This window comes from Plecotus auritus (assembly GCF_963455305.1).
Source record: "Plecotus auritus genome assembly, chromosome: 6".
In the NCBI taxonomy this organism is placed as follows: domain Eukaryota; kingdom Metazoa; phylum Chordata; class Mammalia; order Chiroptera; family Vespertilionidae; genus Plecotus; species Plecotus auritus.
In genome coordinates this window covers 121,128,424-121,250,319 of record NC_137773.1, presented here as the reverse complement: position 1 = coordinate 121,250,319, position 121,896 = coordinate 121,128,424, and the positions used below count along the sequence as shown (strand labels likewise).

Sequence of the window (121,896 nt, the reverse complement as noted above, 5' to 3'; positions counted from 1 at the left end):
ATTATTGCACCTGTATAAAATAAGTGCTAAATGTTAGTTCCTTCACTTTCAAAAATTTATACTAACCCTGTAACTTTTTAACTAGAGAAGTCTATCCCGTATGATTTTATAATGAAACAAATTATTTGTCATTGTGGAGCTAAAAAAAAAAAAAAAAGTGAGTATGTAGCCCAGTGATAATTAGTCACAAAGCTTATGAAGAGAAGATTGCCATCTAAGTCAAAGACACAGTGAGAACATATACATGTTTCCACACTGAGACACTAAAACTCATTTGCTTGACTTTGTTTTAAGCCTAAGTGTTGTTTTTTTTTGGGGGGGGAAGGGCATTTTAAGAAACCTTAATATAAAAAATATAGTTATTCTACTTCATTACAATATTTATGTGAGAGCAAATTAAATTAAAACAGTAGATATTTACTGTGGCAAAAATATTAATGCAGGTGCCACAAAAAATCTGTATTAGTAATTCTGCTATACATTTAAAAATTATTCCTACATTACTACAGAACTACTTATTACTCTTAATATATTTTTAAAAGATTCAGTGAGAAAAGTAGACAACATATGATTTTATTAATAAATAGTGTGAAAGCATCAATGATAACTTTTCTTTTAAACAACCATGTCTTGACTTTAATGTTGCATATACTGGCCTCTATGGCACTGCAAGTAAATACATGAAAATATTTCTCATTTCCATGCACAGGTATTCAGCTCTAACACCATTTACAAATTATCATGGGCAAGGTAACCTTTGCAAAAGTTAATATTCATTTGAACAGCCACGATTAAATGAATATTAAAACAAGCAAGATACAGTCTATGTTCAATATGCACCAGATGTCAAGTTGTAACATTTAATGTTATTTAGAACTTAATTTTCTTATTCTCTTTAAAGGGACTTTTGTATATGTGGGTGCTCAAATGGAAACTGAGGAATGCACTCTTTGACCGTAATAACAAAATTCATACACAAGAGGGTGTTTGTCTCCTCTAAAAGAAGCAATACATTTTTTGCTCATAATCTCTAAGCATCATTTCCCATATTATTAATGAAAATGCTTACAAGCACCAACCCCAAATTCTGTCTTCAAGGGAAAGTTATTAAAAAAGAGTGGCTCATTATATTTAAAAAGAAAAAAAGGTCAAATTTCAGCAATACTAATGCTAAAAATAAATTTCTTAGCATCCACAAAGTATAGTATTTCCATACATTTTATATTATGTGCAGATTTATTTTCCTTAAGAAGTAAAATGAAGTTTGAATAGTACTGTCTGTGGTGTGGTGACATCAGCAACTGCCAGTTCTTGTCCATCAACAAGTCCCAATTCTAAAACGGAAAAAGCATAATTAACCCAAGGGGGGAAAAAAACTCAACAAAAACGATAACAACACACAGATACACAAACTATAGAATATTATGGTTGAGATAAACATCAGTAAAATATATTGATTAAAGGAAGTAACATATTTTATTTCTTTAGAAATTTTCATGTATTCTACTAAAAGAGCAATTAAATCTATTATTTCTAAAGATACAAGTATTTAAGATGATATCATTATATGAAGGTATTAACAGTAAATCTAAAAGGAATTGTTACTTTTACCAAAAAAAGAAGTTGATTATTAAATATACTCATTTAAAATACCTTTCAATGTCTTGGAGAGATTTGGCCTTGTTCGTTCTTCAATAGAGGTTACTGACTAGAAAACAAAATTATTTTAATGTAAAACACATTAAATGAAATTAGACTTTTAATGTAATTCTGAAAGAAATAAAAACTGAACACTTCTCACCTGTAAGTAAAGGGTTCTATTTTTTCCCTCTAATGTTGCTGTGATGGCTGGAGATTTCATCTGTCTAAATATAAGTATGAGGGGAAAAATCAAAGATCACTTTTTAAAAAACAATTCTAGTTTTAAAGTTTTAAAATCTCAAAAATTATTTCTACAACGTAACAGAAGTCCAGAACACTTACAGAGAAGCACTATTGGTTAGATAATCCAAAACCTCCTGTAGTTTTGCTGATGGAGAAAACTGAATATTTTGCGGAAGCTGGCTACAAGCTGGACAGTTTTCCTACATGTATGAAACACAATAAATCACAGCGGCACATGCACCAATAATAGTATCTTTATAATAATGAAATAAAAATGAAGCTGTTTTATAATCATGCATATTTCCTATGAGCGAATGTTTATGCTTGAAAAATCTATGCTTTTCATAATAGGCCATTTTTCCTAAATTACTTTGCTACATAGTATTTCTTTCAGGCTACACTACAAAAGATATATAGTAACTAAGGTTCTGAAAGCTAGATAATACTTAGGGTATGGGCAAATTCATTTATTAATATTTAAAAATCAAAGCATGCATGATCAAAAAAAGTTCCCATTAGTACAATACTACCAACCTTTCTCTCTGCTTCAAATGTGTATGTGTACAGTCCATCTACATCATTGAATACCAAGTAATTATTAAGGGGAATATATGCGCTGTAATGAAAAGATGTCCACATTTATATAACTGAACCAGATCAAAACAGAAATTTACATCAATATTAAAAATAAAACTCATTACCTTGTGGCTATTTTAAAAACTTCAGTGGCACACACAGCTGAAAAGGGGAGAAAATAAAGGTGCTTTAACTCAATGAAAATTAAACATTTAAAATTAGACGTTTTTTAGAAAGTTGTAAATCAGAGCAGATAAATTTACAAGGCTATTGATTAAAAGTAGATTAAAATTTATATGCTCTTATTTTTAAAACACTGAAAAAGTAACATTTTATATTTGTTTTGGACAATCCAAGTAATAGAGTAATGTTTTCCTTCCTCTTCAGATTAATGAGCAGCCTGTTATAATGATTAAACAGAAATGGTATGAAAATGTCTGCTTACTACAGACCACTATGTGATATAATGTAAAACAAATTATATACAAGGCCTAATAGCTAATTCTTTTTTGGACAGCTTAATTATACCATCCATCCTAAAAGATATCACATTCCTATCACACCAGTTTTCTGAGATCAAGAAGCTGCAGAAATGTCAATTTAGATATCGAATCAAAAACTAAAGGCAAGAAAACAGTAAGTGATGTCCTTTTTTCCTCACCTGCAATGACTGCATTTGTGGAAGCTACTGCAGGAATGATTCGTTTTACTACCCCTGAAAAAACATACGGATTAAAACACGATCATTTCTTTCAAAAAGTAGGTATCTTAAGTTAGGCAATACAATTTATTAAATAACATTTTCCACAACTTGATGTGTCAGGCTTTCAAGTGACAAAATAGACTTAAGTTGAACCATGAAGCAATCTTCTTCTACATTCCCATCATTTTGTAGCATGTTCAGATTCTTAAGGAAGTTACAGTAGCAAAGAAAAGTTAACTCTTCACTAAGCTTCACAGATGAGACCATGATATATAACAGCTAACAATGAGGGTGTTGTGTTCCAAGAACATTGTGAAAATTAAATAGATATTACTCATTTTTCCTAACATCCTTATGTTGATCTTCTTACTCTGATTTTAAGGACAAGGAAAATGAGGTTGAGAGAAATTATATCACATTTACAGCTATATACCTAGTAAGTGATGGGGTGGTATATGAAACCCAGATCACCCCAAAGTGCATAATCTTAACTGATATATGATATAACACTATACTCAGGAAGGTTTGGGTAATCTTCATTTCACTCTACAGCTTGCACTCCTCTATTGCATAGTTCTCTATTTCTACCCTACTTTTTATATCAGCACTCAGATTAGCAATGAACAAAGCTCTACCTTAAACAATTTTTTAAGTAGAAAATATTGTATTTTATGACTACATTTGAATTGTTCACTTTAGAAAAAACTACTACAAAGGCAAGTACCTATATTAGAGTATGAGGGAGCACTGAAAGATGGGACTTCTGGTGTAGACAGGATTCAAAAACTTCAAAAAAAGGCAATTTCTTAGAAGACATGAAGTCAGTTAAGTCTGGAAAGCTGTTTTTAAAAAGTTAATTCTGACCACATGATTATGTGTAATTCCAGAGCAGAAGTAGGGAGAAGCTAACCTGATGACAGTTAAACTGGATATTCTCCAGTGAGCCACATATAGCAGGACGTAGTGAAAGGAGGAGCGGGTAGTCACAAACAGTAAGGAGTAGAAGAGACATTGCCCAGCAAGAACCAGAATGGCAGCATAGGTAAACACCAGTACTCACCACCTCCCATAACTACATCAAAATTACAATTAAAATGCAGAACAATCATCATTCAGAACCACCTGAAATCTGACTATATAGAAGTCCTGCAACTAGAAAAATAAAGAAAGTATATCAAGACTGGTAGGAAGGGCAGAGGCACAGAACGAGTTGGTCTGACACCAATGTGTGGTGTGGTTTTTTGTTGTTTTAAAATATTTTTATTGATTTCAGAAAGGAAGGGAGAGGGAGAAAGATGGAAACATCAATGATGAGCGAGAAACATTGATTGGCTGCCTCCTGCACGTCCCACACTGGGGATCAAGCCCACAACCTGGGCATGTGCCCTGACCGGGAATCAAACCCATGACCTCCTGGTTCATAGGTCGATGCTCAACCACTGAGCCACACCAGTCGGGCAGTGTGGTGTGTTTTTAACTGGGATATCTCCCCTGCAGAGGCATTACATGAGAAGCCATGGTTCCCAGGTCTACACCAGACCCCCCAGCCCAGGGTTCCAGAGATGGGAAGAGAAATCCCCAAAACTTTGGACTGTAAAAATCAGCCGGGATTGTTGCTGAGTGACAGGGAGGATGCTGGAGACCCAGGCAATTCCTCTTAAAGGGCCACCACACAAACTGACACAGTCCTGCTTCCACTGAGCTCCAGCCCTGAGGCAATGACTCAGGAGGGATTCAGGGACATACAGGGAGAAACTGGATTGTCTGGCATTGGAGCAAGAACTCAGGGGTGGCTTTCTCCCAAGCAAGGGTACTCAAAGGGGTCATTGTTCCTATGCTGAGACCTCCCTCCCCTGGCCGTGTCACAGAGCTCACTGGCAGCTGTATCTGAGTTCCCATCAGCATGGCTCACACTGTTGGCTCCACGCTGGTGATTTCCTGAGACCCCACCCCAACCAACTTGCAGGCCCACCCAGGCTGTTTGCAGTGGCTTTTCCATATGAATGGCCTGTCCTGACTTAGTCTTCAGACTTTCCTAAAATCTCTCAAACAAGCAGCAACTGCCATCAGCGTGCCCCAAACCCATTAATAAGAGGCACAAGACTCAGCACTAGCAACAGCCTGCCTTGCTTCACAGGTTGGCCTCACCTGGGCACCTCCAAGCCCAATACAAATAGGAGAAATCTGGATCTCTCTGTAACTCTTACCGGGCAGCCCCAGGCAGTGGCTGACTTTGCACCTCCTGGGAGGCTCCAGAGTCACTGCACCCAGTGGACAGTTTCAGACCATACCAGATTACAACTCTATACATTCACAAGCGACACACTCAAGGAGCAGACCCAGTGAGCACAAACACCCCACTTAAGCAAGACCTGTTCCATAGGGGTGTTTCCTACACAGCAGCTCTCACACTGTACTCATAGCTGGTCCTCACAGCCAATTGGCAGGGAGGTCAATTCCTCCCAGTGATGCCAACAGCAATCAAGGTTCAACTACATGAAGAGTGTGCACACAGCCCACACAGGGGCACACCTAAATTGTCCAGCTCAGGTGACTGGGGAGGCTGAGTCACTGGCCCTACAGGACACCTACTATACAAGGCCACTCTACCAATTCCAGGAGACATACCAGCTTTACCAATACATAGAAACAAACACAGGGAAGCAGCCAAAATGCAGAGACAAAAGAAACATGTCACAAATGAAAGAACAGAAGAAATCTCCAGAAAAAGACCTAAATGAAATGGAAGCAAGCAAACTATTAGATACAAAGTTCAAAACAATGGTTATAACATTGCTTAATGACTTAATGAGAGCGTCAATGGACTTAGTGAGACTTTCAAGGATGTTATTGAGAGTTTCAAAGACATGAAAAAGGTCCAGTCAGAAATAAAGGATACACTAACTGAAATGAAGAATAATTTACTGGAACTCAACAGTAGAGTTGAGGATGCTAAGAATCAAATCAATAATTTGGAATATGAGGAAGCAAAAAACCCAATCAGAAGAGCAAAAAAAAAAAGAATCCCAAAATATGAAGACAGTGTAAGGAGCCTCTCAGACAACTTCAAGGGTACCAACATTTGCATTGTGGGGATGCCAGAAGAAGAGAGCAAGATATTGAAAACCTATTTGAAGAAATAATGACAGAAAACTTCCCCTACCTGGTGAAAGAAATAGACTTACAAGTCCAGAAAGTGCAGAGTCCCAAACAAGCGGAACCCAAAGAGGCCCACACCAAGACACATCATAATTAAAATACCAAAGGTTAGAGACAAAGAGAGAATCTTAAAAGCAGCAAGAGAAAAGCAGTTAGTTACCTACAGGGGGGCACCCATATGACTGTCAGCTGATTTCTCAACAGAAACTTTGCAGGCCAGAAAGGAGTGGCAAGAAATATTCAAAGTGATGAATAGCAAGGACCTACAACTAAGATTACTCTACCCAGCAAAGCTATCATTTAGAATTGAAGGTCAGATAAAGAGCTTCACAGACAATAAAAAGCTAAAGGAGTTCATCACCACCAAACTAGTATTACATGAAATGTTGAAGGATTTTCTGTAAGAGGAAGAAGAAAAGTAAAAAAAGGCCAAAAATATGAATGAAAAGGCAATAAATACATATCTATCAACAACTGCATCTAAAAATCAAAATAAAAGAACAAGGATCCTAATGAATAAAATAAACTGATGAATAAAATAGAACCTGAGGCATGGAAACATGGAACAGACAAATTTCAGAGAGTAGGAGGGAAGGGGGCCGAGAAGAGATTACCCAAAAATCTTATATGCATACTAGAGACCGGGTGCACGAAATTCCCCTCAGCCCAGCCTGCACCCTCTCCAATCCAGGATCCCTCTCACAATCCTGAACTGCTAGCTCCTAATCGCTCACCTGCCTGCCTGCCTGGTCACCCCTAACTGCCCCACCCTGCTGGCCTGATCGCCCCTCACTGCCTGTGTGCCAGCCTGGTCACCCCTAATTGCCCCTCGCTACTGGCCAGGTTGCCCCCAACTGCCCCCCACTGCGAGCCTGGTCACTCCTAACTGCCCTCCCCTGCCGGCCTGGTCACCCCTTACGCCCCCCCTGCCGGCCTGGTTGCCCCCAAATGCCACCCCTCTGCCAGCCTGGTCGCCCCTGCCAAAATGATAAGGACTCCCCGTACCCTCCACCCCTCAAAAAAGCTGGACTTCACTTCTCATCTTACTTTGTACTCCTTGTGAAGAACCTTAATCACCAGGCTGCAAAGCATTCACCCTGCTCAAAGGTACAGAGGGATGAATGAGAATACATATGAAAAAGAGTTTCCAGTTCCTGATCAGGACAAACTGAATTCATTTATTAATTCAGACCATTACCAAATGTGTTCCATATGCCAGACACACTGCTCTAGGTGTTACGAAAAAAAAAAAAAAAATCACCTGCTCTCATAGAGCTTTCATGCTGATGTGGGGGATTAACACTCAAGTAAGTATATTAGGAAAGTTCAAATACTGAAGAGTTCTATGAAGAAAAATAAAGTGAGGTATATGTTACAGTTGGGATGATCAGGGAAGACCTTTTTCAGGAGGTGATAGTTTGAGCTGAAACCTAAACCCTGAGAAAGACCCGGCCATACAATGACCTAGGGAAAGAGCATTTCTGTAGATTAAACAGCAAGGGCAAAGGCCCCAGAGCAGGGATGTATATGAGTGTGCGAGTGTGCAATATTAATATTCCTTGCAGAGAAAAATGAGACTAGCATTAGTTCTGAGCAATTATAGAAAGGTAAAATACCGAATGGTTAAGAAGTCATTTTCAGTTGAATGATCAGGAGAACTGGTTAGTACCTGAGGGATAAGCAGCCAGGCTCGAGGGGGTCCAAGAAAGAGCAGTGCAGGCATAAGGATCAGGAGCATATTAGAGCTCTAACATAGGAATAAGCTTGCTGTGGTCAAGGAACACAAAGCAGGTCAGAATAGGGGGAGTTCAGGAAGCAAAAAGCAGTAAGAATGGAATTTTCAAATGACATTACTACGACATCAGTATATATAAGAAAATAATCACAGAAGAGAAATGGATGATTTTCAAAAAACTTGACAATGACCTTGGAAAAATTCTATAAAGGATGAACTGTGAGTTCCTAGATCAGGAAGCATTGATCCTTAAGACTGAGCACTATGATTGTACACTGAGACAAGTCCTCTTGGGACTAGTCTCATTTAGTCACTCTGACTAGCTTAGAACATCTGGAAAGGTCTTTCATGACATCCTTGTGAACAAGACAAAGAAATATGAAGTACTCAAGAAGGCCTGATCAATAGAATGAGATAAAACCTAAAATCTAGGGCCAGATCAGAAGCATGATTCAGATGTCAATTCTCTGCCAATTTAGTCTTACAGGTGAAGCTTAGCAATTGCATATATGAAAGAACTTCTAGATTCTAGTGGGCAATAACCTCAAAAAGTTGAAAATATAGGACCAATGTAAACAACAAAAAACCCTACTCTCCTCTAAGGCTACATCAATTATCAGAAGGCTGTTATCTTAAATAAGTATATTTTATATATTCTATGTAGATTCTAACCTAATTAAGAGGATTATGGATAACTGAAATATGGTTATAGAAAAACAACATGATGGGGACTTAAAAGTCAGGTGCATGTCAAAGGGTTAAAGGAACTAGGGAGGTTCATGGCAGTGATAAAAGATTTGGAGGGAATGTGACCATGGTTCTCAATGTGTTAAGTGCTATTACTTAAGGGAGTTAGGTTTATACATATATGGTATACCCTGGGACAATACTCAGACCAAACTAAAGATGGAGATTTCTGCTCAATATATAGAGTAATTTTCTAACAGTCTTGTCCAAGTGTGAAACAGACTGCCCCAGGAGGTGATAAATTGCTCTTCATTGAATGATAAAGTGAATGAGTCGATTTCCAATACTAAGTAGATAAGATTCAATGATTTTATCAAAGTCCTTCTAGCTAAGTAGTAGTATGGATTCTGCTGAACTCATTTCCAACTGTGGGGCATCTGAAAACTTTATTCCCATGGTACCTTTACTGAACTTCAAATGGGTGGTAGAGTCTAAAATAACTTATCATTTATTTCCTCCAAATATCCCCAGCCAGTAAAAAAAGGATCGTCCCAAATCATAATTCATGACAATTTGCTAACTTACCTTGAGTGAGTCTATATGTAACACCCCTAATGTTATAGTGTGATGCTCTCTCTAGGGATTTTTGGAAAATCCACTGAATATGATCAGGATCATCTCCATCTAATGGAACCCCTTCTGTTAGGGGAAAACAGGAGAGAAAAACAGAAACAGAAACATGAATCAACTTGGTTTTTATGTAATTATCCAAATGAATAATATAGACGAATAAATACTTCATGTAACTCTGGATTATGAAATTAGGTTCCTTACCTCCAAAAGGATGCTCCTTAGACCACTGCAATAGCCTTACATACTCAATACAGTGTTCTGGTAGCCTGGGCATAGATGCAATGGTGCACATGGGAAAATTAACCTAAAAACCAAACCCTTTTTAGTGGATTTAAGACAATGACTTATTTTAAAATTTAACTTCTACTTATGATTTATTTGTAACAGTTTGTTATAATTCACCTTAGCCCTCCACTTATAGAAACAAAACTTTTATACCATTAAGATTTCTAAAAGTATCTGAGTCACTTCACTCAGGTTTTCCCTATGTAAATTTAACTTTGTTAGACTGTGTGAAAAATATGTTGAATAAATTCTCAAATTTGTTATGTTTACCGATCTAAATCTGAAGGTATAAAACAGAAGCAAATTCACAGAATTAAATTAATTCCAAGTGAATACTCATAAATAGATCAAAATTCTAACTGTCCTCTAAAGTGGATACATAGATGAAAGAACCTCATCTTTGGAAAGATCATTCTCATCCCTGGTATGTTAATTTCCCAGAAACAATCACAGGCAAGGAAAATAGATGGTAGCTCTATCTAACATACAATTTTAAAACTGGTCCCTTAATCCCTACTCCCCAAATAAAAAATTAATACATATAAATTATGAAAACAATAGTATTAAAGCTATATTTTTCCCTCAAATAGAGCAAATTTCATATTTTATTTTTCTTCTCAGCATTTTAAAAATATGGTTACCCCTAATTAAAAATCCGAAATATTGAATAGACTTAATATTTCAACCGTAAGTCCATCCCAAGATACTGTAAAACAAATGCAAGTGCTTTTTAGGGTTACCTGTGGGGGATACAGCTCCAGTGTGCATTCAATACAAGCAGTCATTCCAGGCAGAATTACCCGGGCATTTCCTTTAAAACCTTCTGTCCCCCCATCTATTAAAGGGACAATGGAGCTTGGGTCTAATACACCATCTTCATAATTGAGAAGAGATATCTAGGAAAATTATTTGAAGGGTTTAAAAGGAGAGGGGATAAGAAATCAAAAGATAAAGCATGCTGTCAAGTAATTCCACAAATCAATAGCATGACTGAATATTAATATATCAAATCAAGGGATATTAGCAATATTGGGCCTCACCTAAAAATTAATGATAGCAATAAACAAGTACATGAACTTAACTAAAATTAAACTCTGATTTTTAAAAAATATGATATGCAATTCTAATTTTCAGTGTGTTAAGAGCAACAGCAAGAACTTCAGAGAACTGCAACACTAAAGTCTTTACCAGCATGCCATTTATCCATCTTCTGGCTATGATAGAGTCCAGTCCACATACAATTATATGAAATTCTATAAGAAAAAAAATGCAAGTTTAGTTTTTAAAAGTGCCATGGTACAACATAATTTACACCTTCTAAGAAAACACATACATACAAATCACGTTTAGCCCTAGAACATTTGTTAGAGCACAGGCCTGAGGGCAGGTTCCATTCCAGTCAAGGGCATGTACCTCGGTTATAGGCTCAATCTCCAGCCCTGGTTGGGGCACATGCAGGAGGCAACCAATCAATGTGTCTCTCTCACATCAATGTTTCTCTGTCTCTCCCCCTTCCTTCCACTTTATCTAAAAAAAAAATCAATGGAAAAAACATCCTCAGGTGAGGATTAACAGCAACAACAACAAAAACAAAACCCACTTTTTATTATCACACACACATATACAAACATCTCCTAATCCTTGAATAATCCTTACTCAAGTCAGTGCAGAAAAATGCAGTTAATGGTGTCAAGTAAGAATTGAAACAATGGCACTGTGCTCTTTTCAACTCGTCAAGAACCTTACTGAAAAGCAACACCAAGAGATGAAAACAACTAAATAGCCTTCAAATAGCTACCAACCAAGTAATAGAATTTAGTGAGAGATGAATATCAAAGAGAACAACTTACGTCGATAGAAAGTATCATTAAAATCCTGGATCTTGTTGAAATGTCTGAATATAAGTAAAGGAACTTGAACTGCTAAATTTGTAATTTGTAAAGTGAATTTGAAAATACCATAAGGAAAAACTTATAAATGTATATTTAAAACAAGAAATAGATTATAAATGTTCAAAGTAGTGGAATTCAAGGAATATGACAAAATGAACACAAGCACTTCCTGACAAAATCACTTTTATAACATTCCTCTCCCTACTTAGTCTCCCTCTCATCCCTGAACCCTATATCATTTAATTATATTTATGACTCTGTAATATTTTCTACTTGTTTTTATATCAAATCCTGAGCCCTGGGAAATCAGAATGTGTGTATCCTCAACCATCAGCATCAAGCCAAGAGACAATAAACATTTAGCAATGGGATCAAGCACATCATAGTTCCTATTTAGCTGGGTGATTTTAAGAGTTACTACAAAACTAATTAAAAACAAACAAACACCCCGGCTGGTGTGGCTCTGTGGTTGAGTGTCAACCTATGAACCAGGAAGTCATGGTTTGTTTTCTAGTCAGGGCACGTGCCTGGCTCAGTCTCCAAGGGGGGGGGGGGGGGGGGGGGTGTGCAGGAGGCAGCTAATCAATGATTCTCTTATTACTGATGTTTCTATCTCTCTCCCCCTTCCTCTCTGAATAAAAAGATATTTTTAAAAAACACACAGAAGATCCCAAAAAACAACTTTTTCAATTGTCAATGATTTGTTATTATTGTTTTATTGGGGAGTGGAGAGAGAGAATTCTTTCTTCCTCTCTCAGTTTACTAGTTTTTTAAGTCTCTTTCTTTTATCCAACAAAACTCTACCAGCAGTCTCCTCCTGCCTGGGGGTGCAAAAGGAACCCCCTTCAAAACTGGCTGGGCATCAACCAATCATAGCACTTACCACTGTAACAACCCATATGCATGCAAAGCATTTAACTGTCCTAATGGAGCAATTTTGTTTAATAATATATGTTATACTTCTCTAAAATTATAATAAATAATCCATTATTCATGTTCTTAAAGCAAAATAGAAAAAGAGGAATAAAACTTTGGCCTACAAACAAAGCTATAAAAAATAAATTCAATACAAGCCCTCACCCAATCAGATCTGTTTCTTGAAGCTAGGCAAACAAGGGACATCAGTGACAACTAGAACAGAAAGATCAAGAGAACCCAAGCAAACACTGGAGGGGCAGCAATGAGGGAGGGACCTAAGTAGCCAGCCCAAAAAAGCCCATCTCCTGGATTTCTAGAAAATGCCCCGTTTCCCAGATCTAAATAATGGGGATAACAAAGTGTACATGTTTCTTTCTCCTTAACTGGGGCCTGTATTTGCATCTTTATACCTTTTATTTAGAAATAACAGATTCACAGGGAGTTGTAAAGAGAGTACAACCTGCATCTTTCACCAGATTTCCCCCACTGGTTATATCTTACATTAGTAAAATCTCAAAACCGTGAATGGGACATTGGTACAAGTGTGTATCATTCTGTCATGTGTAGACTTATGTAACCACCAGTCTAGACACACAATCAATCAGCACAAAGATCTCCCTCCTGCTACCTGTTTGGAGTCACACCTTCCCTGCCCCCACCATGCCTAACCTCTGACAATCACCGATTTATTACCATCTCTATAATTTTGTCATTTGAAGTGTTATATAAATAGAATCATACAATAGATGACCTTTTGAGATTGGCATTTTTCATACTGCATAATGGCCTTGATATCCATCCAAACTATAATGTTTCATAGTTGGTATAATTTTTATATTGAGTATTATTGCATAGTATGGCTGTATCACATTAAACAATTCATTTGACGGATGTTTTGGTGTTTACAGTTTTGGGCTACTACAAATAAAGCTGTTCTGAACAATCGAGAACAAGTTTTTATGCAGACTTAAGTACTCATTTCTCTGGGATAAATGCTCAGGAATGAAATGCTGGGTGATACAGAAAGTGTATGTTTAGATTTTTCAGAAACAAACTACTTTCCAGATGGCTATAGTATTTTACATTTCCCACCAGCAATGAGCAATCCAGTTCTTCTGTACTTTTGCCAGCACTTTTTAAATTATTAAATGTTTAAATAATTAAAATTATTATAATTTTTAATTTTAGATAGTCTTATAGTTGAGTGGTAATATTTCAATGTGGCCATAATTTGGATTTCTCATAGCAAGTGATGTTGAACATCTTTTCATGTGCTTTTTACCACCTTCAGTGAAACATCTTTCTTCGTTGTCCATTTTCTAATTGCATTATTTTTACTGTTGAGTTCTGAAACTTCTTTACATATTCTGAGTCCTTTGTCAGATACCTGCTTCCTAAGTATCCTCCAATATGCAGCTTGTCTTTTCATCCTCCTTCACAAAGTTTTTAATTTTGATGAAGTTCAATTTATCAAATTTTTTATGTATCATGCCTTTAATTTGGTCAAAGAACACGTCACCAAACCCTAGATCCCAAAGATTTTCTCCTGTTATCTTCCAAAGTTTTGCAGTTACTTTTTGAGTTAATCCATTTTGAGTTACTTTTTGAGGTTAGGTCAAGATTCATTTTTTTATCTATGGCTATCCACTGGCCCACAACAATTTCTTAAAGAGATTATCCTTCCTCTGTTAAACTGTTTTTGACCCTTTGTCAAGTATCAATTGGCCATACTTGCATGGGGCTATTTCTGTCTTGTCTACTCTGTCTTACTGATCTGTGTCTCTCTCTCTGGCAATCCTACACAGTCTTGATTATTGTAACTACATATTAAGTCTTGAAATTAGATAGTAACCCCTCCAATTTTTTTTTTCAGCATTTTAGGTATTCCTTTGTCTTTCTATATCAACTTTAAAATAATCTGGTTTGTACGGACAAAAATTTTCCTGGGGTTTTGGCAGATTGTGTTAAACTTAGATACAAATTTGGGGATAAGTGACATCTTTACTTTGTTGAACTGTCCAATTCCTAAACATGAAATCTCTATTTAGATCTTCTTTGATTTCTTTCATCAGCATTTCACTGTTTTCAGCACATAAATCATTTACTTATTTTATTCACACCTAAGGTGTTTTTCTTTATGTGGTTATAAATGGCATTGTATTTTAAATTTCAGTTTTCACGTGTTCACCGTTAGTACACAGAAATATAATTGAATTTTGTATGCTGACTTTGTATCCTGTATGATTTTCTACATAGCAAATCCCATCTCCTGAATTTCTATAAAATACTAAAAATTCCCCTGATCTAAAGGTATGAAAACCAAGAGAGTGAATACTCTTTTTAAAAACATACTTCTTATAAAAATAAATTGACTTTGACAGACTTCCATTTGGTTAATAATATACTGACTCTCTCTTTTGTCTGCTACTTTAAGGAGACACAAAGATTAATTGGATCCAGCCTAGGGGCTTAGAGTCTAGTAGAGGAGATATGCAGCTGATATTGAACATAAGGGCAATAATGCAGAATAAACAACAGAACTGGTTAAAATAAGCTTAATTTAAAAATTAGTATAAAAAATGTATACAACTTTACAAAAAACACTGGAAGATAGAGCAAAATATTATCAGCAGATAGCTCGGTAATAACTTACTGCTACTGATCTTTTTCTTTTTGCTTATCTGTATTCTGTGTTAAACGTGTCTTTCATAGCACAGAAAAACTCACAAAAGCTTCACAAAATCAAGTAATTTTTGTGTGTGTGAAAAGGATACGGAATTACAGTGCAATTAGGAATTCTGTCATTTAGAAATTCTGCAGCAACTTCAGCTTTAGGTCTTCCAACATCTTTAGGCCTATAGGAAAAATTATATTTCAATTATTATTCATGATATAAATCTAGATGAGCTACATAATTTCAAACTAAAAATATCCATGTTGAGTTTAATTAGAGGACATTTAGAAGAAATATTTGTATCTAAGTATTTGGGATGAACAATCAAAATGTCAACCCTTGTTTATGTTCCAAATTAAGTACTGACAAGTCTATTTAGATGAAAAAGAGAAGTTTTATTCCCTTAGGTCAGTGGTCGGCAAACTCATTAGTCAACAGAGCCAAATATCAACAGTACAACGATTGAAATTTCTTTTGAGAGCCAAATTTTTTAAACTTAAACTTCTTCTAACGCCACTTCTTCAAAATAGACTCGCCCAGGCCATGGTATTTTGTGGAAGAGCCACACTCAAGGGGCCAAAGAGCATGTGGCTCGTGAGCTGCAGTTTGCCGACCACCGCCTTAGGTAAAGCATAATAATGGCATGTTTCCTGGCCATTTCTCATTGTAGCATTTCTCAATGTAAAAAAATAATTATCCCAGGCCTAGGGCCTTCCAAGTATCTACCCTGAATCCCAGAACTTCAAGATGTTACTATAAAGGTCTTGGCTGAAATATACATAATGAGATTCATTCTAGGGATGCAGGAACCTTCCCTTATCACAAGTAATAAATTTTGTGTCCTGTAATAAGCTGGCAACCCATTTTTGAAAAAGGAATAATTCCAAAGGCATTATCTAAAATTCAAATGTCACTAATATTTTCATGAAGCTAAAAATACAAGGCCTCAAAAGATCACTCCTAGATAATAACCATATTCTCCCTTCTAATCTCAGTGCATATGGCATATTCTTTCCTAGTACTTCCTCATTCTCCTCACAGAAATCATTCCCAAATATATACATAGTAAGTGCTTCATTACTACTTTACAACATATTTTTGTCATATACATAGGTCTATCGTACCCACTGGACTGAACACCTGGGGAAAAATGACCATATTCTTATCTCCTTCATATGTAAGTACAGAATAAACACTTTAAAAATAATAAAAAATTTTTAAAAAATCAATGTGATTAGAAATATTTTATTTAAAATTGGAATATTAAAGAACCCGGCCAGCGGGTTCAGTGGTTGAGCGTCGACCTATAACCAGGAGGTCACGGTTTAATTCCCGGTCAGGGCACATGCCCAGGTTACAGCTCGATCCCCAGTGTATGGCATGCAAGAGGCAGCTGATCAATGATTCTCTCTCATCATTGATGTTTCTCTCATATATACATTTTTAAAATCTTCATTCATTATTTTAGCCACAAATTGAAGGGCATGACCATTATTATGATAACCAATTAATTTAATAGTGTTTGTGGTTTTTTTTTAGAACATTTATACAGCAAAGTTAGACTGGCAAGGACACCAAAACTTTTCTATAGAGAAGGGAAATTTCAAGGGTTAAAATATAAAGAAATAAATAAAAGTTAAATGAAGAGTTCACATTGTAACAACATTTCAATAACTTGACTTAGTTTAACCCATTCTTCAATCTCTTTAAGAACTTCCACAAAGGTTAGGTTTTATACCTATCTTAAATCTCTTATCTTTTCTGCTAACCTAACCTCACCCTGCATACCCAGGACTAACTGATTGCTTTCTGCCAGTAACCTAATCACTAGAAAAAGAAAAGTAGTTCATTATCTCTCCACATCTATAATTCTTTAATTAACAGACACTTTTATCTAGCCACTCAAACCCCTAAATGTTACATACTAAAATTTATTAATGAACTTTTCCTCAGAACTACATATGTATGCCACTTCCAGTTCTCAAAAGTATCTCTAACAAACCATTCCTAGAGGACTCTGTATTTCATGTATGTCTAAGGTAATTATCCCTTTCTTCCATTTCAATTGCTCCTGGCTTTTTCTACTTCATTCTTCATCTCCTTTCCCCTTCTGTAAAAAGCTCATATTCCATCACAACTTCATTGTCCCTGAGTCACCATGCAGATTTTGGCTCCCATGTCCCCACCAATGTATCTCACTAGGGCCTAATATTCCAGCTGCTGTTCTCTTATGAAATCACCAGTAGGAGGAGGCTGAACTTTGTGTCTTCGGAGCACAATCACCCCCAAATCACATAAACCTGTTGAAAATTTCTGTTAGGATATTAAAACTTACCTAAATAAAAACTGCCTATTTAAATTGGAAACATCTATAGTGTCCATGTCTATAACATGAATCTGTCTAAAACCAGACAAAGCCTGTGGGAATAAAAAAATCCAATTAAGCAGAAATTCCCTCACATTTGAAAAATTTGACATTTATTTTCAATGTAGTCCTAAATCTACAAATTCTCAATAATAAATTCTGCATAATCATATTCAATTGTTAAAGAGACTTGCGAAGCATATATAACATTTATGTTCCTGGAAAGGTCAAAATGTGTAACTGCTCAGTTTTAGTCTATAACCAAAAGAGAACAATTCAAAATTTCAACAGTTGTTTTATAATCTCATAAACACATCTGTAAAGTTTATTGCTTTGCTACTGCTGGATACTTTAATTTTACTAATCTTACTAATTAATTACACTTACTAGTCTTTTTTCAGAATATTGTTATAAGCAATTCATACAAGCTTTATCTTAGTTTATATAACATTAAGCATGCACCATTCAGAAATAACTATTATAAGGTACATATGTCACACAAACACACACACTCACACACAGATACACTGCACATGTAAAAGAAATATCTTAAAAGTATTGAGTCAAGCCCTGGCCGTTGTGGCTCCAGGGTTAGAGCGTCAGCCCGCACACCAAAGGGTCTCGGGCTCTATTCCTGATCAAGGGCATGTACCTGAATTGCAGGTTTGATCTCCTGCCCTGCTCGGGTGTGGGAGACAACCAATCAATGTTTCTTCTCTCCCTACCCCTCACTCTCTCCCTTCCTCTCTCTCTAAAATTCAATGGAAAAAAAAAAAAAATCCTTGGGTGAGGATTGACAACAACTAAAGTATTGAGTCAAGAATAAGCAATCAGCCCTAGCCGGTTTGGCTCAGTGGATAAGAGCGTTGGCCTGCGGACTGAAGGGTCCCAGGTTCAATTCCAGCCAAGGGCACATGCCTGGGTTGCAGGTTCGATCCCCAGAAGGGGGCGTGCAGGAGGCAGCCAATCAACGATTCTCTCTCATCATTGATGTTTCTATTTCTCTATCCCTCTCCCTTCCTCTCTGAAATCAGTATTTATTTTTTTTAAAAAGAATAAGCAATCAAAACAGCTAGAAAAAAACTTTTGTGTGTCAGTGATAATGTCCTGCATTCTAACAGTACAACCACTGCTCAAATTTACCAGAAGCAAAAGATGGAAAAAAAATAAGTTTCGCCAAAACCGGTTTGGCTCAGTGGATAGAGCGTTGGCCTGCGGACTCAAGGGTCCCAGGTTCGATTCCGGTCAAGGGCATGTACCTTGGTTGCGGGCGCACCCCCAGTGGGGGGCGTGCAGGAGGCAGCTGATCGATGTTTCTCTCTCATCGATGTTTCTAGCTCTCTGTCCCTCTCCCTTCCTCTCTGTATAAAATCAATAAAAATATATTTTAAAAAAAATTTAAATAAAAAATAAGTTTCATTAATTAATTATGCTTTTCTGGTCTTGGTCAGTGTAAGTGATCTAATTAAATCACTTGTTAATAATTTTCCCATTTTTTCTGCCCCTATGGTAACAAGAAATCCTCAAAAGAGTTGTTTTAGTCTATAACCAAGCAAGTCTATACTTGCTTTCTCAAACTCTCTCTGGTGCTTATACTCTAACCAGGTGTGGAAAACCGTTTTCCTGCCAAGGGACATTTGGATATTTACAACATCATTTGCGGGCCATACAAAATTATCAACTTAAAAATTAGCCTGCTAGCCCAGTCAGCATAGCTCAGTAGTCGAGTATCGACCTGTGAACCAGGAGGTCACAGTTCAATTCCCGGTCCGGATACATGCCCAGGTTTCGGGCTCAATCCCCAGTGTGGGGCATGCAGGAGGCAGCCAGTCAATGATTCTCTCTCATCATTGATGTTTCTCTCTCTCTCTCCCTTTCCCTTCCTCTCTGAAATCAATAAAAATATATTTATTTTAAAAATTAGCCTGCTATATTTGGTCAAACATTTAATTAACTCATCCCTAATGCCTTGGCAGGACCAGACCAAATGATTTCGTGGGCCTTATACAGCCCACGCCTGCTCTAAACAAATGCTCCCTCTCACCACTCCACTGAAAACAGCACTTGTCTAGGTCACCAGTGAACTCCATGCTGCCACCTCCAGTGACCTGAACCGTCGGAAGTACTAGTATTTGGCACTGTGTGGATCAATTCCTAAGAACACATTCTTCACTTGGTCACTACACGCATGAGAATTTGTACACTTTACCACATTCAGTTTTCCTCATGCTTTACTGGCTAGATTCTTGAGAGCCCTTGTGCTTAGTTCTGGTGATCTCAAACAATCTTTTTTTTTTTTTTTTCAGACAATCTTATAAGCATATCAACAGATATCTCAACTTAACAGTTTCCAAAACCAAACTCAACCATCTTTTTCACCAACCCCACCAAATCTGTCCTTCTCCCAGCCTCATGTCAGTGAATGCTACATCCATCTTTCCAGTTGCTCAGGCCAAAAACCTTGTGTCATCCTTGACTCCTCTCTTTCTCTCCTGTCCCGCAACCAAACCATTAGCAAATCCTGTTGACTACATCTTCTGACTGCCTCTCACTACCTCCAACACTACCACCCTGTCCTAAGTCAGTCATCTCTGGCCTAGATGACTGCAACAACCTTCTACCTAGCCTCTCAGCTTCCTCCTCTATGCTTCCTTCAGTCTTTTCTAAATACATCAGCCACAGTGATCCAGGTTAAAAGTCAGATCAAGTCAACTCATCTGCCTAAACCTCTCCCCAATGACATTCTGACTCAGAGAAAAAGGCTAAGTTCTTAGAGTAACCTCCAATGCCTTTTGTGGTATTAATTTGAAACATCTCCATCTCCCATTATCTCTGATATCCTCTCCTAAAATACTTCCCTTACCTACTTCTGCTTTAGCTATAAGGACTTCCTTGCTGTCCTTGAACAGGACAATCATGCTCCCACTTCACAGCTATTGCACCTGCTGTTCCCTTTGTCTAGAATGTTCTTGCTCACCTCTTTGCTCAAATTGCACCTAAGCCCATTCCCTTTCGATGAGGCTACCTATATTTCATCTTTCCTTGCTCCAAAACATTTATCATCATCTGACATACTATGTGTTTTACTTATCTTTTTCCTTCCACTAAAATGTAAGCCCCACAAATACCTGCCTATATTGTTCAATACTATACATGCCTGGTTTGTTGGCTTGATCCCGGTAGGCAGCATGCAAGAGGCAGCAGACTGATGCTTCACTCTCACATAGATGTTTCTCTCTCTCCCTTCCTCTCTAAATATCAATTAAATAATAATAATATTGTCATACTCTTTTTTTAACAATGAGCCTTGGGGGGCTTACAATCAATTTATAAAAAGATGTGTATCTCTTATGTACTGAAATAAGCAAAGTAACAAGTGGTAAAATTAAAAACCCTATTTTCTTCTTTTGTGTAAGAGTGTATTACAATGCAATAAATAACATGGCCACCTAAAGCTGCTTGAGGACTACTCTTCAGATCTAATCTCCAATTACTTTACATTTAAAATGAGTATGTATCTCCTTTGCAAATAACAGCTTCAAAATGGAAAAGGTTAAGCATTAGGGAATATGTGCATGCAATGCCTATCAAAACCACTATCTACCCTTCCCTTCTGGAACTCTGGTTCTCACACTGCTCGAGAATTTATATCTGATAAGGTACTGACATTTGGGTACCCCACAGAGTACATCATACATATTGCTATTTATTTAGTGTGAGTTGTCTCCCCAGTGAAACTTCATATTCATTAAGGACAGAGACCATGATGATCTACAATCCCCACAGAACCAGCACAGCATTAAGTACCATGAAGTCTATTAAGTTTTTGCAGTTTCACTAGGAGTGATGTTAGTGCTTCCTAGCAAAATTAACATGGCTGTTTATATTTAAACTTTAGCAACATGGCTGACTTTTTAGGTATTTTATGTGGTTCTTTTACTCACTTCATTTTCTAAGGAGTCTACTCTAGCATTTCCACTTTTCTACACATCAGTAGAAGCCTGGCATATATCAGCTCTCAATCAATTCTCCTACTATCCATCTTTGTTAAATAAACTGATACTTGTCAAGAAGAAAAAAAAAAGCTACTTTGTGGTTATCAGAAGTCAATGAAACTAATTAATTAAATCACAAATTATGGATTTCAAACCAGTATAAAAATAGTTTTACTAAATAGTACCCTCTTAAAATGATAGTCATTAAGAACAAATTAACCATGGTTCAGTCAACACTTGACTAAGAACTGATGATCTGGATTAGATTCCCGGCCCATCACTATCATCTAAAACAGTGAGGTAAGCCATGTAACCTCTCAGAACCACATCTCCATCTACTAGTATATAACATGAGCCAATGCCCTCTCTATCTAAGTGGGTCATCTTAAGGAGCAAAAGAAATAATCAATACTTGCGAATTGCATGTTAAAATATGAATTTCCAGTTTTGTTATTTGAAATTAATGAGTGCTTTGCAAGAGGATGCACAAAGATTTCTTTGATAAAGAGCAGAGAAGAAAACAGAAGAATGTCTATCAATGACTTTATGTTGAACACTTTATAATTTAAGACTGTCTGGAAGCTGACTTGGTAAACTTATCTAACAAAGGCTCAAGACAGAGGTTAATAATCATAATAAAGAAATTTCCTCAGTATGACAGAAAAGGAAAATTACCACGAAGGAGAAAAAACACATAATGTATACACATGCATGTATATATATATATACACATATTTACATATATATATATTACCAGATTTTTCAGGAGCTCACATCCTAAGCCGCCAGCTCCAATGACTAGAACTTTACATGTATCTAACAAAAACTGAAGAGACTGTAAAGAATGAAAAGGCATATTAAAACCTAGTTATAAAAAACATAAGCTAATACAACAAGCCATAATTTCTGATGTTCCCATGAAAAATGCAAATGAGGATCAAGAGCAGACTTTCTATTTAATAAACTCTTTTAAATTTATGAACAAGGTAGAATCAGAAATTCTATAACCCTAATGATTTCAGAGCATTTCAATTTCAATGTGTTTACATTGACTCTTATTGTATGAAATTAAAGGTTATTTCTAAAAAGAAAAACTATGGCCCTAGCCGGGTTGGCTCAGTGGATAGAGCGTCAGCCTGGGGACTGATGGGTCCCAGGTTCGATTCCAGTCAAGGGCACCTGCCCAGGTTGCAGGCTTGATCCCCAGTAGGTGGCGTACAGGAGGCAGCCAATCAATGATTCTCTCTCATCATTGATGTTTCTATCTCTCTCTTCCTTCTTCTCTGAAATCAATAAAAATATATTAAATAATAATAAAAATAAAATAAAAAATAGAAAAACTATGGCTAGTTAAAGGTTATCTTTTTTTTCATCTTGAAAGGGGATGAAAAGCATAAAATTCGTTATTTAACTGGCTTCCTAAAAAGAGAAAAGTATAAAAATCTTAAGAACTGAGGATCAAACACTGCACAAGGTGTTTAAAGGTCTTCAGGAAGAAAAAAAACAGATAAAATTCTTAGAAAGTTGTATATCAACAGAAATACAATTCAAAACAATCACTTAACGAAAGTATCTTAAATAATCAGGCAAAAAAAAAAAAAATTCAAAAGCACAGGAAAGATAGAGCCAATGAAAGGCAGAACACTGTCAATTCTGCCCAAAGACTAAAGGAGAGAAAAATAATTCAGATGAGATACTGGTCAAATCCAAGAGTTTGTATCTTAATTCTAGGAGTAGAAAAATATTTTTATTTCAAAACAGTATCACCTTTACACACACGAAATAACATAAAATTTTATTAAAAAGGATACTTTTTCTACCTTGTAATAAAAAAAGTCGTATCTAATTGAACATTTGCTTTAAGTCAGACACTATCTGTCCAAAATTCCATTCCTGTTTTACAGAACTCATATAATTTTTAATATTAGTTATATTCAATTAGTTATACTCAATCTTAAGATGCTCAGTTGAATTAAATTCCAAAATTTAAATAAGCATACCTGAGGATCAAACACTGCACAAGGTGTTTAAAGGTCAAAAGTAACTTCTAAGAGCAAAACTAAAAAGGGGAGTGTGTCTCAGAAATCATTTTAAACTAAAATTTAAAGTAAAATATAAGTTAGAATTTTAAATGAGATTATAAAGTCATTTTACTAAAAATATGTCAACATATTACATGAAAAATATAAAAATGACTTAAATATTAGCCATTCAAATAAAATCAGTTGCAAGTATTCAACTTAGTATTTCAAGATAACTTACACAATTTTATTAGTATTTTTACTATAAGAGCAAGTGAAAAAGAAAGCATCTTATTCTTGAAACAAAACTATTAGAGGAGTTATTTAAAAATAAAAATAAATGTTTCTCACTTCAGTGCTCGGTTCGAAATCAGGGTGTGTGAAGGGTCCAGATCGCTCGAGGAACTTCTTTACATGGTTCCAGCGACCTTCCCAGTCTCCAGTGTCCCCACACCCACCATCAACAGCCATTCTGCACAGAACACAGTAAATTCAGCTGCATAGGTCAGTATGAAAAAAACCCACACCTACAACTATTATGGCTTCCCCAAAAGAAAAGGTAACACCAGACCTGCTCAAATAAAAAAGGAATTATTTAATGTGATTATGCTTATGCTTTTAATTTTTTTCTTGGCTATTATAATTTATTTAAAGGTAAGAACTGCATGTGTTTGATTAAATAAATCAGTCTACTTGTTTCTGGGTTCCTAAAGCAAGCCAAAATCAAACTTAGGATATTGTTTAATCAGTGAGAAATGGGCTTTTATACATTTGGAATTTATAAAAGATCATTGCAAACTTCCCCAATCTGTTCCTTCAACACACTTGGGTCAGGAAATATGTTATAAGAAAATAAATATGTAACTCCACTTTCAGAATTGTGATGGTTCATATCTAATATAACTCCTGTGTCCTTTCCAAGTTTGAAAGATGTGATTTAAAGATCTTTGATGAAAGGAATTTTTCATACATTTTTATCTGAAACAGAGGTCCCAATTTTCAAAAAAGAATCTCTTTTAAAACTACGAGATGGTTTTTGTTGCCACTGAACACAAAAAGTTTTAGGTTACAATTATGCCACATATAAGCATTTGAAATCTTTTGTATCACACAACTGAGTGTGTTCTAAGACTGGACTTCTCTATCTACTTTGTAATGATTTTTAGTTTTCTAATTTCCTATAACTCCACAACTTCTACATTCAAATATATTATTAACCTCTATCTACTTTGTAATGATTTTTAGTTTTCTAATTTCCTATAACTCCACAACTTCTACATTCAAATATATTATTAATACCCGTTTTACAAAAGGGACCAATAAGTATGGCCTGGCAATAAAGACCTTGGGTTTTGATATTACAGCTCATTTGGTTCCATAATTAATAGGATTGTGACCTTGAGTAGATTACTTAACAGCCATAAAACTCATCTATAGATTTTTATAGCTACTTAGGGTAAGAATGAGGTAATCCACATAAAAGGCCTTAGTACGATACTTCGCATATAACAGTGTAAGGATTCAAACTTTATCATTTTAAGCAAAAGTGGGAAGGAAAGGCGGGAAGAAGTGTGAAAAGAAGCTTGTCAGGCGTGTCCCCTTGCAATTGCAATTCTACCTCGAGGGCGACACCTCAAGCCTAAAGCACTGCTGTGGGAACTGGCCCAGAAACGACTAACTCGCCACACCCACCACCCGCCCGCGCAGCAGGAGCAGCGATTGTGCAGCGTGCGCCAGTTGGGAACTGTTTACACCTGTCTCACCGCACAAAATTAAGCACCTGACAAGAAGCAGGGCGTGTGGTAAACGGGCAAAATAAGTTCTTTGGAGTCAACACTCCTTTAGGAGCCAATTATTCTGCAAAAATGACACAAGTGCTTAGTCCGATACCATAGAAAGTTCTCAGTCTGCAATTAAGACTGTCTCCACGTTTACGAACGACCAGTATTCGTTTCGTGTGCAAGTAAGATCCCCTTTCCCAAGGTCACGTCTCTGACCACGGGGACGCTGGAAGAGGGGCGCCAGGTGGTCCCCAGACCTGTGGTCAAGCACCGGCCGGGCCCGGGCGGGGACCGAGACCGCGCGGCCTGTGCTCCGGGTGCCCCCATCCCAGCCCCCCGGGCCCGCTGCGGCTGGTCCCCTAGGCCTGGGGAGAGGGGAGGCGGGGGTCCCCGGAGAGGGCCCCGGCCTCCCGGCAGCACTAACTTCTCAGCCAGCAGCTCCTCTATTCTCCTTCTTTTCTTCTCCCTAAAAGAAAGAGAGAATAAAAGAAGGGTCAGCATCACGCTACATACTGGGCGCCGCGAGAGGACAGGGGGCGGGGAGACGGAGCGGGAGGTGGGGGGACCCCGGGTGGCGGCGGCGACCGCCCACCGCCGCGCTCGGTCACAACCCAGCCCGGCCGGTGCCCGAATTGCCCGGGTACTTACGGCTCCTCGCCATCCGCCATATTGTTCTCCGCCTCTTCCCAGGTGCCCCCACGGCGGGCGGGGCCTGTCTGATAGAGGCGGGCAATGCGTGGGGGCGGGGCGGACAACGGGGTTTGAAGGGGGCCGGAGGGCGGGGCATGTGGGGCAGAGGCGGGCCATGCGTGGGGGCCGGAGAGCGGGGTTGGCTGGGCCCGAGGGCGGGGTTGGCGGGGTTGGCGGGGCGGTCGGGTGGACTTCGCTGATACTCCAGTGGGCTTTGTAATTCTAGGGGCTTAATCACAAGGAACAACAACAGCCTGTAATTACTGGAATCGAGAGTCTAGGTCAGTGGTCGGCAAACTCATTAGTCAACAGAGCGGCAAACCGCGGCGGCTCGCGAGCCGCAGTTTGCCGACCACTGTTAATCCAACTAGAAAGAGAAGCATATTTAACATTTTGGGAGAGGGAGAAGCAGTTCATGCTCTGTACCACTATACCTGGCTTTTTTCCCCATTTCTTTTGTTATTTTTATATTATTTTAAAAATATGTCTTTATTGATTTTTTTAGAGAGAGAGGAAGGGTGAGGGAGAAGAGAGAGAAAGAGAAACATCCATCAGTTGCCTCCTACACTCACTCTAAATGGGGATCGAACCTGAAACCCGGGTATGTGCCCTGACCTGGAATTGAACCAGGGACCTTTCCATGGTTGAGCCACACTGGCCAGAGCTCTTTTGTTATTTTTAAACCTCTTTGGGGGTTTGAACAAATAAATAAAATTACACTGAACAGATGTTTACTGAATATTAATTACTTATGATCAATGAATAATCACATTATTACTAACACGTACTGATGGCTTATGGTCATGCGATACTGAGCAATTGAAAGGTAACAGTTCTTGATCACAGTTCCTCAAGTTCACTGATCTCTCCAACAAATGTGGGCCCTACTGGGGCCCCCATGTTGGTCTTGACCAAGATCATTTATTCATCTTACCCACAGTGCAGCTTCTTGAAATTTGTAAACCCCAGGGAACTCTTCCACACTCTCTGACTTCCTGTAACTCAGCACCAAGGCCTGGCACATCTCTAGATAGTACTCCTCTCACTCTTTGGTATTTAAGTTAGTGTTTTCACTACATTGCAAGGTTCTTGAAGGCAGGGCAAGGCTGCATTCTTCTCAACTTGTCTCTCAGAACGTTTTCATAGAGCCTTGAAGGGATACAAAATATCTTTGACATCACACTAAAAATTTTCGACCTCTTTTACCCTACCAAGTCTACCCAGCTACAACTACAACAATAAAGTTGCAACAAAATAGAGCAAAGTTAGTGGGTGTTCATTATGAAATCATAGAAAACAAATCAGGTTAAAGCACTATTAATACCATGATACCAAATGAATCATGAGCTGTGTTGTTATTAATAGCAATAACAGTAATATCTAACTGTGAGCAATTACTATACACTATACACTAAGCATTTCCCATTCACTCTTACTCAAGTACATGGCAGATGTTCTTAGTATAGCCACTTTACACATGAAAAAACTGAGGCTGAATGAAACTAAGTAATTTCTCAAAGTCACCAGCAAGAAATGGAGCAGCTGGGACTAATTTTGCTCTGATTTTAAATCTTCCCATTTTTCTAGAATCAATAAAATGTGAGAGCTCAGGAATACTAGTATTTTCACATTTTAAACTTTATTCAACACCAATGACAGCAGTATTTTCTTTTTTTAATAATATTTTTATTGATTTTAGAGGGGGAGGGAGAGGGAGAGAGAGATAGAAACATCAATGATAAGAGAGAATTATTGATCAGCTGCCTTCTGCACGTCCCTCACTGGGGATCGAGCCTGAAACCTGGGCATGTGCCCTGACCAAGAATCAAACCTGTGACCTCGTGGTTCATAGGTCGATGCTCAACCACTGAGCCACACCGGTCGGGCTGGAGTATTCCTTAAGAGTCATTGTAGGTTCCTTAACTGCCTTCTAAATCATCAAGGAAAATCAAATTATGTCTTTTAGACTTTGCTTTAGGTATATTTTATTGTTTTCTGGCTTTTTTGAAAAGTGATGGCATGTGGATAGTGAATTGTTTTTAATAACAGCACCATTTGCATGTTTAGAGACTGTTATCCTTACACACTAGCATCTTAGAATTTTCCCTACCACACCATGAAGTTAACTAAAATACTTTCCCTCATGCATTTGAGATAAAAGGAGGTTTACTATATCAACCAGCCCCTTAACTGGGGGGTCGAGGGGGTGGAGGGTGAAGGGGAAAACCCTTTGGAAGAAGCTGTAGCAGGGAATGTACAACTAAATTGTTTGGGCTGGGATACAAAACTATCATCTATTAAAGTGATGGGGGAAGGGCATGTAATAAGAATAGGACCACAGGTGTTTATGATTATTCACCTTACTACTTATAGATAAGAGGTTTTCTTACAGACCCTGGGAATCTGGAGGACATTCTGCAAGGGGGAAATCAGGGCTTTAAAAAGATAAGCGACACCTCTAAGCCCGGTGAGTCCATGACTCACAAAAGAAAATAAATTTTGAGAACAAAGGAAAAACAGCAAAAGCTTTGCCTCAGGAATGCTGACCATTCTCTGGTCCTGGAACGGGCTGAGCTGGGTTTTAACATCATAGAGAATTAGTAGGAGAGGTTAGAGCAGAATTTCCAGGATGACCTGCTGCTCTCCCATACTGCCAGCATTATCGAAATAAACACTCATACATGATTCAACCCTGTCTCTGCTTAATTTGGCTCAAGTAGTGACAGGTGGCCTTGGATCGGTTATGTCCGGCATCAGAAGCACTGTGCTTCCTTAGTAAAAGTTGTCCCCAAATATTAGGATAAAACTAAGAAAGGTCTTTTTGAGAGGAATCCCTCAAAAAAATTAGTCCCTCAGTTTCTTCATGTAAATACTGAGTGCAGAACAATAGTTCACTGCAACCATTGTTTGCTGTCAAAGACAAACAGCGTGCCCAGATCAGGCTGGAGTTACCAGAGTGCTCACTTGATCAGAATTGCACAGTCGTGAAATAGTTTTGCCCGGAGAGAATAGACATGGAGAACAAAGAAGAGAAGTGAACAAATCAACCTTTCTGTTCTACACAGTCTTCCCGATTTTGCCAATCTGATTTCACTCATAGTGACTCGTTAGAAAACACGATCATCACATTCAGATGTGCAGAAATTAGTAAGGACTTAGTTTCCAAAGCCAGCTCATCCTCCAGTAACACTACAGTTGCTTCCATTCCGTTTCACTTAGGCTGGCGTCTGAACAGCTGCAAAAACTTCCCCCAAAGGCCTGAACGCATTCCTCAACACGCCAAAGGGGTGTTTAAAGGAGGCTGTGTTTGGACTTCCAGGGAAGTTGCTGTCACCTCGCCGCAGCCGGGATTTCCGCTGGTTCCTTTCGGTCATTTCATCTCTATCTGAACTCTGCCCCTTGCTCTGCCGCAGGATCCCAGTTTTCCTGTGACCGACCACGCAGAGCCACCAGGAAGTGAAGAGAGGAAAAAACGCCCTCCCGCCTCCGATTCTCCCGGTTCTGCTGCCGCCAACCGCCGAGTCACCGCTTAGCACTCAGCTGGCGTTTGCCGTCGCCGCCGCCTCCGGATTCCAGAGGCGGAGAGCCCCGGCCCAGAGCAGACATGGACGTGAACCTCGCCCCGCTCCGAGCCTGGGACGACTTCTTCCCGGGCTCCGACCGCTTCGCCCGGCCGGACTTCAGGGACATTTCCAAATGGAACAACCGCGTGGTGAGCAACCTGCTCTACTACCAGACCAACTACCTGGTGGTGGCTGCCATGATGATTTCAGTGGTGGGGTAAGTGGGGTCCGCTCGGGACACTGACGGGGCAGCTCGCGGGGGCCGGGCGGGGCCAGGCAGGGGCTGGGGCGAGCGGAAACGCTGCCAGCCTCGGGCAAGAGCAAGGACTTCTCTGCCGGGCTCCGATTAGGATCTTGCTGGGGTGATAGTGTAGTGCCCCCGTCTTTTAAGAACAAAAGGGAGGAAAGTGGTGTAAGCCTGATCTGGGCTGGACCCGGCCCGGCCCGTGGGTGGCAGGTGTAGGAAGGGCATTGAGGGGGCGACGCGCCGTCAACGTGTCTGCCACGCCTGCGCCTGCGCTCTGCTCCAAAAGCTGAACTTGGGGCGCGGGGTGCGGGTGGGGCTTGGGGGTTGCTCCCTGGGGTCGCATCGCCCAGCGCGGGGTGACGGCCGACCTCCCTGCCTCCAGGAATGGGGTTCTTTCGTTGGGGTCCGGGCGTGGTCCCCTTCTCGGTCTCCACTGCCAGCCTGTGGTCTGTATGGAGGCCTTTCCAACACCCGAGCCTAGAAGTGCCCCGTGTCACATACAGTTTCATACGTGCACACGCCGGCGCAGCTAGAACCCTCCTTTTCGCCGGGTCGCCCTGGAAGGGGCGTTTCTCCCCTCCGCAGGCTGCGTGGTGGCGTGCGGGCTCCGCAGACCCTGTGCTCTTCCGCGGACTAGAAGGAGCCACCCGCCGCGAAGCAGAGCCTGGCTTTCAGTGGACACAGAGGGAAGAGCAAGCCGGCCTGGGGAAGGGGAAGTCCAGACTCGGGTGTGGGAAGGGCGCCGGGGCGGTTTCTTCAGCCGGTTTGCTGTTCTTTGACTTACTCATTGGGACACTCCTCTGTGCCACGCTCAGAGCAAGCGAGATCGGTAGAGGGAATGCTGGCCCCAGGGCAGGGCGTCGTGTCGAAGCTGTGGAACCAAACAGCACAGAGGAGAACCCACAATCTCTGGGTGTGGTTCAGAACAGTCACCCCGACGCAGAAGCGAACGCTCGTTTGTGGGTTCGGTAGACAATGACCTGGGGTCCTCACGTGTTGCCTAAGGAACTGCACTCTCTGAGAATGGCTTGGTGTGTGGAGGGCAGGCTCCCAGCCAAGGCTGAGTCAGAGTGGCAGCCACGTTAAAATTAGTTGGGGTAGAGCAGGCCTGAGGCAGCTGCCCCGGTCTTGATGCTTGAGGCCTAGAACACTAAAAATGCTTTAAAAAACAAAATAGTAAGTAGGATTGTATCTGTTGTTTTGATTTCTTTTTTGTTTCTTTTTGTAAAAGAAGCTAGCGAGGCATTTTATCTGGTGATCTAGTTATGGGTTTTTGTTGTTTGTTTGCTTTGAGATAACCTCACAAACTTAGATATAGGGCAAGGCTTGACATAGACCAAGCAAATGTAACTACCCCCCTCCCAAAACAAAAACAAAAATAAAAAAACAAACCATTGCTTTTCAAAGAGATGCACTGCCCAGGCCAGACACGCCAGGCAGCCCGGCTGGAATTCCTTTTTACTGGGAGGCAGATCTTTCCTTGACTAAAGGTAGCTCCCTCCTTGTGGTGTCTGAGCTCACTAACTCTGACAGTTTGAGGGTTTGCCTTTCTCATTCGCTTTTCAAATGGGAGATGTTGGTTGGCAGTGAAATTTTTGAAGATAAAAAATAGCCATGTTTATTTTTTATTATTCTTATTTTTTAAAACCTAGAAAATATATAACTGTAAGCTGTTTTGAAAACTAAAAAATGTGAGATTTCCTTTGTAGCCCAGTAAAAACTTACTGTATGATCTTCAGCTGTTTTCTGTATGTCTATAAACATACACAGCCTATAGTTTTTTCCCCACAAATTGCCCTTTTCTTTCTTTATAATCTATAATAATAAAAGCGTAATATGCTAATTAGACCAGATGTCCTTCCTGACGAAGCTGGGGCTGCAAGGGAAACCCAGGTCCCAGGTACCTGCTGGCAGCCAGAGGGAAGCCAGTGCTGGCAGTGGGGGGGGGGGGGGGGGGGGGGGGCGGCGCGGGAGGAAGGCCTACTCTTGCACGAATTTCGTGCATCGGGCCTCTAGTCTATAATAAAGTAATTTACCTGCATTCCCTCATACAACCGAATGAGATGTGATATTACTGTTACTGTACTATTAAACTTGAGGCTCCAAGAGCTTAAATGACTTGCTCAATGTCTAGGCCCAAAGTTGTACTCTTAGCTACTGTGCCATCTTCCTGTTAGTCATGAGGTTTAGAATTATAGTGTCTTAAAGCTAGAAGAAACCAAATTATCTTCAGGGTCAGGGAGCTAGGTTGATTCTGGAACATTTCTCCTACAGAGAACTCTCTTGATGAAGTCCGTAGTTGGGCGGGGCCAGAGCAGTGCTGGAGGCTGTGATCTGGATCCTCTGCTGGCACCTGATAGTTCTTGATATCCGGGGAGAGTTGTGTGAAATGTGGCCTGTCTGCTCCCTGGGGAACGGACTCTTCCCAGGGTGTCCTGCCAGGTTCCATCCCCTGCTGGGAGGAAGGGCTTCCAGGGCATGGGGGAGGGTTCTAGTCTCAGCTCTGAATGCTCTTGTGCTGAAACCCACTTGAATGAGGATAGAGAGGGCCTGCTCTTCAATTTTGCAGGGAGCGGGTGGGTAGACTAAGAGGATATCATCTAGCTCCAAAAACACTGGAAAGGATTGCCTATACCAAGGTAAAGTGAAGAGGGATTAGGGACTGATCAGACAGGGCCTGGTAACCATGTTTACAAATTTGGTCTTCCTAAAAGCATGGTTTACCAGCCACATGACTTCGACTCACCAGGTCTCCTATGCCTCTCACGTTAACTCTAAGTCTCTTAACTTATAGCCCTTGTTGAAGACAGTTGTCAGACCTTCTGAGTCTTCACGTAGTAGAAGGTAGTGGGTGAGAGTTTAGGCACCAGAGCCAGATTAAGTACATTTTGAATCCCAACTGCCAGTCGGTAGCCATGTGACCCTGGGCAGGTCACTTGAACCACCCTGTGCCTCAGCATCCTCCTTTGTGAAGTGAGGCTAATTGTAGACCTGCCTCACAGGCCGCCTATGAGGATTACCTGAGTTAATATAGGCAAGTCTAGAACAGTGGCTCTGAGTTTTTGGTCCACAAATGTTACTTCTTTTGTTTTGTTTTATTTTATTTTGTTTTGTTTTGTTTTTCCTAATCCTCACTTGAGGATATTTTTCCACTGATTTTTAGAGAGAGTGGAAGGGAGGGGGAGAGACAGAGAGAGAGAAACATCGGTGTGAGAGAGACACATCGATTGGTTGCCTCACATATGCACCAAGCCAGGTCTTGGAATCAGGCCTGCAACCAAGGTATATGATCTTGACTGGAATGGAACCTGGGACCCTTCAGTCCACAGGCTGACTCTCTATTCACTGAGCCAAACTGGCTAGGGCTACAAATATTACTTCTTAATTTTTATCATTGTTGGTGTTATCATAGAGATTACTGAGAAATATAGACAGCATCTTTATCCCAGCAGCTCTCTCCTTCCAAACTCTAGTCCCCATCTTACTCACCTCCTCCTGCTTCTCCTACAAGACTCAACTTTGGTACCATTCTGTGAAGAAATATTATGTTTTGTCCCTCACTCCCTGTGTGAGTTGGGTCCCTCACCTTTGCCTGTATCTTTCCTGGCTTTTATTTTTTTAAAAAAATATATTTTATTGATTTTTTACAGAAAGGAAGGGAGAGGGATAGAGAGTTAGAAACATCGATGAGAGAGGAACATCGATCAGCTGCCTCCTGCACACCTCCTACTGGGGATGTGCCAGCAACCAAGGTACATGCCCTTGACCGGAATCGAACCCGGGACCCTTGAGTCCACAGGCTGATGCTCTATCCACTGAGCCAAACTGGCTAGGGCTCTTTCCTGGCTTTTAAGTTGCCTCCACTCTTGGACTGTGGACTTCTCGAGGCCAGAGACTATGGGTTTTATTTGTGACTATTATTTTTTTCTTGTTATTGTAGTTGTCTTTACTTTTATTCTCTGTATCTCTGAGACCTACTATATAGCGGATGCTTAGTTGGTGAGTGCACGGAGAAAATAATGAACATAAGGCCTCAACATGATCACCGGGTCACTTTTAACCTCCTTAATGGAACAAATTATCATGAAACACATGGCAGCATGCCAGTTCATAACAACAACATGCCCTAAAGTGATCCTAACTGGCTCATTGTTGACAACACTTGCTACATATTGGTTAGGACTACTATCATGTAAAAACTCAATTTTAAAAAACGTTATAATTCAGACTAATTCATGCTGCCCTTGTCGTCTGTTGATGAACTACTCTCCTGCATGGTTTCTGAGTCTCGGCACTGTTGGATTTGGCTCGCGTGGCTCTCTGTTGTGGGGCTGTCCTATGTGTCGTAGGGTGCTGAGCAGCATCCTGCTCTTGACTCACTGGCTGTCAGTAGCACCCTCCGCTTAGGCTGTGACATTCAGGTCTGTCTCCAGACATTGCCCATGTCCCCTGGGGACCAACACCGCCCCCCCCCCCCCCCCCCCCCCCGCCGACTGAGAACCTCAACTGCACTGCCAAGAAAATGGTGATGATTCTTCAACATCATCACTAAAGGCAAGTGGCTTTATAACAAGTTACAAAATGAGTTCTTGGCAATTACAGAGGGAAGCATTGTGACTCAGCTCCTGACTTTTCAAATATAAGAGTGGAGTGTATTTGAAGCTTTACATAGCTTTGATCATTTTCCTTAATTTATTAAATTGTTATGCTATAGTTCTCCATCTGCCTAGAAGACTCTACTAGTTCCGCAATCTTGTTCTTTTTATTTATTTTTTAACAGAATGCTGGCATCTGCTTTTATTAGCTTTCTGATTAAAAGTTTACTTTCTCTTGCGGTCTACTGTTATAAAATAGGAACTAAATGACTTAAAACAAAGCTCATCAAGGCCTCGCAAATGCCAACACTGAAATGTTAGGTGTTTATCCTAGTAAATCCTAGGTCAGTGGTCGGCAAACTGTGGCTTGCGAGCCACATGCGGCTCGCGAGCCGCGGTTTGCCACTCTGTTGACTAATGAGTTTGCCGACCACTGGGATAGGGGCTTAATCACAAGGAACAACAACAGCCTGTAATTATTGGAATCAAGAGTCTAGGTCAGTGGTCGACAGACTCATTAGTCAACAGAGCGGCAAACCATGGCTCACGAGCCGCATGTGGCTCACCAGCCGCAGTTTGCCGACCACTGTCCTAGGTTACAGGCATATTTAAAATTCTCACAACTTGTTTGTTCTTTAGGCAGAAGTATTAGATGAAAACTTTAGTGGTTTTGTCAAAATTGCAGCTTGTGTTTCTTATAGAACTTTGCTTCCCTTGAAGACTTGAGTTTCCTTTTGAGATTCAGGCGTCACTTCAGAAGAGACTGAATGACTTAAAGGAAAAACCTGAACCACGAGCTGGGCAAAGTGTGTGTTGCTGAAAATGGTTGTGTTCCTTTAAATCCAGAAAGGAAAGATGTCTAAGATGAAGAGGACATGGTTTATCTTCTCCATCCTTGTCAGGAGACAGCTCGGCACTAGATATCCTTTGAGCACACACACAGCGATAGAAGCCTATGCCTCTATTTTTAAAATGAAAAGCGAAGGCAACATCTAATAGCACTTGCAGTGTAAGTACTAAGCATGTGAGCCATTCTGGTTGTGAACAGGAATGTCTATGTGCTTAATAGAATGTCAAAAGTTTGGAGCCGGAGAACTCTACCATGGAACCACATCTTTCACTCTGGGACCTTGTGAGAAACGCAGAATCTCAGGCCCCAGACCTAATGGGGCGGAATCTGCATTCTAACAAGACTCTCAGATGACTCACAGACACATGAAAATTTAAGAAGGATAAGTCTGGTCTGGTTCAAAAGAAACATTGAGAAAATTTAAATAACTATACCTATATGCCCAGGTGTCACCTTCAGAGATTCTCAATATATACTTCTTGACTGGATCCAAGCAACCATAGTCTTATCTGAACTCCCCAAGTTATTCTGGTATACACCACCAAGTTGAAGTTGAGAGCTACTGACCCCCTCCCACGCCCCAGCATTCACAAATATAAACACTTGAGGTCACGTGGCTAATCAGAACCAAAGCTGCCAATAGCATCTGCTTTTATTAATATAAAGTGAAATGCTTTTCCCATTTAATCATATTGCAGATATCCTAAAGCTCCTGATTAACCAATTCCTCCTGAATAGTTACTTGATTTTCACAACATCTGTATTTTTGCAAGTCTTTTTTTTTTTTAAAGGTTTTTATTGATTTTTAAAGACAGGGAAGAAGAGGGAGAGAACAACATTGATCAGCTGCCTCCTGCATGCCCTCTACTGGGGATCGAGCCCGCAACCTGGCATGTGCCCTGACTGGGAATCAAACCTGCAACCTCTTGGGGCATGGGACCATGCTCAACCACTGAGCTATGCAGGCCAAGACTATTTGCAAGTCTTATTCTCACAAATTCCACCCTGCTAGCAGAACCATATTGTGTGGTGTATCAGAGGATCAACCACACACAGAGTTTCAAACACATAAGTGCCTCCACTGCACCTCCAATTAGAAAGGCACATTTATGCTCAATTGTGTACATTCATGCATTCCCGTTATGAAAGCACAATGCAGCTGATAAATGAAAAAGCCCATTATTTTCATAGAAAGCATGTCATCACCCTGTGGCCTGTTACCAGGGTGAAAACTAGAGTTACCCCTTCATGCCTTCAGTTGCTTGAAATGTAAAGGACTTTTTGGAGGGTTGGTAATTCAATTTAAAATGCTATAATCTTTTTAGAATGAGTGTGGTCCCATAAAATGATCTAGGACTATGGCTACCAGCATCTGGTATTAAGAAATGGTTTGGTTATTTGTACCTTTCAATGCCACAGGAATGGAAAATCAAGTTTCCAGTTAGTGGAGGAAGAAAGCAATAAGAGAGCCTTGGGATGCTTAGGATAGGAAGTATTAAAACTTCGTATATGAAATTTGCATATGAAATTTATTGCAGCCTGTTCATGCTAACCCATAGTGGAAACGTTTTTGAAGAATCAGCTTCAACACCAATTGTATGATATTACTCTTATTTATGTGGCTTCATTTGTTTACTCCACAAAGTGTATGAAGCCTTACCAAATGCTCAGATACTCTGCCAGGAGATACCCTGGAGAATGAAACAGTTGTGCTTCCTGCCTTTGCTGTATTTAGAATCTAGAGAGGCAACTGGACAATACTGAACACGTACGAATTCATCACCATACAAGTACAGGCAAAGCAAGCATTCAGAAACACATACCTATGTAAACATACATCGCTTTCAGTCTGCCTTATTTTATTTCCTCTGTACATTATGATTCTAAATTCCCAAATTCTCAGAATTTGAAAATGGGAGAGGCATTTAGTATGTGGACAGGCGAAAGGGTTATTAAATTTTATTCATCCTTCCCCTTCTGTTCAGTTCAAGAAATATTTTACTCTCTGGCCTGTGTGGTTCAGTGGTTGAGCCTTGACCTATGAACCAGGAGGTTACTGTTCAATTCCTGGTTAGGGCACCTGCCTCGGTTGTGGGCTTGATCCCCAGTAGGAGGCGTGCAGGAGGCAGCCGATCAATTATTCTCTCTCATCATTGATGTTTCTATCTCTCTCTCCCTCTTTGAAATCAATAAAAAAAAATATTTATAAACAAAAAAGAGATCTTTTACTAAGCACTTATTTTGTTCCAGACACCATGTGAGCCCTGACGATATTGCAGAATGCAAGTCCACACAGCCCTCCTGAGTCCTCCCAGAATTCCTCTTCCTGTCCTCGCTCACAGAGCCCTCATGCTGGTAAGGCAGAGCCCGGCATGCTGGCCTGTCTTCCCCAGTGCATTATGTGTTTCTTCTGATCACAGGACTTTAAGAAGTCTATACACACTCAATACAATTTTGACCTCAAATAATTTGCAAAATGTGTCATAAGGATTGTCTTTTTCTAAATCATCTTCTGACACTATGTAACCTTGTTCTTCTTGACATCTCTCCACACACTTTTTTTTTTTTTTTTTTTATGTCCCCTGCCACTGTCAGCAGGGTTGGTAGTTTCTATCCATTTACTTCCGTAAGGATTAACAGTGGTTCTGGGTAAGTGTGCAAAATAAGTGAGCATGTGTTGGATTTTTTAGAGGGCAAAAGCTCTCAACTTATTAGAGGATGAGATCTTTGTACAGGAAATCCAATTCTAAAAGATAAACTTGACCTATCCATTTAACACCAAATGGAGTAGCACTGTTGGAAATTTCTTATTATGCTGCTTTTGAACAGATGAATTCTGCTCTTGATCACTCAGCTTCAGAATATTTACCCATAACATCCTCCCCTGTCTCCTGCAGTGAGGGTGGCTTTTTGTTTCAGGGAGCACTTTCATGCACATGATCTTAAACAAAACCTGCAGGTGCTTCTCCATTCTGTAGGCATTGACCACAGGTTTCCCGGCCCTCCTCTGTCCCCGGAGTATAGGTGGCGGGCCGGGCCAGAAGTCAGAAAGCCCATCTGAGGTGGAAAACGGGGGCTCTGGTTCTCCTACTCCTACTTCATGTCCTCACGCAGCTGCCCCTCGTCTCGGAGGAGCAGAAGGGAAAGCAGCCGTGGGCGTTCGTGGACGACCAATAGGCAGGAAACGCTCACCCGAAGGGAATTTATGTGTCACTGGGCTCTTTAGCATTTGGCCAACCCTGTTCTCGCTCCCACTCTGTAAGAACTTGCCGTGTGACAATTTAATTTATTCTACTAAAAGCATTCAGAAAAAAGTTTATAAACGAATATCTTCCCACTTCAGTTCTAAAGCGTTATTTGTTGTGAGAGTGAACATTGGTTCCTTATTGTTGAAGGCACATACGTGAGGCTTCCTTATACTATTCTCTCTACCTCTGTGTTTGTTAGAAATTTGCCGTAATAAAAAGTTCCTAAAGGGTTTGTTGCAGTCTAATCCGAGCCTTGTAACTGACAGTTATTGGAAGCTCCCTGCGGAGGGGAGTAGAAGATAGTGACTTCTAACACTGATCCAACCTGCTATATGTTAGAAATAAAACAAGCAATTCGCTGGATAAGTGCAAACACAAACAGACAAACAAACAAAAAAACATGGCGGTTCATCAGGTGTCTCACTGTGAATACGCTTAGCCTGCCAGTGGCTGCCAGGTACCAGGGGTGCAACACATTTCAATACACAGCGAGTGTGCAGTGAGCACCACGGGTCTTCCCAAGTCACTGGTGGGAACATCTCACGGGCAGGTTACTGTGACCAAAGAGACAGGCTCCCGTCTTGTCTTAACTGCTCTGGCCATTGGGCCCAGGAAAGACTGCTCCCATTACTCAAACCGGCTTGTGTATTTACATTTATACTTTACAGTGGAAATAGTTCTTGCCAGGACGGAAGCCCGTGTTAAACCAACATTGCCCTGGCCAGTGTGGCTCAGCTGGTTGGAGCATCGTCCGGTAAACCGAAAGGTTTCAGGTTCAGTGCCCTGTCGGGGCTCGTACCGGAGGAGGCAGGGGATCGATGTTTCTCTGTCACATCGAGTTTCTTTCTCTCTCTCTCCCAAAAAAATCAATAAGCATATCCTCAGGTGAAGATTGAAAAAGAAAACACTTCTGCCTGGCCCCACTTCTTAAAGAAAAGAAAGAAAGAAACGCACGTCACCACAGAAGGCTATGGGGGTTATGGGCGCTATCAGAGCCAGAGGGGCCTATCTAGACAGGTCGGGGGCTAGACCTCCTCTGGCCCCACCTGCACGAGTGACAGCGCTTCCAAACCTCGCTGATCAGACCCTCATTATTGCTTACATTTGCATGGGAGTTTGGGTGATTTTTCTTACTTTTGCTTTTTTATTTGTTTTTTCATCACAGCTCAGTGAAGGCACAAAGACAGGGACTGTTTCTCCAGTAACAGAGTCCAATGCGAACAACAGTGATTTCTCCAAGATAAAACGTCAATTCATCTGTGGCCATAGAAAGTGGCTGGGCTTGTTTCAATATCATGAAAGTATGCTAGATTCTTACTTAGCTTTTTTCTTTCTTTCCGCAAATATTTATTGAATACTTGCTCTGTGTTAGGTGCTGGGGAGAAAATGTCACGGTGCCTGTCCTTATGGAGCCCGATCTGCAGTGGGAGACAAAGTACTCATCCAATACTCACGCAGATTAAGCACCTGCCAGGTGCCAGTGCTGGGAAGAAGAGCAGATGGTGCTCTGACCTGGTCAGAGGGACTGAGAAAAAGTGGATTGAGCTGAGATGTGAGGGTGGGAGGGAGTCAGGTGGAGAACAGCTGTGCAAGGCGCAAGGCCAGCGCACGGTGAGCTCGTGAGCTCCGGAAATAGTTAGCAGCCCCAGCAGGTAGGGTGCAGAAGCAGGAGGAGGTGGTCTGTGAAAGCGGGTGCCAGAGCGACTGTGGCCTTGGGCTCCCTCCTGCTGTATGAAGAGCACTCTAACCTGCGGCTGGCAGATGCAGCCTCAGCCGAACGTAGGCTCGGCCAGTACAGTGTGGCTGGATTTCAGGCTCCTCTTCCTCCTCCAGCCGAGGTCTCCTGTTGGGGATACAACTACATAACGGTGTCGGTGTCAGCGGCCGGAGGCAGGCAGGCCGGACTCTGCAGCCCTGGTAGATGTGGGAAGAGTTCTGTTCTTATTTTGAAAGCAATGAGAAGCAAGAAAATGGAGGGGTGGCTTCATATTTGCCATGATCCCTCTGGCTGTTGAGGGACTGTGAAAACACATTAGCAATTTAGAGAAGTTCTCTGTGAGTATTGTTCCCCCTTTCTTGGTGAGTCAGGCTTCCTCAGGAACCAAACCGAAAAGATAGCTTTTTGGGTTAGAACCGTGGTCGGCAAACTGTGGCTCACGAGTTTGCAGCTCTGTTGACTAATGAGTTTGCCAACCACTGACCTAGACTCTCGATTCCAATAATTACAGGCTGTTGTTGTTCCTTGTGATTAAACCCCTAGCCCAGTGGTCGGCAAACTCATTAGTCAACAGAGCGGCAAACCACGGCTCGTGAGCCACATGTGGCTCGCGAGCCGCAGTTTGCCAACCACTGGGTTAGAACATGGTGATTCATTATAAAAGCTGCTTTTACTGCTTAGGAAATATTTAGCTGCCTCTTTGGTTCTTGGCGTTGCAGCCTGAACGAAGTGACTAAATATGCCCATAAATTGATCTGAGGGTCTCCGTTTCAGTAACTTGTGTTGCCGACTCTGCAACGGGTGGTCTTGAGACAAATTGATTAATTTGTCTCTTCCTTAGCTTGCTTTTATTTTATGTAGAATGAGGTGAGTTTTCAAGGTCCCCCAGCTCTCAAATTCTGCGATTGGCCAAGATTTTCCCCTTCAGCAGCTGTGCTGGCACTATGGCTACAGTTAGCAGAATCACATTGCGTGTTTAAGGCATGTGTCCACACCTAGTAATAGCTGCCTTCCTTCAGAGGGAATGAGAATGCTAGGGACTTCCCAGAATGATCCTGAGTTGCTTATCCCAACTAGAAGAATGGGGTTTCTTAGGATGTTGGGCTGGGGGAGAGATTTCTGAGGCTGGTTAGCAACACAGAATGGCTTACTTATATTGTGAGTTGCTGTTACAGTTACATCAACTGACACCTTTTTTCTCCCCTGTAACCCTTTGAATATATTTCTTCACTTCTCTGGGCCTCAGCTTATTCATCTGTGTAATGGGACTGAAATGATTCCTCTTTGAAGATTTTGTTCTGCTTTTGATTTGTGAAACTATGTACTATTTCCGCCAAGGACAGAAAATCCATGTTCTCTCCCTTCCTCTCTGCTGCTCTCCCTCTCTCCTTCCCTTGCTCTCCCTCTGGCTGTTGTGTGCACTTACTTGCTCTACTGGAAGTGGTGTGCATTTCACCATTTCTTATAAGGGAATTGCCTGTAATCTAAATAAAGCAGGAAGTCATTTCTGCTCTGAGTAATTTTGTTCATTTTTTCCAGCTTAGAAACTTGGTTACTTTCTAATTATAGATTGTGGCTGGGCATGTTGTAAACTCAAATCAGTTTTGTCTGTTTGCTCTGTTCCTTCCCATTGAACATGAGCAATGGGAACAGGTGAAGAGCAAATCTGGAATTGCTGGAGTCAGGCCTGGATTGTTCATTGTTCTTTTGTCCTTGGCTTTATTTATTTATTTATTTATTTATTATTTTTATTTTTTTATTGTTTAAAGTATTACATATATTAGTACATATATCTCCTTTTTTTTCCCCCTTGACCTTCCCCCAGCCTCCCCTACCCCCTGTCGCATGCCCTCATCCCACCCCCCGCCAGTGTCTTGTGTCCATTGGTGTGCTTATATGCATGCATACATATGTCCTTGGCTTTATTTAGACATTCAACCGCGATATCTACTTCACTTGTCCAGAGGTAAATAAAAAAAAGCTCGGCATGCATTTTACGTGCTTGCTTCATGAATTATTCTAATAGGTATTCTAGAAAGAACTGAGTAGGAGACCTTTGACACTTCGCTGCCAACCAGTCATCAATTTACATTTCATGCAAAGGACTTCCTGAAACTTGAACCTTCCACTCTAGTTCTTTGCGTTAATGTTGGTCTTTTCTTTTTTTTTTCTTTTTATTATTTTTTTTATTTTTTTAATTAAGGTATTATATGTGTACATATCTTACCATTGCCCCCCCACCCCACTCCCATACATGCCCTCACCCCCCAATGTTTTGCATCCGTTGGTTACTCTTATATGCATGCATATAAGTCCTTCAGTTGATCTCTTATTTCCCCCACCTCTCCCTAATCTTACCGCTGTAATTTGACAGTCTGTTTGGTCTTTTCTTTACAGCTCAGAAACATTTGGGTGAGTTCTAGGTCCACATCAAGGCCACGTAAAAGGGTTTGTTTCTTTCAGATACCTTTTCTCACTTTCATTTGTTCATTTTTAAATATCAATTTTTTAAAAAAATATTTAAGTAATACTTGGCTATTGAGAAAAACATGAGAATAGATATAAGCAAGTGGAAATAAACTACCCATGATCCTACTACCCAGTGTAACTACTATAGTCTTTAGTGTAATTTCTCTCAGATTCCTTTTGGTGTTAGGATGAGATCTATTGACCCGTGAGCGTCTCTGGTCCTCTCCACGGAGTCTCCCCGCCACCTGCTAAAGATGATTTTGCTTTTGCTCTGTCCAATTCTTTTCTTCCTGAGGCCTATAAGGAAATGTGTGTCTTTCTTAGACCAGTTACCAGGTTAAGTTAGGAGGTAGGGTAAAACCACATAAAATTTTAAAAAGAAAAGAAATGAAAAGTACAGAGAGACTGGTTAGATCCAGGTAAAACTAGAGAAGAGGACAGACAGACTAGCATGTGGGCTAGATGCGGGGGAAGCTTGGGGGCAGGAGCCAAGGTTGGAGTGAGAGAAGGGACGCCTCACTGTGCATAGGAGTGGAAATTCATGCTGCACTGGCTGTGCCACGCCTGGGTGTGGAGCTGGGAACAGCTGCTTTTATATTTTTGTATTTTCTTTTTTTATATGTTTATATTATTTCTGATCACAAAATAATATACTAATTGTAATAATTTCTGCTTCTGAGCTGTATAACAAATACGATAAATCTACCTAACAGAGAGACTGTGTTCCGGTTGATTTTACCCATGCAATATATTATTAATATCTTCCATATTATTAATTATACTTCAACTTTTAAAAAACTCTTGTATATACTACCATCTAGTACATTTTGGTCCCTATAGGTTATTTCTAAAAGTTTTTAATCATAAATACCACTCACATTACAACTCAATCCTTGCATTTTTATTTCCTTAGACTCTATTCTAGGGAGGGATTTAAGTATTTGCAAGAGTTTTGAATGAAATGAACAATTTATTATTGTAGGGTTTAATTTTAAGCTAGGTACCATTGTTTAATTCCATGCCTTTTAATAGAATACCTTTTTAAAGCATTTTGACATTGATTATATCCTTGATTTCACCCATTAAGGTATGCAATTTGTTCACTCCTATTTGAAACTATTTAAAATAGCTTTTGTGTTTTAAGAGGTAGAATCAGAGCTAAAGTTGAAAGGGATTTTTAAAAAAGTTTCTTAGTTATCCTACATATGAATCCCAGCATGAATATGAAGCCTCCTCTGTTTCAGAGGGAGGAAGCTGTTGGCCTCCACCTGTCATTATCCTGTCTTCCCCGGTCCTCCACAGTCCCTCATGGTGTCATCCAGAGCATGATGAAAACACACTGACCCTCTGTGTCCTTCCCAAGTAAAATGCTCATTAGCCTCTTGGGAGGGTAAAAATGCTAGTAACTTGTGTACTTGCTGACCACACTGTCTTGTTAAGGGTTTTGTATGCACGGTGGGTTGGGGTGGAGGTGGGGTGCAGCGCCCCGTCATTTTTACTTGGTCTAAATTTCCTCTGCACAGTGCGTTCTCCATTATCAACAATAGTGTAACCTCTGACTCAGGGGCCAGTGAATCTGCGAGCTCTGTATTTGGAAATTCCAGTTGGTAACCCATCTCCCAATGAGGCTCTGGTCCCTTTTAAAGAACTCAGTGGACTCTCTATGCCAGGAATCATAAACTCAAATGCCTCCATGGCTGGGCTGGTCATGTAAGAGGACAATGCAGGCCAATTATTAGGTAAACTATGAGTAATGCCAGCTCACTGGGGCCTCTGTGTCAGAGATGCCGGAGGTAGTGATGGAGACTGGGGCACGAGAGAGATATTTGTTCTATCTGAGCAGGAAGGCAACTCCAGCCCTTGTTGACATGTGGGAAAGTGGACCTGGTCTTGTTAGATTTTCATGTTTCCACGAGAAGCAAGAAATCACAAGTTTTATGGACTTTTTAAACTCTTTGGGACTTGAGTAAAAGTTTTTTTTAATGCACTGTACATTTCAAACACAAATTTGACAGCAGACTAGATTTGGCCCATGAAGGCTATTGTGTGACCTCTCTGCCAGCAGTCGCCAACCTTTCGGACCTCACGGATCACAGTGGTCTGCGGACCACCAGTTGGCAACCACTGCTCTATGCTACATTCGCCTATCATGACCATTTCTATAAGGATTTAAGTAAGCCCTCAGAAAATATGATTTCATGTACTAGCGTTCAAAGAATGAACGCTAAACACAGCCCCTCCAAACAAGGGGGTCTCCTAAATTTGACAAGTCTTAACACCGTGGGCCTCTAATGAGATGAACTGATGAGTCTGGTGGGAGTCAAACTGCCTAGGTGTGACTCTTACCTCCACCATTTTCTTACCTCTGCACCTAAGTTTCTTCTTTCGAGAAATGACTGAGTGGTATCTACTCTTTCCGGTTCTAAGGATTAAATGAAGCAATTTAGATAAAATGCTTAGTAAATGTTACCCACTTGTTTGGACCCCTCCTGTCCTCATCTTCCTCTTCTTGCTGCTGCCACTACTGACCCAGCCTCCCTTTTTTCTCATATTCCAGGTTCCTGAGCCCCTTCAACATGATCCTTGGGGGAATTGTAGTGGTGCTAGTGTTCACAGGATTTGTGTGGGCCGCCCACAACAAAGACGTCCTCCGCCGCATGAAGAAGCAATACCCCACGACCTTTGTCATGGTGGTCATGGTGGCGAGCTACTTCCTCATATCCATGTTCGGGGGTGTCATGGTCTTTGTGTTCGGCATCACTTTCCCTTTGTTGTGTAAGTAAGCCAGAATTAACTTTTCTTACATCATAAAAAATGTGGGAGTGATTGTTCAGTGGGAATTACATAACCTGTTTCTTTTTTAAATTTAAATTGTTTATTGTTGAAAGTATTACATCATAACCTCTTTCTTATATATGTTGGCATGTCTGCAAAATTATCAGAATGTTCTGAAATAGCAGATCCAGGCCTGTAGTACATTAATTCTACAAATATGTACTGGGTACCTGCTCAGTGCCAGCCCTCTTCTGGGGACACAACGTAAACAAAAGAAATACACCTCCCCAGCCATGGCCAGCCAGGGGCCCAGCCGCACTGGGCTGCAGATCCGTCTGAGAGTGGGTCTGCGGTCAGTCTTCACGTACCACTCATAGTCCTCACTCCGGAGCGAATGCATGTCATTGGGAAGCAACTACTTACTCTGTGCTGCTCAGGAGATCACGAGGCAGCACTTGGAGCTGCCCGCGGGAAATTTCTCTTTGAGTGTACTTTCTCAATTAAAATTTTCTCTGGTGAGAGGGGAAAAAAGAAGATCATGATTGGTGTCAAAAGTTTTATAAGCCTATAGAAATAATTGGCCCAGAGATCGATACCAAGTCCTCCGGTTCTAGTGAGGAGTAGATAGTTTGTAAGTTTTACATGCTTTTTTTTTTTTTTTTTTTTTTTTGAACTGAGATTCCAGGCACAAGAAGCCTAAAATAGAGAATATATCAAATTCAGTCTCACTGGCAGAAATCTGATTAAAATTCTAGTGTATTAAGTGACAGGAACATCCCTTTAACTTTTAATAGCATTTCACATGTGCGTTATTCCATTAAGTAAAATCAATTGGTGTTGTGTTAGAGTAAGAATATTTATAGATGAATCCCACACAATATTTGACAAAATACTTAAACCAGCAAATTCGGACTTTTTGAAATATTCTTCAAACTGTCCTTATGTGCTAGAGCAGTGGTCGGCAAATTGCGGCTCTGTTGACTAATGAGTTTGCCGACCACTGACCTAGACTCTCGATTCCAATAATTACAGGTTGTTGTTGTTCCTTGTGATTAAGCCCCTATCCCAGTGGTCGGCAAACTCATTAGTCAACAGAGCAGCAAAGCGCGGCTCGCGAGCCGCAGTTTGCCGACCACTGTAGAGGCTTGGTCAGTATTTCAATGATTCTGCTTAGGCACACAGCTTGTTAAGTTGAGCACCTTTTCACCTCAGGGCCTGAGACAGGCAGTGTAATGAGGGGTATCATAGGTAGGGAGTCAAAGGTTTTGATTTCTATTCCTAGACCTGCTGGAAACCAGCCATGTGATTTGGACCAGGTATACTATATGGGCCGTAGTTCACACATTCTATAAACTATGGAAAATTACACAAGATAAGTGATTCCCAAACTTTGATGATTGTGAGGATCACCCAGGATTCTTATATAAATAAAAATATAAAATTTCTAACCATATTTTTTTAAAAATATTTTTATTGATTTCAGAGAGGAAGGAAGAGGGAGAGAGAGAGAGAGAAACATCAATGATGAGAGAGAATCACTGATCAGCTGCCTCCTGCATGCTCCACACTGGGAATTGAGCCTACAACCCAGGCATGTGCCCTGACCTCCTGGTTCATAGGTTGACGCTCAACCACTAAGCCATGCTGGTCGGGCAAATCTGTTTCTTAATAAACAAACTTTGGTAATTCTCAACGATGAAGCAAATTTGGGGAACATGAGTCACATTAAATCTGTAAAGCTGTCAGCTCAGGTGGTTGGGCATCATGCACTAAAAGGTTCTGTGCTTTATCCCGTTGCGGCGTGCAGGAGGCAGCCCGTCAATGTTACGCTCTCACATGGATGTTTCTCTCTTCTTCCTTCCTCTCTAAAAATCAATAAGCTATTTTTAAAAATCAACAGAATTGTTAGTTTTTGTCTATAAATCTATATCCAACACTTCAGAAAGCTGCCTGTTGGCTGGGCTTCACCGCACGTCCCTGGTTTTCTCAGAGCTGAGCTCGAGTTCCTCTGTGGACACCCTGTGCGAGGCAGACTCAGCTGTGGCCGGAGCATGTTGGTGGCTTTGAATGTTGGCATTGCAGTAGCAGCTGGAAGGTGGCGGCATCCGTGCAGGTGGGAAGAGTGTGGCTACTGGGCCTCATCCTTCCTGCTGAAGGCAATCCCTTTCTTCTCATGAAAATAAAGCGTCCTATAAGGCCTCTGTGCAGTCCGAGTGGCATGTGAGGGTTTGGATCAGTTAGAGAACTGGGTGGACTCCAGCTAAGGAAGGCGGGGACTGAGGGGAGGAGAGGGTGTGCTGTGGATGGGAGGGAGGCAGCTCACCGTGTCTCCGTGTCTCCCCTCTCCACAGTGATGTTCATCCATGCCTCGCTCAGACTTCGGAACCTCAAGAACAAGCTGGAGAATAAGATGGAGGGAATCGGCCTGAAGAGGACGCCCATGGGCATCGTGCTGGACGCCCTGGAGCAGCAGGAGGAAAGCCTGGGCAAGCTCACTGACTATCTCAGCAAAGTGAAGGAGTGAACCTGCGGCCTGGCCAGGGCTGCTGCAGAGCGCCAGGTGCAGTTGCTCGTCCAGACCCACTTTCTGTTTGTATCTTTGAGATGAGGGGGACATACCACCCAACAATCGATGGCCGCATGCATCTGTAGGCCAAACTGTTAACACCTCTGATGTTACAGAGAGAAGGCCCAGGAACCGAAAGAAACCCCCTCCCAGTCTGTCTGAACTTTCAACTATGTTTATGAAAACTGATAGAAAAGGGAGCACACTTATGTCTTAGGGAAATAAAAGAAAATATAGGAATTGATTGTACAGCCACAGGAAAAAAAGTAACCGTAGAGTTCAAGGCAATGAGTAATGGAAAGACTGTTCATGTAGATAATGTCATGCATAAGCCTGTTCAGTCCCCCAGCATCCTCCAAATGTATTCCCCAGGATTATATGTGGGCTATAAATTAGTTTAGTGTTTATTGTTTTAAAATAAAAAATGATCTCTATCACTTTGCCTCCTGTTTGACATGCAGAGGAAACTGGACAAACCAGTTGTTTATATTTTGTTTACAAATATAAAGATAGCTGTTTAGGAGAATATTTTGTCGAATTTTTCTAATTTTTGAAATGCTAGTCATGTGTTTTTACTAGCAGGTATTTGCTGCAAATTGAATGTCATCTTCCTTAAGGCACTCACAGCTGTGTACCCTGTCTTCTTCTTTAAAAAGTAATAAACAAGTCATGTTTATATCCCACATTTTTTGTTGTTATAATAACAGAAAGGTGTCTAAGATAACGTTTCCTATATTTTTTCATTTTCAGCTTTAAAAGGAATGTGTGTTTTAATTTCTTAGGGGCACAGCAATTAATAGTTGGTTGTCTGAAATCGGAAAAGCATCTTTAGATGATCAAGGAAAAGACTTTAAAATGGGAATGAAAGTGGGAGTGATCGCCAGCATTGGCAGTTCATAGAAACTTTAAGCAGCAATTGTTACAACCATGTGTTTTTATAAACAGACACTGAATTAAGATAGCATGTGTTCATATATTCTGTTACTTTCTTCTTCTCCTTTCCCATGTGTTGTGTTTAGAAATAGATTATACAAAGTGATTTCATAGGTGAATAGGACACATTTAGTTTTCCCTCCTGCTGAATCGGGAAGACAGTGGAGCAGCACTCCGTGAGGGGGCGCTGTGTGTCCCAGAATAAGAGGCCAAAGCACGCTGCTCCTGACTTCCCTTGCATTTTAACTTCTCAGCCAGCCTGCAGCCTTCATCTCTAGCACAGTGACAGCATCACAACTTCACAGACATGGTTTAGGAATTGTACCCTGACCTGAATATGAAGAATAAAATGTTTCAAAGGTTTGTTTGTGAGACTTTATTTAATGCACATCTCTGTTAAATGTCTAAGAAACTTGGTGACAACTTCGTTTTATAAATGATATACTACACAGTAAACACTCATATTGCATTTCAAATATTGTTTAATAAAACCTTAGTACTTTATGATAAATTTCCAGTCTGAATAAAATTGAATTCCAATGGGATCCTTTTAAAATTTTTAAATAATATTTTCATTTTTCAATTAAAGTTTACATTATATTATTTCAGGTGTACACCCCAGTGATTAGACATTACATAACTTATTAAGTGATCATCCTGATATATCTCATACCCATCTTATACCATACATAGTTATTATAATATTATTGCTGTATTCCCTATGCTGTACTTCACATCCCTATGGCATTCTGTAACTACCAATTTATACTTTTTCATCCCTTCACCTTTTTTACCCATCCCCAAACCCTCTCATCTAGCAACCGTCAAAATGTTCTCTGTATCTATGAGTCTGTTTCTGTTCTGCTTGTTCATTTATCTTGTTTTTCAGATTCAATTGTTGGTAGATATGTATTTATTGTCATTTTATTGTTCATATTTTTAAAGATTCTTTGTAACTCTTCGCATTTTAATTATGATGTGTCTAGGTGTGGCCTCTTTGATTGGAACTCTCCGTGCTTCCTGGATTTGTATATCTATTTCCTTCACCAGTTTAGGAAAGTTTCCTGTCATTATGTTTTTAAATAGTTTTTCAGTTTCTTGCTCACTCTCTTCTCCTCTGGCACCCCCATGATATGAAAGTTGGTTCGCTTGAAGTTGTCCCAGAGTCTCCTTATAGTATCCTCATTTTGGGGGAGATTCTTTTTCCTATTTGCTGTTCTGATTGGATATTTTTTGCTTCCTCATATTCCAAATCACTGATTTGATTCTTGGTTTCATCAACTCCCTATAAATTACTCTTCATTTCAGTTAGTGTATCCTTTATTTCTGACTCGTTCTTTTTTATGGTTCCATATCCTTTTCTATGCTGTTGAAGTTCTCACTCAGTTCACTGAGCATCTTTATAAGCAGTGTTTTGAACTCTGCATCTAGTGGATTGCTTGTCTCCATCTTGTTTAGTTCTTTTTTGGAGTTTTGTTCTGTCCTTTCATTTGGTGGTTCTTTGTCTCCTCATTTGGCAGCCTCCCTAGTTTGCTTCTATGTATTAGGCAGAGCTGCTCCGTTTCCCTGGCTTGGTAGACTGGCCTAATGTAGTAGGTGTCCTGTAGGGCCCAGTGGCAGGGCCTCCCTGTTCATCTGAGCTGGGCACTCCAGGTGTGTGCCCCAACCCCTGTGTGGGCTGTGTATACCCTCCTGTTGTAGTTAAGCCTTGATTGCTGTTGGCATGTCAATAGCAGGGATTTAGCCGCAGGCCAATCAGTTGCAAGGACTGTCTTCGAGCACTGGCTGTGAGCACTGTGGAGGATCAGCAATGCAGGGGCCCACCCCAAGGAGCAGGACCTACTTCATCTGGGCTCTGGTGATTGCTGAGTCTGGGTGGTGCTTTGATGTGGTCTGAAGCTGTTAACCAGGTGCCATGGCTTTGGGGCCTCCTGGGAGGTGCAGGCCAAGTTCAGTCATTGCCTGTGTTCTGCCTGGGGCCTCCTAGCATGAACTACAAAGCGATCTGCAGATGGCTGCTACTTGTGCTGGCCTTGGAGGTGCCCAGGAGAGGCCAAGCTGTGAACCAAGGCTGGCTGCTGCTAATGCTTGGCCTGGAGCCACTTAGTGAGAGGTACTCTGAGGCCAGATGTTTCTTGTTTGAGAGATTTTAGGAAAGTCTGAGGCATGAGCCAAGACAGTCTATTTGTATGGAAAAGCCACTGGAAACAGCTTGGGTGGGCCCACAAGTTGGCTGGGGCTGGGTACTGGGGAATCAACAGGGTGAGGCAAACAGTGTGAGCCAGGTTGATGGAGTCTCAGATATGGCAGCTGCCCACCAGCTCTGTGGAGAAAGGGCTCATCAAAGGAACAATGGCCTCTGCTTGCACTTTTGTGAGAAAGCCACCCTTCCAGCCCTGGCCCTGAAGCCAGAGAATTCAGTTCCTCCCTGTCTGTACCTGGGTACCCATCAAGCTGCTGCCCCAGTGCTGGAGCTCAGAATGAGTGAGTCTGAGTAATTCTGTGTGTGGGCCCTTTAAGAGGAACATCTGGGACTCCAGCAACCCTCTGTCTCCCTCAGCCACAATCCCTGCTGGTTTTTACAGCCAGTAGTTATGGGGACTTTTCTTCCTGCCATTGGAACCCTGGGCCGGGGAGTCTGGTATGGGACTTTTGCAGCTGAGATACCCCTCCCGATTTTTATCTGCCACATGTGGACATGGGCCCAGTCTAGTCCATGTCTCCATCTCTCCTACCAGTCTCGATGTGGCTTCTTCTATATATCCTTACTTGTAGGACTTCCATTCAGCTCGATTTCAGGTGGTTCTGAATGATGGTTGTTCTATAGTTTAGTTGTAATTTTGATGTCCCAATGAGGTCCTTTTTAAAACCTGACATGGGTTTATACATATTTTAGTCACTTCCATTTTCTACATGATGTTTTCTACTAAACACAATAAACTTGGAGAAAGTGACCAGTTGAAAATTGAAAATGTACTCATTTTAATTAGTAACAGTGTCAATTCTAGAAAAGTAGCATGTGAATGCTCTAAACTATTACATTTTTTTCTATTTTTATAACATTTTCTATAAGTACACAAAGTTGCTAGATAGCATACAATTTCTAAAAATGCCCTGGGTTTTTGTTACATTCCATTTTTAGAGGATGCACTCAGATCCATGGTAAAATGCAGGCATCATGTGATTATTATCTTTGGAAAAGCTATTCTCAGTATTTTGTCTCTTCCCAGTAGTAGCTTGGCTACCCACTTTATGCAGGGTTTGCTATCACTAACGTGATAAAAACGTTAGTAATAAAACGTTAAGGCTGGATCCACGGGTGGCGAGTATTTCCAAATGGCAGTAGTAGCCCCGGGGCCTCTATGCCCACTTCACATTACGTATCTAAACAGGCAGGGTGATACCTCATGATTCCCCTCTCAATTGGGCAAGAAGCAAACATTTTGGGAGAAATTATTACATTTTAAAAACATTAAAATCTTCAATTTAGAGATTTTTAGTGAGGGAATGGGTCAATAGAAAAAAGCATAATGTGAACAATTTCACCTGTCTCTGGACAAAACCTGTGCACTGAGACAATAACTGTCCCTGTGTGTTTGGAAATAGGGAAGGTTTTGTGTATATAAAGGGTTTACTTTCCCCATTAGTGTTTCTGGAAACACTTTGTTTTCTCCATGTCCTGTGGCTTAAACATTCTGCTCCTCACAGATACTTCTGTCAGAAGTGTATCCCAGAGCCCCAGGAGAATGGCCAAGGGAGAAAGCCAGGCAGGGCTGGAAACTGGAAACCTCAGTGGATTTCGAGAGAGGAGCTAATTAACGATTCTTCCATTTCAAAGCAGCAGAAGGGCCTGGAGCTCAAGTCACCCATCACATTTCCGGAGATGAAACATGAGTTGTTCCTTTAAGATACTGTGTGGTGAATTACAGCACAGGAGATGGAAGGTGAAAAAAATTGAACTATACTAGTAACACTTCTATAGTATTTATTGTTACTTAGCAGAAGAAAGCAGTAGTAAAGCAAATATTTACAAAAAATGTGTGGGTTTTTTTTTTTTAACTTTTGTGCTGGGAGCATGACTAAATTTCACCATAGTTACTCAAACCGATGGGAAGTAGAAAATGTTGCCCCCGAATATTACTATTTAATCTCCTTCCTCTTCCTTGTCAGCCACATAGTGCCATGTGCCAAGCATTTTGCCTTTTATAAAATTCTTCCATCAGACATGAGCGTTGTTCCCAGTTCTACCTGGATCCAGAACCATGCTGCTGATACAGCCTCAAGCTCTAGTCCAAGTCCTTATTCCAATTCCTGTTCTTCTAGGTTAGTCTGTGGCCTCTTATTCCAGTTCTTTTGGCAGTTGCACCTGTGATTTAAGCATTTGAAGGAAATGGGAAGAATTAATCCTGGAAATTCAAGAGCTTTACAGCAAAAATGACATTTACATGCCTCAAAGGATGTATAATGGAGTAGAAATTCTGACCAGAGAGCCCCTGAAATCATGATAACACAACAACCCATTGGGCATTTGCTGATGCTGGGAGCTGATCCAGGGGCTTTGAGCACACAGTGAAGATATCATAGAAATGAGGCCACGTGCTGGCGTCGCCTGGGTCAACCCCCGGGACTAGCGCTTAGTAGCTGTGTGACGCTGGGCATCAGCTTTCTCAGGTGTAAGATGACGACAGCAGCATCTAACTCACAAGGCTATCTTAAGGATCGAATAATATACTACAAATTAGTAATTAATGCTCACAGTTATTTTCCCCCTTTCTTTTTAATTGCAGTTTACATTCAATATTACTCTGCTTTAGTTTCAGATGTACAGCATAGTGGTCAGACAATCATGGACTTTACAGAGTGGTTCCCCCTGGATATTTCAAGTACCCACCTGAACACACCTATTAAGATATTATTGACCATATTCCCTCTGCTGTACTTTTCACCCCTGTGACTATTCTGTAACTACAAAATTGTACTTCTTAATTCCTTCACTTTTTTCACGCAGTCCCTCAACCCTCCCCTCTCTTCTCTGTATCTACGAGTTTGTTTCCATTTTGTTTGTTTGTTCATTTTGTAACACTTATTTTTAAAACATGTTCTCATTTCTTGTAAAAGGTACAGGCTCAGACAGGTAAGTACTACAATTTGCTTAAGGTCACACAGCGGGAAGTGGCAGAGCAGGGTTTGAACCCAAGTTAGTCTGATTTCAGTATTTATGTCTCAACCACCAAAAAATACCACCACAGCAATAAACATTATGTTAACAACCCATCTTTTCTGTGTGAAGCATGTTCCTACTTTGGTGGTCACTAAAATTTAAAAACAAAATGTTATTCACAAAAGAGAAGCTTAAGTCTGGCTGCAAATGAACTTGTAGCTTTACTTCATAGGAATGACTTAAGGCCAGTTCTTCAGGGGTTCCATGTGGAGTTATATCTTCAGAGGGTGACTCACCCACCACATATATGCCACCTTCCAGAGGATGCTGGAGAGGTCCAGGGGACGCACAGAGTTTGAATAATAATGACCGAGGCTGTTTCTCCTGTGTTGCCCATGCCCACCTGTCCATGTGATGACCCATCTTGGCCATCTGCTAGGGCCCATCTTGTAGCTGGTTCTCCACCCATGACCTTTGACTAGAAAAGTTTTCCCACATCCTGCCCGCAGAGAGGACTCTGCTGTGCTGTTGTCTCACAACCTTGAGACCACGGCCCCTTCCGTGGCTTGGCCTCTCCTTCCCAGCGCCAGGCTTGTGGAGGGAGCCGTGACTGCACTTGGCAGGGCTTATGGGGAGAACACCAACAGTGAAGAACCAAGGAGCAAAAATAGCCGCAAAGCTGCAATAAATGAGTAAGACAGTGTGTTCTCTGTATTGTTGAGTGGAAATAAGAACACATTTTATACAGCAGTATTCTCAATATCTGTTCATATGCACAACAGGGCTCCAAATTAATAAAAAATATTTTAAAAAGTATATGTGGCACCGACCCAGTAGTAAGCCAGAGCCATTGACTTTAAAATAGGACCAGGCTGGCGGTCCAGGTCCTGACAACAGTGGGAGTGAGCCACAACACGACTGGTGGCTGGCTGCTTGGGAAAGAAATAGCAAAGCAGACTTCTTACTTCCTACTTCAACACTTCCCCTTTGATTTGCCTGTGATATGGGATATTAAACAAAACTATAAAAGCAGCAAGAAAATATAGGCAAATCTATCTATCTATCTATCTATATATATATGGCTAATATGCAAAGTGTCCCCTTGGGAGTTCAACTGGGGGACTGGGAGTTGGATCGCTCGCTATGACATGTGCTGACCACTTGGGGGTGGCGTGGAATGAAGGAAGGCCCTGGCCAGCAGCTGACAGCCAGGGAAGGGAGGCCCCAGCCAGCAGCCGGAAGGCCCAATCAGCCCTGACCGCCAGCTAGGCCTAGGGACCCTACCCGTGCACAAATTTCATGCACCAGGCCTCTAGTATTTTAATAATCTTCCATAGAAGACATTCTAAGCAGAACACAGAAGACAGAAACTATAAAGGAAGAGACAGCTAGATGTGCTTTATAAAGATATACAACTTATAAACAGCTGAGAAGCAACCTTCAGTATTGTTAGGCTCTGTTCTCCCTTCACTTGTTTAAAATCCATCTAAGAACAGTGTGTTGCATGCACACATGTGCGCAGTGCCTCACCAGTGCACACAGCCTAGCTGGGCAGGGTGGGAGGCTCTTAAATTCCTCACACCTGGGCGAGTTCCTGCTCCTGCCGGCACCTTGCGGGGTGTCCAGGATGGAGGAGGGGAAGACCTGCTGGAGGAACTGGAATCCACCAGGAGACCTACAGTGTCCATAGGGCTCTCGCCCTGAAGTGGAAGGTGGGGGAGGGAGAGAGAAAGGGAGGGAGGGAGGGAGAGAGAGAGAGAGAGAGAAATGAAGAGAGAGAGAGAGGGGATGGAGAGAGAGAGAGAGAAAGGGAGGGAGGGAGAGAGAAGGAGAAAGGGAGAGAGAAAAAAAAGGGAGGGAGAGAGAGAGAGAAAGGAAGAGAGAGAGAGAGGGGATGGAGAGAGAGAGAGAGAAAGGGAGGGAGGGAGAGAGAAGGAGAAAGGGAGAGAGAGAAAGGGAGGGAGAGAGAGAGAGAGAAAGGAAGAGAGGGGGGATGGAGAGAGAGAGAGAAAGGGAGGGAGGAAGTGAGTGAGAGAGAGAACGGGAGAGAGAGGGGGAGGGAAGGAGGGATGGGGAGAGAGAGAAAGAGAGAGGAAGTGAGGGAGGGAGAGAGAGAGAGAAGGAGAAAGAGTGAGAGAGAGAGAAGAATGAGGGAGGGAGGGAGTGAAGGAGAGAGAGAGAAGGAGAACAAGGGAGACAGAGAAAGGGAGAGAGAGAGGAAGTGAGGGAGTGAGGGAGAGAAAGAGAGAGGGAGAAAGGGAGAGAGAGAGAGAAAGGGAGCGAGAGGGGGGGAGGGAAGGAGGGATTGGGAGAGAGAGAGAAAGGAAAAGAGAAAGAGAGGAAAGAGAGGGGAGAGAGAGAGAGAGAAGGAGAAAGAGGGAGACAGAAAGAGGGAGAGAGAGAGAGAGAGGGAGCGAGGGAGAGAAAGGGAGAGGAAAAAGGGAGAGAGGGGGGAAAGATGCAGATAGCGGGCAGTGGACCAAGAAGGGAGAACACTCACTCCTGATATCCCATGCGCTTTCTTTTGTTTACAAAGTCACATTAGAACCAGACCTGTTGGGTCAAATTGAACAGAGGATGGTGTGGAGATAGGAAAGGTGCCTGTCAGGGAAATTCTGAGGAATATGGGTTCCATTGGATGTCATAGAACCATGGTGGTCAAAGTATAGACACCAAATAAGCAGCAGCACCTGGAAACCTGTCAGACGTGCATTCTCAGGCCCCATCTGAGACCTACTGGCTCAGAAGCTCTGGGGTGGGCTCAGGCCTCTGCCTGTGGGCTTCTGGGTGGTTTTGAGGCAAGCTAAAATGCTAGAATCCATCTCCCATGGACATTAGAAAAGCTAAGTACAGGGAGGGGCAAAAGGAGGTTTACATAGGAAGATAATACAATAATCTATAATAATAAAAGCATAATATGCTAATCAGTCCAGAAAGCCATATGACCTTCTGAAGTCATTCCGGACGTCCTTCTAGATGAAGCTGCTGTGGCGGGGGCCGAGGCAGAGGCAGTTAGGGGTGATCAGGCAGCCAGGTGAGCAGTTAGGGGTGATCAGGCAGGCAGGCAGGTGAGCAGTTAGGAGCCAGAAGTCCCAGATTGTGAGAGGGATGTCTGACTGTGGGATCGGGCCTAAACCGGCAGTCAGACATCCCCCAAGGCGTCCTGAATTGCGAGAGGGTGCAGGCCAGGCTGAGGACCCCCTCCATGCACGAATTTTGTGCACCAGGCCTCTAGTCTATATATATAAAAAGCCAGCAACTGGAACACCAGAACAACTAGAATGACAGGTTGCTATAACGCCCAGGCCAGCGAACCTGGGAGGTGGGCCAGCAGGCCAACCTCCCGCAGCCCCTCCCCCCAACCAGCCCTGTCCCTGATTGGCCTCTCCCACCCTGATCAAGGGCAGGGCGGCCGGCCAACCCCCCAGCAGCCCTTCCCCATGGGCGGCATCACCCCCAATTGGCCCTCAGCCCCTTCCCCCAGTTGGACCCTCCCCTGATTGCCCCCCTCACCCCAATAGGGGGTGGGTTAGGCTGGCCAACCTCCTGCAGCCCCTCCCCCTGCCTGGCTCCACCTCAGATGTGCTCCCTCCCCCTGATCAGGCACAGGGCCGGCCAGCCAATTGCCCAAGGCCCCTCTCCCTAGGCAGCTCTGCCCCTGATGGGCCTCAAGCATCCCAATCAGCCCACAGCCCCTCCCCCAGCCAGCTCTTCCCAGGATTGTACCCCCCCACACACCAATCAGGGGTGGGGCTGGCAGGTTGGCCAACCTCCCGCCATCTCCTCCTCCCCACAGGCCAAGCCCCTGATCCGCCCCAATTGGGGCCGGGCCAGCCGGACCCCACCTGAGCATGAATTCGTGCACTGGGCCTCTAGTTAATACATAATAATACAAGAATAAACTCTGTTTCTCATACTCACAACTCTAGACCTTCTGTAGCCCCACCCTGTATAAAAAACTCTTTTTCCCTCTAGCTATTAGGGAAAGTCAATTTATGGTCTACTTAATTTCTGGTGACTATCTGCTCTTGTGAGATGAGTTTGAAACATTACCTTGTTTTCTCCCATGGAGATTCCCTGTATAAGAGCCTAACACAGGGGTGGGCAAACCTTTTGACTCGAGGGCCACAATGGGTTCTTAAACTGGACCGGAGGGCCAGAACAAAAGCATGGATGGAGAGTTTGTGTGAACTAATATAAATTCAAAGTAAAGGAGCGGAGGGGAGAGCAAGAGAACCAGATAGAACAGCCAGATCCAGCCCGCAGGCCATAGTTTGCCCACGGCTGGCTAACATTTCCAAAGCAATGACCCAGGGTAGGTGTTGGGGCTTATAGATTCTCCTGGTTTCTTTCTTTTTTTTTTTTTTTTTTAAATATATTTTATTGATATTTTACAGAGAGGAAGGGAGAGGGATAGAGAGTTAGAAACATCGATGAGAGAGAAACATCGATCAGCTGCCTCCTGCACACCCCCTACTGGGGATGTGCCCGCAACCAAGGTACATGCCCTTGACTGGAATCGAACCCGGGACCCTTCAGTCCGCAGGCCGACGCTCTATCCACTGAGCCAAACCGGTTTCGGCCTGGTTTCTTTTTTGAAGGCAAGAAAAAGGAACCGAAAAAAATGAGTTAAAGACAAAACTGGGGTTGCCCAGCCAGTGTGGCTCAGTGGTTGAGCATTGACTTCTGAACCAGGAGGTCACGGTTCGATTCCCAGTCAGGACACATGCCTGGGTTGCAGGCTCCATCCCTAGTGTGGGGTGTGCAGGAGGCAGCCAATCAATGATTCCCCCTCATCATTGATGTTTCTATTTCTCTCTTCCTCTCCTGTCCTCTCTGTAATCAATAAAAATATATTAAAATTTAAAAAAGAGAACTCTGTGCCTTAGACCTGAAGGTGTGCAGGAATGGAGACGGTGGGGAAACGGGAGCGGGAACAATGACAGGCCTACCAAGAAACCAAGAAAGGGTTTGACCTGGGGGACAGACCGAATGAAGGACCAAGAAAACGCTGGATGATCTAAGCAAAAGGGGACTCGGGGGTTGTCCTGGATTATGTGGTCATTGAAATGAGGGGAGAAGGTAAGATTTGAAAGAGGAGACAAATCACAGAAGGAGAGGATCTGGAGAGCCTTGTTATAGAGAGAGAAGGTCTTATAAATGAGACATGGGAGAAATGGCCAGAGATGGCGATGAGGCTTGAGAGTCTGGAATCTTATATTCTGTGATCATAAGGACTGTTTTGACTATGGCAGCTGCTCACATGGTTACACCAAAGTCTTTCCCAAGGAGACACTGAGCAGTGTCTGCAGGCGCCAGCTGGAAACAGTGCAGGGACGCACAGAGGCAAGCCCGAAGGGGATGAGAGAATGTTGAAGGTGCCTTGTTTGGCACAGCAGCTTGCATGTAACTTACGTGCAGGTGGCCTCCTAGAAGAGTGTAAATACTCATCTCAGATGGTGAGCAGTAAATGGACGACAGAATTTTCTTATGAAACGAAATCATGCATTTGCTTTGAGGGATAAGTCTGTACAAGCCTAATGTCTTTGTTTTGGACTACTATCTATATATATAAAAGCCTAAGTGACCGTTACAACCGGCTGACCACTTGACTGGTCGCATGCACACTGACCACCAGGGGGCAGACACTCAACACAGGAGCTGCCCCCTGGTGTTCAGTGCACTCCCACAGTGGGAGCGCTGCTCAGCCAGAAGCCAGGCTCACGACTGGCTAGTGCAGTGGTGGTGGCGGGAGCCTCTCCCACCTCCGCAGCAGCACCACCAAGCGGTGGCGGTGGCAAGCACAGCAGGGCCGGGATGAGCGGGAGCGGTGGCGCCCAGCCCTGGCTCCTTCCCAGCTGCCTGCCACTTGGCGCACTGCTATATCCCTCGGAAGATCAGGCCGAAACCAGCAGTCCAACATCCCCTGAGGGGTCACAGATTGTGAGAAGGCGCAGGCCAGGCCAAGGGACCCCACCAGTGCACAATCGGGGCCAGGGAAAAACAAGGGAGGTTGGCCAGCCGGGGAGGGACCGTGGGAGGTCTCCAGGGTGTGTCCGGCCCGTCTCACTCAGTCCCAGTGGGCCAGACCCCAGCAGCAAGCTAACCTACCAGTCAGAGCATCTGCCCCCTGGTGGTAGGTGCACATAATAGCAAGCGGTTGAGCAGCCTTAGCATATCAGTAGCATATTACTCTTTGATTGGTTGAACCACTGACTGGTCGACCGGACACTTAGCATATTAGGCTTTTATTATATAGGATACGCAAGCCAAATAAAACAGGCTTTCAGAGCTGGCCTGCAGTCCGGCAGTTTTCAATACCTGGCCTACAGACTAGCTCTCCTTTAAGCTGGTTAAAAGGGCAGTTCCTCAGAGGAGGTGACCTTTAGCCCAGCAAGTTGAACAGATTTTCCTTTATACTCTGCTGCCAACTTTGTTTCAGGGTCTTGGGCCAGAAGCATGGGATAGAGAGTAAACATTAAAATGAAAAAATACAATCTTAAGATATAAATGGACTACTTAAGATATATTCTAGAAAATACAAAAATCATATTTCTAAGTCCTTGAGAGGAAAATATTTTTTTTTAAGTTTTCTAGGAGTAAGTAATTTCTAAGTACATTTTTGGTATTCAGTAATCTAGTTAGGAACATCAGTAAAAAGAAAAATCACAAAACTTCAAAATAGTATTTCAATTTTAACCACATCCTTGAAAATACAGGGGTTAGGAGGGCATCTCTGTCCTCCAGCGCAAGAGGAGGGACCCCAAAGCCTTTAGTTTCACCTCTCCAAGTGAGCACAGGCGCGTCTCCTCTGACTGCCAGAGGCATCCCTTTGTGCTGGGGCCTGTGATAGCCTCGCTGATGGCATCTACAGCTTTTCATAGAGTCCAAGATGCACATTTTGTGATGGTTGAAGTGCCCTAAATAGAGTTGTGGGGTTCACCATGGTCGGCTGCGTGTGCCCACACACACGCCAGAGCCTCTCTTACTGTTCGCGCTTCCATGGAGCCACAGGCCCTGTTGACTCTGCACATGCGCAGGTGTATTGCCACTTAAAATACCTTTTAAAGAACGATAAGGCAAATGTGGCAAAATGTGATGCATATGTAGGAATTCTTTGTACTATTTTTGAGCTTCTGTAAGTCTACAATGATTTCAGAATAAATAGATTTAAAAAGTCTTTTACAGATTACACCATGATTCGGCATTAAAGCAGACATTTATTGTGTGTGTAGCGGGCACAAAACAGGGCAGCGGGAGCAGACAGACAGCAGCCACGGGTATTTTCATCAGGGGCGATGCATGTCCCCCCGCGCCTCCCAGCGGCATCTTATAGGATCCCGCAGACAAAGCTGCAGGACATGTTGTCCCTGAGGCACATGCAGAGGCGCCTACCGCAGGCCAAACCAGGCCCTGACAGCAGCGAGAATTGCATGCCCTTGCACATATGAAAGACATTTCCAAGCAGAGGCCCATGAGTGTACTTTGAAGCAGGCTTTTCTTTCCTGGTTGACAAGAAAAAACACAACTTAAAAGTGACAACCTTGTAGAATTGAGTGGGAATGTAAAATGTAGTACTTAGTGGATGGTACATGGAGGGTGCCTGTGCTTTAGGATCTAGACTTAACACAAGTGCTCTCAGTTGAGTAAAAGGCAGTGTTTTGACTATGAAGACGGCAACACCTGCACTGTATGCTTCATGCCGTTGAGACTGGACCTGTCTTACCCCTTGTGGCATCCCTGACCCCTCAGAGGGGGCCTGAGGGGTGGGGGGCACCATGTAAATATTTGTTGCATTAACGAGTGAGTGGTCAATTGGAGTGGAACAGACTTGGGGAGGCAGGTTTGCTCAGTAGAACATTCCCGCAAAAGGCAGGGAGCTGAGTCAGATGATCATTGGAACTTCATTCTCTCTTCTATTTTAAAAAGAGTTCTCTTCATTCTTTTCAGACTAATGTTATTTTCAGACCGTATAACCACCAAGGCAGCTTGGCTATGCTTTACTGGTGACTGGTTACAGAAGTGATAGTTTCTCTCAAAACAACCCCTCACCCACCCCCTCAGAGGGGGGGAGAAGAGCAGGTGCAGGAAATCTTGATGTTGTGCCCAAGCGCAGGCAAAGAACTCTCACCTGACCTCATGTGACCCCCAGCAAGAGTCAGAGTCCCCCTAAGTCAGGTCAGGGTGGGGAGTGGCCGGCCTACAGGCAGTATGAGGCCTGTGAAATCATTTGGGCGGGCCCTGCCCAGGCATTGGGGTGAGTTAACTAAACGTTTGACCAAATAGAGCAGGCTAATTTTCAAGCTGATAATTTTCTATGGCCCGCGAATGATGTTATGAATGTCCAACTGGCCCTGGGCAGAGAAAAGGTTCCGCACCCCTGCCTAAGGGACAGTCAGTTTTGATCTAGAACAATGGAATGTTGTCAGCTCTGCATTGCCAGGGGATGAGAATAGAGACCTAGGTGTGTGTGTATGTGTGTGTGTGTGTGTGTGTGTGTGTGTGTGTGTGTAAGTAACAGCTATCTTCATTTACAATGTATAGCTTTTTGAAGCAGAAAAAGAACAACCTTACATGAAAATTTGTTTAAAGCACCTTGAAAAAATGGTGATTCTTCAGCTCTAGCCAGTTTGGCTCAGTAGATAGAGCGTCTGCTTATGGACTGAAGGGTCCCAGGTTCAATTCCAGTCAAGGGTATGACCTCGGTTGCAGGCTCAATCCCTAGCTCTGGTCAGGGCGCATGAGGGAGGCAACCAATAGATGTGTCTCTCTCAGATCGATGTTTCTCTCTCTGTCTCTCCCTCTCCCCTCCACTCTCTCTAAAAAAAATCAATGGAAAAATATCCTCTGGTGAGGATCAACAACAAAATGGTGACTCTCTATGATGAAATAATATATTAACTATTTTGTCAATGTCATCTCTTGACTAAAATTACACACTAGATTTTAAATAATAGTGAATTATCGCCCACTCGGGACCCTTGGACATAACACCTTTCTGCCTCCATAAAAGCTATCTTAGTAATGACAGAAGAAATTTACTCCTGTAACTGAACTGCAAAGAATAGAACATTTTCATATATCAGCAGCAGTAATAGTGAATCATAGTAAATATTCAAACGGAAATAGTAGTAAAATACTTAAAACTACTAATTTGTGGTGACACTAACCTGAAGTTTACTGTTTGCTACACAGTGAGGAGTACAAACGCAAAAATCGTCTACGTACAATGAACCCAGTTTTCCGCGGGTTGGAAACACCAGGCATCCACAAATGACTGGCCTCGCGAGGCGCCGTTCTTATCCCCACAGCAGGCTCCTCCATGTCAGCCCAGTGTCGCTGGCATGAATTAAAGCCTGACCCTGGACTCAGAGCTGAATTTCAATGTCAAGTGTAGCGCTTCCTACCTGTACCTCCCAGGTGAGTGACTTAACTTCTCTAAGCCTCAGCTTCCTTTCAGTGAAATGGGGAGAATCCTGATACCTACCTCAGAGGGTTGTTAAGGTGATCGTGTGAGTTAGTTCATATAATGAATCTCACCTATAATAAGTGCTAGTGACTGTTAGATGTTAATATTATTGTTACAGAAGCTACACAGGTATATGTCCTTGGGGGTAACCAGCAATTCTGACCTCCCAGTTAGTGAGACCATCCTGATGCTAAATAGAGCAGGACTAGCTGAGACGCGGAGTGGTGCTTGTTCACCGTTTCTCCCTCCTTCTACTTACAGGTTTAAGGTAGGCGACATTGCTGTGACGAATGTCGTTCAAAAGCTGATCTCTGGGAGTGATTTCCACCAACGGGGGTGGCCTATTTTTGGGCACTGGTTTCAGTGTTTTGATCACATCTTTGAGGTTGGTTTTCTCGGGGCTTTCTCTGGCTTCTGGCATCCGAGATTTGCGCTGGGTCCTCTTGAGCTTCACACCCCGGAAGGAGTCAGGGTCCGTCCTGTATGGAGGGGACTGCGATGGCTTTTTCATCACTTCATTTCGCCGACCGAAGGGGCCTGCTGGGGGGTTGGGAGGATGAGAAGGAGGCTGGAGGAGCTCCTGCAAACTGGAATCTGGCATTGGTCCTCCCAGCATCTCCCACATCCCTGGTGGCAGTCCCAACCCGTTCTCCAACATGGCTATCAACCTTCTCTGCTCTTTGAGTTGCTGCTGCTTTTGTTCTTCTTGCCTTTTCTGCCTTTGTTTATCTTGATTTCTGGTGAGCAGATTGGTCACCACCATTCTGGGACCCGGGAGCTCAAAATGGTAGCCCATCTTCAGGAGAGTGTTGTTTGCCTTCAAAAGCCTGGATATTTCCATTTCGGCCTGGTGGCCCAGCATGTGTCTTTGATTGTGAAACCGCAATTCGGTGAGCGTCTCATTAAACTGGAGACACCTCATGATGGCCACGACCCCTTTGCCGGTGATGAAATTGGACTCGATGTTGAGCGTGGTGATGCTCCTGTTTTCACGCAGCATGTTAGCCAAGGCGAAGGCCACATTCTCATCCGCACCCACGTTTGCTAAGCTGAAGGTCTTGATGTGCTTGTTTTTCTTCATCGCATTGACAAAGTCCAGTAACATTTCTTTGGGGATGTTTTCAATGTTGTTCAGGTTGAGTTCCTTCATGTCAGGATCGTTTTGTCTGACTCGCCTCAAGCTAATATCTAGGTCGGTTTGGTTTCCTGAAGGCCTTGCACTTACCTTCAAGAAACTGGTATCTAGAGCTAACTTTTTAGGGTCTAATTTTGATATTTTTTTCTCACTTTTTTCTTGGGCCTCTGGTCTGTCTTTCTGTTCTTCAAAGGCTTTGTTAGTTTTCTGCTGGCAGTTGCTCTCGCCATTTCTGATTGGTTCCTTTATTTTGCCTTTCTCTTCTCTTTTTGTTTCTTCATCACTCCCTTCACTCTCATCTTCTCCTTCATCATCCTCATCATCCTCATCTTCGTCTTCCTCCTCCTCTTCTTCATCAACCTCCTCATCCTCATCCTCCTCATCATTGTTATCCTCACTATCTGTTTCTTGGACATTGTTGCTGCCCTTTGAGTCTCTTTTACTTGCAGCGATTTCGTTATTGAGATTTTCCCTTAAATACTGGGCCACTTTTTTATTACCTTTGTCCATTTCTTCATGCTGCTCTTGAGTGTTTTCCTGAAAGAGAGGTTTATGAGGGTTAGAATACATAGCAGTGGAGAAATATGAAGTAGAGCAATATCTATTGGAGATAATAAAAAGATTTATTATTGCGAAAAAGTAAGCTAACAAACTATGTATAGTATTCCATTTGTGGGACACACATACAGCATAGAAAAGTTTATAAATGTATAGGAAAAAAGTCTGTTGTATTGTTCATCAAATTAGTAATTATCTTTAAGGAATAGAGGTAACCATTAAGGTAAGTGAGGAGGAGAAGCATTTAGAGCTTATTCACTTGTTACAGTGTGCAATTCAGGAGCGTTTAAACTTTGTTTAAAACACAAATACAACCAAAATAAAGATAATTTTTTATAGACACATAAACACACAGTTTTTGGGGCTGTGTTTTACTTCATTCCATATATTAAAATGAAACCTACTAGATTTAGTGTTCAGACTCTGTATTGTTTTTAAAATGCTGAACAATTTCAGAAGCAGCTAACAATTATTTGTTTTGAAACCTTATGAAGTTATCTACCAACACACTGTTTTGTATATAGCTGAATAGATATCTTTGTATTCAATAACCCAGAGTTACACAATAATTTCCTTATTATTGTAGCCAATATTTACATTCCTCATATGCGCTTGCTAATCTACTACACTGTATACATCAAGTTTCCCTAAAAATAACATATTGTGGGGAAATGGGAGCAGTTTGATATTTTGGAATATACCAAAAGCCTTGGCTTTGTCCCCTCAGCTCTGTGAAAACTGCCCTGGCCACTCCAAAACAGGTTCTCTAGTCTCATTCCTTTCGAAGGAGGTCTCTAGGAGAAAGCAAATATTTCCAGCTGCAAAGGGGGACAGGATTATGCAGAGCTTTAGGGAAAAAAAAATGCTTAGTCTGGGAAGGAAAGTGGCCATCTTTATCAATACTGTCTATTAGATTGTTTCCCAGTATGTCACATAGGTATCATTTTGAAAGCCGGTTTTAGCAGTTTGAGTCACAGGTTCATCCGAACAAGACTTGATCTTTTTGCACATAACAAATGGTAGGCTGGGAGTGACAGTTGACAGTCCCTTAGCAATTGTCATCTTCCCCAGAAGGGGGAGCAGCCATCAAGCTGTTTAAATTCTATCAAGAGAAGAAAGGATGTGAAAAGTATCCAGTTTTCTTCTGGAATAATTCATATACAATTGGCTTTTACTCCAATTATAAAATGTCTGAAAACTGAATCTTAAACTTCTAACCTTATCAAGCCAGCAATTTGTTTTCTTGAGTTCAGAACATGTTTAAATTCTCCTGACCTGAACAGTTTATAACTTGTCCACCTGTGGCCTGTGTGACACTTAATGTGACAAAGTCTATCGGTATTATCAGGGATAACGAAAAGAGACTTTACTTGGGGGATTTCTATTAGAAAAAATCTGCTAAATACAATTCGTTTATAGATTCAACCACAATTCTACTTTTCATAGGAAAACATTTAAAACAGCTTAATAGGTATTAATCTCTAAACTAATCACTGTTATCAAGTGGCCTGTGGGAATATTGGATATTTTCAGTTATTTGACTGGTCCAATTGTAGGGTATGTGGATGGACTTCAGGGATCTGTGCACCTGGAAGCTGTATGTGAAAGACGGCATGTGTATGTACGTGCCTGAAGCAAAGGCACAGAACTTTCATCAGCATCTTAAAGGGGCTTGTGAGCCAAAAAATGATTAAGAACAACTCTTTCTGGGTTGTGAGTTAATTCATTAAATATCATGCCTATAGACTACAAGCTTTCCTACACAGCAAACTCAATAGCCATTTTTTAAAAAAGAGGCATTTAGCCCTAACTGGTTTGGCTCAGTGGATAGAGCGTCGGCCTGCAGACTCAAGGGTCCCAGGTTCGATTCCAGTCAAGGGCATGTACCTTGGTTGCGGGCACATACCCAGTAGGGAGTGTGCAGTAGGCAGCTGATTGATGCTTCTCTCTCAACGATGTTTCTAATTCTCTACCCCTCTCACTTCCTCCCTGTAAAAAATCAATAAAATATGTTAAAAAAAACAAAAGCTTAAAAGGAGGCATTTATAAGAAATGACCAACTTTCCCCTCACAGCTATACCATATAAATGTTTCAGAGAGTTGCAACCTTAAATATTATGATTTAATCTTTAAGTGGCAACAAAACAACTCAAGACATGAAATCTTGAGAAATAACCGTTGCCACTCGGACCCCTGGCAGGCCAGCGCCATTGCTCGACTGCAACCAGCCCCTGGTTACCTGGGAGGGCACGAAGGTGACAGGGACCCGCTCGTCCTCCAGCAGGCGCTGGGACGCCTTCTGCCAGTACATGTAATCCACCAGAGACTTGTGGTCAAAGGTGCCCGTGGGGGGCTTGTCAGTTTGATCTTTCTGAATCATTCCCACGGGAAGCCTGGGGTCCGGGGCCATGACTTCGATTTCCGATTGCAGCTCTAACAGCTCTTCGGGGGACAAGTTGGACAAGATTTTATCTTCATCAATCTCTTCATCAAAGAGTTCTTCTGGATCTGAATTCCTGCTGTGCTCGGACATGATTCTTTTCTGTATTTTTTTCTATCTTCCTAGAAAAGGAGAAATAATCAGAGAGGATTTAAAAAGCTCTCAAGAAGTCTCCCCTGTTGACAAGCGTCCCAGGTCAACACCCTCTGAGAGATCCCCCCAGCAAGGACCAGGCTGGCTGGGCCGCAGGAGTGCTCCACTGGGCCACAGCGGCTATATTAAGCCGGGCTTGGCTGGAGGCGCACTTTACGGAGCCACCATGCTGCTCTCTTTTTGGCAACTTGAGTCAGCTGTGCAAATCCATCTGACATTTCAGCAGCTGCTGGGCTCGGGGTGTCTGCAGAATGGCTGGGGAATGGGAGCTCCTTTCCAGGCTCTCACGCTGACCGCCACCTCCTCCCAGAGCCCTTCTTTTTATTTAAACAATTAAAGTAACTTACAATATTTCGGGATGCAAATCCAGCCAGCGCCTTGGGGTCTACTGAAGTGAAACTCGCCTCTTCACTTCGATGTGGCCCCGGACGCAGATGACCCGCCGGGGCGGGCTGGCTGTCCCTCTGAGTGTAAGCCGAGCCTCAGCAACAGCGCTCTCATCTGCGTCCGGGGCCACCTAACAGGTGGGACGCACAGCACTTGAATTGCCACTGTGAGGGGGACTTTGAACATTTTAAGTAATTTGTTTTCTCGAGCGTCCGAGGATAAATGTAAATGGATCTAAACTGAAGTGTAAAAACAAAAACCAAAAGCCCAAACATGGAAGTGTTTTCCTGACTTCAGAGGATGGCAGTACTTTTCACATGGCAATATTTATCCAAATGGCAAAGGTGTGTTTTTGAACTAGCCATTCTACTTTAAGAATTTTTTATCCATGTTTTCATCCCACAGGTAAAGCCCCACACGGGTGAAATGACAGGCATACAAGATTATTTAACACCGCAGTGAAACACTGTGTGTTGTGTGTGTGATGAAAGGTAAAAAGAATATATGTAATTGAACACATTTTATCAACATAATGCATCCTTGGAAAGATGCACAAGATACCAACACCCTTGGATAATTGGAAGGCAATGGGCTGTCTGGGAAAAGACTTTGTTTCTGTGTGCCCTTTAATAATTGCCAAAACTTGAACTCTGTGAGTGTAATACTTATTAAAAATATACATTTATTGTACAAAAACTAGGACAATACAAGGAAGCACAAAGATAATGGAAACTTCCCCTTATCCCACTACTAAGGGCCATCACTATTAACATTTTGTTTGTCATTGTAGTCCTTTCTGCAAGGCATATAAACTCAACATCTTTTATACTTTTTTTTTTTACTTAAAGGGCTTTTCTCTAGGACAGTGGTCGACAAACTGCGGCTCGCGAGCCACATGCGACTCTTTGGCCCCTTGAGTGTGGCTCTTCCACAAAATACCATGGCCTGGGCGAGTCTATTTTGAAGAAGTGGCGTTAGAAGAAGTTTAAGTTTAAAAAATTTGGCTCTCAAAAGAAATTTTAATCGTTGTACTGTTGATATTTGGCTCTGTTGACTAATGAGTTTGCTGACCACTGCTCTAGGCTATTGTATATTTTACTATTACAATATTATTGCAACCCATCATATATAAATGTATAAATAGATACAAAATTATTTGCAAAGTATAAAAATTTTACTATTCTAATATATTATTTATAAATATAGTATATAGTATATATTTAATATAATATATAATCAAGTAATATATTTTAAAATATGTTTTTTATTGATTTTTGAGAGAGAGTAAGGGAGAGAGAGAAACATCAATGAGAGAGAAATGTTGATTGTTTGCTTCCTGCCTGCCCCATACTGGGGATAGAGCCTGTAACCTGGGCTTGTGCCCTGACCAGGAATAGAACCTGAGATCTCTTGGTGCATGGGATGATGCTCAGCCAACTGAACCATACTGGCCAGGGCTCAAATAATATATTCTTAAATATTATAGTTATAATAATAATAAAGAATTATAAATAAAATGTATAATTTTGACACATGTTTTATACACACACATATGTAGCAAAACATATGTGAAAAAAGTCAAAAGTGAGTTTTAAATTGATGTTTTAATATTTTCTTCGTACCCCAGTGGTTGACCTTGAACTCCCCAAGGTTGAAAGGCTTTTCATTTATACAGGCAAATGATTCCCCAGAAAAGTATTACCAATTTACCTGCATAATCATTTTAAAGTAAAGTGCACAGGTGCATAGTGGCAACTTCTGTTGAACACCAGTCAGGTCTTCCTTATGCCCCTGTAAAAGGGAAGTAGAAGCTTGGCCTGGGCAGGGAGATTTGTGAACCACTTTGCCCATCACTGATCTGCAGGCAATTATTTCATAGACTCAGTCTGCAGGCCGGTGGTCTAAAAGGACTTGACCAAAAAGAGTTTTGTGTTCAAGGAAGACTGGGAAATGTTACATTCTGAATTTGTCTTTTAGAGATTTGTAAAGTTTATGACCTTTTAGGTACTCTGAAAAATCATACAGGAAAGAAACCCATTTGTTTAGCCCAAATTCCCCAACCTTATTTAGTTAATCCATGCTTTTTTCTTCCAAAAATCCCTTAATAATATCTTGTGCAATTAACTTCCCAAAATTCATACTTTGGAAAATACTGACCTAATTATAAGAGAGGAAGGTCTGGAATCAGTCTGCTGGATTCAAGCCCCAGCTCCACCCGAGTGACCTTGGGCGACCTATCCCAGTTTTCTCATCATATAAAAGGGGCAGAGAATAAAATTTAATATATGCAACTATTGGGTGAACTAAATGAGGTTATATAGAGAGAAATATGTAAATTAAGTGGGATGGTGCATAACAGAGTAAACCCTCAATAAATGTTCATTATTATTATTCTCATATTTCATGGATAACCACAGAAACATCTAAAGAAAAACAACAAAGCCAATTGTAAAATGTAATACATTTTATATACCATTTCCACAATTGAAACCATTATATTAATGACAATAAACAAAAGAACTTAAAAAAAATCTTGCTTTTACAGAAAGTAACTCTGAGACTTTTAGATGAAATTGTTTATAAAGAAAATAGAAAAACATCTTATGTATAAATATGAAGCTCTCCCCAGAAAATGACTGAACTGGTGCTAGTGAGCTTTCAGATCCAAAATCTATCCGGTGAATTCCACTTGATTTGATGCGACCAAATGTTTTGGATGATCAAGCAGATTTTGGAATATCTGTAAGAGATGCGCCATCAGTGAATGCCCGCCCATCTTCTGACTCAGTTTGTGGAGCGGGCACATCCTCCCAGCTGCTTGCATTGTGCATCCGCCCGCATGCTGAGAGGGCGGGTTTCGTGGTGTAATTAGCCTCACTTGGCACACAGATGATCTAGTTGCGCTTTCTCTTAATGAGTTGTTGCGGCTGCCACCACAGCAGCTTCTCACATCAGAAGGCTGCTCTGATACCACAGAGGTGGACATAGCTAACTGGGGGTACCACCTTTAGGGCCCGATGGGCATCACAGGTCAGAGTCCCCAGCGGAGGCTATAAAGTATATAGACACCCTGGGCCCCACCCAGAGGCCATGGAGTCAGAATGCTCAGGTTTGGGCCCAGGAATCTGTAGTTTTTGAAAGCTCTTCAGGTGAGTCTGAGGTGTAAATAGGTGTGAAAGTCCCAGCGCTAGTGCAGGTCACTTATTTTACAGCCCAGGCTTAGAGAGCTTAAGAGACTCTCTGCCCGCAGTATGGCACCTGGCAACTGAGTATGTCAGGCTGGAGGCATCTGAGAAACAGCAGGTGCAGGAAGGACTCTCTGACCTCTACCGCCGCTCACACCCTTGGTTCTGTCACATTTTCCCAGAACTTGCTCTTCCTGTGACCCAGCATAAAAACACTGTTTAACCTTCCTGGGAGTCTCCCGTTCCTCACGAAGGCTCCGTGTGGTGAGAAACTTACATGAAGTGAATGTGCACGCTTTCTGCTCACCTATCTGTCTTCAGTGATTCCAATCTACGGGGCAGCTGGACAAGGGCGGAGAGCAGTAGGAAAAAGACAATAACTTTTTCTTTCTCTGCATTGAGCAAGTCAACCTCTAGCTGCATTACTTCATAGGTAAAGGTGGGATGATAAAGGGACCTACTGAATAGGAGTTTTGAAAAATCCAAATGGCATAACCCATGGTAAACACTTAGCTATTATTATAACAGCACAAATAATTTGTGTGACTCTTCTGCCTAGAAAGTGTCTGATTCCTAACAAATATTGTTCAAGACTGAAAAAATAAATGGCTTTTCATTCTTTCCAAAAGAGCATGTAGAATCCATGTGAAAGAAGCGTGTGCAGCTTGGATATGTTTATGAGAAGTCCTGCTGGTGAGAGGAATGCTGCCTTCATGGTCCGCTGATCCACCCCCAGCCACGGGTGGGCAAGCCTGGCTCTGCCACCTTTCTTCAGCCTGATCCCTGGCTGGACCTGGGCGGGGTTTCTACGAATGCTTCCCAAATGTTCCCAGAGAAATCAGTTCTGTCCTGGTTGTGGCGTCCTACTCACTTAGCCATTCCATTTGGGTTACCAAGACTCTGCTCACTGGCTCCATGTTTCCAGACGATTTCGTGAGTTTGAAACAAATGCCTGGCCCTCTCCTCCAACCCTTCTGGCCCGTGGTGGCGTGGCCTCTGGATTTATGAGGCAAGCGCTCCCCTGGAGGGATAGGATATATCATTCTCTTCACACAGCAATATTGCAATGCTTCTATTGGCCTCCTTTTGCAGATATTAAAGCTGAGATAGGCCTTTGAGCTCAAGACTGGTGGCCTGCGTGCTGGCTCTCCCTCGGTGTCCTGGCCCACCCACGAGGCCAGCAGAGAGCAGCTTTCAGGCCTGCTTGCTGGTGGAAGTGAAACATGGTAAAAACACTAGCAGGTTGCAGATGCTGGAATCAGCAACAGCAGCTCGGTCATCTTCAAACACCCATTGAGAACAGTAAGACATTGAGAGAAAGATTCCGGGATCAAAATCCATCTGGAGAATGCTGGGTTACAGAAAGTTAGAGATGTCTCTTAACCCAAGAGCTTTGAACATGCCAATGAGAATTGTGAATGTCTAAATTGAGAAAATATTTTTTCTGAACTGGTGAGCACAGAAAACTTTTTACATTAGTACATACTATAAGATTAATATTCCTCAGAACACATATTGTGAAATGTTGATCTAAGCAAGTCAAATAAAATAAAGAAAGCAAACTATATATTATATGTTAACATAGAAAAGAAGAATGGAAGAAAATACTCTAAAATGGTACAATTCCAAGTGGAGGGATTGCCAATGATTTTTACTTTGTTTCATGATCCAGGGGTGTATTTTTTTTGGTTCTAGAAAAACAAGTAAGTGCTGCTTTCTTTTTAAAACAGAGACAGTAACTCCAGATGCTTTTTAAGTCGATTTTAGAATAGCTGCTTTAGTCTTCTCCCTAGCATGGGCTCTGACCCCCTAAAACAGGTGAAAAATAAACGCAGGCCTGATCAGTTTTCAGGACAAGACACGTTACCCTTCAATGTCCAGCATCAACAACAACCCATTTATAATCTCCCATGACATTTGTAAATGGAACAGGCAAACGCCAAGTCTTTCTTTTTGGATACCTCACAGCGAGGACATTTCCCAGCTACTTTGACAAAAGTCCAAGTCTCAAAGGCAGCGATACGAAAATGCTTAAAAACTGACAGCAAGCCCCAGGCTTCTCGAGAGTCGTCCGTGTGTGTTTTGTCACAGAGATTTCCTTAACCAACCTGTGAATTCACAATTAAAAGCAAGGGTGAGTGCACAGCTGTGTGAATGGACTTAATGCCACCGAACTGTACATTTAAAATGGTTAATCTGGTAAAGTTTATGTTATGTATATTTTACTACATAACAAAAGGCAGGGATAATGAAATAGATTTAGGTGCTATTTTATTTTGAAATTTCCTCACAACTTTAGATATTTAAAAGTGTGTTTATAGCATTGTTTATTACAGAGACCTGGAAACAACCCAAATGTTCACCAATGGGGGATTAATAAAATAAACTATATTCTATTCCTACTATCTAATACCACAAAACTGCTTATTATTAAATAGCACATTTTGTTAAAAATTTTTAAAAGATGTATTTCTTTTGTATATAAGCACAGAAAAAAGTCTGATAGCATCTATATCAACATGAAACAGATCCTCTTTTCTTCTTTAAATATTTCCAAGTTATTTGAATATTCACTAGTATATATCATTTTATAAGCAGAAAAGCATGAATCCGTAGTCTTTAAATATATATATTATTGATTGCAGAGAGAGGGAGAGAGAGAAATATCAATGAAGAGAAAATTGATTGACTACCTCCTACATGCCCCTTACTGGGGGTCGAGCCTGCAACCTGGGCATGTGCCCTGACCAAGAATCGAACCATGACCTCTTGGTTCATGGGTCAATGTTCAACCACTGAGCAACACTGGCTGGGCTGAAACCATATTCTAGGTGTGTGTTAATATATAGGGAATATCCTTGTGCATACTACTTATAGTAGCATTATCAGGGGAGGCTAGCATTTCCCTCTGTTTTACTATTTTTAAATAAAAGTATAAGAATTAAGACAATATATTTTTTAAAGAAGACAAGTAAACAGGTCAGGGAGACAAATTCTGTGGAAAAATCATAACCAGCAGAATCAGTATTTTGAATAAATTAATTTATAGATTTTGATAGACTTTAACATAATAATATTTAAAGGTGTTCAGAGAAATTAAAAACAACTTCCCTTTAAGAAGTAATAATATGCTGTATACCTGAAACTAATATTGTATGTCAACTGTAATAAAATTTTTAAAAAGAAATAATTATAAATCATTAAACAGGAAAATGTAAAAATGTAAATTAAAAACCTTGGAAAGAAATGATTTAGTTATGGAAATAAGCTACGAGTGAGTGGGATGAAGTCTAGCTGGATGCAGAATGCGTGTGACGGGGACTCAGCACTGAGGCGATCAGCAGGCGGAGGGAGCCGAGGCTGAGAAGGCGATGGAGGTGCGCAGAGCAATTCCAAGGCCCCCGGCTTTGCTGAATAGAAATTCCAGAATAAGGAGTGGAGAGAATGGTGAAGAAGCAATATTTGAAGAGAAATTATTGCTAATTTTCCAGAACTGAAGAAAGACCCAGGTCTTCAGAATGAAAGTGTTTTCTGCCACTGAGCAATGTAAGTTTCATGACATTTAAAACCATTCGTAATACCTGGCCACACTTGGAGAACTTGTAGTAACACTGCAGGACGTCAAGCAGCTACCAGAGAGAGGAAAGGCATTAGCGAGAGAATGACAAAGTCAGAGCCTGCTTGGCTGTAGACATCTTCTCTATAGTAGCAGATGCAATAAGTCAGGAGCAGGACATAAAAACAGGACGGGGAAGCAGAGACCAAACGCAGGACAGCGGCTCTCTGGGCAGAGAAAGAGGAAGGAAAGGAAAAGGTGGCTCAGGGCCTCAAATGTGACTCTAATACTTGGCTCCTTAAAAAAACCTTCGAAGCACTGTTGGTGAGAATGTAAAATGGCACAAGCGACTATGAAAAAGGCTGCCAGGTTCTCAAAACATTAAAAATGTGGCTGCCATATGATTCAGCAATCCCACTTCTGGGTTTATATCCAAAATAATTGAAAGTAGGATCTCAAAGAAATATTTGTACATCCGTGTTCATGGCAGCATTATTCACAATAGCCAGGAGGTGAAAGCAACTCAAATATCCGTGATCAAATAAATAGATAAGCACCACGTGGTGTACACACCCAGTGGAATCTTATTCAACCTTAAAATAGAAGGCAATTCTGTCATGTGCACAACAAGAACGAAGCTGGAGGACGCTATGTGAAGTAAAGTAAGCCAGTCTCACAAAAAGAAATGCTGTGTGGTTCCACTTGCATGAGGTGCCTGCTGTGGTCAGATTGAGTCAGGAATGGTGGCTGCCAGGGGTGAGGGGAGGGAGAAATGGGGTGTTGTTTGGGGGTGCAGAGTTCCAGTTTTGGAAGATGAGATAGTTCTGGAGATCCATTGCCCAGCAATGTAAATATACTTAACTTTACTGAATTGTACACTTTAAAATGATCAATATGATGAATTTTATGTTACATGCTTTTTACCACAATTTAAAAATACTTAAAAAATGTTGAATAAAAGATATCAGAAGCAAATAATTAGATGATAAAGATGTTCCCACTAGTATTTACTATATGAGATTCTATTAATTTCTCTGAATAAAAAGCCACTTAAAAAAAAAAACGGATGGTTCAGTCTCTCAACAGAAGAACGGGTAAAAGAATTGTGGGAGAAGCATCGAGGGAAGCCTGCTCAACAGTAACAATGAACCACTGAGAGACACAGCAACAGGACTGAATTCATGGACATTGGGTTAAATGAAAGAACCCAAACACAAAAGAATACACGAAGCAAGATTCTATTTAAATGAGGATCGAGAACAGGCACAGAAAGCCCCGGAGATAGAAATCAAAGAGCACTTGCTTCTCGGGGTGGGGATTGACTGGAAAGTTGGCGTTGGGAGGCTTCTGGGGTGACAGCGGTATCTTGATTGGGGTGTGGGTTACATACGTGAGTGCCTGTGCCCAAGTCATCTGTTTGTACACCTCAGATGTCGGCCTTTCCCTCAGTGCACATTTCACCTCAATGTATGAACAGAATTGAAAACAAAAGGTAAAGCTAGGAAGGAATGCAGGGCTTCCGAGAGTGGCAAAAAGAACCGCAGCGTCTGTGGCACCACTGCCTAAGGATACGAGGCAAAGGGCACTTCAGTTGATTGAAACGCAAGGAGAAATTTAGGTATCACAATTCTGTTACTCAAGAAGCATCAGGACATCAGAGAAAAGGCCAGAGCTTCAAGAAACGTTAGAAGCATAACCTGAAACCATGTTTGGTGTCTCAAGAATTTTATCAAATCTCACTAAGGTATGAGCAAGCCTCTTCTTTGGTGCCTTTCCAAAGAAAGGGCTGAAAAATATGGTCATTGGAGATAAGTTAATTCTTGTTGTCTCTTTAAAATGAGTTGATTTTAATTTATATAAATCATAAATGTTTATTATAGAAAAAATAGAAACTACAGCTAGGCAGAAAGAACAAATTGAAATCAGTTAAACTATAACCACTCCTAACATGAGTGTTTGTTCAATGCTGTAACTTTTTCTTTTAATGCTGTTTCTGTCTTTTCTATTATGTAAGTGCGATTCTGCAAATCTCACTTTGCAGAAACCCGTGGCTGTCTTTACACAGTTAGATCATGTTATTAATTCTATTTGACCCCAGACTCATGGGGTGAGCTTCAAATGCTTTCCTCAGTTTCTCTTTTTCTAAAGACAAGAGAAATTAAATTTTTCTTTTTTCTTTTTATGGTGAAAATGAGACCTTTAACACACTCTCGAGAGCGGCGTCTGTCCCATTGTACAGGCACCTAAATTTGTCTTTTTTTAAAACATGTTTTTATTGATTTTAGAGAGAGGAAGGAGAGATATAGAGAGATAGCAACATCGATGGGTGACACATTGATCAGCTGCCTCCTGCACACACTCTCCTGGGGATCCTGGCCGCAACCCGGGCATGTGCCCTGTCGGGGAATTGAACCAGTGACCTCTTGGTTCATGGGTTGACGTTCAATCACTGAACCACACAGGCCAGACTTAAATTTGTCTTTTTTAAAAAAATCCCCCCCCCCCCAAGGATATTTTTCCATTGATTTTTAGAGAGAGTGGAAAAGAGAGGCAAAGACAGAGGAATATTGACGTGAGAGAAACACATTAACTGGTTGCCTCCTGCAGGTGCCCTGAGCAGGGGCCAGGCTGGGGAGGAGCCTGCAAATGAGGTACGTGCCTTTGACTGGAATCGAACCTGAGACCCTTCGGTCTGCAGGCCGACACTCTATTCACTGAGCTAAATTTGTGTTTTGAATGTTAGCATTTATGAAATTTGTTCTGTAACTTCAAAGTAGTAATATTTCTCCATGAATGATCTCTTCCTACTAATATAGCAACACTATTACCTAAACCTGTGTAGGAAACATGGCTACAAATGGCTGTAAACATGATTTTTATAAACGAATACACCGGAGTTTACAAATCCAGCGAGCCTGTTCCCCTCCGTAGTGTCTGGTTCTGCCATTCATGAAAGCATCTCAGTGAGCCTCTGAGAGCGCCTCTGGGCGGCGGTGGGTTCTGGTAGGTGCTCTCAGTTGGACTTTTCTCCTCTAGAACACGAGCAACGCAAGATCAGAGCCCGTGTTGGTCTCCTGGACTTTGTGATCCCCAGCGCCTAGAAGAGATGAAGAGGGGCTGGGACTGATGTGTGGAATGAACGATAATACATTTTCATGTGTTGAGGGTCAGTTGATTGCTGAAATACTTAGAGTTTCCCAGGATGACTATCCCCTGGCGCCCCTCCCACCTCCCCCCTCTCTTTTCAGCGTGGTTGGGGGTTAATGAGTGAGGGTGAGAGTGACAGAAAGTTAGGTCTGAGAGGTAGGCATGGGTCAGATAATGTACAGATGGTAAGGGGTCCATAGTTTATTCTAAATTTAAGTGCAATTGGAAGCCACTGCAAAAGAATTGCAAGGGACTAAGATGATTTGTGGCTTTAAAAGATCCCTCTGACTGCATGAGGAGAACGGATTTCAGGGTGGGGTGGGGTGGGGTGGGGGACAGTGGTGGAAGCAGGAGACACTTAGGAAGCTGCTGCAGAAGCATTGAGGGAGGATGGCAGCGTGAGCGATCAAACAGCAATGGTGACAGGTGGCTGGCTTCTTTTTTCTTGTGTTAAATTTCATTTTTCAGTTAGAGTGAAAGTGGATTGTTTCTGAATGGATTTGGGTAGTGGAATAGCAGGAGCTAAGGGAGGCATCCTGTGAGGCCTCAGAGACAGACACACACCCACCATTTCAGTATCCATGTTGCTCGGTTAAGATTCAAACTCCGGAGAACAGCTAGTCCTCAGCGTGGGTGGCCTGGGCAGGGTGGGCACCAGGACCGGTCGCCCCACAAACACTCCTGTGGTGGGAAGAATTGTTGGGATGCTGCTCTCAGGAAAAGAAGAAATGGTTGCTGGGTTAGTAAAGATATAATACATATCCCTTACCTACATGCCAAGTTTATAATCATATCACTGATTTTTGTAGAAAAAAAAATCATAGCATATCATTCTATTGAACATGTTAATACTAGTTAATAGATTAAATTTACACATAAGTAAAATAGCAGAATAAAAATTTAAGATATTTATCCCTAATATTTTCTCCATACCTAAACTGCCCCAAAATCAGGTTCAACCTGGCAAAACTTTGCTATATTAATTTATAAAATTTAAGTCCCTTCCATTGCATTTTTTTCCCATTGCACTTTAAAATATTTTTATTGATTTCCGAGAGGAAGGGAGAGAGAGAGAGATTGAAACAGACAATAGGGTGGTGAAGGTCTGGGGTGGGGGTGGAGGCAGGTTGGAGGGGGGTCAATGGGGGAAAAGGGGACAAATGTAATACTTTCAACCATAAAGACTGAAAAAAAATATGATGAGAGAGGATCATTGATCAGCTACCTCCTGCACGCCCCCTACTGGGGATCAAGCCTGCAACCCAGGCATGTGCCTTTGACTGAAATCAAACCCTATTGCACTTGGATTCTAATACGCTTTCCAGAGCTCAGGTGAACACTCCAGGATCAGCACACACTCCCCTTTGTGGAGAGGGTCCCAGGAGTCGTGTCCCTAGCTCGCTGTCTGCTTGCTACTGGGCTGGCTGAGGCAGTGCAGGGCACTGTATTTCCCCCTGACTCAGAGCCGGGGCAGCTGACAGGGAGTAGAAAACCAGAGCTGGGTGTCAGAAGCTGCCTCCGGTCTCATCAGCTCTTTCCTGTGGGCAAATCATGCACCCTTCTAGTGAGGTTTACAGTCTGCGAGACATTACAAAACATGTGCGCCTGACAGGCTGTTGGAACCCCCTGAGGATGCCTGTGGAGGTGCTTAGACAGTCCTGAGAGTGGTACAAATGCGCCTTGTGATGATCAATGCCGGCCGTTTCCACCTAGGAATCCTACGCTTGTGTTTCCTAACAAGTTCTCTGTCTTGGCCTCCCTTGCTTATACATTTGACTTGGAATATCACCTGCGCCCTATTTTCCTAGCTGACCTCACCCTAAATTTCCAAAACAGCTTAAATAACACCTCTTCCAACAGCCTTCATTCTTTCTTCCCCTGGCTGTAGAGAAGGCTTCCTCTTGGGACAATACGCCTCCCAGCCCCCCAACTCCCCAGCCCTCCACCCCCAGTCACACGGCCATTCTGTGGATGTGAGGTGCCCTCTTACTACCTCTGCCTCCTGGTGCATTGCTCCTCCACGACACAGCCTGGTTGTCTTCTGCTGATGGCAGATTTTTCATCTGCTTGATGATGATGATGTGTGTGTGTGCGCTCACCTTGCATTGGAGGTGAATTGTTAGCCAGTCTGAATGCTAATATCTGCTCCCTCAGCCAGACTACAGCGACTACGAATAAGGGCGGGGCCTGCTGCTGAACAGGATGTGCCAGTAGCTAGTTCTTCAAATGGAAGTGTTTTTCAATTAACGTATCTTCTCCTTTCCTCACTGTGTAAAAGGGAGAAGAGATGACACTCTAATATATAAAAGATAACTATTACCCAAATGATCTCAAGTTTACTTGGTTATTCCTCACATTCTTTACAGCAAAAGATTTGCCAATGTCTCAGACATCAGACTGCTTTATAAGGACAGGGAGTACATCTGTTTCTATGTCTCAAGTGATTCAGTGCACACAAAAAGTTATCTAGTATTTCGGTTGAATGAATGAATGGTTGGGGAGAAAAGTATCAAAAATAGTTGTCAAAAATAATGTGATGAATTTATGAAGTCAATAGGAACACAGAAGAAGCCATAACTCATGTGTGGCCTTCTCTGCCCTGATATTTACAACCTGGTCTTCCCATCAGGGTTTCTACTGTGCGAGAGAGCGCCCCTGGGACCAGGCCCTCTCCTCCCTCAGAGCACAGACATTGCCACCGTGCAGTTGTATGCAGCCTGGAGAGCAACCAGAGTGTCAGCTTACATAGTGAGGCGTTGGAGCTTGTGTGACAACTTTTACAGCAACTTGAACCAAAAATAACCAAGAGTGGTTCAAAATAGCCAACCATACTGTAGCTGGTTTTCAACTTGCAGTTGAAAATCACAATCTGTTCACCGGGTGAGCTCTTGTTGTTTTAGATAGAAACGTGGTATTAGAGGCGAGAAAGTGCCGTAGACGACAAGAAGGGGGAGACCAAGTCATTCTCTAAGTGTGTACCCCCTTAGTTCATAGATTTTAGAGAGAAGAGGGAGGGAGAGAGAGGTGAGAGAAAGAGAGATTTGTTGTTCCACTTATTGATGCATTCATTGATTATTACACATTCCCTGACAGGCGATCAAATCTGCAACCTTGGCGTATCAGGACGACGCTCTAACCAACTGAGCTACCTGGCCAGGACACCACCATTTTTCTAGTTACAGTGAGGTTGTCTCCCTAATCCTGTGACCACGGTCATTCTTTACCTATTTCACATGTATCATGGGTTCTTTTGTAAAATTAATGAACCGTATCATGTGCTAAATGCTTCAGAACAAACTTCACATTGTGGGCTCCAATCTTTCACCCTGATAAATCGCACCGAGTGCTCGCTGTCTTTGTTTGCTAGACATGCCCTGACTTTGCTCAGCAAATGTTTGCATGTAACACAAGCTAACATCACTTTAAAAAATACTTGTAAGTATGATGGAGGCTTCTAAAGTTGAAAAAAATATTTATCTGCCTCTGTCCAACTGAAATCCACTGAAATGCAATCTGGGGATTAGAGAGGATCAGATGATGCCTTTAAAATAACAACCACCCAGTAACAGAGGAATGAGTGCAAGGCTCTGAGGAAGAGACAAGGCCATGGAGATGTGGGGTTTGCATGTCTAACAGTGTAGCACTAATTTTTGGGAAGAAATTATCTTGTTTTTACTAAAATAATTGTGAGGCTTTTTATATGTCATGGCATGTATAATTTCTATTAACACTATCTTCTCCAAAATGTGTATTTCTAGGATGAAGAGAAATAACATTTCAAAGTTTCATGAAGAAATAAAAATTAGGTGACCACTAGCATATTTTGATCTAAAGCCAATTAATTTTTGCATTCATCCTAATAGATTTTCCATCTTTTTTGGCATCAGAATAGATCTTGAAAGCTTAAACACCTCTCGAGAGCTCAAATATGTGTGTATAATATGTTCATTAAGCAGTCATTTAAATGAAAATACAATTTTAATCAGTGCAAAATTGGTTCTTGTACATTAATCAAGATAAGTAAACAGCAAAACCTCCCAATTGCTACCAAGGCACCTGAACAGCTTGCCGAGGCCATGTCAGGGCATGACCCCGCAGAAAATTACAACTGTTCCCATGGGCTCAGGCTCATGTTACAGGGCAGGGAAGGCAGGTTCATGGCCCTTGTAGTGCCATTCCCCTCTGTCATGTCCATGGCAGACATTGCTAATTGATCATGGCATTCTCTCTTGAGGTGAAGCACGAGACTTGGTTGGAAAGTCTGTAAGGAGTATTTTCCAAAAGGTCGGGGGCCTCTGGGGGGACCTTGCCGAAGGCGGCAGCCCCTGCCTTGACTTTTCCAAATAAGCCCGAGATCCCAGGTGTTTTGCTAAAATCTCTATGTTTAGTCTTTAAAGACCCGACCTTGTAGAAGCATGTGCTTTCTCAAGGATGCTTACCTGCTGATTGAATCTAGAGGTTAATTTTAGTTCAAGCTGTTATGATAACAAAAGCCAAAGGAGGCAGGTGAACAGGGCTACTTGGCTGGGACAGCCAAGTAGTGCCTTAGCCCTGTCTTTCACAGAAACACGTGTTAGAGTAATCTATTCATCCATGGCTCAGGGGCTGCTGGTCAGCCCCCGGCACTCTCTAAGCCCAGGAAAGCCTCAGATGTCCCTCACTTATATCCCCCTCAACAACAATAAGTTGGCATCCATCCATGGACAAAAGTCCTGTTGTTGGAGCTTTGGGATTGAGGTAGGAGATTGTGAAGCCCACGGTTTGAGACTGAGGAGAGCTAGTTGGAAGGCAAGCTCACCCTGAGGTGGCTAACCATGGTCTCAGCTGCAGACCCAGAAATTACTCAATATCCCCGAGAACTTAGCTACAGCCCCAGTTGGCTTTTGTTCTGTTGTCGGCTCCATATGCTAAGGGACCCATATGATAGGTAATAGTCATACAGACTTTGATCCCAGCTGTGGAACTTTAGTACACCATGAACTGGCTCCATCCTTTCTTGGCTGCAGTCTTTGAGCCTCTGGAAGTGACCCTGACAAACTCTGTAAGATCTCAGAGGTACAGAGAACATTTCATCCAACAGCACCAGAACACACATTGCTCTCGAGAACACATGGAACACTCCTCGGGACAGAACATATGTGGGGCTGCAAAGCAAATCTTAATAAATTTCAGAATATTGAAATCACATCAAAGACCTTTTCTAACCACAATGGCATGAAATTAGAAATCAATAACAAAGAGAAAACTGAAAAAACAACAACACACAAATTCATGTAAATTAAACAACAACATACCTCACCAGCAGATGGGTCAAAGAATAAATCAAAAAGGAAATCAGAAAGTATCTTGAGGCAGCATATCAAAATGAAAATGCAGCTTATCAAAACTTATGGGGTGCAGTAAAAACAGTTTTAAGAGGGACGTTGCTAGTGAAAAAGGCCTACATTAAGAAAAAAGGAAGATCTCAAGTAAACATTCTAACTTTATACCTCAAGGAGTTAGAAAAATAAGAACAAACAAAGCCCAGAGTAAGCAAAATTGTACATGAGGACTCAAATAAATAACATGATAAATGAAAGAGGACGGCTACGTTATGTGATACCACAGAAATACAAAGCAGCGTAAGAGACTACTATAAATAATTGTTCACCAACAAACTGGGTAACCTAAAAGAAATGGAAGCATACAACCTGCTAAGACTGAATCATAAAGAAATAAAAAATTTGAATAAATTAATAACTAGTAAGGAGATTGAATAAGTAATCAAAAGCCTCCCAACAAAGAAAAGCCTGGTGAATTCCACTAAACTTTTAAAGAATTAATACCAATCCTTAAACTCTTCCATAAAACTGGAGAAGGAGCCACTCTCAAATTCATTTAACAAGACCTGCATTACCCTGATACCCAAGCCAGATTAGGACACTACAAGAAAAGAAAACTATAGATGATTAGCCCTAAAGAATAAAAATGTAAAACTCCTCAACAAAATAGTAGAAAACCCAATTTAAGAGCACATTAAAAGGGTCATATACCATGATCAAATGGTATTATCCCTGGTATACCAGGATGGTTCAACATATACAAATCAATAAATGTGATAAACCACATAGAATAATGGATAAAAGTTATATGATTCTCTCAATAGATATGGAAACAGCATCTGACAAAATTCAACCCCCTTTTATGATAAAAGCTCTAAACAAATGGGGTACATACCTCAACATAATAAATCCATATATGACAAAACCATTTCTAACATCATACTCAGTAGTAAAAAGCTAAAAGTTTTTCCTCCCAAATTAGGGACAAGACAAGGATGCCCTCTCTCACCACTCCTATTCAACATAGAACTGGAAGTTTTAGCCAGAGCAATTAGATAAGAAAAAAAAGGTATTCAAATTGGAAAGTAAGAAGTAAAGTTGTCTCTGTTTGCAGATGATATATACTTATACATAGAAAATCCTTAATAATTCCACAAAAAAACTGTTGCAGAATACAAATTCAACATACAGAAATCAGTTGTGTCTCTGTACACTTAAAAACATCTTTAAAAAATCCCATAAAAAACAATACAATTTTTAGGAATAAATTTAACCAAGGTAATGGATGGTCTATACGCTGAAAACTATAAGATACTGACAAAATAAATTTAAGACAGAAATAAATGGAAAGGTATCTTATGTTTGTAGATCAGAAGAATAAATGTTGTTAAAATGTTTGTATTATCCAAAGCCTCCTATAGACTCAATGCAATCCCTACCAAAATTCCAATGGCATTTCTTACACAAATAGAAAAAACAACCCTAAAATTTGTATAGAACTACAAAAGACCTTGAATAGGCAAAGACATATTGAGAAAGAAGAACAAAGCTCAAGGTATCATACTTTCTGATTTCACCTATATGACAAATCTACAGTAATCAAAACAACATGGAACCTATAATAAAACAATATGGTACTGGCATAAAAATAGACACACAGAATTGAGAGCCCAGAAATTTTATATATATATATATATATATATATATATATATATATATATATATATATACATACACACACACATATATATATATATATATATATATATATATATATATTTAACTAATATTTGACAAGGGGTTCAAGAATATGCAATGGGGTACAGATAGCCTCTTCAATATATGGTTCTGGCAAAACTGAATAAATTCACATACAAAAGAAAGAAATTGGAGCCCTATCTTACACCACTCACAAAAAGTCACTAGAAATGTATTAAAGACTTAGTGTCTGACCTGAAACTGTAGAACTCCAAGAAGAAAACATAGGGAAGAGCTCCTTGACTTTGGCCTTGCCAACAATTTTTGGGATATGACACCAAAATCGCAGGTACCAAACATAAAAAATAAACAAGTGGAACTACATCAAACTAAAAATGTCATGCACAGGAAAAGAAACAGGCAACAAATAAAGAGGCAACCTATGAAATGGGAAAAAATATTTTCCAAATCTTATATCATAGAAGAAGGCGGAGTAGGTAAGCGCTGTGCTTGCCTCCTCCATGATCATATCAAAGTTACAACTAAACTGTAGAACAACCATCATGGAGAACCACATGAGGTCTAGCTGAACAGAAGTCCTACCACTAAGGATATAAAGAAGAAGCCACATCCTCGAGACTGGTAGGAGGGGCAGAGACGCGGAATGGGCTGGTCCCACACCCACGAGTGTTGGATAAAAATTGGGAGGAATATCTCACTGAGCCTCCCAGCCCAGGGTTCACGCGCTGGGAAAAGAAGTCCCCATAACTTCTGACTGTGAAAATCAGCTGGGATTGTGGCTGAGGGAGATGGAGCTGCTGGGGTCCAGGCCTTCCTCTTGAAGGGCCGGCGCATGGATTTACTCACTGACGGACCCACCTGCTCTGAGCTCCAGTGCTGGGGCATTGCTCCACTTGTTAAAAATACTTTGTTGATCAGAATCTAGGTGCTCTGAGTTTGGAACTATTTTCTTTCCCCTCCAGGGTTTATCTGATTACCTCACTAGCCTCACGGCATAGTAACTCTTGATACTGCCCCAACACAGACACTGGGCTCAAGATGTCTGCATCCCTTGAGATTCTTGGTAGATCTCCAGCCCCAACCTTGCTTTGTTGAGACTGTGCCGGGTCTGCAGTATATGTCAAGCCAACAGCTTCTGAAGGATAGATTGGACCATCGTTGCTAGTCTAGCATTATTTATGCATCAAATGTGCACATCACCACTTGATTATCGAGAAGCTTGTGTTAGCTGAAACCAGAATTTTAAACTTATTAAGACATGAATTCCATGAGGCTTTTCCAAAAGGGCCTGCAGCCAAAAGGTATTGGTTACTTGAATAAGCAAAGGGGCTCTTTACAGAGAGAGCTCACATATCTGAAGTGGTCAAACCCCAGGGAGAGGCACTGTGTAGCTCATCATCTCTGTTAGGTGCTGTACATGTGTATTTCTTATCCACATCTCAACAACAGACCAGCTTCCTCATTCCCTTTTGAGGGATGAGGAAAATGACCTTGGGCATATAACTTAGTAAAGCATCAGCTTGCTTCTCTATAAAATGGGAGTGATGATCCTCCCTACTTCATGCGTATGTTGTGAGGATTCAGTTGGATAACATGTGGAACCTAACTACATGACAAGAGCCTAACCACTGTTAGGTGTTATTGTTATTATTCCTACTAATATGAGCAGAGTGTACAAAAGTGGCCCCAAAGTCTGTTCTGTCCACATGACTGCCAAATCACAGGAGCCACAATTTTTTCAGTTGTTTACATGTAATCTTAGAGAAATGGACCTTTTTCTGTCTCAGAAAATAATAATAATAAGTTAAAGTTATTATTCATTTCTCAGAACACCCTCTCCCACCATAGCCTCCCCCAAAGAAGGAAAAAACCCAGAGACCAAGCAACTTGTGAGTGCTTTCCCCTAGTCTTAAGGTAGCCTTTCCTTCCAGTTGGAGAAAACCATGATTACTTTAGCCTGGTGTGCGTGGATTACAGGAAGATAATGAATCCATTACAGTCAGGATGGTTCTTAGCAATGGTTCCTGAACAGAAACCCATTAGTTGGCTGGTTAGTACCACAAATTGCTCACTGCTGACTCTGCTCTTGGACAGCGACTACTCAGTATCTTCTGATCCTTGATGGCTACAAAAGTAACACATCTCCTCTTCCTCTCTGTCCCCTTCTTCTTCTTTTAGGTTCACAAGATAATAGCAATCTTGAACACACACACACAGACACACACACACACACACACACACACACACACACACACACACACACAAGTCAGAGATCACTTCCTTGACTCCATCCTGCTCCCAGCTAGACTGCCTGCCCTCACCCAGTTCCCTTTGGGTCCCCGATCACATCACTTTGCACTACATTGCAATTATCTATGAACTTGACTGACTTCAAAATTAGCAAACTTCTAAGGGATGGAGCCCCTGTCTGAAGCTGTGGTATTCCTATTGCCTAGCACAGTGGTCCGCAAACTTCTAAGGGATGGAGCCTCTGTCTGAGGCTGTGGTATTCCTATTGCCTAGCACAGTGGTCCGCAAGCCGCGGTTTGCCACTCTGTTGACTAATGAGTTTACCGACCACTGGGATAGGGGCTTAATCACAAGGAACAACAACAGCCTGTAATTACTGGAATCGAGAGTCTAAGTCAGTGGTCGGCAAATTCATTAGTCAACAGAACGGCAAACCGCGGCTCACGAGCCACATGTGGCTCGCAAGCCACAGTTTGCCGACCACTGGCCTAGCACATTATAGGAAATAATTTATAAACAAGTTATTTAATAAATAAATGAAGAGCATATAGAAAACAAGGAAATACGGTAAAAATGAATACATATGTGTTTGCACATGCTTGCATGGTGACATTGGAGAGAATGAGGAAAGAATGGGGAAAGTTTTGAATAGAGTGGACAATGGTCCTTGGGGCTGAATTAAACAGTGAGGTGAGCTAGAATATGGTCGATCTTAAGTATTCAGACCTGGCTGGTGACCTGGACAGTAGAGAACCATTTCCCCCCATGCTTTTATTGTGACAAAAGATGTATTACATAAAATTTGCCATAAGTCATTCGTCGAGGAAATTTCGTAAGAATCTGCAGTGAGGTAACCAGATAAACCCTGGAGGGGAAGATGCTTAGGGTGCCGTCTAAGAAGACAGCAGCGTTTCCTCTATCGTCTCTCAACCTGTAACGTGCACCTTGTAAGAAACGTAACCTTATTCAGTGGGTCTGGGACGAAGCCTGAGATTGTCTCGTGTAACAAGCTCCCAGGTCACATTGATGCTTCTGGTCCCGACGGCTCCGCTGCTACTTGGGCCCTGTGGATCTCTGAAGCTCTCCCTTCCCATTCCAAAGTCTTCAGAGCCAGTGCAATTGCCTAGCTTGGGTCAGACACACATTCCTGGATTCAGCTATACTTAATGGGTCAGGTCATGAAATTGCTAAACCACAACTGGCATTTAGCAAATGTTTTCTCTGAACCTGTCACTTGCTGTGCTGTGCATTTTAGACACATTATCGCCTCTATCCTGCAAACCAACCCTTTGAAGTGAGAGGAGAAAATGAAGGCTTGGAGGCCCCCAGTGATGTTCCCAAGGTCACATGGCTAGCAGGGGTCCTAGCCAGGATGTGAGCCCACACGGACGGACTCCAGATCCACTGTGGCCCATCAGCTTTGAGATTTGGCTGTGGAGACTGGGGCCCTTGTCACAGTGCGGGAGAAGTTTCTAGAAGAATCGCTGTCCCCTGGGTGGCTATGCCCTGGAAGATGTACTATGCAGCCCTGCATTAGTATTTGTGTGTTGGCATAGAGGTGGCGACCAGCTTGTGTGCTGGAATTTTATCGTTTCTCCAATAAGTAAGATGCCTCTTTTCACAAGTTCAGGAAAGGACTCATTTGTCGTAGGAAGACCGAGTGAATAGCATGTATGTTGAAAGAGCTGGGTAGGAGGGATGGTGGGGGATGCCAGCTCCCTGCTGCTTAATGTGTGAGCCACTGACAAGATCATAGACATGCCCTGAGATCTATTCACAGGCCAGGCCCCCCTCCTGAATCAGAACCCCCACGTCATCGAGGTTGAAGGTGACGCACAGGCTTGGGTTGGCCCGCACTGCGGGAGCTCAGGCAGCACTGCACAGGCGCAGGGCTCTCTGCATTTTGCTTGTAGAACAACCGCGCTGCTTCCCCCAGGCCGGGAGCTGACCCCAGGCCCCCCTCCACAGGCTGGCATCCTGCAGAAGGAGGAGGGGGCTCCCTGATAAGGAAGGGGAGAGCGGGAAGAGGCCAGATCTGGTTCAGCGGTTCTCACTCCCCATGCTGAGGACTTAAAACAATCAATGGGTTTTGCCAAGATGTTCTGCTTTAGCTGGTCCACTAGGCCTGAGGCGTCAGTGTGTGTTTAAAGCTCCCTGGGTGGATATAGCGGACTCGATCTAGCTCAACTCCCCTGGGAACATCGGGAGTGGGAATGAGGTGCCTTCTTAACAAGTACTGTCTGCTTCGGGTGAAACGAGGCGAAACAGCAGAGCAGGCCTCCCGCCACTCCAATGTGCCTAAGCAGCAGCTGAGACTCCGGCTGACCGGACTCTGTACATTTGGGCTGATCAATAATCTGTTCTCAACATCCTGTTCTGGTTGATGTATTTTTGCTGAGTAGAGATTTTTGAGGCTGTTAGTCTATAATTTAATTTTATTTGAACCTCAAAAACACCTCCTTTGGATTTGGGTATTTTTCTTCTTCATTTGGTATGTGTTATGGGTTGAACTGTGTCTCCCAAAAAAGACATGTTGTAATCCTAACCGCAGTAGCTGGGAGTGTAGCCTTGCTTGGAAGTTGGATCTTTACTGTTCAGATGTAATCAGGTTCAGGCGGGCTAAGTCAACACGCCCGCCTCCCGAGAAGAAAGGGATGCGGACACAGCGCTGTGCACCTGGGGAGGCGCCCTTGGAGAGGCCGGAGAGGGCAGGGCAGTGCTCTGCAAGCCAAGGGAGCCGGGGCCACATGGGAGCCAGGCAGGGAACAGATTCCTCCAGCCTCAGAGGCGTCACTCTGTCTCACTCAGACTCCAAACTGAGACAATCCATGTCTGTGTAAGTCACATAGTGTGTTTTCTTTCTTTACAGGTGCCCTAGAAAACCAACACACTGTGTATATACTATGCAATTCCACCAGCACTTGCCAAACAACAAGTTGGTTTTAGATTAGAAATGGAACACATCCTATATAATAAAGAGAAAATATGCAAATTGACCATCATTCCATCACAAAGATGGCTGCACCCACAGCTGAGGCCAAGTTCCCATAAGGAGCCTTAATGAGCAATCAGCAGGGACCTGAGGCTACGCCCTCCCCCCGCCCCCATGGGGCTTGACAGGGGACCTCAGGCTGTGCCCCCCACCTGGCAGGGCTTGACAGGGGACCTCAAGGTGTGCTTCCCGTCCTGGTGCTGGGCTAGGGGACCTCAGGCTGCTCCCCCTACCCCAGCGCCAGGCTGGGGAAATCAGGCTGCACTCCCCACCAGGTGGGGCTTGACAGGGGACTTCAGGCCACGCCCCTCCCACCCCGGCACCGGGCCGGGGAACCTCAGAATGCACCCCCCTGGCGGGGCTTAATGGGGGACCTGAGGCTGTGCCCCCCACCTGGCAGGGCTTGACGGGGGACCTCAAGGCATGCCCCCCACCCTGATCTGGGCTGGGGGACCTCAGGCCATGCCCCCCGGCCTGGCACTGGGCCAGGGGACCTGAGGCTACGCCCCCCTGCCCAGCAGGGCTTGACAAGGGTGGGACTGGCCGGGTCTGGATCTAGTCCAATGGGGGAGAGGGGGCGGCTGGGTCTGATGCGATTTTGAGGTGCATGTGGGTGGGTGAGGACTTGACTCTGGTTCCTGTGGTGTGTCCCAGACTCTGACAGGAGGAAGGTTTTCATATACATTTTACTAATTTTCTTTCATCTCTGACACTTCTATTATAGAGAAAGGGCAAATAGCAATATTAAATTATTTCCTCTAATTAATCCCCTTTTAATGTGCACGAATTTCGTGCACCAGGTCACTAGTATTTAAATAAACATGTTCCCTGATTTCTAAGAGCTTAAGGTGGAGTAAACACACACATACACACACACACACACACACACACACACACACACACACACACACACCAGCAATCCAGAAACAGGGGATTGTGGGAAGTATCAGGTAGTACTCTGAGAAAGATCCATTTGCCTCAGAGGGGTCTAGGGAAGTTTCACTGGGTAGGTAGGGTATGAATTAGAAATTGAAATGGTTGTTCAAATCATGCAATTTCCTAAAAACCCATTAACATGCTTTAAGGATTCACTCATATAATTAAAAACCAAGTTCCTCACATAGTACTTGAAGCCAGGTGAGCCTCGCAATACTTCCCCTTCTCATCTGCAGGCAGCAGCTATTAGGAGAAATAACTGCTGACAATATATTTAATTTCCCTAGCTCAAAGGAGCTCAAACTCGCTAACGTTTCAATTCTAGGTGGGCAGCATGATACCAGTAACTTTAAAGGATGAATTTCATATACTCGCAATTGTTTTCATAGCACCGTGAATGAAAGCAAATCTGTGAGGTTCAGAATGTTGCTCTGCCAAGGAAACAATTATGTTGCCCAGAGTTGGAGATCTCAAAGCAGCAGCTGCAGGACATGCAACACAGAACACCTACAGCATTTTCTTCATTATATCCCAACGCAGGCTTGTAATTTCTTATCCCAAAGCATCTCAGGATGAAGCTCACACTGTCCTTTTGCCTTTAAGCCTAAAACCTAAGCCAGTTTTCTGTATGGTCTTGGCCCTTGTTACTCTACTAAATCCACTTATTATTCCTGGTCTGTGCTCAGGCTTAGTCCAGCAGGTCTATTTCATTTTGAAATTGTGAGCTCTCTTTATTACAGTGTCTGGTTGCCTTGGTGATGGGACGGGCAGGAGGACGGTCCGATAAAATGAAGAATATGCATGAGACATGCACATGTTAAACATTATTTGTTGTTTTCTCAACTTCAGATTTAATTGAGTATTCTTCGCTTACTTGGTAAATCTGACAACTGTACAAACAGCACAAGTGTTTAAATTACACCCTGAGGTAGGACAGTGTAGCTCATGCACTTGGTGAATGTGAAGTATGAGCGGAGAGAAAGGGCCAGACATAAGTGTAGAATGGTTTGCACATGGGGAAGAGCTCAGCCCTATACGGATGGCCCCCAGTCAGTGCTGCTCAGCAGTTCCTCTCAGCGTCCTTTCGCGCGTCTGTGAAATGGGTGTGCGTGATACTTTCCCCTCTGCCTGTTGGGAGTCAGTGTCAGCACAGTGCGTGCCAAGCCACATTGCAGTCTGAGGCAAAAGGAAATATCCGTGATACCAACACAGTCTTTATTTACATTTTTGATGTTTTGTTCATCATAGACTTTTTTGGCGTAAGGCTCAATTTTTTAGAAGACTGCACTAAAGTATTACTTGTCACCTGGGTTTCCTGGTGCCCCCTTACATTTTGTACCTGAATAAATAACTCACTCATTTCACCCCAGTTCCAGCCCTGGCACTCAGGGAGTGTTAAATATTATTATTACTATTTTACTGTTATTAATATTTAGTAATAATGTTAAATACTATTCATAAAAACTCTCTTATATCCTACATTTTCACAGTGTCACATTAGAAACAATAATGACAACAAACATTTAAAGGGCTTACTGTGTCCCAAACATTGTACTATCTCCATAAGTGTGCAGTTGAATTTTATGATTCTGTGCGATTGTTATAATTAATATTTCTATTTTATAGAAAAGTGATATTTAAAACAATTTAAACAACTTCCCCAAGAAGACACAGATCATCAATCAAGATATTGGGCATTCAAATTTAATTTTTTTTTTTGCGGGTTCTTGAAACTGTACACCAAGTGTGCCAAACTCACGGACCCCAGGCCGCATGTGGCCCACAACAAATATTTTTTTGTGACCCAGCCAATATAACGATATGTAAGAAATGTTTTAATAAAAATTTCGTAACTTAATTTTATAATATCCTGTTACATATAATTATTAATAACTAACTACAACAGTTCACTAATGACTGATTACTATAATTGTGTTGCATTCATTTCCTTTACACACCTGACGCGCAGGCACACCATTTCTCCCCACTAATACTAGCAGCGAATATTTTAGCAGCCGCTCACCACGTTATTGGTCTTGGACTGACTTGTTTGGTGTGCACAACAGGGAATATTTCGCTTTCGGAGAACAAGAAGAATAGGTTTATTTGTGTTACGCTTATTAATTTGTGCCGTTATTCAGTGTCTGGTAAGTTAATGTTCAAGAACAAAACATTAATTTTTATTAAAATGTTCTGTTATTTTATGTTAACAATTACTCATTTTATTTCAGCCCTTTGTATTCAGTATGTCTCTATCTAAATAAACCTATGAAAATTGAAGCTTTTGTTTTTTTGCAGCCCACATAAACCTCTGAGTTTGACATGCCTTTCAGTTGTTAGCCTTTGAGTTTGACATGCTTGCTGTACACAGTCTTTGAACTCCTGCCTGTAATAATCCAACTAGGCCTCTAGGTGACCTCGTTGACCAATTTTGTAAAGACCAGATTCCAGGCCAGAGAAAACCACGTTTCAGGAAAGAAAGCTTTGGCAGGCACGCTCTTCCAGCTCTCCCATAGGGCTGTGCGCACTTACAGACCAAACTGGAACATCTGTGCGTGCTTACAGACCAAATGGGCCCGACCTGCAGGTTCCTGGTTTGAAGGCTCTGGATTGAGCAGGACCGGTCTCTCCTTGGACGCAGTGGGTGTGACACCGCCCTCCCTAATGCTGTGACTAAGACTTGCTCAAGCATCTATGCCCCACGCTCCCCTGAAGAGAGGTCTAGCAAATAGGGTTGCCCGGTGTCCTGCGTCAGTAGGACAGGTTTTGAATTTATGGATTGTGTTTGAAGTGCTTACTGATTTTTTTTTCAGGGTGCCCTAAGTGTTCTGTATTCAGCTTTAAAGAAATTACAAAAATTTAACATTTCAGCTATTTTACAAATGTAATTGGACATTCTGAATTTTAATTTGCTAAACCTGGCCATCTACTGGCTGGCTTGCATTTTTAGGCACACAACAAGGCAGATACCAGTCTTTGGGCCAGCATTAGGGCCAAGTTCAGGGTGGAGCAAGTGGGGTGCCTACTCTCAGGCTCTGGAGGTGCACCTTGCCTTGAGTCCCCGCCTTGCAGGAGAGCTCAGGAACACACCTAGCTGGCTTGACTCCTAGGGTTAAACCTCAGTACAGCCTCCCTCCACAGTGGACCCCAGAGTGGCCAAATTCATACTTTATAGAGCTCCTGCTTTATGCATTTGTGATTGCACTCCAGACCTGGGTCCCTTCCAGATATGTAACTTGAGCAAACTGCTGCTCCTCTCTGAGCTCTCCCCTGGGAATGATCGCCAAGTTGCTGTAAGGATTAAATAAGAAAAACAAATTCCAAGTGCCCACAACAGGGCCCGAGACATAATCAGCCCTTGACAATGACGAGCTGTTTCAATAGTGTTGCCATTTCAGTGGCTAAACTAAGGCAGTGCAGATCTGAGAACTCCAGCTTTCTAGGTCTCCATCACTATTCAACGTCCCTTACCAGCTTTTTTCCCAGGAAATGGAAAGAAATGAAGTACGTGTTGGGGACTAGATGCTGAGCTGAGCTGTGTATGTGCACTATCTTGTTTAGTCCAGAAAATACCTTTGTGTGATGTGCACTGGAGAGGACACTGAGGCCTGGGAGGTGAGGAAGTGTGCCCTAGTCTGAGTCTATATAACCACAGCAGGGCGGTGGCGGGGAGGGATCCCGCCTGGCAGCCTGTCTCCAGGTGGACCTGACTTCAAAGCCCACACGCTTACCCACTGCGTTATGAGGCCGTGGTGTCCACCCAGACACCACCATCAGCCCCCACAAAGGCTCCTTCCGGGTAATTGAAGGGCGGAATGCCCTTCCCAGGCTTGGCCTGTCCGTGTCCTTAATGAGATCTTTCTCACTCTGGCTTCCCATTCTTTGATCTCCTTTCCTAAGAAGCCATTTTCTTCTGAACGTGAGGAGAGGACACCATAAAGAAGGGTTTTCTCGGAAAGGGATGTGTCGGTGGGGGAGGGGCAGGGGGGGGAGCTGCCCTGCCCCCTGGGGCTCGTCAGGTCAGCAGCCTTGGAGAGCGCGTTCCTCAGATGCCTCTGCTCTTCCTCCACCCTCCGTGCAGAGGTAACTCAGCCTGCCTGGCTGCTAGCTGGCCCTTCATTAGATGACCCTTCAAGCTACGCCCGGGCAGAGAGGCTGAATGCTTAGCCTGGCACCGCAGGCGGCAGGCTGGCTGCTCTGGTTGCCTTTCCTGGTTGTTTTCACCAGGCCAATCTGGTTTCCCACCCGCCCTCTGCCCTCCCTCTTCCTTCCGCCCCAGGCCAACCCTTTTGTTTGCTTCTTCCTTTTTCATTTTCCCTGGTTTCCAAGAGGTGCTTGGTGAGCAATTGCTTTTTATAATGTCATGGTTAATAAAAAGCCTGAGATTTGGAGTCAGGCGGACATAGGCATGAATATTAGCTTTACATCTTACTGCAAGGCCAGGTAACTGAGGTCAGGGAGCCTTTGATCCTCTCTCCCTAGATTCTTTTCTGGGACAAGGGCCACCTCCAGCATACAGTTGTGGGGAGGATGAAATGAAGTGACGGGTGACAGCATATACTCCATTGTTGGGACTACAGTGAGAGGTCACAGATGACGCCCACCCTTCTTTCTTATTCCCTGTTTTTCTTCACTTCTGGTGTAATCTGTCCCCCCCCCCCTTTTTTTTTTTTAGTTTCTAAAACTGGCTACGTTTCTCCTAGCTTTAGGGCGCGGGGAAGGGCCCTTGGACTTCCTGCTGTTACACCGCCCTGAGCAATCAGAAATGGGGCTGCATAACAGTGTCAGTGCCACTGACCAATCTTCAGTTCTCTCTGGCTGTCTGTGCTGGTGGCAAGTATGGTCATTGGTGTGAGACATTTTATTGAAGAGAAAACAGTTAAGGAATGTTCTTGGTCCACTGATGAGCCCACGTAACAATAAATAATGTGGCCTTGTTGGCAGCCACCCAAGACTCGGTCGTGTCCTAAATAAGGGTTATCTTGACCTGTGTTTGGACAGAGGCCTTTCTGCCTCCAGTAATGGGAGCAAATAGGTCCATTATCTTTAGAGTAATGAGCAAGGAAAGCTGAACTTGGCATGTATTCACTCAAATTTTCATTAATATATTTTAAAAGTACTGTTTGCTACCCTTACTGCAGGAAAATTGTTATAGAGCAAGGTAGTTTGGAATTTGGAGTTAGGACCTATTTCCTGCTTTTCTCCTAATAGCCCTATGACATTTGGCTAATTACTTGACCTGCCTAATTCTCAGATTCTTTATCTGTAAAATGGAGATAATCCTATATAATAAAAGCTAATATACAAATCAACCAAATGGTGGAACGACTGGTCGCTATGACAGGCACTGACCACCAGGGGGCAGACGCTCAATGCAGGAGCTACCCCCTGGTGGTCAGTGTGCTCCCACAGGGGGAGCACCACTCAGCTAGAGCCAAGCTCACAGCTGGAGAGCGCAACGGTGTAGGCGGGAGTCTGTCCCGCCTCCGCAGCAGCATTAAGGACTCCTCATGGGAAGTCCACCTGCCAGCTTAGGTCTGCTCCCCAGGGGGACCAGGCCTAAGCTGGCAGGCGGACATCCCCCAAGGGGTCCCAGACTGTGAGAGGGTGCAGGCCGGGCTGAGGGACCCCCCACCAGTGCATGAATGTCGTGCACTGGGCCTCTAGTAGCACTATATTCCTCATGGAGCTGTTGTGGGGATTAAATGAATATAACATGTGAAGCCCTTCAGTGGTGGCCTGGCCCACACCGGACATAATGCAACAAGTGCTGGCTCACTTCCTCAGGGCATGCTCTTCTCTTCTTCTCTGGGTGGCCCAGGGTGGGGGTGGAGAAAAGGCAGAATGCCTGGAAAGACCACGGGAACTCAGGGGCAGGGATGGAGTGAGACACATGAGATAGGGACTCACAAACTTGGAGCGGAAAGATGGCAGTTTTGCATCATCTTCTAAGAGTTTTCTCTTTGGAAATGACTATCTCCATGCCCTGTGAGATCACAGGGATGATGAGGGACTTACCTTGTTCCCAACATGGGTAATAGCACCTCCTCCGATCTAACCTGGGCCAGGGCTGCTCAACAGACATCGAGCAAGTTCCTTACAGGACATGGGACAAGGTAAGCACAGAAACTGCGAGTCAGCGGTTAGAAACTGATTGAAACCTGACCAAGTACTTTTATGCCAAATAAATCTAATAAGCAGAAATGTGTATTTTTGTATGTTTATTTCCCCTATTTAGCAATTAATTTTTTTAAAAAATTAACCTTTTACTTTAGTCACTCACTTTTATCTTGCTTTAAAAAACTATGGACCACATGGTTGAAAATTAAAACAGTGGTCATTCACCACTGAGCTGAGAACAGCACCGCCTAAACCAGTGGTTGGCAAACCGCGGCTCATGAGCCACATGCAGCTCGCGAGCTGCGGTTTGCCGCTCTGTTGACTAATGAGTTTGCCGACCACTGGCCTAGATGACCCAACCCAGACTTTCCTCCGGGACGAAGACATTGTTCTAAGTCTGACAGTCCTTTAAGACAGGCATTTGAGGACATTCTTTAGTTCGAATCTTTGTTCCTAAGAACAGGCCAAACTACTCATTTGAAAAAATTCTGGAATTATTATTGTGCATAATATTAAGCTTTTATAAATATAAGGAAGAATTTTGAAGAATTTTCTCAAATATAGGGAAAAATTAAACATCAAGGAAAGTAAGTCAATTTTTAAATCCACCTTGTGAAACATGGCACAAATCTTTATGAGGCACTAATAGATTAATATATATTGATACAGAGTGAGGGCCAAGATGTGTTAGGTGAAAAAAAAGTTGTAAAACTGTACTTGGAATATGATGCTGTATTTTAAACAAAAAATGTGCATGAAAAAAATCTGAATTAAAATACAATAAATAATTGTTATATTTGGTAATGTTCGGCTTATAGGGCACGATTATGTTTTTATGTTATACTAGTAACCCGGTGCACGAAATTCTTGCACATTAAAAGGGGATTAATTAGAGGAAATAATTTAATATTGCTATTTGCCCTTTCTCTATAATAGAAGTGTCAGAGATGAAAGAAAATTAGTAAAATGTTGAAAACCTTCCTCCTGTCAGAGTCTGGGGCTCACCACAGGACCCAGAGTCAAGTCCCCGCTCACTCACATGCACCTCAAAATCATGTGAGACCCAGACCCAGCCGCCCCCGCCCCCCACCATTAGGCTAGATCCAGACCCAGCCAGTCCTACCCTTGTCAAGCCCTGCCGGGCAGGGGGTGTAGCCTCAGGTCCACTGGCCTGGCGCCAGGATTTGGGGGGGGGGGCGCAGCCTCAGGTCCCCTGGCCCAGCACCAGGAGGGGGGCACAGCCTCAGGTCCCCTGTCAAGCCCCACTGGGTGGGGCGCACGGCCTGAGGTCCCCTTTCAAGCCCTGCCGGTTGGGGGGCTCGGCCTGAAGTCCCCTGGTCTGGTGCTGGGGCAAGGGGAGAAGCCTGAGGTCCCCTAGCCCAGCACCAGGATGGGAAGCACACCTTGAGGTCCCCTCTCAAGCCCTGCCGGGTGGGGGACTTGGCCTGAGGTCCTCTGTCAAGCCCCACGGGGGCAGGGGAGGGTGTAGCCTCAGGTCCCTGCTGATTGCTCGTTAAGGCTCCTTAAGGGAACTTGGCCTCAGCTGTGGGTACAGCCATCTTTGTGACAGAGTGATGGCCAATTAGCATATTCCCTCTTTATTAGATAGGATATCTGCTTTGTGTGTGCATTTAACATTTTTACCATGAGTACATTTTGTAATAGAAAAGGAAATTTCATGTTGAAAAACTTACCTGCCACTTTTTCACTTTTTGGTTACTAATAAATCTAACAATGAAGTGATTTAGAGATGTTTTTCAAAAAAGATGGGGGTAGGAGTCATCATATAGTGGGCCCACTCTGCTTCCATTTCCACACCATCTTTTCCCATCTGGGAGCCAAGTTCTACTTGTTCTTGCAAGGTACACTGGCAATTCTGAGTATACCATGTCTTGAACAGGAAAAGGTCATTTCCATGAAAGGCACTCGCTTGGAAATATTAACATCTCCCTGTATTTCATTTCCCACTCCCTCTTCCCATTGTGCAGGATAAAAAATGTCAGGTGAAATGTTTTCTTGAGTTTTAAAGACCTGTTTGCTAGTCAGCAAGACTAGGATGAATTACATGTTATAAGAAAACATCCTCAAGATTAGAAAGCCTAAGCATTCACATCAGTGAGGCAGTACCCTACTGTATTTCATCAATTCTGAAACAAGTTCTTGTAAGACACAGCAGTTATTTTATGCATCACTAAGAAAGAAAAACTACCAATTCAACTAGAACATGCCATCAATCAAGAGACACCTTGCTTTCAGGGATGTGAATATAAAAACTTGCATCTTGAAATCAATAAAATATGGTAAAACTTATGTAACTGACAATCTGCAATCTTGTCCAACATGATTACTTGAAGTAGAGCACCTTAAACTGCTTGAGTGAACTTAAATGGACGAATACGGAAACAGTTTCAGTAGCACACTTCAGTTTATTGACCTATGTAAAAATAATAGGTCTTAAAAAGTCAGAACAGTAAAAGAATATGCAAAAGGGTATTTCTGTTTCTAGAAGGCTATACAAGTATGCAAAAGGAATGTTATTTTTTGCATGTCTTTTTTTGTTCCAATTCCCCTCCCCCCAAACTTCATTTTTAATGATACAAATGACTAAGGACCAGTTTAACAAATCCACTTTATGTAAATACTACATGCTTTGGAATATAGATAGAAAATGTTCCAAAAAGTTGTTCAGAAACTGCTCTAGTCACAATATGAACAAGAAACCTGTATAAAAGGGGGAAGGAGCACCTGTTATGGAATTCTGAAGCAGAGTAAAGAAGACAAAGATCTGGAATATGGAAATATTTGTTTAAAAAACTCAACCATAACCATAGCTAATTAGTTCTTCCACGGAAAGTATGAGGTAGTTTTAGCCTCATAATTAAATCTACCGCAGCTTGGAGTTTCTGTACTTTTAATGACTAATCTGGTTTGTGTCACTGGGTGACTTAGAACTCCCTGTGGAATTCAGGCAATAGCTCACTTTTCTAACAAGTCACCGTTTTAAGGCACACAATTCATCTAAAATGATGTGCATTTTTTTTCTTTATTTTGTTTTGGGTTCTTTCCGTATCACCTCAAAATACGTTTTCAAATTCTTGATTATAAACTTTCCATATCAAGTCTGCCATTTCAAATGACAGCCACATTGGAGCGTTAACAGCCTGAATAACAGCTCCTCATGCCACTGGTGCAGGAAGGAAAGCGGGGGAGGGCTGGGAACTGGATGCCCCCCAGCAGGTGGCCTGTCCCGGGGATGCGGTCCCCGGCCCCGGGGGTCATTGCAGGGTGCCACGCAGCAAGTCTGGAACCCACTGTATGGTGCTTATGAAAACCATCACTCTATAAAATCTAAAGACATTTACACTCATTCAGAACTTCATGAAAACCCAGCTCCTCTTCAAGTAATTCTTCAATACTGTCTCATTGTTCCTGTCGGGGGAAGCAGCATCCTCCCGGCAGCTCTCGAACAGCTTGCTGTGGGCAGCGTGGCCGCCGGCTCCCCCTGCGTTCATTCGGAATTGTGCTCTGCAAGCCCCCGCCCTCCACTGCCCTGGGAGATCCTGACAGCGCTTTTCACACTTTTGGGTTTGCCTTCCACAGCTTTTCTTCCCTTTCCAAGTGCTCGCTGTTGGGGAAGGCCGAGCCCGCCCTTGGCCCGGACTTGGAAAGGCAGGTGTCCATGGGGCTTTGTGTGGTGGAGGGTGGGTTCACTTCGGGGAGAGGGGAGTCCTCTTTTCATCCTCTGATGCCAAGCAGCCTTCTGGGAAGATGAACGCATTTCCAAGGCACACAGTGTGAGAACGCGGGCAGGGGAGTCGGCTCCGCTCAGACTAAGGTCCCGGGTTTGGAGTCTTCGTGCCAGAGGAGCCCCTGCTCGGCAGCCTCCAGGCCGCCCGCCAGCCGGCCCCTGGCCGCGCTGTCCAGGGCCCCGGCCTCTGCGTACTGCCTAGGAAGGAAACCAGAACAGTCACCACCTGGGGCATTTTTGTTCCCACAGTACAAACACCACCACTCAGAGCAGTTAGTAGAAAGCGCTGTGAAGAAAAGTATGCAAAACTTGGAAATGAGGAAGGATGGCTGTTGTCCTGCGGTCCATGCGGGAGTGTTAGTTCTCTAGAAGCATACACGTTTGTCTAACTCACACTTACCACCGACTGAGACCCAGATTGTGCTAAATTCGACGGCAACTTAAGAGTAATTTGCCTGGAGGAAATGGAAATGACTCCTGGCTAGGAGGAGAGATTATGGTAATGGTTGTACACCTGTGGTCCGCCCACTGGTCTGTGCCTGGTGATTTCTCTCTCAGTGTGTTGAATAGTCTCTTGAATTCTCTTGGAACCAGCTTTACCGTTATGCTAGTGCTCTCATTAATGAGTTAAATAAATCTTTGACACATGTCCATTTTCCACTTATGTGAGAGTCATATTTTAAACTTTTTAAAAGGTATTTTTGACAGCCACATTTTAAGTATTCTTCCAATTAAGGGACTGCACCAGATGCTTTCCTCAAAGATAAAGGAATATATTTAGAGGGAGGCAGCAGCATCTTGGGACATATTTTAGATCCCTAGGGTTTATGGGTCAAGTGTAAATTGGAAACATCTTCATATATACAAATTATAGGCATATTTGGATGGTATATCCAAATGAGAGCATCCTATTACACAAACCATTCCAATAAGCAGAACCTCATTCTGTAGTGGCAGGTTAGAAGAGGCAAGGTAGTTAGTAGATTTCCTTTTATCTGAAATCTCAATGGCTTTTACTAAAGGGAATAAAAAGCCTTTGGAGAAAGAGCTTTGGATATAAATACGATGCGAATCCAGGCATTTAGTGGTTTCATATAATAAAGAAACAAAGTCGGGTTTCCGTAACTCCACACATCAGCCAGAGCAAGCAGGACGCCTGTGATGCGAGAGGCACACGCAGACAGAGGGCTGTACTTACAGCTGGCTACCCCTAGCAAGAGAGAACTGACCACTGCTCTCACTTCTGCAGATACAGCTGCTCTCTGGGACAGAAGCCCTTGGTTTTGCCTAGTGATAGGCAGAGTGAAACAGGGAAGAGGAAGGGAAATGGGAAACGGGGAGTGAAAGAAAAGTTATTTAAAAACAATTTGCAGCAGCAGAACCACACTTTGACTATGCTGTATATCAGATGTAACAAGAGACTTGAACCTTTCTAACTGTGGAAAGTTTATGCCACAGTTAGAAATTCTACCACACCTTTAAGAAAAAAAAAAATATATTTTTTGTAAAACTGTATAGCTTTCTGTAGTATTAAGACCTGGACACCCTACAGGAAAAGATCTTTAAATAACATGCATTTCATTTATATTGATCTAATTCAGTGGTTCTCAATCTTTCTAATGCTGCGACCCTTTAATACAGTTCCTCATGTTGTGGTGACCCCCAACCATAAAATTATTTTTGTTGCTACTTCATAACTGTAATTTTGCTACTGTTATGAATCGTAATGTAAATATCTGTATTTTCCGATGGTCTAAGGAGACCCTGCTAGCAGTTCTCAACCTGTAGAGCCCAAGACCATCGGAAAACACAGATATTTACATTACGATTCATAACAGTAGCAAAATTACAGTTATGAAGTAGCAACAAAAATAATTTTATGGTTGGGGGTCACCACAACATGAGGAACTGTATTAAAGGGTCGCAGCATTAGAAAGATTGAGAACCACTGATCTAATCACTGATTTATTGCTAAGCATTTCAAATCTTTAACTGAAGAGCTAAAGTTTTCATCTTTACCTTGAAACCCAATTTCTCTTGTTTTAAAAATTATGTTTTCATCAATAATAACATGTAATTTTAGGGCAAAATTTCTAAAGCTTTACGGATGGCTGCTATTATACTTGCCTTATTAAATTGAGGAAACTATATGATAATTAAAAAAAATCCTAAATAGACATATGAGTAAAAATAAGCACTCCCATATCCGTGGCTGGGAGGATAAACTGGCAAATATTTCTGAAAAGAAAGAGCTTTAAAAATATACTTTTCAATTTAACCCTTTAATTCTACTAATTGGAATAAATCCTAGGGAAATAATCTGGAATTCAGACAAACGTTTTGTACAAAGATATTAATAGCAGCATTACTTAAAATAAAAAGGAAAGAAAATCCAAGACCATTCAAATTCAAAATATGGGTAATTTTAAAATAAAGTATGATGTATTTATTAGTGGAATATTATATTGGTCACATAAAATAAAGATTAAAGAACTTTTAAAAATATGGAAATGTGTTTGTGTTATATTAAGTGAATAATTGGAATATAGAATTTCATATACGATTAAAGATGTAAAATTGTATATGTGGTACCATTACAACCATGTTAAAAATGGATACAGAAAAATGGGGGAAATGTGCCCAAATGTTAATAGCTGCTATCTCTATATGGTGGAGTTATGGGTAAACTATTTTCTACTTATTTATCTCTTTATTATTTTCTTAATTTTCCACAATGAGCTCATATTAAGTGCATGTGCACACACACAATAGGGATCTTTAAATAGTTCTAATTTCCTGCCCATTGTGCCCCTTGGACCTCAGACTGCCCCGTCCAGCCACCGAGGCTGGCTGAAGTACATGGCAGACTCCCTAAAAGCAGAGGGTCCCTAAAGACTCAGCACTTCCTGAGTCCAGTGAGAGCTGTGTAAAGGACACTATCAGAACTGCTTATACAGTGAATGTTTTATATCATCTCTAACTGGGTCAACAAAAGAGGAAAATAAAAGTATATAGCCCTGGCCAAGGGCTCAGTTGGTTAGAACATCGTCCCAATATGCCAAGATTGTGGGTTCGATCCCTGGTCAGGGCACATACAAGAATAAACCAATGAATGCACAAAGAAGTGGAACAACAAGTCTGTCTTTCTTTCCCTTCCTTTTCTTTCTTTCTTTCTTTCTTTCTTTCTTTCTTTCTTTCTTTCTTTCTTTCTTCCTTTCTTTCTTTCTTTCTTCCTTTCTTTCTCTCTCTCTCTGTCTAAAAATCCATCAATACAAAAATTTAAAAAGTATATAAACATGAAAACTATTTGCACATGTATTATACAAGATGATTAGAACTGACTTGAAAAAAATCAACACAAATTCTGGGCCAAAATCATTTTAGATCTTGCTCCTAACTCATTCTCAAGCATTCTTTACAGAAATCCAAGCTATGTCATATCCTCTGAAGTATATTTTCATTAAAATTCTATTTTGAGCACAGCCTTTGTTGAGTTTAGACAATTGGACTAATATTTCAAGCCAAGAAAAACTCCTGCGGAATATGGAGAAGAAAAATAAGGCTTTTGGGGATGAATGTGTCCATTTGCTTAAAACACCGAGATCTTTAATGAGAAACTAGCCTCTGGAAGGCAGGGGGAAGTGGGTGGGAAGAGATCAACCAATGAACTTGTATGCTTACATGCATAACCCGTGGACACGAACAATGGGGTGCTGAAAACCTAGGGGGTGGAGGTGGGGAACAGGAGCAGGCTAGAAGAGGTTAATGGGGGAAAAGGAGGACCTATGTAATACTTTCAACAATAAAGATTAAAAAAAAGAAATTAACCTATCAAATTCACAGAGAGAGTGGAAGGGAGTTGGGGAAGAAAGGGGGAGAAGGAATAGGAGAGAAAGAGAAAGAGAGAGAGAGAGATGTGAGAAACACATCAACTGGTTGCCTCCTGCACATACCCTGACTGGGGCCAGGTATCACACCTACAATCCAGGTATGTGCCCTTGACCAGGAATCAAACCCAAGACCCTAAATCTATGCCTGAAGCATAAAATAAAGCAAAACTGAATTTTCTAAAAATCCCAGAAAACGTTCTACTTTTTGGCACCGTGGGTGTGAATGATATTCTATGAGAAATTGACAGGGAGAAATGACCTCTTCAAACTTGACTTCTCCTCTGTAACACGAATAATTGAAAAAGGTGTAATTCAGAATTTGCAATCATTTAAACAACCACATTTTGACAAACCGTTCTTACATATTTCCTCTAAATGTTTATAAAGAATTACTTTTTACAAATAAGACAGCTGCCTGTGTCTGTTGCTTCTGAATAAACATAGGGTCAGACACAAAAAGGCAAGTGTTTGGAATGAAGCTGCCACCTGTTCACGAGGAATCTTGATATGAACAGGTTTTTCTGCAGCAGAGATATTTCTCCTGCAAGGTTCCAGAAGAGTCTAAATCAATAAATCAATTACACAGTTTCAAGTACTGCAACTAAAAACAAAACCTTCAGACATAGAATTTAATGTACGGAACTCTAAGAACAGGGTCACATTTGAAGGAGCTAGATTAGGGTGTCAACAAACTTTCCCTTAAAGGGCCAGGTATTTTGGGCTTTGTTGGCCATACGGTCTGTCGCAACTACTCAGCTCTGCCCTCATGGTGCAAAAACAGCCATCCATAATATGAAACGAATGAGCATGGCTGTTTTCCAATAAAACTTTATTTATAAAAACAGGTGGCAGCTGGTTTTGACCCATAGGCTATCCTTTGCCACCCTGGAGCTAGATTATTCAGCCTTCATAAAATAAGTCAGGGTTCCTGGCTTCCTGTGACCTACAGCAGTGACTAGAGCAGCCGTGGGCAAACTACAGCCCGCGGGCCGGATCCGGCCCGTTCGGCTGTTCTATCCGGCCCGCGGAGCCGAAAGAGCGGAGGGGTCTCTTGCTCTCCTTTACTTTGAATTTATATTAGTTCACACAAACACTCCATCCATGCTTTTGTTCCGGCCCTCCGGTCCAGTTTAAGAACCCATTGTGGTCCTCGAGTCAAAAAGTTTGCCCACCCCTGGACTAGAGTGTCTGAGCTTTGCTTCCTCACCTGCCTGGAGAAGGCAAAGGGCTGTAGAAGCTGCCGTAGCAGCTGGTGTAGGAAGGATGTGCTGGGGCCTCGTACTCAGAAAGCCCTACTGTCATCTGGGTCCGCCAGTTCCCGGAAACGTTCGTAGAAGACACTAGAAATAAAAATGGAAAAATAGACAAAATTACTGGTAATATTTAAAGTGAAAATTGGTTAGGCCATTTACACGTACTTTATCATCAGCTGTGTGCAAAACAGAGCTTATGAACCAATGTTTGGAAACCACAAAGCCTCTATTCCAGTTTGGTCACTTACTGGCTGTATGACTGTGGGCAAATAGCTTACCCTCATTAAGCTCAGGTTCTTCATTTGAAACGTGGGGATAATAACATAAATATACTGTCATACAGGTAACATTAGGATTAAGGACGGTAATGTATGAAAACACTCAGCACTGTTCCTGGCACAGAGGAAGCACTCAATAAGTGATAACTATTAATGTTATTCATTGGGATGAGGTAAATGAAAAGACATTCCATTTTTTAAAAATACCAAAAAACGAGCCAGCTCTATTGAGACTCTCATTGGGCTCTGATGGCTGCACAGGGCTTCGTCGGGGTAAGTGGCAGCTGAGTTCCTTTGCCCTTGGAGGAAGCGTTCCCAAGGTGAGTTGGGACTTGACTGTTCCTCAGCCACGGGCAGCCGCGGTCACTAGGAGGATCGAGGCCTATTTCTTGCCTTTATGAAAAGGTGGACTCGGGGGAGGGAACTAGCATAGAAAGGATTCAGGAAGAATGGGTTAGTCCTACTGAGGGGCTGGCCTGGACAAGGCAAGGGCATAATTGGGGAGCAAAGGCCAGTGAATGCCTCACCACTGGACATTTGCCATCCTCCCTAAAGCCAGCTCTGCTCCACACCCAGGTGCCCAGGCGACCACTGCGCCCGGCTAGTCCCCCAGGACTCAGATAACCAGCACTGCTCAGGGGTCCTTTCAGCTGTCCTCGTTTCTGTTCCTGGCAGCCAACCCCTCCTCCTCTCTCTCAGCCACCCAGCACTGTGGCTCACGTGAGACCAACATCCCCAAACCCCGGATACCACAGATTTTGACCCAAGGACGTAACACTCTCGCTTGAGCTTCGGGAACATTTCACCAGACTCTGTGGTTAGGTCCACGCTGGGATCCAACTCCCACTCGCCACTTACTAGCCTTGGGGCTTGGTCAGGGCCATTTGCACTCTTTAAGCTGGACATGCCTCAGCTGTACAATCAGGGTGATAAAAATAAACACAACAACATCCATGAAGTGGGATCATGCATATAGAGTGCTAAGCGTGATTACTACTAAAACTGAGTCACCGAGAGCTCTTAGGTGGCTGGAAGGAACTACAAACCCCTGATAATTTGGCAAAAAATTGGGAACCTATCTCTGCATGAGAATGACACATGCCTGTTGTAATACATTCCTTTAGCTGTAAAATAGAAGCAGGAATGAGGAACATTCCAAAAGGAGTTCTGGGAGCACTGATTCCATCTCTCATTCCTTAGAAAGCAGCGCCTGTGGGGCCAATCCAGCCGGTGTCAGCAAGGCTCGCACTGGGTTCAAATCAGGACGCGGTAAGTCCATCTCACTAGCTCCCAACCAGAGCCAGCTGCTCGGGGTGATGCTGGTGCTGAGTCCCACCTGTCTCGCCCAGCCTCACCATCCAGGAGGCATTGCCCAGCCCTGCGCCCTGCTGCCGCCCACGCCCTCCGCGCTTGGTTTTTCCTTGAAGCTCTCTGCCCAGGTTTGGTTTCTGAAAGTTTCTCATGACGCCCTGAACGTTAGGGGAAGAAAGGCGTTTTCTAGATCAGAGCCATAAATAACAAGAAGTAACTACAGGCGCCTTTTCATGTGTTAGATGTGGTGACAGACGGGAAAGCACTAGCGGAAGTCCAAAATCCTGCACAAATAAAAGAACTCAAACCCAAACAGAAATCTCCATGGAAATGCCCCTTGTCAACAAGCTGATAAAACTTTTTTTTAACCCTCACCTGAGGGCATTTTTCCATTGATTTTTGGGAGAGTGGAAGAGAGAGGGACAGAGAGAAACATAGATGTGAGAGAAAACACATTGATTGGTTGCTTCCTGCACCAAGGTACATGGCCTTGACCGGTATCAAACCCAGGACTCTTTGGCCCACAGGCCGTTGCTCTATCCGTGGAGCCAAAGTGGCCAGGGCAACAAGCTGAGGACACTTTTAAAGCTACAGTCTTCACAGACTATTGCTCCATGGTTGGGAATCCCTGTGCACACCTCACTAGTCATGCTTGAAGGAGGGGGCAAGACTCATGCCCTCAGGGGTTCACGCTGTTCAAAAATTCATTCATTTCTTAGAAGCTCTAAAATTGCTCCATTGTCATATATTCCTCTGGCTGCTAACCGAGGTGTGAGCTCACAAAGGCCAGGAGGTGCTCAGGGCTCCCCGACTCTGGGATGTGCCTGCGGGTTTGCCGAGTTAAACCAGACAGACACTCCTTGTATCCACCGGTTTCTCTACTTAAAGTGCTTGGCACAGCCGGGGTTAGGCCATGAGTCCACCACGAATGTCAGCAGAGTTAGGGGCCCACGTCAATGCATGAAGGGAACACCAGTCAAACTATCTTTGGAAATCCCTTACATCAACCGTAAAGTGGACTATATATGATTATTGAATTGAGTCAAGACATGCCGAGTTCTTGGAACAGTGCCAGGAAGAGTGCTTAGTGAATTCCAGCTTCTGTCACAATTACTAGAAGCCGAACACAGGTACCAGAGCAGCCCAACAAATGATCAAACTCCAGGTGGAAGACAGGGAAGGAGGTGTGATTGCTTTCTCACACCTGAAGGCTTTCGTCTGTTCTTCTAACATATCAAACCTCAACGACCTGAACACATTTAAGAGATGTGACTGTCACTCTAAGGCCCAGAAAAGATAAAGTATGTGAAGCCCCTAACGTAGGGCGTTCAATCTACAACTTCCTTCAACAGACCCATGTGGGCTGTGTTGGTCACAAAGCTGGAGGGAACTGCTTTTCAGTTGGCCATTCTTTCTGTGGGTGCGCCCATGCTACCCTCTCCTGACCTTGGCGCTGGTCTCCTGAGCTTCGTGGGGTGTGGTTTTGGGTGGGCAGGGAACAAGGGGCAAGTTAAATCCACATCAAGTGCCTCCTCTATTCTTTTTTCTTATTTTAAAAAATATTTTTTTATTGATTTCAGAGAGGAATGGAGGAGAGAAAGACAGAAACATCAACGATGAGAGAGAATCACTGATCAGCTGCCTCCTGCAGACCCCACACTGGGGATCGAGCCTGCAACCCGGGCGTATGCTCTGACCGTGACCTCCTGGTTCAGAGGTCGACACTCAACCACTGAGCCCCACTACTGTGCCTCCTCTGTTCTTACCTGAGGAGTAGGAAGACGCACGGCTGCCTGGCGAGCAGGGCACCTGCAGCCCCGCCAGCCCCAGGCATCGCTGTGACGCCCCGTCCGAGTCCACGCTGCTCTGCGGGCTGTGGCCCTGCTCCTTCTGCCCTGAGGCCCGCTGGTACCAGCCACGCAGGTGCTCTGCCACCAGGGCCTTGTGGATGTGCTTGGTGACGCGCTCAGAGCCCGCGGCCCTCCTGGGCAGCCGGAGGGTGGCATAGGGGTTATGGGGCACCCGGTCCACCTCGTCTTCATGGAAGGACCTGCTGTAGTCCCTCTGGCGGTCATATCCATAGTGGGCGGAGGAGCGGTAGGAAGGATTGACACTGTACTGTCCCTCTGTGTCGTTCTCATAGACATAGCCGCCGCTGTAGTACAGGTCACACTCCGCGAAGGGCATGCACCCGATATAGTAGGAGGAAGGCTGCTCATGGCCCTGGGCGTGGACGCCGTTCCTCAGGCTGTCCCTCTGCGCAAGGTTGGGCATGCTCCCCGAGCTCGACGGGGCGGCGCTCTGCTTCTTGGACCTCCGCCGGCCCCGGGCGCGGGCGTCCAGGGTGTGGGCGCTGTGGCAGGGGCCGGCCGCAGGCGTCACGCAGTAGTACTCGGTGCTGGACTGGCTGGTGCAGGAGGAGCCGTCGTCCAGGACCTCGGTGCTGCTGCTGCGCTGGGCCTTGCAGAGGGAGAAGAACGGCCCGTCGTGGTCCAGCTCCGACAGCAGGTGTGACTGGGACTCCAGGCTGCCACTCCGCTGGCGGCAGTGCTGGGAGGAGGCGGGCCTGGGAGGGAGACAGGCAAGCTTGTCAAACAGAAAGGAGGGAAGGGGCCACACCAAGAAAAAAGCGCCACGGGGAAGGATTTCAGAGCTACGAACTGCAACAGGGCTCTCACGGTTTCCAAGGCCGACCGTGCACCAGAACCCAGCGTTCACCTTCAGTTCACAGCCATGGTCACAATGAGAAAAGAACCGGGTTCTGTCAAGTGTGTCAGCCACGGCCTTTCTTGAGAAGCAGGAAGATAAACTGATGACACAAACCTGCATCAAAGCCGAAACCCCCAGCCTCTGACAGGCCCGTCTTCCACAGGACGGGCCACACAGGCTCAGGGCCTGGGCGTCGGGCTCTGCCACTCCCCGGCTGGGCGAGCATGGCCCGGTATCTCACCTCTCTGACCCTCACGTCCTCCTCTGTAGAATGAGGACAAAAGCAGTACCTGGTATCTACAATTAGGTTTGCTGCGGGGACTAAATAATGTGGTGCATGTAAAAGAGTTAGTGCAGCCTTCAGTGAACACTTCAAAATGCCGCTACTGGCACTACCTTCATCCTCACCAGTGCATAGCAAATGGCAATATCTGGTTGGGAAGATTAAGGTGCAAAACATTACAATATTGACTTGAACATGATACATGTTGTTTGCCGACAAATGTGAAACTGTGAGTAGATATGTAGATCCATAAAATAGAGACCTGCTGCCCAAAGTCCCTTAATGATTACAAAACACAACCAAGTAAAACAAAACCATAAAGCAAAGCTTAACAGAGCCCACAAGGCCAAGGGGGGCGCTCTTACTCTAAGTGGCTGCTGCTGTAGGCATTGCGGGTGAGCACGGGGGTGCTGGGCATGCTTCGCCCTCCCGGGGGCCGCCTCTCCGGGGTTTTGTAAGGGCTGCTGTGTGTCGACAGCATTTCTCTGTGATGGGAAAAAGAATTCAGAACTACATAAACAATGCTGCAATGAGCATCTTCTATTTACAGGAAAAATTCCAGTACGTGAAATTACTGGGTCAAAGAGCAACCTCATTTTAAGCTACTGGGGATGTGAGCATAATGTTTAAGATAATGATTATTAGTTATAATTCTTCATTGTGCTGAAATAGCTTTGTTTCCCCCAACATGAGGAATGCGTATGCCTGTCCAGAGGATTCTCTTCAGTGATGGAAATGTGCGTATCTGTGCTGTCCTATCCTACAACACCAGCCACATGGGGCTGTTAGCCCTTGACAAGGCTGGTGTAACTGAGGAACTGAATTTTAAATTTTATTTACTCTTAATTATGTTGGTTAGCAGAGCTCTAGACACTTGGATCTCTACTGTGTAAGGCAAGTTTTTAAATGCCAACCCACAAACTGGGACTCATATGTGGCAGAGGTTTTCACGGAACTTTGATAATTCAGAAACATAACCTCGTATTGGTTTTACTTTCATGAGTGAAACATTATTTAATCCAAATAATATTTTTATTTGGAGACTCGTTTCCATCTTCCCTGAAATGAGGTATAGCATACTGATTAAAATCACATCACAGGTTTTAGAGCAGGCTGCCGAGGTTCAAATCCTAATTCTGACGCTTACTAGTTGACAAACCCAACAAGTTATTCATGCGTTCTGGTCCTCGGTGTACTCATCTGTAAATGGCAATGCTAGTAGCAATACTGTCAGAATTGTCATGAGGATTACATTCATTAACATACATTAAAGCACTTTGAACAGTGTCTGAACAGCATGTAGTAAGTCCTCAATAAATGTTAACTTCATCTCATTACTATTGTTATGATGATGATGATGGTGGTGGATGTATTTTTGATATTTATGTGTCTTTCCCTCCCCCCATGAAATCATGGGGTTGTTTGAACATTCTGATTAGGCAAAGCAAACAGTTGGCATCCTATCTTGGGTCCTATTTAAAAAATTAGTATTAATCCATGTAGCCAAATTTTGGGAATCACTGGTCTGTCATCTTTTAAAAATATGGTGTTATTACCCTGATGATTTTTACCTGAGACACTTGAGAAAAAATTTGTATTATCTATTTTATAGATTCTAATGAACTGAAGTCCCATTTTCATTTGAAAGATCATGTCAGTCTCATTACTTGGTTGGGTGAAATGATATTTAATGACAATTTCCTGACAGCATGGTTATAAAACTGAACTTTACCCAAATCCAGATTATAATTAATGTCCTTATAATTTAATATAAACCTTTAAATACAAGAAATAGCCAAACATTTTCTAAAAGCACTCTTCTACTTGTGTTACCACAAATAACTGGGCTAGTTTCTATGTTTTGGCCTTACAAAATAACCCCTTCTGAAAGGACGAAGAGGATGAGACAAAAGTGGGTTGGCCATTTTGGAGAAAAGATTCTAAGGCCACGAGCATCTGCCCTCCTGCTGGTGTGGCACTCACCTGGGCTGCCTGGCATCCACCAGCTGATCACCGATGGACGACTTTCTGAAGTGGATTCGCTCAATACCCAGAGACTTGGGGGGAAGAATTCTTGGAGAATGAGGCACTGAACTTGATCGCTGCCCAGCAAGAGTGAAGGTGTCATTGGCTGTAAGAAGTAAATGAATGAATGAATGAGTAAGTGGGGAAGTAAATAAGTGAATAAATACTGTGCCAACACCCCAGGAAAGAAATGAGAAGATCTGGTGAGCAAAGTGTTCCTCCATTGGTGATGATTTCAGAAGCACATGACTTTCAGGAAATTTATTTTTATATTTTATACACTGCAGAAAAGAAGTGACTGAACACTCTGTGGGGCCTGATCCATTTATTGCCAATTCAATAAATGACTTAGGTGGAATGGCGATACTCTAGGTTTTCGAAGGTTGTGTCACAGAAAAACCCCAGTGTGCAAAGGGCCAAGAGGAAGTTGTTCAACTTTCCTTTTGAAGTTCTTAGGCCTCTTTGGCTGCTGAAGGCGCATCCTGTTATTGGAGGTGATGCAACTGATCTACGCTGAGAGACGGGAGCCTGGTCTCCCACTAAGATCTGTATTTTGAAAGAGGAATGGCAAGTCTGACCAAAGCTCAGCTCAAAGGAAGATTCTGGAATGGTGCCACTTCACACACCATAAACCTGGGGGGAGGTAAAGCAGTGGGGGTCAAGGGCTCCCCCAAATTGCTTAAATCCTATCACATAGAGTGCCACTCCTCTGCTGAAGTGCAAGGGATTACAAGGAAACACGGTGTCACCTGACACGAAACCCATCCCATCATGAAACGTGTTGAACAAACACAACATTGTGTTGTGACACAACCCAACACATAGACACATCTATGAAACCGACATAGTGACATGTAGCCCAATTTCTAAAATGTGTATTTCTTCCTGAGGAAAGTAACAGACTCCCAGTTATCCAGAACACAGTGATAATCACAATCTACACTGTAATTCCCTGGTTTGATTTTGGACTCCAAATGTATAAATGTCACCGTGGGAAAATCTGGGTGGAGGTTTCCACATTACTGATGCAGACATATAATTACTTCAGTAAGAAGTGAAAAAAGAGCCTACAGAGCCTTACAAACCCTCAGTGAGAGCCTCGCTTACTCAGGGTACTGTGCCTCCCAAAGCCATGCGATTGCAGTCCTGCGATGTGATGCCAACCTGTGCAGAAGGTCATTGTAATCCCCTCCCAACCTCCTGCACACATACAAGTGAGTTCATTCTACTGCTCTCTAAAGAATAGTAAGGAGGCTTCAGTTAACTAAAAATATTATCTTCTGATTTCAGAATAGCTAATATTTTAAACCAAGAAAGAGGAGCTACTTACGATCATCACAGGTGGTAGTGTCGGACAAGGAGCTGCTTTCTGAGGGGATTATGTCTTCTGTGAATAACAATGTCTGCCATTAGTATAACTGCACATTTACACACCTACCGTGAGCTTAATAAAGCAATTCCTAGGAAGTACATCTTAGTTAGATAAATATAACAACAGTACGTTAAGAATAATTACTATGAGAATGGACCCATTTACTACTCAAGATGTGAACATCTCACATGCTGCATAAATATCAGGCTCTGGGTAAGATTACAGGCAAATGTGACACCTTGGTGTCAGCCCCAAAGCCTTATGTAGGGAGCCTCCCCATCCAATCTCAAATGTTAATCTCTTTCAGAGCCAGGTGGACTCTCTCTTAATTGGACACATAGTAGAGCCAGAAGGCAAGGTGCCAGCAGCATCAGCTGTCAGACACACGTAAAAAAATCTACCAAGTGTCAGTGCTCAACCACTGGCACCAGCTGCTGGCCAAGTATCAGTCGTTGAGAACACTTGAATCCTGCACGATCTGTGAGGAATGGCCATAGCAAATGGCGATGAGAGTCAAGTGCACTGACCAGCCTTCTCTGTGAGCATGGAACACAGCCCCCACCAGGGCCAGCTGGTGTGCAGCACAGCCACCCTCAGTTCTCCAGCTGGAGCTGGCTGACACGTGGTGTTGAAGTCTGTGCCTTCACTTTCCAGAATGACTGGCCCTAAGCCCGAGGACCCTTTCTTTTTCTTTTTTTAAAATATATTTTATTGATTTTTTTACAGAGAGGAAGGGAGAGGGAAGAGAGTTAGAAACATCGATCAGCTGCCTCCTGCACACCCCCTACTGGGGATGTGCCTGCAACCAAGGTACATACCCTTGACTGGAAGTGAACCTGGGACCCGTCAGTCCGCAGGCTGATGCTCTATCCACTGAGCCAAACCAGTTAGGGCAGCCCAAGGACCCTTTCAAACTAGTGACCATATTTTGTCAAATCTAAGCTGTATAATTATTTTATGTCCCAGTAAAATAAGAAAAAGTTACTACTGATCATAACTGTAATACTGTCTAGGATAAGAATTATCCCAATTTCACAGATGTTTAAATGTGAAAAATAATTCTTGGAATCAAAGAAACATAATCAGGTTTCAACCAATGATCAAGGCTAAAAACCATGCTAATAAACATGTAGGGCTGACTGAACTTGAAATCTACCTAAATGAGATTTTTCAATTTACTGTTTTTCTGAATATGAAAGTTTTCGATACATAATGTTGAGAATTTTGAAAATACAGAAGAGTGCTAAAAAGAAAATTAAGTTACTTAAAATTCCATAACTATTAGTATTTTAAAATATTTCACAAGTTTTGTGTGAACATCTCTACTAATAAAAGCCAAGGTGGTCCTTGCACCCTCGTGCGCGACGTTGTCACGATGGCTGATGGCTGCCACAAGATGGCCGTGTGCACAGCAGAGGCAGGGCCCGGCAGCCACTCTGCGCAATAAGGCCTGCGGGTCCCGCGGCTCCATGCGGCGCAGAGGAGGCCAGTCCTGGCGTCTCCACTGCCTCGCTCGGAGGAGGCGGGTCACAGCAGGGGAGGGCAGGTAGGGCCATCGGGCCGGCAGGGGAGTGCAGCTGGGGGTGAGCAGGCTGGCAGGGGAGGGCAGTTGGGGGTGATTGGGTCAGCAGGAGAGCAGCTGGGTGTCAATCAGGCTGGCAGGGGAGTGGTTAGGGGGCGATCAGGCTGGCTGGCAGAAGCGGTTAGGGGCAATCAGTCAGGCAGGCAGGTGAGCAGTTAGGAGCCAGTGGTCCCGGATTGTGAGAGGGATGTCCGACTGCCCGTTTAGGCCCAATCCCACAGGGATGGGCCTAAACCGGCAGTCGGATATCCCCTGAGGGGTTCCAGATTGGAGAGGGTGCAGGCCGGGCTGAGGGACTACCACCACCAACCCCCCCCCCGTGCATGAATTTCGTGCACCGGGCCTCTAGTCTATATATATAAAAAGCCAGTGACTGGAACACCGTAATGACCAGAATGACCAGTTGCTATGATGCCCACTGTGGCCAGTGAACCGGCCCGATGGGGGGTGGGGCCGGCCAGCCAACCTCCCATGGCCCCTCCTTCTGACAGGTCTGGCCCTGATCAGCCAATTGGGGCTGGGCCAGCCAGAGCCCATCTGTGTACGAATTCATGCACTGGGCCTCTAGTAATTATATAATGTTGGGAGTATGCTGCATTAACAATTTTGTAGTTTGCCTTTCTGCATTTCCTGTTATAGTAACATACATTTACCCATATCTTCAAGTAGGCTCCATAATGACAGTAATTGTGAGAACTTTCCTATCCACACAAGTTGGATAGGTCCTTAAAAAACTATACGGTCTGCAGCCTTAAAAACTTCAGGAAACTACTGGGTAGACCCAGCTCTCTTACTCCTCTGAGTTGTCAAATGTGTTTCTTGCAATGATACCAGCTCAGTTAAAGGAGAATCTGTCTTACTGCGAACTAATATTGTAGTGAAAGCTCTTTCATCCCGAAAATTAAAGCAATGTAATATAGTATTATTACAACAGTGAGAATGTCACTGAAAACCAGGTTTACATACTTGTAAGACTGAAATTCCAAACCATTTTTATCCCAAGAAAGTTACTTTTATTCCTGTTTTTTTCTTTTCTCTCACCAATGAACTGATTTGGAAATGCTACATACCATCAAGAGTCTTGGTGATGGGACAAAAAAACTTGACTTGTTACTTACCTTGTAAGGTACCTGTCCCTTTCTGGGTAGGCTTCTTCCCACACCTAATTCGGTATTCATTTATTGCGTTTTCAATCTCCTGGAGTTTTCTCACTGCATCCGTGTAATCTTGCTTTCGTTTTTTCTTCACGGTTTTACACAGGTCTGGCTCATTGGCAAGTTTCTTTGCAGCTTCCACCAGCTTTTGCTGTATTAGGAAATTGCTCTCCAGCTCTTGCAAAGCAGGATCCTGCATTTACACAACGATGCTGTTTTATTTCTGTGGACACTCGCTCACTCTCACACGTACTGGCACGGAGTCAGACTTCTCGTGCATTCTCAAACCAGATGCTCTCTAGGCATAAAATCTCCGTTTCACTGCACAGGTAGTCTCAAAACTTTCCTCATCCATTTACATCAACTTCTCACCCTCTTTCCCTTTCAAAGAAGAGAATGGCTTTTCATTCATTCAGTTGGTGGGTAAATGTCATATTTTTCAAGAAGGGACTCTTAACCCAAGAGTCATAGATGCAGAATGTTCTTTTCACATGCATAACTTTACAGACGTAAATTTGTGTTTGATTCCTTTCTCTGGTGGTTCCTGGCTGTATGACCCCAGGCACACTGCTTAATTTTTTAATGATTCAGTTTCTTTTTATTGTAAAATGAAAGTAACACCTACCTCACACAAGTATATGTGCATTCTTAGTGCAGAGCTGGGTATACAGTGATTACTCAATAAATAGCAAAGCTCACTCTATTATTATTGGAAACTGCTATAATTTTCTAAAGTCAAGATGGGTAAATTTCTATAAGAAACAGGAGTAAGGCCACATGAAAACATGCAATGAGAAACCCATTCCATATTGGCTAATAAATCTGTGGACTTTGCTATACCTGTGTGTTGGACACGTACTACCTCACTGAATACTCCTTGCCTCCCTTGGAGGGAAAACAATCACTGCACCCCCATTTTGTAGATGAGAAAACTGAGACCTGAGAATTAAGACTTCAACGAGGGAAAAGTATTTGCCAAAGGCTGCTGCTTGGTTTTAAGTGGAAGAGTCTAATGTCAGTGTTCTTAATTCTTGTAAGTACCGCGCGCTAACCGATTGCGCCACTGGAGCTCCAATACTGTTTTAATTCTTATGTTTCTCAGTTTATAAAGATTTGGGGTTTGATGAGGGCTCTCTATGTTTGGAAGAGTAATAACAATTTTAACTGAGCTGTGCATAAAAGAAGGAATTCAATTTGGTCTATATTATCACTTTCAACTGGTGAGATAAAAACGCAGAGGTGACTCAAAACCAAAGGCCCAAGGGGACCACACTCAGCAGACAGCTGCTCTGTCTCTGTTCACAGAAACGTGGGGGTATGAGTGGGGGCTGGTGCTCATACCTCTTCACTGGGGAGCAAGTTGTCATCTAATTTGAACGCTGTGCCCACACGCCTTCTGACCTGAGGAGGTTTCTCACCGATGCCCAGCGGGTACTCCTTTGGCATTTTGCCTGTGAGCTCCTGCAGAACAGAACAGAGCCAACAGGATGATGGACACTGGCCAGAGCTGTCAAATACCATTTGAAGAGCCCCCCGAACAGAAGAGACTCACAGCCTCCCGCAAACAGATCTTCTTAAGCTCCTCGACTTTTTTCAGGAGCTTTTCTTGCAACAGCTTTTCCTTCTTCTTGAGTTCCAGGATTTTCTCTCTCTTTTGCTCCTCACTAACTTCCGAATCTTGAGAACCTGGGGGAATTGGAAGCGGGGGCAGGGAAGGTTTATCCAAGGGATGTTTCCTTCCTTTTTAAAGGACAAAGGATTTTTAAGCCAAACCTGCTATTAGATAGTTTATTCCTTTTCTCCCTGTTTGTGAACATAATAAAAGGAAACTGGAGAACATTTCTCATGCTCCTGGGCATCCAATGGAGCCTGGTAATGAAATGTGCCTTCTGAGTTTTGGCTCAGTCATTTCTGAAGCAGTAATAAAATGCTTAATGTCTTAGATACACCCAAGGACTTTTCTGAGCCGGAGAGAGTTCCTTAGAATGTTCTTTTAGAAAGCAAGCGAGCAAGGCAAAGGAATATTCTGTGCTTCAGATGCACAAGTTGACAGTGGGATTTTAATGGGAAAATGCATTTTAGTGAATACTTAGTGATAAAAGGTTCCGGGAATAAGAAGCTGATGGAATTTATCGGGAGAAAATGTCCCTTTAAGCCTCCCCTAGGCACTCAGTGTCTCTGCATCTGGTGTTAGTTATGTAACCTGACTATAATTTAACTTTATACTTTTTGAAATCAGTTTAAAATTTTTATTAAAAACTTCTGCATACTGTAATTTTGATATGCTTATTTATTCCCAAAATAATGGATTAGAAGATGCATTTAAAAGTGGCTTATAACAGCAACAACAAAAGTGAAATAAACTAAAGATTGCCTGCACCCTCTCTAACCCCAGCTGGTTACCTGAGGAGATTAAGCTGCCATTGCTGGCCATAATGAACTGGCTTTTTGCCTCCAGAGTGACCAGTTTGGAGGTCCTTAGGGTTCCCGTCTCCGTCAAATCCATCGCGATATCGTCTAAGCTTCTGGCTGAAGGAATTTTTGCCTAAAAGGTATACAACATTGTGATGAAATTCACTCAATTAAGCCTCTTTCAAATTAATGATTAAATTGCTATAGAATAAAAATGTCAACATGGAGGACAATTTACAATTTTTATATATATACCAAAATGACACTCGTCCGAAAAAACAAGTCTTAGGTTTTATAGTTAAAACATATTAATAAGGATGCACAATTCTTTGTTATGGTATAGTTCAGTGGTTGGCAAACTCATTAGTCAGCAGAGCCAAATATCAACAGTACAACGATTGAAATTATTTTTGAGAGCCAAATTTTTTAAACTTAAACTTCTTCTAACGCCACTTCTTCAAAATAGACTCGCCCAGGCTGTGGTATTTTGTGGAAGAGCCACACTCAAGGGGCCAAAGAGCCGCATGTGGCTTGCGAGCCGCAGTTTGCCGACCACTGGTATAGTTCAATCATTAACTTTAAAACATTACCAGTGTACACATACACACAATTTTTTAAATCCTCACCCAAAGATGTATTTTTATTGATGTTTAAAAAATACATTTTTATTGATTTCAGAGAGGAAGGGAGATGGAGAGAGAGATAGAAACATCAACGAAGAGAGAGAATCAGTGATCAGCTGCCTCCTGCATGCCCCCATGGAGATTGAACCCGCAACCCGGGCATGTACCCTTGACTGGAATCAAACCCGGGATCCTTTAGTCCATAGGCTGACGCTCTATCCACTGAGCCAAACCAGCTAGGGCTATTTTTATTGATTTTTAGGGGAGGGGGGAAGAGAGAGAGAGAGAGAGAAACATTGATCAGTTGCCTCCCATACAAGCCACAACTGGGGAAAGAATCTGCAAACTAGGTATGTGCCCTGCCTGGGAATCAAACCCATGACTTTTGGTGTATGGGACGATGCTCCAACCAACTGAGCAACCAAACCAGGGGAAATTGTACAACTTTTGAATCAGGTTATATATTGCTCATTTTTTAAATATAAGAAAAATTAAAACAGTTGGTAGTAAGGTTTAAAAAAAAAAAAAAACCCTAAAAGAACAAAAACCGATGTGCTTTCATCTTTTCTGAGAATGCTTATCTTTTAAACAGAAAGCAAATGAGGGGCAGGAGCTTATTCCTACAGAACCACGTCTAGGCACTTACTTTGCTTTGCTTCCGGTCCAAGTAAAACTGGTGCTGACTGATGGCCATCACCCAGATGGACTTGATGAGCGAAGAGTGTGCATACCAGGTTTGCACAAAGAGGCCACTTTGCCCAAAGGTCCTTCTTGACACCGAAATCCTGAAAATGAAGAAAAGCACTCAGATCCCTGGCTTCTGGCCCAGCACAGCATGAACTGTTTCCAGTGAGTAATGTAATAGCGCATCTCCTTCACTGTTTTTCTGCCGCCACACTATGCTGACAGGGCTCTGATTTCCTCCTTTTTTGACAAAGCCCATCACACCTAGGTAATAACGCTCTGTAAATCTAGTGTGTTAAAAAATGCATGCACACACTCAAAGGCAGATAAGGATTAGTCAAATTAGAAGCTGTACTAAAATCACTTAGCTAAAACCACCACAAGCAGTCGGGAGTAAATGGGGTAATATTTTAAAGACAGAGACCTGGGGATCAGCACCTTCCTCAGGGGAAAGAACATCTAGGATTAGATGGACTTGTATGACTGGGACAGTATCAGAGGACGGACATAACGATATTGCCTGAGAGTACCCAGGTCCAAACCTGGTCCAGAGGGCTGCTTGAGAGGACAGGGTGGAAGAAGGAAGGATGGGGAGGGGAGGGAGAAAGGGACCAACGCTCATTTGTAGGAATTCAGGTCATCTTTTTGTTAAGGGCTATTTCCCCCATCCCTGTGTCCTCCAAATATCCATAAATGTGTCAGTTTGGAGAAACCACAGTCCTGACTTTAATTAATGTTGATCACTTGGCAGCTGTCTTTTAAAGTGACCAGGAATACTCAATTTTAAAATGAGCAAGGGATCTGAACAGAGACATGCAAATGGCCAATGAGCACATAAAGAGATGCTCAGCCATCGTCAGTCATGAGGAAAATGCCACTTCCCACCACGAGGATGGCTGTTAAAGAACAACTCAACTGAAAATAACAAGTGGTAGGGAGGATGTGGCGAAAACGGACCCATATACACCGCTGGTGCAAATGGAAAATGGTGTAGCCGCTGCTAAACCGCCGGGCTGTTCCTCCAAAGGTTAAAGAGTCACCCCTTCACTCAGCAGTTCCACTCCCAGGGACAGACCCCGGAG

At 42.7% G+C, this 121,896-nt stretch overlaps 4 protein-coding genes across 15 annotated transcripts in view; 1 reads left to right on the top strand and 3 right to left on the bottom strand.

The window, feature by feature from the left end:
- Positions 1 to 399: 399 nt before the first annotated feature.
- Positions 400 to 26,027, bottom strand: UBA3 (ubiquitin like modifier activating enzyme 3). 4 transcript variants are annotated; one of them, XM_080672453.1, is made up of 18 exons: positions 25,957 to 26,027; positions 25,733 to 25,774; positions 23,879 to 23,999; positions 22,261 to 22,341; positions 17,482 to 17,564; positions 15,247 to 15,327; positions 11,513 to 11,556; positions 10,851 to 10,915; positions 10,403 to 10,558; positions 9,579 to 9,681; positions 9,330 to 9,443; positions 3,122 to 3,175; positions 2,586 to 2,622; positions 2,419 to 2,500; positions 1,984 to 2,084; positions 1,802 to 1,865; positions 1,654 to 1,708; positions 400 to 1,334 (listed from the first exon to the last, which is right to left on the bottom strand). In XM_080672453.1, exons 1-18 carry the CDS (start codon positions 25,974 to 25,976, stop codon positions 1,246 to 1,248), a joined length of 1,392 nt encoding a protein of 463 aa, XP_080528579.1. In that variant the 5' UTR covers positions 25,977 to 26,027; the 3' UTR covers positions 400 to 1,245. The 4 variants fall into 4 exon arrangements, with proteins under 4 accessions (XP_080528579.1, XP_080528581.1, XP_080528580.1 ...); XM_080672455.1 differs by lacking the exon at positions 22,261 to 22,341 and having other exon boundaries at positions 553 to 1,334; XM_080672454.1 differs by lacking the exon at positions 25,733 to 25,774 and having other exon boundaries at positions 553 to 1,334; positions 25,957 to 26,009.
- A 3,096-nt stretch (positions 26,028 to 29,123) lies between these two features.
- On the top strand, positions 29,124 to 51,920 carry ARL6IP5 (ARF like GTPase 6 interacting protein 5). Its single transcript, XM_080677007.1, has 3 exons — positions 29,124 to 29,778; positions 45,245 to 45,462; positions 47,814 to 51,920. The coding sequence occupies exons 1-3, from the start codon at positions 29,603 to 29,605 to the stop codon at positions 47,984 to 47,986; spliced, it is 567 nt and encodes a 188-aa protein (XP_080533133.1). The 5' UTR covers positions 29,124 to 29,602; the 3' UTR covers positions 47,987 to 51,920.
- Position 51,921: 1 nt separating this feature from the next.
- Positions 51,922 to 68,388, bottom strand: LMOD3 (leiomodin 3). 3 transcript variants are annotated; one of them, XM_080677004.1, is made up of 5 exons: positions 68,225 to 68,349; positions 67,524 to 67,846; positions 67,172 to 67,273; positions 63,851 to 65,263; positions 51,922 to 53,327 (listed from the first exon to the last, which is right to left on the bottom strand). In XM_080677004.1, exons 2-5 carry the CDS (start codon positions 67,815 to 67,817, stop codon positions 53,301 to 53,303), a joined length of 1,836 nt encoding a protein of 611 aa, XP_080533130.1. In that variant the 5' UTR covers positions 67,818 to 67,846; positions 68,225 to 68,349; the 3' UTR covers positions 51,922 to 53,300. The 3 variants fall into 3 exon arrangements, with proteins under 3 accessions (XP_080533130.1, XP_080533131.1, XP_080533132.1); XM_080677005.1 differs by lacking the exon at positions 67,172 to 67,273 and having other exon boundaries at positions 68,225 to 68,388; XM_080677006.1 differs by lacking the exons at positions 67,172 to 67,273; positions 68,225 to 68,349 and having other exon boundaries at positions 67,524 to 68,005.
- A 31,511-nt stretch (positions 68,389 to 99,899) lies between these two features.
- The window catches only part of FRMD4B (FERM domain containing 4B), a 278,025-nt gene continuing 256,028 nt past the window's right edge, over positions 99,900 to 121,896 (bottom strand). For 2 of the 7 annotated variants that reach the window (XM_080674722.1, XM_080674725.1), the window contains exons 13-23: positions 120,777 to 120,915; positions 119,499 to 119,640; positions 118,648 to 118,781; positions 118,437 to 118,556; positions 117,060 to 117,288; positions 114,318 to 114,374; positions 112,946 to 113,093; positions 111,328 to 111,447; positions 109,737 to 110,536; positions 106,336 to 106,468; positions 99,900 to 101,436 (exon numbers count right to left, since the gene is read on the bottom strand). In XM_080674722.1, the coding sequence (XP_080530848.1) occupies positions 101,316 to 101,436; positions 106,336 to 106,468; positions 109,737 to 110,536; positions 111,328 to 111,447; positions 112,946 to 113,093; positions 114,318 to 114,374; positions 117,060 to 117,288; positions 118,437 to 118,556; positions 118,648 to 118,781; positions 119,499 to 119,640; positions 120,777 to 120,915 (2,143 nt within the window). In that variant the 3' untranslated portion in view covers positions 99,900 to 101,315. Of the gene's footprint in view, positions 101,437 to 102,115; positions 102,526 to 106,335; positions 106,469 to 109,736; positions 110,537 to 111,327; positions 111,448 to 112,945; positions 113,094 to 114,317; positions 114,375 to 117,059; positions 117,289 to 118,436; positions 118,557 to 118,647; positions 118,782 to 119,498; positions 119,641 to 120,776; positions 120,916 to 121,896 lie in introns of those variants that run through there. The other 5 variants (XM_080674723.1, XM_080674719.1, XM_080674720.1 and 2 more) reach the window with 4 other exon arrangements.

Excerpts from the sequence above, each read along its gene's own strand:
- UBA3 (XM_080672453.1), bottom strand. The coding sequence starts at position 25,976 with ATGGCGGATGGCGAGGAGCC. Across the intron at positions 15,328-17,481 it reads AATAGGCAGTTTTTATTTAG|GCCTAAAGATGTTGGAAGAC; the intron begins GTAAGTTTTAAT and ends TTTTTCCTATAG. Across the intron at positions 11,557-15,246 it reads CCTAATTGCACTGTAATTCC|ACATTTCAACAAGATCCAGG; the intron begins GTATCCTTTTCA and ends ACTTATATTCAG.
- LMOD3 (XM_080677004.1), bottom strand. The coding sequence starts at position 67,817 with ATGTCCGAGCACAGCAGGAATTCAGATCCAGAAGAACTCTTTGATGAA. Across the intron at positions 67,274-67,523 it reads TCACCTTCGTGCCCTCCCAG|GGAGGAAGTGAGAGGGGTAG; the intron begins GTAACCAGGGGC and ends GATTTTTTACAG. Across the intron at positions 53,328-63,850 it reads ATGTCGCCTACCTTAAACCT|GTGCAACTGCCAAAAGAACT; the intron begins GTAAGTAGAAGG and ends CTTAAATCACAG.
- ARL6IP5 (XM_080677007.1), top strand. The coding sequence starts at position 29,603 with ATGGACGTGAACCTCGCCCCGCTCCGAGCCTGGGACGACTTCTTCCCG. Across the intron at positions 29,779-45,244 it reads ATGATGATTTCAGTGGTGGG|GTTCCTGAGCCCCTTCAACA; the intron begins GTAAGTGGGGTC and ends CTCATATTCCAG. Across the intron at positions 45,463-47,813 it reads CATCACTTTCCCTTTGTTGT|TGATGTTCATCCATGCCTCG; the intron begins GTAAGTAAGCCA and ends CCCTCTCCACAG.